Source organism: Meleagris gallopavo, chromosome 2, assembly GCF_905368555.1.
Source record: "Meleagris gallopavo chromosome 2, MGAL_WU_HG_1.1, whole genome shotgun sequence".
In the NCBI taxonomy this organism is placed as follows: domain Eukaryota; kingdom Metazoa; phylum Chordata; class Aves; order Galliformes; family Phasianidae; genus Meleagris; species Meleagris gallopavo.
The window spans coordinates 45,742,632-45,858,317 of record NC_139405.1 but is presented as its reverse complement, the minus strand read 5'-3'; the positions used below and the strand labels follow the sequence as shown (position 1 = coordinate 45,858,317).

Genomic DNA, 115,686 nt, shown 5'->3' with positions numbered 1-115,686 from the left:
TTGAGATTGTTAGGCAGTCTAAGTAGTAGGTACCTAGTCTAAGTTAGGTAATCAGTGAAAAGAAATTAAACTTCTATGAAACTTTCCATTCTTAGATGTGAGATCACTCTAGCCAATCTCAATTTACTTTATATAGAGAATTTAGAAAACAAATCAAGACTGACTTTTAGACTACTGAAGGTAGGGAAGCTAAATTGTAAACTTTTTGGCACAGGTTATGGACACACATTTGCTTACCACCAAGGAAGCTCAGTTATGCAGTGATAGCACCATTTTATGTTTAGAAACTGAGGAAACTGCGTAAGCAGCAGGCTACTTGCCTCAGATTCAAATATTTACTGTTTCACCAGACACTTTTTTGTGTACTTGGGACTGAAATTAAAAATTCTTTAAGAAATTGATGTTAATGCTAGAATTTTTTTTTTGGTCTGCTGAGTAGACCTGCCATATAATTGTTTACTGTATTCAAGTATGCGATGTTTTAAGTTGCACAATACTGCCCTTTATTAGGCCTATCTGCATGGCAGACAGATTTTTCTCTGCTGACAGCAAGGGAGCTGAATTACGTGAAAATGTTGTATCAAGAAGTCCATCTTTGGCATTCTAATTGGCCCAGATGAACAACCAAGATTATCTGTTCTAAAGACTATTTGAGTAAATTTACCGACATCGTTATTTCCTGTATTTGTAGTATGTACTGAATATGTGTATGTATTTTTGTTATGGAAATTACTAATGTCTTGCAGGTTACAGTTTGTAATGAGGGAAACTTAGTAGTTAACAGACTTATATTTTCAGTGATATTGATCAAAGAGTTTGCACAGAGACTGTGATGTCTCCATTCTTGAATGTATTTGGAACTCAAGTGAGCCTGAGCTAGCTGATACAACTTCAGTGTTGGCCCTACTGTCAGTGGTGTGTTGGACCAGATGACCTCCATGGATCCCTTTCAGCTTCAGTTATTTCACAGTATAGTGGATACAGTGTTGTGCACATACTCCTGGAACTCTAAGGGCAGCAACATTCCAGTTTTCTCATCATCCTCAGCGAATTTTAATATCTTCCATGCAACCTGACTGAACAAAGAGCTGCTATTCACTGTGAGAAATGATACATTGATGTTTAAAACAATGTGGAAACAAATAGTGTTTACATTCGTAGCTTCCATTTTAAATAACTCGATGTGGGAATAATAGTTGTCAGTGAATGTGAAGGCAAAGAAGCAAACTGATAAGTCTTCTGTGAGAGGCTTCCCAAGCTCTGCAAGTTTTCGGCTTGCTTGTATAAAGATGGCTGTTAGAATGTTTATTTACAAAAATGTGAGGTTGGGATTCCCAGCCAAAAGCGTAGCTTCTCATGAAGTGGTGCATGAGACTTTCTAATCCTGAGTGGTTTTTAATGCTTACGTAACAGCATGCAATGCCAGAGACATAATTCTTAGCGCTTTTCAGAGGACTGGAATATGATCACACAGAGTCTGGAGATACAGCGTTACATCTTGCAATTGTAAAGCTGAATCATTGGAGTATACTGCCAGTGTCGGTAGGAAAACAGTGTCTTCAACTGTCACATTACATTAAATACATAGACTAAATATAAAGAATAATATTGGAAAGGAAATTGAAAAGTAATTTAATACTTCATGCAACATTTAAGTTATTTAACAAAGATTTTCTTTCAGATGCTTTTAAGGTGGCTCATGAAATGAACTAATTTTCTGCCAAGATTGCTGCTTGTTCCTCTGCATTGCTTGTCTCTTACCAACAACAGAGTAAGCTTCATTTTGTGGTGCTGTGATGATTTTGCTCTGTCAGGAGCAAATGCTCTTGAAAGACAGCATCTTAATTGGAAATGAACATTGTCGTGTCGTAATAGCTTCAATATGCCAATAGAAATGGTGCTTCCACAGAAGGCAGAAATCTGGAAGTACTGACTGTGGTATGCTGTTATTATGGACTTCTATCAATGGATCCATAATTTATACTGGAATCTTCTGTTCTCCTGTTAAAACATGTGAATACGAGCTGACAATATTGTTTATCCAGTGCAGTCCCCTTAAAAGTGATGATCCTACTGACTCTAAAGAACTTAGTCCTGATCTTTCATCTCTTTCAGTTCCCTATCTGGAAAATAAGTTGATTTTTTTTTTTTTTTTTTGTCTGTGAAATTTCAGGGCAGGGTTTTATAACCAAATATGTAAGTTCAAAGCCTTGACAAAGAGAGCCGTCATCAGTTATGTATCCAAATCTTGATGCAAACAGAAGACTTCCTTGATCCACAGAAAATGATAGTGTTGGAAATCAGAAGTGCATTCCCTCATGGTGTTAAGTACACTTCTTGAATCTCAGTGTGGATCTTTAAGATGAGTTTATTTCTAAGTCAAGGGCCATTTTGCTCTCTAAATCAATGTATACTGGGAAAATACTTCATCTTGACTTGTTAGGTAACTAGCATATAAATGAAAGTCCTGGACACGCAGTAGTTTCATGCACGTCTAATACTACAAAAGAGCATTTACCTCAGTCTTCTCGTGTGTATTAAAGTTGTGTATTAAAGAATGAACATAAGACTTGATGATGCTTCTTGTGAGATGTGTATTCTAAAACTGTTTTTCTGCCGGTCTTTGTAGATGCATTCAAGATCACAGAATCATGGAATGGTTTGGGTTGGAAGGGACCTTTAAGATTATCTACTTTCAGCCCACTGTTATAGGCAGGAATTCCTCCCTCTACACTAGGTTGCTCGGAGCCCTATCCAGTCTGGCCTCGAACGCTTTCAGGGAGGGGGCATCCACAGCCTCACTGAACAACCTGTTCCAGTGTCTCACCACCCTCACAGTAAAGAATTTCTTCCTAATATTTAGTCTAAGTCTACTCTCTTCCAGCTTAAAGCCATTTCCTTTCATTCTGTTGCTACAAGTCCTTATAAGAAGTCTCTCCCCAGCTTTCCTGTGGGCCTCCTTCAGGTACTGGAAGCCTGCTATAAGGTCTACTCAGAGCCTTCTCTTCTCCAGGCTGAAAAGCCCCAACTCTCTCAGCCTGTCTTCATAGGGGAGGTGCTTCAGCCCTCTAATCATCTTCATGGACTTCCTCTGGACCTGTTCCAACAGCTCCATGTCCTTCTTGCGTTGGGGGCCCCAAAAATGGGCGCAGTAGTCCAGGTAAGTTCTCATGTGAGCTGAGTAAAGGAGCAGAACCCTGCTGGCTCCACTTCTCTTGGTGCAACCTAGGATAAGGTTGGCTTTCTAGGCTGCAAGCGTGCATTTACTGGCTCACGTTGAGTCTTTCATCAACTGACATCCCCAAATGCTTCTCCTCAGGACTGCTCTTAAGCCATTCATCGCCCAGCTTGTATTTCTGCTTGCATTTGCCCCTACCCAGGTGCAGGACCTTGCACTTTGTCTTGCTGAACGTCATGAAGGTGGCATGGGCCTGCCGCTCAAGCTTGTCCAGGTCCCTCTGGGTGGCATCCCTTTTCTCTATCATATCAGTTGCACCATTCAGCTTGGTTTCATCTGCAAACTTGCTGAGGGTGCTCTCAATCCCACTGTCTGTTTACCCACACCATGTTGCACATAAAGATGTTAAATAGCACTGGTTCAAGCACCAATCTGTGAGGAATGCCACTCATTACCAGTCTCCACTTGGACACTGACAAACTGTCAGCCGGCAAAGTGCCCTCTGCTTTAAAAGTAAGTGCACTTCAAGATGAGTGTGAGTGGAATTGTACAGATGTTTCTTGTTTAAAACCGTAATTATACATATTTTCCCCTGTGTGATTCTGTTTGAATAAGTGGGTAAGGACCAATTGGCAACTTTCTACCGTTGTCTTTTCCAACACAAACAGTGCAAACACTGGAAAGAATATCTGCTTCTTCTTTCCAACCTCTGTCTGCAGTCCTTATGACTACATATGCTTTCCATGAGACTCAGAATTATACCTTTAATAGCTGTTATTATTCAGGTGAATCAGAGTTGGGGAAAAAGTATAGGTCATTCTTGTATTGGAGAATGTCAATTAACATCAAAATGTATTGCTCCCCAAAAGTAAGGAATTAGATGAGTTCCTAAAGAAAAAACATGTATATGTATATGCTACAAATGGAACTTATTTTTTGAGGCTTAATCTAAAAACCTTCTGCTTAGAATCTATGTGATGAGCTTTGCTATAAACACTAAAGTCAGCTCCAAAGCCACTGTAGTTGTGTTTTTCTTCCTTTTTTGGTTGCCTGAAACAAGTATGTTCTTTACGAGATTATGTTCTTTGAATGTAAGTTAAAAGAATTTCAAACTGTGGAAAGAAGTCAGTCCAAGAAATCCATCCAATCCCTCTCTCTCACAGCTTGTTCAGCTTATTACACACAGTGTATTTGCTCAGTGGAAGTAGAATAGGTGAGTCACAACCCATGAAATGGCTACAATAAAACTGGCTGATTGTGTCAGAGGAGGAGTGTCAGGCAGGAAGGGAATTTCAGCCTGGTGGATTTTGTTTTTGTGGGGAGTTTTGCTGGGGTTTTTGGTTGTTTGGTAGCTGTAATGTCTTTATTTACCTCTGTTATTCACTGTAAATGTTTAATTTGTGTCTTAATTTTTATATTTATGGATTTATGTTGTATAACTTGCTCTAGAAGAACTAAAAAGTTCTAGTAATCTAATTACTCAGCAATCAGTGAGGCTTATTTGTTTTCAGTTGTTTGGAATTAAAATAGAGCACATGAACCATTATCACAAGTCCAATTGCATCCAGTGGTTTTTTCCCTTTCTTTCCTTTCCTCTTCAAAGAAGGACCAAGAATAGGGAACTCTTGAATCACTGAAATACTGCATTCAGCTCCAGGCAGTGATTTTATTTGTTGCACTTTGCAGAGCATAGTTAACTGAACTTGTGGCTTTGAAATTAAATCATCTGGGAAGAATCATAGAATCACAAGGTTGGAAAGGACCTATAAATCATCTAATCCAACTGTCCTCCCATTACCACTGCTGCCACAGGCATTAAACTATATCTCGCAGCTCCTCATCCAGACGCCTCTTGAACACTGCCAGGGACGGCGACTCCACGACCTCTCTGGACAGGCCATTCCAGAGACTGACCACTCTCTGAGAGAAAAAGTTCTTTCTTATGTCTAATCTAAATCTCCTCTGGTACAACTTGTGGCCGTTTCCTCAGGAATGAAAGTAAATGAAAAGTACAATAACACTATTTTGAAAGTTGACTGTGGTTTCTGACAACTTCTGGCTTCATTTTCTCTTTTATATAAAAGATGTTAAACTGCCAGGTCTTGAATTCCCAGTTCCTTACTAATGTATTTATCCAACCAAGTATAAGGTGTGACTGGTTGTTAATGTAAGCTGGCTTAGACTGCTTTCTTCATTCTGCTTTTCCTCCAATCCTGTCATGGGTGTAGGGAGCTAGGATTCACACTGTGTCTGTGACTTGCCCTCTTTGCATGTGAACCAGTTGCCATTAATTGTCAAATAACTTGTGTCGATGTACTTAGGATTTTTATTTTTTATTTTTGCTATGTCAGTAGGTTAAGGAAGAAAATCTAGGCTGCTGTTTTTTTTACCTTGGTGGAGATTTGTCCTGTCAGTCTCAGAGGGTAAAGTGACACTTAGCCATCAAAGTGCATTCAGCCATTTTTTATGCCTTGTTCTGCACAAATAGGGCATATGTATATTCATATACATATTCAGCATATAGTCTTGGATAATCAGATGTTTGCTATCAAAATTATACATCGATATGGAACCACTACTTCACTGTTTCCTTCATATGCACTTGGAGTTTTACAGTAAGTCAATTTGACAGGCTGTATTTCCACAGGAAGAAGGGCCAGCAGCAAGGAGAGCATGTACCTGCATTGCCTCTTCTGGTATTCTTGAAAGTCTTACTAAAGCAACACGTGACTCTGTGGAAATAGATTATATTGTACTAACTGCTGCCACCACTGTGAGATCTTGAAAATGTTAGATCTGATGAAAAGACATGGTCATATAGCTCCTCTTGCAGAGGAGCTCAGAGCATTTCAGCTGGCCTGAAAAGCAAAGTACATGTGAATCATGGTGATCTATTCATACCTGCTGCTGTGATGGTATCTGCTGCAGTGGAGCAAGAATCTAGATTGGATGGAGCTTTGGGGAAAGGAGATTAGGGGAGCTTTAAGGAATAAAAACAAACAGAAACAAATAGACAAAAAAAAAAAAAAGTGAGTGCCCTTCTGCTGGTTTTCATGTGGGAGGAATGAGTCATTGATAGGAGCAATGAATAAACAAAGAGTGACAGATCCTGTATGTAACTTATTCACTGGAGGTCAGCATTCATCTAATGCAGTGGTACATTTCTGTTTGTTCATGGCTTGAGGTTATAGCCATTTTCCTACTGAAACCTTGGGATATGAGTATACACATCTTTGTGGTGACTAAGAAAATAGGAATATTGGGAAGTTGTAGCCCTGACATTTAATGTGCATGTAAGAAAGGTTTTAGGACACCATAGCCAAACTTATGGCGTGGGTTTGTGAAGGATAACAGTTAAAACTCAAATTACAAATGCATGGACCTCCTGGAACAAACTGCTAAATCCTGTTTAATATAGGAAAGGTAATTAATCACTTTTGCTGTGAATGGGCAAATGTCTCTGATGGGGCAAGACAGCAGACTTGGTAACTGCCACACTTGGGAGGTTTTGTGCCCTGTGATCTCCCATGTCAGCAGAGGAGATGGGAGGCAGTAAGTGCAGAGGCATCTTGTCCTTCAGGGAGATGGTGCAGAGGCTCCTTGCCAAAGGTTTGAGCCTGCTGTGTCAGTGAGGACCATCTCAAAGACGTTTTGGAGGAATCCTTCCTCTTTGTATGCTCTAATCATCAGTCACCTTGTAAGCATATGCTTTCTGTAAATTCTGTTTCCCTTGTGGAGTATTTCTTTTTTCTATTCAATCGTAACCAAGGTGGCCTCTGACCACTCACTATTTACAGCTCTCATGAAAGGCTTCCAAGGTAGAATTGCATGGCTTAAAGCACCAAAAGGGGTAGAAGGTGAGTGAAGTGAGAGAGACTACTTTTGCCTAGTAACAAACACACTGTGCTGCTGCTGTAGCACAAGAGGAAAATATGTAAGTGGGAGTGAGTTCTGAGTTCTGTCCTGGAGATTCAATTCTAGGAAAGGTTTTCTGAGTAGGCTTGGTCTCCCCTGATGAGGAGCTTTAGGAGTCCAGTAGGGCTCAGGACACCATTTACTTTTTTTTTTTTTTTTTTTTTTTTAGATGCTTCATTCTGTGCAGAAGGGTTTTAAAGACCAAAATGATGACCCTGGTCTTAATGTCTTGAGGGATGCCTTCTACTGGGGAAAAAAAAGAAAAAAAAAAAAAAAGCCCCAGAGAGCTGACTTTTACTCCCACCAATGAAAGCAATTAGAAGTGCAAAGATACAGGGAGGTCTTCAAATTGATCCTAGCTTTGAACTGCTTTGAACCACAGGGAAGGTTGATGCTGGGTGTGCTTAGCAGCATGTTGCTTGCTTGGTGTCCTGCCTGCGTCTGCACTGATGCCTTTAACTTCAGCAGCTTATACTGACATAAGGGAGAGTGATTTGTGTATTTTTCTTGAAGGAAATACAGTCGTTGGTTATTGACAAAGGGTGTTACCATGGAGGAGAAGCTGTAGCAATGCAGAAGCCCTCTGAGCCAGCTGTTTAGTAAATGCTGGTCTAGCTGTCAGTTTAAAACTTAAATAGGAATCTGCTATCACTGTGTAATGATAGAAAATGATGTCACATTGGTGTACAGTGGGAAGTGGAATTTTTAGGTATTACCAAAACAAATTTTCTTTCATAACCTCTGAGCTTTTCTACTTCTTTTAAAAGGGTAGCTGGAGCCTTTGTAATGTTTTACATATAAGTAGAAACAGACTTTGAAGTGCTATGTTTGGTTGTCTTAAGTGTCAGCTGTGCTGGTTCTTCATTTATTTATTATGATTTGATTACTGTAATAAGCTAAGTTTGATGTGTATTTGCAAATTAATCCTCAGATATTTCTTTAAATTACACTCTTTGTATTTGTTAGATATTTTTGGGCATCAGATTATTATAAAGTCAATAAATTTTTGATGGGAAATATTTTGTTCTACGTAAATAAATGTTATGAAATATTTTGCCTGGTAATTACAAGCACTTCTCTATTTTTCTATCTGATAATTACAGAGTTCTTTGTGGAAACAGAGTATAATTGTTCTATTATTAGGATAGTGAAATTCATCACTTATGCAGTAGTGAGTTAATGACTTCTAGAAATCAACCGGTGAAAGCGGCAGTTTTCAATTGTATTCCAAGACTGACATTCCTGGATGATGAACCAAGAATGATTATTTGGATTACCTGACCTGTTTCCTTGCATCTAACAGAATGTTTTACTTAAGGAAATAATTTATCTATAAAGTAGCAAAAGTATTTTTTTATTTGAAACATACCAGTGGTGAATAGAGGTAGAACTTCCCTTTGTCTCTGAATAATTTTACATTCTTGCCAATAGCCTTCACTCTGCATTCTGAGTTTAGAATTGCATCACATGATCACTTACAGTTTGCAGCTATTTCCGAAGTCTTTGTGAACACGAATTTTTGTCTTATATTATCATGCTACTGATGTCCATGTTAATATTCATTGAATAACATTTTCTTTCCTCCTTTCTGATTTGTGGGAAAGTAGCTGGTGCCTCTTCTGAGAGACTGCTTAGTGATCTGTGTTTTCCTTAGTATGTCACTGAGTTGTGCAATAGATGTTGCCTGCTAAAGCATACCAATTAATAAAAATGCTCTGCATATGTAAATAATTGTTTTTCAGAACTACAGTTCTTGTGTGTGTAGAAGCCCAAAAGTCTATAGTTTTACAGCATGTTTTTCAGCATGAGTAACTCAGCTCTAACACTGCTGCCTGCTGGAAGCAGCAAATGCTTCTCTATAGTGTTTCTTCAATGTGGTCCCCTGCTCCATAGAGACTAGGGCTGAGACATCTTCATTAAGCTGTCTGTTGGATCCACTGTATCATGTTTGCCTTCCTAGAACTGTTAAGTCATGCTTGGTCAATCCCAATGCACAAGGCATTTGTTTGTTTATTTTTTTAAAGACTGTAGTGTAATAATAATCCTCTTGATCCCACTGCTGCACTGCAGCTCAGGTATTACGAATTCCTCCAAACATTTTTAAAAAATGAATGAAAAATAAAGAGCAGCACAATTTGTTTTAGTTACAGTCTGAAGAATGAGGAAAATAAATGTATCAAAAAAGAGGAAATTTTGACAAAGCGTGAGAAGTTATATTGGCAGTAAGGTATCTCCAGGTAGCATTAAGTCAGCACTCCAGCAGGTCCTTGTTTCTGTGGGCACTATGCAAATGCTTGGGATGTCATCCAAGTTCCAAATCCAAGATAGATGGAATGTTTTCTGTTAAGAGCTTGTAGATCTGCCCCCCTGGGGGAGGATTTGTGAACAAAGCACACAGAAGCTGTGAAGGATAGAAGGAGTTCAAGGACTCACCCAGAGATGGGCACTGGCAGAGAAGAGCTCGGCGCCTTGGCCCCTTCTTGCTGGAAGACCCTTCACCCATGGGAAGCCAGGCCGGATGCGTTGATGTTGGGATGCCTCTCACACAGTGAGTGCCGGAGGTGTTCAGCTTGAGCTATTGTACACTGTGCCTGCTGGCACGCAGCAGGGCCCTGTACCTGCTGTTTGTGTTATTGTGTATGGATGCAGCTCCACAAAGGCGCTCAGTTGTTCTTCACAATGCTCCCTGCTGTTGCATGCAGGCAGAGCTAAGTTGTCTCCTGTGTTGCCATGCTTTAGTTCACTGCTTTTACCAGATGGTATGACTTGGTAAAAACACATCTATTAACGGAACAGACCATCTTACAGTGTGATGTGCTGAAATGGTTCTAATGTAAATAGGCAGGAGATGAAGGTTTTGTGTCAAAGGATTGCAGCAATCAGAAACACTGCACTCCCTGGTCAGGATTTTATACATGTGTTGTACACTGAAATAAATAACTGAGTGTTAAACATGATAAAAGAAGGCTCTGAGACTCTTTGGAGTCTGGTTGTTGAAAGGAAGTTCTTGTAGACAATCCACACTAGGGGGTCTCCTTGAACTGAAAGGAGAATAGCTGGTGAGAGTGAGAGGCTGTCAATGTGATGACAGTATCTTATGGTAGCTGTCTGTACCAGCACTTGCACTAAGGAATCCAGTGTTGTGTCCTCTCCCTCTTTTCTTTTTTTTTTTTTTTTTTTTAAATTTTCATAGCATCATAGAATGGCCTGGGTTGAAAAGGACCACAATGATCACCTAGTTTCAATCTCCCTGCTATGTGCAGGGTCACCAACCACCAGACCAGGCTGCCCAGAGCCACATCCAGCCTGGCCTTGAATGCTTCCAAGGATGGGGCATCCACAACCTCCTTGTGCAACCTGTTCCAGTGCATCACCACCCTCTGTGTGAAAAACTTCCTCCTAATTCTAACCTAAACCTCCCCTGTCTCAGTTTAAGACCATTCCCCCTTGTCCTGTCATTATCCACCTTGTAAACAGCTGTTCCCCCTCCTGTTTATATGCTCCCTTCAAGTACCGGAATGCCACAATGAGGTCTCCCTGGAGCCTTCTCTTCTCCAAGCTAAACAAACCCAAACTTTCTCAGAGATCCATTTAATCTTAAATACTGAAGGATGATGTAAATGGGAGAAATGGAAGGTAGGATTTCAGTGGATCACCCTGAAAACATCCATTTCATACCCAGGTTTTGCTCTGAGAGTCAGAAGGTGCTTCTAGCACTGGGAGATGTGCAGGCCAGATGTCAGTGGCTGGGGCTGTGTTGCTGCAAAGGCTGTGACTAGAGGCTGAGAAAACAAAGGAGACAACAGTCTCCTGACAACAAGAAGTTGTTAGGTGTTCGTGTGGTGGGGGGAAAGGGAAAACCTACATTTCTGGTAGAGATAAAAGCTGAACAGGAGTCTCAGGAGGCAGGAAAAATCAAAAGTGAGGGTGTTCCACTGGCCAGCTCTATCGAGATGTTTAAAATAAGTTTGTTCCTTTGACTGTATTTCAGTACCCTGAAAACACATTTTGTTGTCAGTCAGTCCACTCTAAATCTGGGGTTTTGTGGAGTTTCTGTGTTCCTCCTGCCAGCGCAACTGTGAGAGTAAACTTTGGCTCTGGTTACATCCATCTAGAGCAAGCTGCAGCTTGCTTTATCCACAGAAGCATTCCTGTTGACTTTATAAAGTTTTGTATGAGTTGGGACATCTGGATTTGGTACAGTAACACTTAACATTGGGATGTTGCTGTAAACACTGGGATGTTTATAGAAATGAGAGAAGAATCAGTCCCCTGCTAACCATTTCACAGGAGCATAGGGTTTCTTCCAAGAAAACATCTGAGAACTTGAGGACAGCATCTGCTCTCAGCGTTCTGTTCTGCAGGAAAACCTACATTCAGGAGACTTAAAATTAGCTTCTCTTAATTCATTCCTGTACAGAAACGTCCGCTTGAGAAGTTCCTCTGCCTTGCATTTTCTAATTGCAGTAATTCCCTTAAGTCTGTGAAATCGCAGTGGGAGCAGAGCAGCCTTCTCCCATGCTTTGGGAATTCCAGCCTGAGCCTCTCCTACACCAGGGCACGTGTGATTTGATAATACCTGGGTCTCTGCTCTCAGAGAGGGCTAACTGAGCTATGATGAAAACTGACAGTGATGCTGAATGTTTAGGAAGTCAGAGCTGGCTTTCGTATCTCCTCTGTGTCTAAAGTTCAGAGACATTCTGAGTTACAGATCAAGTTACCTCCCACAGCTCCAGAAGAACACAGGTTTAAAACTAGTAGCCACCATGCCATTCTGGAAGACAATGCCTAAAGGCCTCCGTGAGCTGCTTCAGTTACAGCAAGAGCTGCTCATAAACCAGCAGGATGTGGCAGAAGTGCTGTAGCTCTGTGCCAGGGGTGATCTGGCAGCAAGGAGGAGCTGCCCTGCTGAGGCAGAATGGTGTGGACTGCTGTCTGTCGGTGCTGGGCGGGTGACTCAGTGCTAAGCAGAAAGTGGTGCTCTTACTCTGTAACTGCAAGAAATAATCTGCCTTTCTTTTTTCAAAATGCCAGAGCTTTTATGAGCAATTCAAAGGTCATATGCAAAGCACAATGTTTTCCTTACTCTGCTTAGAACAACTGAAATGTTTCCTGACGTGGTTGCCTTTGTGGGATCTGAGTGGCAGACTTGAGCTTCTGGGTCTTTGCCAGAGGGAGAAAGGCTGAAGTGCTTTAATGCTGAATTCACCAGCCCTACCAGCCTGCGATGCAGAACGTGAGTAACAGTCTCCCATTGCTGGAGATCATCTCTTGCACCAACTGGATTTGCCATAACAGTGATATGAAACTGCATATCACCTATCTATTGATCAATCTATGCAACACATGATTTCATTGTCACTTTTCTTACATACTCACGTATACACTAGTGGAGGAAAAGCACAGCAAGAACTTCCCACTATCAGATTATTTTACAGCTTAAGAGCTGCTCCTCCCACATTGTGAACAGTCTTCCAGTCTGCTCTGGACAAGCCTGTGCATCCCTGTTCCAGGAGCCCTTTTTCAGAGCAGGCTTTCTGGTAGTAGATTGCAAGTGGCCTTTCTACTAGTTCACCTGTAAGGCAGGATGACATGTGGTTGGAAGAGGGCATTTCAGGGCAGCACTCGTGAAATGGTGCCAAGATATCATTCACTGTCAGAGTGGATGCCTCCAAAGCCCTCTGGTTCCAGCAGCCGTACTGGACTTTGATCAAAATTAGCATCTCCCTGCTGAGGGGCAGGAATGTCCCCTCACCAACACAGTCTGCTCTCTATCCCAGCCAAAGCTGTAAGTACTTGTGAACTTTCTGGGTCTCATGACCGCTGTTCATGTACTTAAGTCTAGCCCCGCACAGCCTGTTGGTGTGTGAGCTGCCTTCAGCACTGATGGCATTGCTACTAGGAAGAACCTGCAAAACAAACCATGATTCCCCTGTTATGAACTTCACATTACAATAAGTTCCTTGCACCATTTGCTGAGATATGGACAGAAGTGTCCTGTGTCTGACCCGGAAGCCTGTGGGATGCTCTTCACATTCCTGTCTAGGTTCGGAGTACACAGTGTCCCTGTGCTGGGCACAGATGTGGGCAAACAAGTGCTTGTAAATCTTTAACTGAACATAAACACACCAGATCTCTCCGAGCTAATTTCCAGTTTCCCAGAGCGTATATTTAGCAGTGCTAATGAAACTGAAAATAAACACCTTGGCTTACATCTAGCAGATGATGTTATTTTTCCTTTGGCCGCTCCTCAGGCTGCCACACGTCTCCATCTTGCACTCTGGGGCCACTCAACAGCTGAGCCACTCCTTGGCTGCCACTCTGATCCTCAATGCCACCTTACTCTGCTGTAGCATAGGACCAGGCTGGCGTCTTGCTGTCTGTGCTGTAACTGCTGTCTGAATGAAGGAGAAGGTTTGTGTTACTTCTATCTGATGGACTATCCTTTGCTAAGGAACTTGTCCTGAGTGGTTTGGGTAAGGAGAAAGACATCAGGCCTAAAAGATTCATAAACAGTCATCAGAGAAATCTTGCACTGTAAAAATTGGTCTAACGATCACAGAACTACAGAATGGATTGAGTTGGAATGGACCTCAAAGATTATCAAGCTCCAATCTCCCTGCTATCAGCAGGGTTGCCATCCACTAGATCTGGCTGTCTTGGGCCCCTCCAACCTGGCCTTGGAAAAGATGAAGCAACAGAACCGTTTTGACAATGAAAATCATTTGCTGTCACACATAAAAGGTTTATTTTGTCTCTACGACTACCAATGAGTTGTGAGGTCTCAGTGATCATTAACCTCCTTGGTGCGATAAGGTGTGAGGCAGTAATTACTGCTTTCCTGGTATGCTGTGGTAGCGATCTCCAAGCTAGGGAACTGCTAGGTTAGGGCAGAGCATGGTGAGGTTTCATGATGGCAATCTGAGTCACCCACTCAGGCAACCTGGGGCTGCAGCTGCAAAACCAGTGCTGTCCTACTCAGCTGCACCATGCTGTGTGGGCGGCCTGAGCCACGGCCACTGCCAGGAGGCAAAGCAGACCAAAGGAAATGGTGCTGCTACAGCTGGAGTTAGCCCAGAGCTGTGATTGTCATGGCTGGATCCAAAGAATTATTTCCTCAAAGTAAAACCTGTGCTTGAGTTGCACTTGTACATGCATCACATGTAATTAGGGACTCATAAGGTATAACCAGTAAGTTGAGACTAAAGCTGTTACTACACTTTTGTTTCTAGAGCTGATGTATAATTATTAGGCTAAATACATTTTCAACACAACACCCAGTTCCTTCTAAAAGGATGTTTTGTTTTTTGGATTTCATTTTTCTTAGTTTTTGTTTGTTTGTTTGTTTGTTAGTTATTTTCCTTTAAAGTAGTGGATTAAAAAAAAACAATATACTATGAGGTATTTGGTTGGACAAGAGGTAATGGCCTCAAGTTGCACCCGGGGAGGTTTAGGTTGGATATAAGGAAAAGCTTTTCTCAGAAAGAGTAGTGGTGAATTGGCAAAAACTGTCCAGGGACGTGATGGGATCACTGTCCCTGAAGGTGTTCAAGAACCATGTGGATGTGGCACTGAGAGATTTGGTTGGTGGGCACAGTGGGGGAGGACTGGTGGCTGGATGGGATGATTTTAGTAGTCTTTTCCAATCTTAATGATTCCATGATACTATGAGCACATCCACATTAAACAAATCAGGTATTTTTATGCTTTCAACTGTCTTCTACCTTATAATCAGTATGTTTTCATTTGGTATCAGTGATGATTGCATATTCCTATAGTTGGAATTACTGTAATAATGTAAAATCTCCTGAGTTTTGTCAGGCTGTGCAAAGCATTTCTGAAATCATGGGGGACCTTGCTCTGCAGTACCCTCTAGACTTTAATCTGGATGTAGATGTCTCACTGGCAATTTTTGTGTCAGAAGAATGGGCAAAAAGGATGAACAAACCTCTCTTTAATTCTTTCTAGAATTCTTCCCCTTTTCAGTAATTAAGAAAATAAAAATAGGAGGTGGTGGTGTGGAGATAACTGCAGGCTATCAACTTGGTGAAAGAACAGATGTTAAAATAGAAGTGATAAAAGAGCACCAGCCCCATCACTCCTGAGTTCACCTGCAAACCTCCTAATGTAGCCTGATCTCTCCAGGGACTTTATAGGACACTATGAGACCAGTTTGCCATCTGGTCTGATGTGTAAATGACAAATATGGTGAAATCTGTTCTTTGCATGCATTTTGCTGGAGCTGTAAATGCCTATGTGGTATTTACTATCTTCACATGGTGTTTACTGTCTTGCTTTAATCTCTTACCTTGTGCTGGGCAATTTATTATTATTTTATTAATCAAACATGCTTGAAAAATTGGATTTTGTGTCATAAAAAGGAGGGAGGAATCTATACACAAGTTTAAGCTGAATTTTACAGTGCGCTTCAGTCAAAACTAAGGAGAACAGAATTATGATAACACAAATATTTTGCTTTCACATTTTTAATGACCTGTCTCATGCTGGAAAAGTAAACATATATATAAATATATGATGTGTATATTATATATATTATATATGTGTATATAAACATATATATATATATATATTATATGGGTGTATATAAACATATATATATATGATTATTTCTGAAATATGTTAATTGCCTTTAAAATCAGATTTCTCATTTTGGAGTTGACCTGAGGAAAAAGTGAGCATTTGAACTGGTTCGAAATATTCTTGTTTGTTGCTCTGCTTCTTTAATCAGGAAATAAACCCATTTAATTCCTATCCAGACAACTTTTTTTTTTGTTGGCAATGTTTTTTCTTTCTTGGGTTTGGCAGTCAATTACAAAAGGTCCTTAATTGTCCAAGCATACTGATAAATGTAAGTTATTGGGAAAGCCATCTGTTATTTAAGAAAACTGGCGTGAGGCATAAACTAAACAGTAAGAAATGAGCAAGGTTTTTGCTGGAGCTCCCTAAATCAAGTTTAGAGGATTGTGTTATGGCTGTCTTCCAGTACAGATGATCCAGGCAGATGATTAGAAATGAGAGATTCTCTTTTTGCAATTCAACAGCAAACCTCTGCAAGAAAAAAAATCACAGTTCTTCCTGCACTGCTCCAGGGCTGTACATTGAGCCTAACTGTGTGCTCTGTGCCACTACCGCAGGAATTCTGGGTGAATGCGAACACAGAAGTCCTCTCACTTGCTGTTCTTTGCCCGTGCAGCTCTAAGTCATCAGCTGGAGTACCATCAGTATATCCTCTGGTTCTGCAAGCCACATTTTGTCTCACAGTAGTTTAGAACTTGATATGAAGACAAAGCTCAAGCACCCATTTCAACATTCAGAATGATGAGGGGCTTTTTGCTGAAATGCCTGGCTAGAATTAATAGCTTCTTGTTTGCTCTCTTTCTTAGAAATGAAGTGCTCTGTTTCAGAGCTTGGAACGTGCATAAATAAGATATATAGATATAAAATAAATAATATTTATGTATAAATGACCATTTATATATAAAATGAGCTGATGCTAAAACATAATAAGCTGTTAAAAATGATCATTTTATTCCAGATCTTTGATTTATACCTGAACAGTGCTGAGTGTTGTGGTACTGAAAAAGGAACCATTTATGTGTTCAGCATTAAAACCAATCTGACAGGCTGCAGGAGCAGTGTGGTAATGTGTACAAAGGGCTGCTTTGGAAAGAAACCTTTTTTCCTAATGCCATGTTTATTTCTTCTGGTGCTGCAGCTGGGGCTTAAGCTACAGAATAGCACGTGTTTGATGCTGAAGCAAAATGTTCTGCGTTTTTCCTGTCTTCTCTTGCTGCTGCTGCCCTGTAATAGTTTCTTATTATTCACCTTAACATTCATGAGAACTGCTGATATTACCAGAAAATTCAGTGACAAGAAAAAGTTTGCATAAACTTAATGCATGGTTTGAATCACATCATTAGTAAGATACTGAATGCATTAGGCAACAAAAGCAATTATGCATATTCTGCGAAACTGTAATTTTTCTTTAAAGTGCTGACAGACAATAATCAAAAAGCTGATGTTGTTCAGTCCATGGGAGCTGATCTTCCTACAAACATGAATTTGCTATACGTGTTGCTTCAGAATATACAAGTAAAGAAGAAATCTCAGCTAAAAAAAGTTGGATACAGAATGTCTACCATAGGTAAATAAAAAAATCAAAGGAAAAACAGCCATTTTCTCCAGCTACATTCCTTGAATTAACAGCCATAATTATAATTTGCAATCTGAATTAATGAAATACGTTTTTTAAAAAAAATCAAGATAAACAGATGTGTGTGTTGAGGAAATGAAGAGAAAAATATTCTCTCAAAAGCCACTTCACAGGGGATCCTTCATACAGAAAGAAAGGAGTTTTTGAGAGTTGCTGAGTTTTAGGCACCTATCACCAAAAAGGTCATTGAGTTCTTCTGGCTCTACAACCAGTCTGATGTGTGGTTTTAATCATGTCTGGAGCCAACAGTTAGCCTGAAATTACTTTAAGGAATGTTCATTTTTTTCATCTTGAGTTGCTCTGGTTAAAGAACATCTGGCTCCTTCAGGATTTGCATCTTATCTCCTGCCTCCACTCCACTCCTGCAGTATCAGCTTCTGTTGCTGCCCCCACCACAGTGTTCTGTTTTCTTTCAAGTCTTCTGCATCTTCCATCCTCTGTCAAGCATTTGTTGAATTGACCACAGCGCAGCTGGGCTGGTGGGGCCTGTGGAGACCAGTGGTCCTAGCTTGTCTTAAATGCCAGCCTATAGATAAGGTTCTCTGGGTCCTCATCTAGCCAAGGCTGCTGCCTCCCTTCCCTTCGGCCCTTGTGCAAAACCCCCCACTCCCCTTCACATCTCTTTTGTTCCCTCAAAAACTTGCACCAGTATTTACCACACACCCTGCCACGGGCTATGGCCAGTCAGTCTTGTAGCCGGTGAGCCCAATGCTAGACAGGCCAACAGTTCACTCAAGATAGAAAAGGGAAGAGAGACGTGGTGCTACTCTCTGTCAGCACTGATGAGGTTTTCCTTCTCCATCTACTTGCTAGTTTACATTCAGTGTGTGTGAAACCTCACTGTCTCTGAGAACTATACCTTTGTCAGATGTAGCTGAACCTGGCTCAAAAGCAACCAGGACTACACTGGCAGACAGGTAGTGTGATTGCAGCAGCTCTACTCTTACTCCCTAAGGCTCTTGTCTGCTGCTTTGAGTGCATCACTGTAATGTGCTGAGGTGCTCGGATGGGCTGGTGTGAGGGCAAAAGCAAGCCTGGAGTACTGGCCTAAGGTTCCCTTCAAGCTATCCAGTTCCTGGGGGGTTTAAATGACAAAACGCTGTCTCTTTCTGCAGGCAGAGCCAAACCTGAACATGAGGATGGGAAGCTTTCCAGCACAGGCTGTCTGCAGTCTGTGCTCTGCACAGTGGGAGGAGAGCTCTCTCTTTGTGTCTCAGCACTAACAAAATAAACGTAATTGTTATTAATGGTGATTACTTGTAATGGAGCTCTGCAGAGTGCAATGATACAAATGTTCCCATTATGATGGTTTCACATAAACAGTAACTGCTGGCAAGTCTCCTAATGTTTCTTTATTAACTTCCAGACTTCTGATGATGCACATATTGTCTTCACAAACACAGTACAGAGTAATTTCTCCAATGTGCTTGCAAGAACCTTTATCAGTACAATATTTGTTTGCCAATAATCTTCTAGTTATGTGGAATAAGGGCCCAATGGGGAGAACAAGATCACTGTTGACATCAGGTAATTTTTTTCCTAACTGGTGCTATTGAACTGTTCTGCTTAAAGATTTCCGAAGAGAGCCAGCCAAGTGAAGCCTAGTGATGTTTCTGACCAAAGAGTGCCTTTCCAGCTGAGCCCGTCTGGATCTACCTGTCCATCACCCACGGACAGCTGATGTTGTCCAGGGCAGACGCAGGTTTTTTAGGCTTGGACTGACTCAGTCCCACATCTGCTGTCTGACTCTGCCCTGCACCTCCTGTCTGGCTTTGAGCAAATGGTTTCATCTTGCTGTGCATCATCTGCTGTAATAAGGAGTGAGGCTAACAGGGTTTGCTTTGGTCTGTTTCAGATTGTAAGATCTCTTGATTGCTTTATGCACTTCTGATGCTTACTTAGCACACTGAGGTTTTAATTTCCTTGTGGTCTCTATTTAGGCCATACAACCCTAGAAATTTTCTGTAACTCTTCCAGGATCCCGTACATCAAAGTCTCACAGTCAGAAAGTTTTTGAATTGCTGCAGGGAGCGTGATGAACACTGGACAGACGTATCCCTTCGGGAGGACAGACAAGTCCTAAGCCAGCCATAAAGCCTCCCTCCCCCACACCACTGTCCTCATGAACTGAATAGAATTTGGGTTTTAATTTATGGCTTTGCTGAATGGGACTCTGGAACAAACTCAGTTTCGTTTATCATCTGTCAAACGAAAACAAGAGAAGCACAGTGAGTCTGGCACTATTATTGTTCAGAAAATATGCTGGTTCATGTGACTTTGAAAGCAGTAATTTTGTATATTTAAAGTAAAAGGCTCTTCAGCCACCCAAGAAACAAAATCAGAATTAAAATGTACAGTACTTAGGTATGGAACAAGAAATTTTATAGTTCAGACACACCTTTTGTAGTCCATTCATGGGCTGTCTAACCATGCGATCAATCTCAAATGTTCATAGAATGATTACAATAAAGACAGGAGATGGGAATGTCTGTATCTCGTTGTTGGTATCAGAAGATCCAAAGTTTGAGGATACGTGGACTACTATACCCATTTTGAGTATGGAAGAGGACGTTTCTGTTAAAATCAATTTGGTATCTTCTGTGACTAATTCTTTTTTCAAATACTTTCGAAGTGAGGACTGGAAGAGAGGCAGTGGTGCCAAACAGCTGACACAGCCAGTGTACTTCACCATGAATTTAAGAGGGCTCTCACTGATATTTAGCCAATATTTAAGGGAAGAGGGTCAGACATTATAATGAAGGAATAATGTCAGTTATAGCCAAAACTAGCTGCAGAACTGAAATTAGTTGGTTTAGCCTCTCTCCAAACTGAATTTGAAGGTAACGTGTTATAAAGAACAGTCATATTTTAAAATGTGATTTTTTTTTTTTTTTTGTCCAGAATTTGAGAGTGCATTACAATAGTTACCACCTAAAGCAGGTAGGATATAAAACTTAGAACATGTTAAGTAAATTCAAATTTGCACTGGGTAAGGGTGCATTTGTGTAAATGTAGATTTGCACTCTGTATGTCTGCACAAAACACCAAGTTCTAAAATGGGCTTGCAATTCATCTCCGCAAATTAGTAAAATGATGATTGGTACTAATTTAAATATATTGCCTTTTCACTGATGATAATTTGAGTGGAAACACCAAGCAATGTGTTTATCTGCCAGCAATGAATGGAACGTCAAGCAGTGGATGAGCAATAGTTGGTCCTGCAGACTGCAAAGACAGGGACTGTTGTTTGACTATCAGCTGCTCTTGATCCAGGTTAAGATATTGCTGTCTCCCAGCTGTTCATCACTCATCCTTCTCTAAAACCTCCTCTGTGCTGGTTTACCAGCTCAACTCAGACCTCTGGATTAAAAAAGAAGTAAAATGTTTTAAATAGCAGTGGATCTTACTTTGGACGAGGGCGCAGAAGCAGGTTACTGACTGATGAGCCAAATAGGTAAGCTAGCAGAAACTGTTCCCCACAGCAGACATATTTATGTATGGCCTTTCCCTTAGGGCCTGTAACTGAATGCATGTAATCCTTAATGGAACTTCTTGGTGGCTGCATTCAAATAATTTGCATTCCAGTAATTTTAAGATGGCCTGTCTTGCAATTTTATCATTAAATCTTTTAACACACTTAAATCATCACAGCTTTCACTTTAGTGGATGATTTTAATTGTGCAGAAAAGTTAACATAGGTAGAGGCTGGACACAAAACAAAATAAGAAAAAAGAAAGAGAATTGAATGTTCCAGACAGTTGCTCTTTCCTGCCCCTCTCCAGATATATTATATTTCATTAAGAACGCTAAAAAATAAAACCTAAAATCTAAAACATTTTGATTAAGGATGGCACCATGTTTCCTGGAGTTACTTTATGATCCTATTCTGTGTAGTCAAGATCTGCTGGCTAACAAAAATCTGGAAAAGAAGAAATGTTTAAATAGCAATGGGAAAATTTGAAGTAGTAATTTAAAGATGATGTGCAAATTGAGACTTTCTACAGTGAAAAGGTGTGAATGCCTTTTTCTAAACAGCCTTCTGAATAAGAAGCCACTTTATTAATAAAAAATCAGCAAAATCTCACTCACTCCTACTTTTCTCAATCTGATTTTGTTTCCTCTAGTTCTAATTTTGATTATTTTGTGGGATGAACAAATATCAAGTTTAGTCACCGGATCCTGTTTAGTTAAATCTCTTCAATGTCTCATAGAATCAGTTCCACAGTAAAAGTTTTGTGGCCTGTGGATCCTACTGTGCCATACCTTTTGTTTTATATAGTTGCCAACAAGTTGTCAAGGATGAAACATTTTATTAATGAACAGAGAAGGAGTGGAAGCAGTGTTTAGGATCCAGATGTCCAGATTTGTTGGTGTCTCTTACAACATTTTTCTACACAGCAAAGTTCATATGTGTTACAATACTGCGGCTGTCTGCAAACCCATAAGCTTTTCTTTGCATGTGACGTGAGGATAAAGATGAAATTATGTTACTGCTGACCTTATAAATTGAGAGCATATTCCTCACAAAGGAGTTTCAGAATCCAATGGTCATCACTGAATTGGTGTGTAGCCCTGAACAAGTCATTCAACCACAAAGCTTAGCATCCCCATTTTCAAGAATAATAATTCCTACTGCAAGACTATGCTGTGACTCAGCAGAAATGCAAACAAGGAGCACTAGCAACGATTTTTGTTTTAACCTTAAATTTATAGTTAAGTATCAAATTATTTAACCATGATCAAACAGGCAAAAGTCCCACTGAAATCTATTTGTGTTTTGTTTACATTATTTGGACTGATACTTAGTATTATTTTTAGAGCAGCATGTCCACAGCATGCCATGCACAGAAAAAAAGATCTGTGCTGATGGTAGGTTACATCTTAAATTATACATCTGTAGTCCCAAAGGAAAACAGCAAAGATTTTGTCTTTCTCTGATTGGACAGTGTAATGTGGTACCAGAAAGCACAGACTAGTACTTGCTTGTTGAGTTCCAACTGGGTGACATTTACAAGCATTCAGGTAATGAGTTATGGGCTTTTGAAATAGGAGTTTTCTAATAGGAGTAATATAATATTCCATCCAGAAGAATGGATAGTTTTAAAAGCGTTTATGCTGTGGAATCCTTTTCATTATGGTAACAGAGATAAGATTTATTAGTCAAACACAGAAAGGAGTATTCTGTGGATTGGAACATAAAATGCTGTATGATATTTTCAGTGTTTGTGAGATACAAAATGTGACACAAAATACAATATATATTTTTACTGGTTTCTAGTGGTAGAATTTTAGACATTAATGGCAGCATTGACAGCAAGGTTTTACGAGCCAGTTTGTTTTTTAAAGAGAAATATGAAATGCCAGCATGCTGGGCCTGAAAGTCACAAGATTGTAAATGCACTGAACAAGAAAAATCTGACAAAAACAATAGTAGGGATTGCTTCTCATTTTGGATATAAATGTCTTTTATTGCTTCAGACTTTTTTATGTAAGTTGTTCACTCAACAGCATGGACTTCCTTTGAAAAGACAAAGCACAAAACCCTCAGTAACATGTGATCTTATTACATCACTGTTTAGTTTATCTTGTGATTCAAAAACTTGGCAATTCAATGTTACCAGGTTTTAATGGAATACATTCAAGGGCATAAATAAGTCACTTATTATTGCTTCTGATTTATTTATTTTTCCTGATAGCCTCTAGCCTAATCCAATCCAGCACTGGGGTAAGGAAGGATGCTATGGTACTATAGCAAGGAGAGCATACTCCATAGTGACCACTACTAAAGTAAGACTAAAAGATTCCTCAGCTTTTCCTATAGGATTTATCTGAAGGCTCATTCTTGATGTCATCACAGAGAGTTATCAAGTAGCAGTTATCTTAGAGGGACTTGAATATCCTTTCAATTGTATTAGTATAAATAAATGATAGCTGTGTTGCATGTATAAATGAGTAGAATTTACAGGAGACAAAAAAAAAAAAACAAAAAAACTTTAATGCATGGCCAATCTTGCTTCTTTTTCAAAATATGCAGCCTAATGTGGTCAGCATTTGAAGCTGCCTCCATTCTCTCTTTGTGGAGTAAAGCAGATTTTTGCCATGCTGATTTTTTTTGTTTTATTTTGTTTTGTTTCGGAACAAAGTGGCATTGAGGTCTTAGTCTAATGTACGAGCACTGGCCTTCTTTGGTCTTACCCAGTTGTCAGTGCTTGCAATATCTTAGGTTCAGAAGATGCAGTATCTGACTTACAGGAAAGAAAATGGCCTGCTGTAGGAAATCCTATATATATAAATGAAGTCCTGTGCCCAATGATTCATTCTGTAGACCTCATTTGACTCTGCACAATGTCTTTAACTGGACAGTTCCAAACCTCCAGAATCTGTGTTTATGAAGGAGAAGGGATAGCTAAAGCCCTAGTAACTCCCCTGCACAGCTGTGACTGGAGGGAATTATGGGCTGAGAGCCCAACCAATGAAGCAAAGTTTTATTTTCATCTCTGCAGCTGACCTGGATGTCCAGTCCTGGGTATGTTGCAAGGGTGTGAAAGGGGTAGAATTTCTGAATCCTGATATATTTAATTGTGGATAGTGAAAGTTCTTCCTTAATCCTTGGTCTTGTTTTTGATATTCACTCTTTTTGAGAACTGAATATCTCTGTACTAGGTCAATGCCATGGACATCAAGGTCTTTCCCCAGATGACAGAGTGCTTTGGGAATTCCCTACCCTGATCCAAGCAAGATGCTAAGAGATTCACTGGCATTGCTCAGTGGAGTTCCCCGGCATCATTCTCAAGAACTGGATCACTATGTATGAGGCTTTGTTCTTGGAAAAAGGGAGTGTGCAGGATGCCAAATTTGATCTGTGATTACAGGCAGAAACATCTAATATGAATAATTGGTCTATCTTCTATTTGCAGAGAGTACTGGTTGAGCCAGCTTGTTTAGAAAGAAAGAGTGGAAAGAGGGAAATTACTATTGAATGCCAAATTTTCAAATAGCTTAAAAATACACCATACATTGTTTTTCTGTAAACTGCTAAACCTGAATATTCATTGTAAAACTTCTCTCCTGGTTACACTCTCTTCCAAGAAGAATTATTCTTTCCAGTACCATAGTGACAGCCCTGCATCTCTCTTTGCAGTGCCAAAATTGCAGCAGAACAGTTCCAGTTTTGTCATGAAGAGCAAAGCATGTACTATTCATATTCTGTAGTAGCCACAGTAGTTGTCCCTGTGTCTGCTGTTCACCAAAACTTAATCCATTGCTGAGAATTTTCACTGCATGTAGAAAGTTGATCCACATGAGAGCAAGTGCTGACAAAAACAAACAAAACAAAACTATATTCTTTATAATATATATTAATAAATATGTAAGTATATATATATATATGCTAAAGTATCTTCTAGTCTTTTAGTACCCTAATATTTTATAATCTAATACATACTAGTAACATTTCCCATACAGAATGTGACCAATAAATGTATTGGCATTGCTGGTAAGAGCTCTGAAATGTAACTGCAGTTTAAGTTTCAGACAAACTGGAAGAGTTTGTAAAAATCTCATGGTGTGAAACAAAAATTTTCAGGCTTAAACACCATAAATTTCTTTCACTGTTCTTCTTGCTGATTGTACCCACCTATATGTGATTAGGAGGTAATTCTCAGACATAATGCTTGTATCTTTTTGTGAATGGTCCTGAGTTCTTACTTTTGATTTGGAGTGGCAGAAAATGAACTATGGCATAGCTGTACCCATGCAAGCTGCTGCAGGCTGTCTACAGCCTTGGTCTGTGGGCTCAGGCCACTGCTGTCCTCAAATGACTTTGAACCAGCCTGTCTACAAAAAAACAAAGTTAGTGTTCCACTGCAAGTCCTCTCAGTAGCAGATACTCCTGCTTTGGCTTCAGGACAAGTTGTGTCTTGTGTCTCTGGTGTACGTGATGTATTGGTTTGCATACATAGGTGTAAGAGCTCTTTCTCAAAAGAAAATAGCTCCTCTGTAGGGCCTCACAGAGCTCTGTGGTAAACTTCTGGTGACCTTTTATTTCTAAACAAATGTTTTTGTGTATGAATGCATTTTTTTTTAAAGAAACGTATAGAAGTCTGATGATTTGCGATTTCTTTTTATTAGCATTGTACTAACCATGGCAGAATGACCAGAAATAAAAGACACACAGTTCACATTGTACCTTATAGTTCCATTAAGTGGACAATGGGAAGCAATTTGAAGTAAATGATTTGTAAAGCAGTTCATTTAAAACATAATTTTTTAGACTTTTCAGAAAGGGTGGTCAGGCACTGGAATGGACTGCCCAGGGAGGTGGTGGAGTCGCCGACCCTGGGGGTGTTCAAGGAAAGAATGGATGTTGTGTTGAGAGACATGGTTTAGTGGGAGCTATTGGTAATAGGTGAACGGTTGGACTGGATGATCTTTTAGGTCTTTTCCAACCTTGGTGATTCTACGATTCCATAATTCTAGACAGTTTGGTGAAATTCACCAGTACGTTTTTAAAGAAAAAAAACAACAACAGTAACAAAAATACAACCTGACGATGCTTTGAAGGTTGGTTCTTACCACAGTTTGAGTAGATCATAGTTTAAATCTACCGTAATCCCAAAACTTGAATGTATTTGTGCACACTTTGTGAAGGGGCATGATTTCTTTACCTGTGTACTCTTATGGATTAGCGTGTACAGGCACAACCCAGGTTGATGTTCCTGTGTGATAATGAGTATAGCTTCCTGACCAGTCTCAAAGACTGGGAGCTACCATGCCTTCCTGTGCATAAGCCATGATCAAAACTGAAGCCACAAGTTTGTGACGCGTTTGACTGACAGCTTACTGATAGACCAACCAGCTCTAATTGCATTCCAGTTACTCTTGACTGCTCCTTTTCAATCTATCTATCACGATGCTGCCAAAGACAGAAATAAGCTACAGAACTGCACAACCGGCAGCAGTCTGTATTTGATATTCCGACCCTTGCTTCCCCTTGCAGCCCTCTGTGGTACTCCCAAGTTCAATCACCTGATGTAGCACTTGATCCTTAGCTCCTTTCCCCCTCAGATAAACACTGCAGCGGTAATTCCCGCTGCAGGAATGTTCTTTCATAAATGCTTTTGAAGTGAGGGAACCTGATCTCTTTTAAGATAATATATTATTGGTTAGATTTCATTGGAAGAGGATCCTCCATAAACCCTGCCTATTGTTTTCTCTCCAGACTAAAAGTTCAGTCAACTGAAACCTTAGTCCTTAGGGGAGCACTGATGGTACTTCTAATCGTAAGTGGAATATTTAGAAAACTTTTCTTTCATCTAATAAGACCATCCCTTTCTCTGCCAGCTCAGCTGACTATGCCACTTTCACAACTTAGAAATAGCCTCATGATCTGCTGATTTCTCTGTCATGTCGTCCAGTATTTGGTCTAAATCATCACTAGAGATAACCACAAGAAAATCTAACCAAAGCTTATTTTGCTGAAGTCTATGGTTTTTACTTCCATATTAAGTTGAAGGTGTCAGAACTAATCTTTTTGATGTTTCAATATTTACTTTAGTCCTGACCCATGTAGTTCACTAAGACTAGCTAAAATATAAATGCTATAATTTATTACAGCTATAGTGTGTTTTCTTAAATTTTTTTTAACCTGTGAGAAAGGTATCTAGCTATCACTTGACAGTTTCCAATTTTGTTTTGATGAAAAGAGTTTTGATGCAATAACATTATTTTTTTCGCTCTGTGAAAATGCATTATCTTTTCTGTCTTGCTACTCCATAGGACTATGGCCAACAAAGGGAGTACAGTTGGACTGATTAAAACTATATTGACTTGAAGGTATTTATATCCCAGTACCTGGGCTTCAACACCAAACATTCTCCCAGAACATATGCAGTACCCACCCACCACAGCTTCTATGGTTGTAACCAGGTAGGCGGGCAATTATGCTGAAATTGAGACATCTGACCTGACGCAAATGTGGACTATCCCATCATAAAAACCTTCCCATACTGAAGATAGAATGATACAAAAAACAACACCTAAACACCAAAATTCACAAGAGCTGTTGTAACCGATTCTCTTACATTCTGTATAGCAGGACTTCTAAAAGCTTAAGCATGGCTACTATAAAAACTTTGCAAAGGAGAATCTGAGTCCTGCATCATTTCAAATTTATAAGTTATGTCTTTTTTTAATGACTGAAGAGGTGCCTTACTGAAGGGAAAGGCTTTTAAAGGAGATGTAGAGCCATAGAGATATTAAGTAAAGTTTCAAGTCTCCTTACAGCCCTAAGCTGAAAATGTGAGCTCAGGAGGTGTAAAAAAAACTTCTTTTGAGGTCTCTGTTGTTTGGAAATATTTTGCTTTCAAAGCTGTGCAGTGTAAATTGCTTATGAGACTTTGTGGGCAGATCTCAGCTGTTTATTTTGCACGCTGCTAAATATGAACACTCAAGCATTAATAAATCTACTTGCAAATGAGCTTCGGAAACACTTGTAATTTTTTTCTTCTATATCTCCATGTAAAAAGAATTTCCAGACACAAACTAACTGTCAGAGAAAAACAACTGTGATTTGTTAGGTTGTGAAACTAGAAACAGAAACTGCGTTTATTAGAATGCATGTTGGTAAACAGATTTCACCTTTTATGACCTCAGGAAGAAATCTGCTTTATTTCATGCACAGTTACCATCTTACAGGAGGTAGTCTGCACATCTCACTGACTGCTTCGGCATTTGATACAGGTTTTGCTTCAGACTGGGGGAGAGAAGTGAATTACACTGCCACAAGAATCAATTTACACTTCACTCTTCTGACAACTTCAGTGTCAGTGTTGTATACAGAACAATACCAGACCAGATACAGAAGCTCATTTTCCATTTATGAGCAACCAGAATGAAGTTTCATTCATTTTGGACTTAAGCCAGTAGAAAAGAGCCTCTACAGTTGTTCACTGACAGTATTCTCCAAGACTTTTTGGCTTGTAAGGCAATGGTACTAAGCCAAACGGTGAGATTCCAACTTGCTGGATCACACTGAATGGCAGAATAGGCTAGCTCAGGGCCTGCTCACGCCTATGCACTAAAGCATTACAGAAGCAGCAGACTCTTCCCTGAATAGACCAAATGACCAGACGAGATTCAGCTGAGTCATGAGGGAAGTCTAAACCACAGAAGTTCATTCTCTTCATTCAAAAGAGACAAGTAAAATAAAAAGGCTCCACTTCCATCATAGAAGCGTGGTTGCTATGCACAGTCCATCAGAAACAAAAGCTCTATAACACCCTTGTAATTAATACTATTGCAGCAGGTTGATCTGTCAGTCACAGAGTATACTCCTTTTTGTGGGGAGAAGCAACAACAAATTAAACTTCGTCTGTCCCACAGAAGACATTACCAATAAACAGCAGCACTTGCGAACAGTGAGTGCCTACATGGGTTCTGCCCAGCAATTTGTATAATTGCCTGCTGCGCAGATGAAATTATTTTGCTTGGCTTCTGTGAGTCACGGAGCTGGTCCCTACCATTTTCTGGAGCTCACTTGGCTAGATGATTATGTCCTGATCCTATAATCAAACCTAGAAAGGAAATATATGGCCTGTTCTCAGGATCAAGGAAGATCAAGGCTGTAGTGTAAGGGTGGGGCAAACCTGAGAATGCTTATTAAAGGAAGATCTGGCAATGATGCCTTCTGTTGAGGTCATCCTAGGTTTTCTTATGTTCCGAGCATTAACACAATGGCTTCTTTTACATCTACCTTTCTTCCAGGCTCTGTTATTTTTAGAGTAAATAGATGTAAAAAGTTCTAAGGATTCTAAATGTTTAAACTTGCAACTTTCATGTCTTTTACTTGCTCCCACACTAAAGTCATAGACTCATAGGATCATAGAATGACCTGGGTTGAAAAGGACCACGATGATCACCTAGTTTCAACCCCCCTGCTATGTGCAGGGTCACCAACCACCAGACCAGGCTGCCCAGAGCCACATCCAGCCTTGAATGCCTCTAGGGATTCCACAAGCCAATGAACTGGTACCTTGAATCTGTATTTCCCGTGACTATAAAGTATGCTTATGCTACTATGCTCCTTCAAGTGCTTGGCTAAAACGAAGCTGCTCTCCTCGCAGCAGAAGGCACGCTGTATGCACTTGAAGCACGACCTGTTCATCCTGACAAAATAACCGCGGTCCAGGCAGGACTTGGTTGCGGCTGCCATACGGTTGGCCAGGAGCCAGGCCAGGTTTCTAGGAAAAAACAAACAAAAAAAACCAACGTTTTGCTCAGCGGAGTTCTCAAAGCCACCACACTCCACCGCTGTCACCATCGCGCATGCGCCTTGGGTGTGCGTCAGTGGGGGGTTGGGACGGGGGGGGGGGGGAGTGCAGGGAAAGCACGCGACATCCGGGCATTTCGCCCTGCCCCGTAGCCACGCCTCTCCATAGCCGGGAAGGAGCCGTCTCTTCGCCTCGCGCGCGCGTGCCCGCCCGCCTCGCGCGCGCGGCCGTTGGGGGCGCGGCCGGCAGCGGGGCCGCGCGTGAGACCGGCACTCGGCGAGATCCCGGTGGGGAAAGGGCGAGGCGCGGCGACTCGGCCCTCCTCCTCCGCTCCCTGCTGCCTGCCGAGCGACGGCGACGGGTGAGCCGAGGCTGTCCGCGGCCGAGGCCTGCGTTCTCAGCGGGGCCGCGTCCCTCTGCCGGTCGGCCGGCGGCGGCCGCCCGGCAGCCCAGGGGTAAACAAACGGCGGCGGGGCGAGGGGGGTGGGTGCCGGGGTCCCTGACAGCGTCCGACCGGCGCGGAGGCGGTGCCGGCCGCTGCCCCCCCCTTAGGCAGCGCGCGGGTTCGGGGTGCGCTTCGCCCGTGTCCCCTCCTCCCCGCCCGCCCCTCGCCCCGTGCCGGTGGGAACGGGCCTTGTAGGGTGCCCGTCCCGCCCCCCCCCGCTCGGCGCTGCCGATGGCCTGCCGCCGACCGGAGCGCTGCGAGCCCTGCCGCCTGCACTGCCACCGGCACGGACGGGGCAGGGCCGGGGCTGCCCGGTGAGGTATGCGGGTGTGAGAGGGGAAGAGCGGGAGTAATCCAGAGGTATTGCCGAAAGCCGTCTTAATCCCCCCGGGTTCCCAGTCGCCGTGCTCGGATTATGCAAGAGGTTGCGCTTTCTCAGAATTTTTGCCTCTCTCCTTCCCTTTTGTTAACGGGTTGTAGGCCTGTGCTGGAAGCTTCTGGCTGCCACGTAAAGGCGAGGAAGGCCGCGTAGCTGCACTCGTGTGACCCCACAGGTCGGTGATCAGCCGCGTGTCGAGCTGTGACAGGGGCTGGTTTGAGGCACGCACCCTGAAACGGTGCTGCAGCCGCGCTTTCACAAGTTGCGGTGCTGCCGCTGTTTGAAATCCGTAGGGAGAGATCCCGTGGGCCGGAGAGAGGGCTTTCTTTTGTTCTGTAAAGTTCTGCGCAGGTTTGGCCGAGGAGCTTTTCATAATCCTTGCTTCCCTTTTGCTGATTGTGTTGTTATTGTGCCAGAATCAGAGTGTGTGAGCGTGCTGATCCTAAACCGGGCCTGTGGTGCTGTAACTACAGCATCACTTTGCTTCTGCTACTGTTTAAGGAAGGAGATCTCCCTCTGCTTTCTCCTTTTTTTTTTTTTTTTTTTTTCTTTTCTGAAGAACACTTTTGGTTGAAGAACACTTTTGGTGCTCAAATCCTTTCCATGTGCAGCTGCTGCCATCTGATGCATGTCATACACCTTGTGCTGTGATTTGGAGGCTTAAGGCTCATGTATCCCCAGTGATGTGTGGTGATGAGAATGTTAGCGATGTTTTTCTGTGGTCTTTCTCTCAACACTTCTCTTCTACAAGTACAAAAAATATTGTTAAGCTCATTGGTTGCCAAGCGAAGTAAGCAAAGAAATACACTGGCAACTTTAGTCTGTCTTCTGCTCTGTTTGCATCTGAATGGCTTTGAGTATTTTTTCAGTACTGGTCTGGCTGTACTCAGAAAAGAAATAGATTCACAGAGTGAATTGAAGATGTATTGCAAACTGAGACTTTTTGTGGGACCTCTGTCTCATTCTTTTCTCAAGTTGGAAGGTGTTAGAGAATAGGAGAGTCCTAGCAGAATGGGCAAAGTCTAAGCAAAAGCAGTGTCTTTGCTGTGCTTCTTGGTTGTTCTTTCTCTTTGTAACTAAATTATTGGTTTACTCAATTAACTTTGTAATTTGCCTCTTACTTTGATGATAGAAGTTTAATGAGTGATAAGTCTAACTAGCAGTACCTGGTTGGAAAGCTTTTTGGCAAGATTTCTGAACGTTCATAGGCAACCCATTTTTTTTTTTTTTTAACCTCTGTCCTGAAGGGCTTTTCCCAGTACTTATGTTAAGCACGTGGCTGTGACAGCATTGAGATGTCAGTCTGTGAATGCTCTTCTGCAGCTGCTGGGGATTTCAGTATCGTAACAAACATGTGCTTTTGTGTTTAACTGAATTGAAAGAAAACCAACACAACAACATAATTTCCTTCTTATTGATGAACACATTCCTTTGGTGAGTTCCATCTCAAACGAAGCAAATGCTCTTTGCCTCTGGCAGTGGGATCCAGTGATACAGGGATGAGCATAAGGAATCACTTATCTAATGATATTTTGTACTTTGATGATTCTATTTCAATTTCCTTGTCTGAACAGTAAGAGTAAAGATGAGTTGAGTTTCTGTCAGTGAGACAGCTTGATTGTTCAGTGGTTGAATATTCCTGAAAGGACAGATTTAAAGTGAGAGTTTAAAATTGAGTGAGGATTATATAGAAATCCTATGTAAGCTTTTTCAAATGTCTAGACACTGTTTTTCAGTATGGACTGTAAGATCTTGTGGTATAAAACAGACCAAGGAAATTGAAATTGCTAGGGAGCTCTAGATGCTGACTTACTTTGTAAGCTGCTGTTTTTAGTAGTTTTTGGGATGACACCCGGTGTGTCTTTTTTTTTCATTTCATTATAATCTGTTGATGCCATCTGAATGTAAAATACCATGCAAACCTTTACAGCCTGTAGGACATCTAATTGAGTAGACTGCACTGTTGACCAAATGTCAAACGTTGATCTCTAAGCTCTTAATGTGAAACCACGATGAAAACCTGATAGGTTTAAACTTAAGGCATGAGAACGAGAGGCTCAATAAGAGAAACTCTCAATTTGTGTGGTTACAGCATTCTGTGTGGAACTTATGTTGTTGGTTCAGTGATCTTTGTGTAGTGATGCCTGGGTTGGACCTCATCTCATAGGTGCCAGGAGACAGGTGATGTGGTGGTTGTTTGTGGAAGTTAAGCTTCATGTTTGTTTACTTAGCAGCATCTCTAGCATAAACTGTAGTTCTCCAAAAATCCAGTGGGATGGAGAAATTTGTTGGAATGCCAGGTTTTTGCAAATAGGATCTTTTCGTGAGTTCTTTATTTTCGTTACTGTAATGCTCTTCCAAAAACTTCTTTTAGCTGAGTCACTATTGTCATCGGCCATGGAATGTATTTGGATGGGAATATTCAGCTGGAGTCTGTGGAAAAAGTAATAGCTTTGTGCCCACTGACACTTGGGAAGGGTGGTTTAAATTATATTAAAGATCAGAAATTGATGACTTGTATGTTCACAAACCTGTGTGTTTTCCAGTTCTAAATTTGCGTTATAAGCATTGAAAAGTCAACGTATAACATGTTCAGCAGGAGATAAATTCCCAGCTTCTTGCCATAGGCTGTTTGAGATAGGTTTTGTTCTGTTTAGAAAATGGTGGGGGGGTTTCTGCTGCTTCTTGTTCGTTGTGGTTATTGTTTGTTGGTTTGGTTTTTGTTTCTTTGAAACCGGATATTGCTTTTAAAACCAAGTAGTACAGGAAGGGGAAAAAGCCGAATACCTGGAATGGTTATGGAATATAAATGGAATATGGAATATGTTGAAGTTCCTAACATAATTTCTGATCTCGTTTTCCTATTCTTTCTCATCTACTTTAACAATTTCAAATTATTTTAGGACTGTCTTTGTATTTCACTGTTATCTGATGCAGTGGGGAGGAGGTAGGTGGAACATTAAAATTTTTGTATGCTAACTGCTTTTCTTATCAAGTGATCAGGCTCCGTGCTACTAGCAGGGATATATGTTTTAATAGTAAAATACCCTTATATATACAGAGAAAACTACATCTGTGTTTTGGTTTTAGAGAGCAGTTGTGTTCACGTTCCATTTTGCAGTTGCTTTTTTACATTGCTATGGGAACTGGTTCAACTTGTATAGTAAGACCTGAAGTGGTACAGTAACAAGATTTTTGGCCTGATCTCTGTAAATGTAAGGACAGGTATTCTGCAGCAGCGTGTATGAATTAAAATATTGTGTAAGGAGAAGAACAAGAATTTGGTTTTGGTTTCTTCTGGACATACAACTACCAGCTGTAATGAAGGAAGCATTACATTTTAGCAGTAATTATGGTTCTGATTTCTGAGGATGGTTTATTTTCATTTCTGGTTTTCTGTAAGATTTGTGAGTTGATATCTGAACATGACATCGTGTATTCAGCTATATAACCTCTGCTCCATCACTGTTAAGTTTTTAATAAGTGTATGTGTGTGAACACATAGAAGAAGCCTATTTAGTAATGAACTAATTCATATTAAGCAAGTATTTAATAAGTTTTTAAGTCTGAAGACTGAAGCTGGACAAATTTTAACTAGAATAAAAGGCAGTTTGTAAAATAATCAAACTTGAAATGTTTTTTTAGTTCTCCAGCTGTTGCAGTCTTTAATTCAAGTTTCACGCATATTTTTCCTGCAGGATTTCTGGTGAGCCAAACCAGAGAATAAAGTGAAGCAGGTTGTAATAATAACTTTGAAGAGTAGTCTTTTCTAGCCTTAAATTGAAGTAACCATCTAATGTGACTACCAGCTAGCAGTAAACTAGAACGACATTGCAGTTGTAAAGTCTATTAAAGACCTGTTTATTTTTCCCTGAAAAAAGCAATAATATTTAACCATTTGTAGCTACAGGTAACATAAGCAATTAACCTTTTCAGAGGATTGTACGTATGGAAAGCAATCTGTACCCCAGAAATCAAAGCTTGTTTCTGATCTTGTCTCTTGCAGAGTCTGCAGCAATCAAAAGGAGTCACACTGAGCTCAAGTTCAGAAGTACTTTACGCATGAAATCTGCTGGCTCTCTAGCTGACTCTGCCCTGTCACCATCTCAACAGGTAGAGTGCTTTTGTGCCTGAGCCATGCAGCAAGCATAGTTGTTCCTGGTGTAATTGTCCTGTGGCAAAATGCACATTTAGGCCTTCAGGTTTCTTCTTTGGGGAATGTGTCAAGAAGAATGCATGGCAAATCTGTCACAAAAGTACTCTAAGGAAACCATACTAGTAGTATGGTTTGTTTTTTGTTTTTTGTTTTTTCAACATTCTTGGAGCTTGATAGCAATAGAGAAAGTGTTCTATTGTAAAATGGAAGCAGTCCAGATACATAGAGCATAGTGAGTGTCTGCTTCAGTCAAAGCAGTGTTTTGTTTTGCGTTTGGTTCTATTTTTTCATCTGCAGTGATTTGAAAGGAAATATCTCAGTGAATTCTGTGAATGAGAGGAAGACGTTTTACCACTGGGGAAAAAGGAACTCCAGAAGTGTTATCCAAAAGAATGCAAAATACAGGTCAGCTTCTGTAATAGGATGGATGTTTTGAGGAGATAGACAGAAAAGCTCTTATTTTCAAGATTGGCATGTAAAAATTTGCACTTCTTTTTTTCAAATTCTAATGCTCGCCATTTTGCTGTGGTTAGAAATTTCTAATTTGCTTTGCATTTTTTAAGTAGATGGATAACTTTAAATTCTGCTTTGTAAAACAGTTAATACGTAATGAGGTTTTTGATTTATCCTTTGTGCTGTATCACTGATAAAAGCAGAATCTTGCAGAAGGATGTATGCTTGTGTTTTCCCTTGCAGTAAGAAGCCATGTTTTGAGCCTGATCATATTCTGCCTCTTTTATGTGTTTCATATAAATTGCTGTAGCCTGTGATGGTAATAGTGAAAGCAGCATACTGCTCGTGTAGTAGTTTGGGCTTTAGTTAATTGAAGCTGCTTGTTCTGTATTCACTGATTATGAAATAATCCAGACTTATTTTCATATATCCAACATGTGCACTCGCTGCCAGCCAGGGATGGTGCTGTTGTCTTTGGTATTCTGGAAAGACTTTTTTAAAACTACATTCAGAATATTTGGATTGATAACTGTGATGCACCTAGTTGTAACAGAAGCTGGGGTTGTCTTGATGAACTCTGAGAAATGGGGGAAAAGGGTCACTTGTATAGAGTTGAGGTTTTAAGTGTGGCATCTGAAAGGACTTTACTTTGTTGAAGTCTCTCTGATATAAACCAATTTGAAGAAATAAGGCTTCATAAAATCCCTGTCAAGAACTTCTCTTTGGAACTAGGAAAGCTATATTAAAAAAAATATATAGATTACATCATATGTAGGATACTATAAGATGGCTATATATATACTACTCTATTACCTGTGCAGCTGAAGTACATAACGTGTAAATTTGTCACTTCTTCATAATGTTACTCCACATAAGGATCTAGCACTTGTAACGTTGAGTGTTGTGCTTCAGAATTTGTCACTTGAATGAGTAGCTGGAAATTAGTGTAGCATTACATTAAAATCTGTATTTCCTGTTTCCTCTCTATCTGTGTTTTCGATTTCCTATCTTCCCAATGGTGTAGAGAGTCAAAAATATAAGTAGGATTTGTGGTGACCTGCTCCCTAATGTGGGGGAACAAAGGCTCCATTGGTTTTGAAGAAGCCTCAGAATGAGGCTGTTTAACCTTGGTCTTTGTTGAGTCTTGGTGAACAGAGTTTGATGAGTAGAGTTGCCTTTTTTTTGCTTGCCTCAAGCTGGGATGGCGGCTAGTAGTGATACCTGTCATTCCCCCTATTGGAATGATGTCAGAAGACCAAGCCTCCAGTTCATGTTATCCATCTGTCATTTGAAAACTGATAAATCAGAAGGCAACAACAACAACAAAAATCAATAAATCCCCAAACCAACCAACCAGATAAAACTTCCACAAAAAAAAAAAAACCACCACCAACAAAAAACAAGCATAACATACAAAGCAGATAGAATATTTGTGTTATGCAAGTATGAAAGGTGTTATGCTTGTGCAAGACAGCTGTGACAAGAACAGCTTACCTTCTAGAAGACTACGAAATTTGTTTTCAATAGCTTTTCCAGTCAAGATTAATGATACTCTCCCATGCATGGGAAGATGTAGAAAAAGAAGATAGTTTGTTCTGTTGTTTTCTGTAGGACTACCAATTCTATTTTTGGCAGAATATTCTAAAATGTTCTTATATTGCTCTCTTTCTTCTTCTTGCTATCTAATCTTAGCCATGGAGCTGGTTTAAAAGATGGAAGATTCAGGAATACTGTGGTGTCTTGTTTGCATTTGCATACATTTGGTTGCTTGTGGGTGGTTTTGGATGCTCCTGGGAGTTTAAACCTGTAGTACTGCTTGTGTATCTCTGTTCTTCTACTTCCTTGAACCGGTAATTTAAGAACCTGTTGGCCTATTTAATCAAACTTGATAGAGGGAAGAGTCTTAAAGAGAGTTGAGCTTTTATAGGTTTGTTGAATAGAAAGTGTCTGAGTAATGAAGGTTCCAGCAGTGGCAGTAATTGCAGTGATTTCCTTCTTATTCAGACCAAAGAGTTTATGTAGAAGGGAGTAAGTAAGCAGATTTCAGCTTTGTTAAAACTAAGTACACTTACACTTTGTGGTGCAGAAGACAGAGCTCTCACTTCAGCTGAACTATTGTGCAGTGACTGTTCAAAACTCCTGTTATGCTATTTTAATGTTTGTGTTACAACAGCAACTGAAAATCATGTGGCTGTAGCAGCTGGAATTTTAATCCTTTTAATTATGACAGATTTTCAAAGCATGCTCTGGCTGATTTGGTCAGCTGACTGTATAGTATGTACAATAACATCAAGTGATTGCACAAATTCTGAGACCAGTGGTCACCTCATTGGAACTGGATGTATTTTTAGGTTTCTCTGCTAGTAACAGTCAAGTGCGTGTACTTAAGCATCTCATATGAACTGAACCTAGTTGCTGACACTATGCTGTCAGAAAAGGACAGCTGTTCCTTCTTGCTATAGTCCCTGATTTGACATTTTGTCTTCTCACCAAATTGTGGCAAGGAACACAATGGGGTACAAACGCTTTAAATGTTATTTGCATGTGTTTTAATGACAGCTGTTTTTCTTTTGGTCAGCAGTGGTGTGCTTCACAGGATCTTCGCTTTTGTTTATAGAGTAATGAATAGCACAGCTTCAGAGCTCGCTGCATCCAGCAATAATTTTCTTTATCCTTTACCCAACAGTTTTTTCTTCATCAAATAGTGTTTGGGAGGAAGGTGGTGGTTCGTGTGCTCTGTGTAGTACTAGCAGTACCTCATTAGTGGAACTTCAAAGGAAAATGACTCGTGTGGATACGCTTAATCAGTGAGTCAAAGAGGTACTAAGTTTCGTGATTCTCAAGCAGTTCTGCAGCAGGTGCTATGAAGTTAAGGCTTGTGCGGAATTGTAGTGAAAGTCATACTGATGCTCTACTGATGTCCAAATAGCTTTTAGGTCATGTATTGCCCATAGAGCCACAGGATCTGAATTTTAATAGGAAAAAACATTTAATACCAATATGGCTTTTGTAGGTGTCAATAAAATTCTAATTTACAGGTACTGAGAGAGTAGATTTTTTCAGCTATTTAGTTGTTCACTTGCATAACTGCTTCTTTATTAAAATAACAGCTGAAAACATCTGCTATCAGAATTAGCATCTACCTGTTGGTAGCATATGATATTTTAGGATCTGATGTGGTCTTCATAAACTGTTAGTAATATTCAATGTTTTTTACCAGGTTCTGTCTCCTTCTCACACACTTTAAAATCTCATTTGTTTCTATGAGATTGTTAGGTTTTGGTGGGGGTTAGCTTGCGTGAAAGGAGCCTTAGAGCTTGAGAAAAGCTAGTATAATCACACAACTCGGGTTTCACAATCTGACTTGTAAAGACCAAGATAGCATGCTAGGGAGGAGGATGTTTTACTGTCTTAATAGAATGTACTTCTGTGCAAGCTCACATGGGCTATTTAAAGGTAGTATTTAATGGTAGTTGACTAATTTAGGGTATGTCTACACAAATGGTGCAGGCAAACATGAGCTCTGGTTGACTGCATTCTGAGCAGCCTGAATGTAAGCCAGCTTTGGCCTAGAAGCAAGCCAGCAGTGCTAGCATAGCTCTGTGCTCCAGCTAACAAACCCACTGCCTGGTCTAGAAACAGCTTGATTCTTAAACTGAGCCAGGGGCACAGCTTTTTGGGAAGCAGGTAAACATTAATTTATTTTAAAATGTAATTGTGTGGGTTACTGATCAAATTAAGCTTTGCTGCTACCAGACTGTTTGATGGGAGCCAGGCTGTATTTAGATGTATGGAGAGCTGGGCCCTATGAAGTCTTTTTCATTATCAACTAACATTATTCTTTCTCAAGGCTATTTCCATTGTGTGTCAAGTGCTTTAAAATAAGTGCATAATCTGAGAGGTTCCTTCAGATCTCTGTTCTGATTGACTCCAGGAAACCTGGAGTTTGGTTTTAGTACTGATGCAAAATTCCAAGGTTGTTTTGGTCTATCAGCAGGTAGACTGTTGTATTTGACAGGAATTACTTAAAAGGAGAGCTTTGGTGAAAGGACTACAAATAAAATTGCATTCTTTGTCCACTAATATTCCATTTGATTCTTTGCTGAAAGTTTTTAAGATCTTTCTGTTAGATGCCATCAGTTTTGATATGTAAGGTTAAAGTGTGTTATGTGCCATGAAGTTTTGCTGAAATGCTCAGCAGTCAGTCAGTCACAGAGTTCAGTGACTGGTGCATTTGATGAAGAAACTTGTTCCTCAATATATAAATACAAAGGTACAGTGGGGAAAATTCAGCTGTGTTTTGCCTGCTAAGTGTAGCACATACGCTTCTTTGTTAGAAGTGTTCGGGGAGAGTGGGTGGCTAAAATATTTGAGTTATCCAAATTACGAGGGATGGAGGGATGAGAACTGATTGGTACTTCAAGTTGGCATGAATTTCAAAGTATTAAAAGAATACAGCAGAGTGAAGTTGGACAGAACTCTATTTAAATGCTTTAAATAATTTAAAGTGGAGTGTCTGAAAAGCTGTTTTGTTTCCTCTTCAGTTTGAACAAAAGGAATAATACTCATCATTCTTATTTTTTAGAGTACTTTTCATGTAAGAAGTTTTAATGAATTAAAACTGAAGTGTTTACTGAGCCCATTTTTCAGCCAGTAGAAAAAAAAAAGTAATGAACCATTTCTACTCTATTAATCTTACATTCTGCAAGCGTTTTGTTAAAACGAAACAAAACAAAAACAAAAAAATAACAACAAAATAATAACAACAAGCAAACTTTATTTGGAGCTTAGGGAGTAAGGAAAAGATGGAACTGAGCAGTGTATTTTGAGGTCTGGCTCTGTGTTAGTTACTCTCTGATATCTCTGAACTGTAATCCCAGTGGTATCACTTCTGCAGGGGAGTTTTTTGGAGCATGTGGGAGGGTTTGGTCATTTCTGTAGGCCTGCACTCAAGTTGGTAAGCAGTTCCAGAGCTTCTGGAAGTATGATACAAAGATGCCAAGTTTAACTTTTTTTAATTATTACTTTTTTCCAGTTAGCAGAGCAGAGGATTGGGTTTGTGTATGTCAGTGTGTTGAAATAGATTATGCAATCAGTTCTGTTTGGGTTTTTATTGCTGTTTGTCCTAGTTATATAGAGTTGCCATGTTACCTCCACACTTTGAACTGCTAGTATTGTTAATAGGGTGAGTGGTAGAATGCATTAAATAAATTACCTTTTGTGGGTTGAACTGAAGATGTATCATTGGGGCTGTTTTGGGCAGTATAGTTTTAATATCAAAGTTTTCAGTGAAATAAAAGGAATTAGCAATTATACTATGCACTTAACTATATTTATGCATAAATATTAAAATTAAAGAGGAGCTACAGGTGAAATTAGTAAGAGTGAAGAGCTGTTATAAAGGAGTGCTCTCTGTCAGAATTGTGTATGGAGACACGAAAGGAGGTTGAGATGAATGCTGAGGGTTGCAGGTTGCCTTAAAGAGAACTGCATGAAGAAGGTGTTGGAAGCTTAATTGGTAGCAAGTAACCCAGGCAACTTTGTTTGGAGAAATGGATATTTAGCACAGATGAGGATGAATCTGGCTTCCTTTAGTTTGTCTCCTTTCTCTGTAAGTTGTATGGTTTATGATTTTAGGTGATAAGTGGTATCGATGATGATGCATTGGTTTTAACTGAGTCATTTATTTGGAATGGGCAGGGAAAAAGAACTCTTCCTGAGAGAAGATTATTCAATGTTTTTATCTAAGATACACATTTAATATCTGGTGACAGTTTGTGCATGTATTCTGATGCAAATGTGTGTGTATATTTAATTTTTGGGTGAACTTTTTTGTTTGAGGTAAAATTTTACCTACTTGACTACTGATCAGTTTGTGTTGCTTTAATATACATTTCTTCATACGTATGGAGAAAGCAAAAATGCAAGTAACTGTTGGTAAATATTAACAATATTGAACTAATATTATGTGGTTTTTTGTTGTTTTTTTTTTGTCTCCCTTCTTTCAGAATTGGATTTACAGTCATGGGGGAACATCAGCAACATTTGCACTGTGTGAACTGTGTCAGCCGTCGTTGTATGACCAGACCAGAGCCTGGCATTTCATGCGATTTGATAGGCTGTCCACTGGTTTGTGGAGCAGTTTTTCACTCATGTAAAGCTGAGGAACATCGCATTTTATGTCCACTTGAAAGAGTGCCTTGTTTGAATAGTGGCTTCGGATGTCCCTTCGTAGTGGCCCGTAATAAAATTGCTGATCATCTGGAAGTTTGTCCCGCAAGCGTGGTATGTTGCACCATGGAGTGGAACAGATGGCCTGTCAGTTATGCAGACCGAAAATCTTACGAAAATCTGAGTAAAGATGTTGATGAAGTGGAGCAGCTAGATATGGCTTTGGCCCTTCAAGACCAGCGCATGTTACTAGAATCACTTAAGGTAGCAACTATGATGTCAAAAGCAGCTGATCAAATGTCAGAATCCAGAGAACAAACATCTGTCAAAACAAGTGCTCCAGATACAGCGTGCTCCAATGGTTTGATACCTGTAGATGAAGAGTCCTACGGAGCACTTTATCAGGCTACTGTAGAAACAACAAGGAGTTTAGCTGCTGCTCTGGATATCCTGAACACTGCTACTAGGGACATTAGTATGTTAAACTCAAGGCTCTACACTTCACCACAGGAAATGAAAGAAGATACTGAGATTAAGGAACAAGCTTCTAATGGCATTATTCAGGATAGTAAGCCTGACCGTGAATATCCAGATGAAGAAAACATTGGAGCAGTTGGGGGAATTAACTTTGATAGCCTGCATCAAAATTCACAAATGGAACAAAATGGCTCTAGTGATATTTGTTATGATGCAATACAAAATCAGGACTTAAATCTAAACCTTAATAACTCCTCACTCTTGTGTAATGGTTTTCATGTAGAAAATGAGTGTTCAAAGGTGTTAGACCAGATTGAAGATCTTGGTGTATCTAATTCAAAATCATCCAGTGTAGCAAATGGTGAATGTACTGCATCTCATGATGATGAAGCATTACAGTCTTGCAGCTCCTTCCCTGTAACATCGCAACTTAAAGAAGTAATACCATCCGATCACTTAGTTAATGGCAATGTGAATCATATGCTGCTTCCCCATAATGCTAATGAAGAGGAAATTTTAGAGAGGCAAGTGGAGCAGGAAAGACTGAGAAATGTAGATGTGTTTTCAATTATGCGGCATCGATCGTACAAATTCCTTTGGTCAGCACCAAAAGAAGACAAAGCTGTTGATACATCAGATTTGGAGATAACAGAAGATCCTATGGGTCTTCAGGGAATTGATCTAATCACTGCAGCTCTGTTGTTTTGCCTAGGAGACTCTCCTGGAGGTAGGGGAATATCAGAAAGTCGCACTGTCGATGTCTATCGTGTTGACTTTGGGACCCAAACGTTTTCTCTCCCATCAGCTATATTGGCCACAAATACGATGGTGGGGGAAATAGCTTCAGCATCTGCATGTGATCATGCCAACCCACAGCTCTCAAATCCAAGTCCATTCCAGACCCTTGGACTGGATTTGGTATTGGAATATGTGGCTAGATACCAAACAAAACAGCGTTCAATGTTTACATTTGTTTGTGGACAGTTATTTAGAAGGAATGAATTTTCTTCTCATTTTAAGAATGTGCATGGTGATATTCATGCTGGCCTTAATGGCTGGATGGAGCAGAGGTGTCCCTTGGCATATTATGGGTGTACATATTCTCAACGAAGGTTTTGTCCTTCAACACAAGGGGCAAAAATTATTCATGACCGCCACTTACGGTCATTTGGTGTTCAGCCTAGTATTTCTACAGTATTAGTAGAACCAGCAAAAAGCTGCTTAATTGGACTACACAATGACCATTTGAGTAGTCTACCTTTTGAGGTTTTGCAACACATTGCTAGTTTTCTAGATGGCTTTAGTTTATGTCAACTTTCAAGAGTGTCACGTTTAATGAGAGATGTGTGTGGAAGCTTGCTTCAAGCACGTGGAATGGTGATACTGCTTTGGGAGAAGAGAAAGTACCCAGATGGAAGTTCTTCTTGGCAAATAAAAGAAAAGGTAAGTTATTTTTGGTGGTAAAAAGGAAAGTATTAATTTGGTAAAAGGAAAGTATTAATTTGGTCATCTCTACCGTTTTTCCTGATCTAACGTTATTACTGTTTTTTTGATATAATATACCTTCAAGAAACAGATTATCATACAGAATAATTAGCAAAAAATGGCTAGCAGGTTGGTTCAATTTTCCACATACTTCAAGAAGTAGAAGTAATGTCTGCCCATTTTTATTTGGTGTAAATAAACATTTTAAAATCTTGGGAAAACTCTAGGTTTTAGCTTTTAGCTCATTATTTTCTTTAGTATTTAAATATTCCATAAAAATGGGAAAGTTGCCTATAGAGTTTGCATCTCTTGCAGTTATTCTGTTTTAAGTAATTTTGCTTTTTGTTCAACTGTTCAGATCTTATTTGTTGTTATGATAGAGTGCCTTAAGTATGTAAATTATTTTTAAAACCTTCAAGTGACCTTTGTAAATTGTTTCTCAATTCTCCCCACCCTCCAAAGTGCAGAGTATCCACAGCAATCATTTGGAATTGTGGAAGCTGATCTTTTCACAAATGGACAATTTCCTAATGAAGTTACCAATCATGACCAGTACAGATGATTATGCAGCACTTTATCATTTAACTTCTGATAGCACCCATTTTGTAGGCACACGCTATCATAGAATCATAGAATGGCCTAGCTTGGAAGGGGCCTCAAGGATCATGAATCTCCAACCCCCCTGCCACAGGCAGGGCCACCAACCTCCCCATTTAATACTAGATCAGCCTGCCCAGGGCCTCATCCAGTCTGGCCTTGAACAGCTCTAGGGATGGCATCCACAACCTCTCTGGCCAGCCTGTTCCAGCACCTCACTACTCTCATAGTAAAGAACTTCTCCCTGACATCCGACCTAAATCTTCCCTCCCTCAACTTAAAACCATTTCCTCTTGTCCTACAGTTATCTACCTTTCAAAGAGTTGATTCCCCTCCTGTTTGTAGGCTCCCTTTGGGTATTGAAAGGCTGCAATGAGGTCACCCCGCAGTTGAAAACTAAAAATTATTGCTTGTCTTTCTTTCCACTGTTCAGAGCTAACTGGTGTAATCTCAGACTGTCTATCTAAAATTTGGACTTGTGTGGTTTTGTCATATTGATTTTTATAGATCCAAAACATATCTTGAAAATATAGCACAAACATTTAATCTGCTGAGTTCAGATGTCTTAAAATATTTTGAACCTGTGTATAACTTGTTTTCCAGGTTTGGCGGTTTAGTACAGCCTTCTGTACTGTGAACGAGTGGAAGTTTGCTGACATCGTAAGCATGGCTGATCACCTGAAGAAATGTAGCTATAATGCTGTAGAGAGAAGAGAGGAGGCTGTTCCACTGCCATGTATGTGTGTAACACGAGAACTCACTAAAGAAGGACGTTCACTGCGTTCTGTTTTGAAACCTGTACTTTAAATATTGCAGCCACTCCAATTGCACATACACTCAAGCACCTGATATAACCTCGGTAATATTACGTGACACTTTATTAATGTACTAAAGATACTTTCTAGCTAAATCTACTCTGTCACTGTGTATATAAGGTTTGAAGTGGCATTTATTTTTTATAATACTGTTTAGCTGGAAAGTAATGAAAGTTGCCTTAACGTTTGAAAAATTTGGAACTTGCTGGACAGGGTAGTTTTATCTAACTTATGTAATTTAAAAAAGGAATCCTAAGGTGTGTTTTTTTAAATTCATTGGTGCCCATGTTGCTGTTGACTGATGACATTTCAAAAATGGCCTCTAAGTGGTATGCACTGAATTGTACTGGGACAAAATCCTGACCAAGTGCACTTTCTGCATTTGGTCTATTTTTCTTAACAAATTATATTCCGAATATTTGAAAAATGAGGAAGAATTCAAAACGTCATGGTAGATATCCCAAACACTCAGAATTGAAGCACATCTTTAGTTATGAAATCAGTGTTCTACTGCTGTTCCTAATTAACAGGTGACCTAGGATAAGCTTTTTAATTTTTTTTTTTTTTAAGGAACGATCTAAATGAGCTCAGATTTACAGCAGCTTAATTTTTAGTACAACTTTATTTTAACATGTCAAAAATGATTACTTTTCTTCTGAGCTATTAACAGCTACATCACTCATGGGAGCAAATCTTTTGGAGCTAAAAACATGGAATGCTAGTTTTTATTCTCGCACCTACAATGACATCTGATATAAAATGTTTCTCCTTGTCCTGCAATTGGCTGAGAGTTAAATTGCTTGAGCAGTCAGAAATTCAAGTATGTGATGAACGTTTATGAACTTATAATGCAGCTAATGAAAGGGCTTTTCTTGTTTTATGGTATATTGTGAGATGTATTGTCTCCTTTTCTGTTAATTTGTCTAGAAAAATGCTGCTTTTTTTTTGAGGAGCATTTTAAATTACTGGTATGTATATCAAATGTATCATCTTCATAAGATGAGACATGATTTGTTAATTGCATAAAGCATATCAGAACTGTCTATTCAACCACATCTGTTAAATGAACAACTCCAGTTTGTATCCAGTCTTCCATAATAAAAGATCTTGCAAGGCATTTGTGAATAGGGAATACATGCTATGAAAAATGCCCTGGTATAGCAAAACAGTAATTACTTGAACTGACTTTCCAATTTGTTTGTATTAATGTTGGTGTCTCTAGCTTGTTGCACTTAGCAACTGTGCCACAAAGCTAAAACAGAAACAGACCAGAGTTTAGAACAAAGAAATACAGTACGTATTTCCATTATAGGAAAAAAAAGAGAGATTAGTAAGGAGGAGATGTTTACAAAAATGGCTAAATTTATTACTTGTAAATTCTATACTGGACAGTTGTTTATGACTAGTTTGGCTGCAGTTCACAACTTTGGTATCTGTGCATTTCCCATTCTGGGTCTGGTCCAGCTAAACATTCACTGCCTTCTGCCTTTTTCTATCCAGAATGCTAGGGGTGCCCAGGAAGAAAAAAAAAAAAATTCAATCTATTCTTTTAGTGCCATGAGTTTAAATTACAAGAGCTCAAACAGAAACTCTGCCTGGATACTGAAGCAACGAGTTCTCTTTCCACAGTTTTTCTTTTTTTCGTTGAAGGGAGAATTGAGTAAACCTACCAGAGGAGTCAACAGTATTTGCAGTAATTCTTAACTGTTACCACAATTACGTGAAAAGGAGAATCAGAAGAGGAGAAGGAGAATCTTATGTACAGATCTGACCAACTGCGTTTTAGGTAGGAATTAAATATAAATAAACAAGTAACAATACAAAATGAAAACAATGCCCTAAGAGAACAGGGTTGTTGAAGTGCTTACTTACCCACTCTTCACCCATTCTTCAGTACAAGGCAGGAGAGAGACTTTAATCAGTTCTTATCTTTTAGCTCTAATGGCTCCTTGCTTCTGCTCTCCAATGTTTAAAAAAGTTGTGACTGGAAGGAATCTGACTGCTGAGGAGCTTATGGTCGAGTTTATGGCAAAATCTACTTTAAAACATCTGTCTTGGTCAGCAGTGTGGTGGTTTTGGTACTTGGCATTCTTTGTAACTACCCAAAACCCTGATAAGCGATGATAGGCGGGCGTGTATCTTCGTTCCTTAGGAAAAGAGGGTATCCAGTTGTAGGAGCTGGTGTTGGTAGAATCTCACTTGTAGCACAGTGCAGATCTACATCTAAACTATCTGTTGTTGATTATTAAAATGAACTTTTTAAGTACTCAGTGTTCTTCTTAAGAAATAACACTATTTCTCAATTCATGCACTTTTGTTTTCAAATGTAGATACAGGCTTTTTTTGTTGTTGTTGTTAAATTAGTTTTATTTTTTACGAGAATCCAGAGCTATTAAAATTATCGATGTTGTAAACAAAATCTCTGCCTTGTAAACTGCTGCACAAGCAGGAATACAATATAGCTAGGATAAAACTTCTTTTTTTTAACACTGCTATGCAGTTCATAAAACATGTATGGTGTATAGTCAGTCTATCAAAATGTGGCTTGTTCACATTTGCCCCTCAATTTTAAAAACGCTGTATCCCTTTCCTGGTACATCCTCCTTACAGCATACATAGACAGCTGTTCCGGTCTTTCTTTTACTTGATACCACATTGCTACTTTGTTTAAAATATGTTTTCAATCATTATGCAATATTTTTTTTGCAATGTCTGTTAAAATCCTAATAAAACTTTTGGAGTTTCTCTTTTAGTATGACTCTTGTATTCGAAAGCTTTCCACCAGCGTTTCAGTGTTCAGATACGGTGCTCAATGTCTGCCTGTAAGACTTCACTAAATACTTGAAAAATCAAATTACATTAAGGAATCTATTTACAAATATTTAAACACTGCATGATTTGCAAGGAATTAATATACATCCACTTCACGTTGAAGATCAATCGTTTCTTTTTAGACTACAGGCCTGTTAGTATTGCTTTAGTCTATTAGATTTTTTTTCTGCAATTAAAGATTCGACTGTATAGCACTGACTCTTGCTGTACCTGCAGGCTTTTTTCTGAATAGTAAGTCAGAAGGATTACCTGATGAAGATTATAGAGTTTTACGATACTTGTTTGCAAAGAACATTTTCAGTGTACTGTTTCATTTAGACTTCTTCTGTAGAAAGCTCTTGCTTGAAGTAGTCCAGGAACAAAAAATCTAGAATGGCTTTTAGAGAATAGTTGTAGTTCTGATTGTTTGTGGAATGGCACAGCACAAAACAAAACCTCAGTAAAGTTATAGAATCATTAGGGTGGGAGTGGAAAACTCTGTCCAGGAATTGATTGTTGGCCCTGCAGTTTGCTCGTATGAATAAACTGACAATCTTAAAAAATAAAAATATACCTATACTACGTAACTCTGATAACTAATAAATGAATATCTGAGCTGTGCTCAGTAATGTGCTGTTTTTTCAACAACCATTACACATGTGGGGCTATTTTATTTTTTGTACAAGTGTACCCAAGGTGCCATGGTTAGACTTTTGTATTTTCCTCTCCATAAGTGTATTCAGGCATACTGCTATGTAAGGAAATCATTTTTGTCTTGCTTTACTTTCCTTGATGTCTCAAGTATTCCAGTATCCCTTTACTAGTTTTCAAATGTCCTTATTAAAACTGTCTTCATAGGGTCTTACATGGTAAACTCACTTTACCAAACAAAGATTTAAATTAAACGGAAACTTTGATGCTTGCTGTAGTAACAGAAAGGTGATTCAAATGCTTACAGTCAAAAGGGCTGTTCAGGCATCTTTGATCATCTGATGAACAAAGTGCAGTGGTTGTTAAGAACATGGAGAAAATACTGCATTCAGCTAGTGTTTATAAACAAGTCATGGCATGTAATTTGAGACAGTTTGGGATTTTCTTAGCATAGCTGTTGTGCATGTGGTGAATATTGCAGAAATCCAAACTAGAGAAGAAAACCAAATGGAGAAATGGGGTCAACATACTAAAGCATACTAAAGGCATCCATTTCCAGCATAGAAGATTCCTCTTCTGACTGTTTCTGAGAGTGCAGAGTTTCAGGCTTGTACATTCTGCAGCTGTTTCTGCTAATGACTTATCAGTCTTTCTATTATAACAGGAGTTACCATGCTGCTACTTTAGCTCTATGCTACACTTTAGTTATAAGCTGTCTCCAAGTGCTACCTGTATTCCCCAGTTAAGTATTAGCTATGTTGAATGCTGTTCTCTCTACTGAATACAGATATTTATTTGGTGTAGGTTCTACCTGCTGGTGGTGTCAGAGGCAGTAATTCTTAAGAGTAATAGGACAGTAAGATCCTTCTGATATGGAGAATTTCATGCGTGCTTTCATCAGCCCTTCACAAAAAAGGGGCACAAAGATGCGTTAGGGTATGGAAGGAGCAAAATAAAGAGTCTGATAGCTGTCACTTGCTAATAACTTCCAGTAGAGTGATAGTCTAGAAAACATCTTTAGTCATCATCAGATGCATTACAGTATGTGACAGCAGAAGTCCATGCCTCTGTTATTTTGATGAACCAAATTCAGCAGCATGTAGTGGTAGATATGCAGACTGATAACTGACCTAGGTGGTAGAAAAATGTCTGCAAAATGGGCATTTAATTGCAAAATACTGGAGGAAAATACGCACACAAAAAAAAACAACAGAAGTAAACAAAGCAACTAGCACTCCCTGTAGTATGTTTCACATTAAAGCTAGATTTGTAAAATCCGTCAGAAAAGTGTGATTTCTGTCTTATTCATATTTTAGTTATTGTGGTGTTTAGCTTTATCCAAAACTATTTCTTTAAAATCATAAAATGAATATAAAATGTATGTGATAGTTAACATTATTTCAGTTTGACAGCGTCGTGAAGTAGTATTGAACTGAGATTTTACAATGTTAAAATAATGGAACACAAAAACTAGATTGTAATACATGCTTTTTAATATTTGCTTTTTTCCCCTCTAAGTTACATTTTCAAGCATATAAAAAAGGGGCTGTTTTCAAGTTTACTGCAGTTAAATGGAGAAAATTCTACTAGCAACATGAAAGTTGAGATTTGTTAGTACTTTCACATGAGCATCAGCAAAGGGGTAGGCAGCAGAACAAAGCTAATCTGATTACACGACCAGTTAGCAAAGGGGCAGTCAAGGACCTGACATTAATATACATTGGACTTTGCTCAGAAGTGTTAGAGTTTGACAGTTATGTACTGTGTAATCGTTTGAATATTGTGTATTGTTTTTGTACTGTGATTACATTGTTATGTTCAATATATAATTCTGGAGGCCTTGGCAGCAGATGAGAAGTAATGCGTCAATGAGATTTGAACCTTGGCTAAGGTAAAAACATGGCTGTTATGTACAGTGGCAGCTGTTTATGAGCCTCAGCTGTCAGTGGACACTTCATTGTGTGTTTCAAGTGTGAGGGAAGGGATGAGTGGGTACCTCTCTGTAAGCAAGGTGGCTTTACTTCTACAGCGAGAAGAATTTCATATGGGATCTCACTGTGCACATGGTTTTTGATGCAGATGAGTAGGATGTTTCTTATCACCAGTTTAATCTGATCTAGTCTCATCACTGGGAGGTTTTTTTTGTTGGTGGGTTTTTTGTTTTTGTTTTGAGTCAAAGGTCATCTGCTTTCCTCTGTTGAACCTAACAGTCTTTTTGAAGGCTGTGATTTTAGAAAATTCAGCTTTTATGGTTGATCTTTTTTTTGCATGGTATCCTGTCTTCCCAAAGTAAATGTTTCTCCCTGGGATTCTGTTATACTGCAACTGAAATCAGGAGATTTCTGCCTAATTCACCCTGAGATATGTGTATCCGAGATTAAGGCTTTCCATCTTTGGGGTAAAAGGCATGTTTTACCTTGAACAGAACTGTATTGTGATTGTGGCAAACGTTTGGTAGTGGGGAGGCAGCAGTGGTGGCCTCTGAGAAGAGATGGGGCCGCTCCATGCCAGATAATTGGTCCCAACTGGCTCTGCAATTCTGCTGGCCAAAGCTCAGCCTGGCAGCAAAGCTGGTGGTTCTTTTGTGAAAACACATTTAGGAAAGGCTAAAGAAGTTACACGGTGTGGCAGCTGAGGGAAAGAGAAGCAAAGAAAAAATGCAAAAAGCAGCCTTGTAGATATCCTGCTATTGCCACTTGGATTTGGAAGGGACATACAAGGGCTTGGGAAGATGAGATGCAAGGTTTACTGTTGTTAGTTTGTACCATATATGAGACAACAATGTCCCATGACTCAGGAGACAGATGAGCGCTACCCCTGCTACATGTGAGGAGGAAGGGCCTGACCATGTCCATCTTCAAATTACATGAAATATTATTCTTTGTCAGTTAGTCAAGATAAATGTTAAATTGCTGTGACTACAGATATGCTCTCATTAAAAATGTATTTCTGAATCCCTACTCTAGAGGAACTTAGGGTGCAGCCTGCCTTGTGAATATTCTCTTTGAATTTTAAGGCACTTCTGCCTTAAGTGTCATCCAGACAGCAGCTGGATGAACTTAGTATTAATTATGGTAGTTACTGAAATCAACACACAAAGAGTTTGAGTAGACCATATTAGTTGTGACCTAGCAGAGATAAGGAAATGTGCCTGAAATGTGTTGTGCTACTTACATACCCAGTGATTACATTAAGATTACACGAGCATGTTTTTTCTTCAAAGTTTGATACAGTACATCAGGTTAGAGTGGCTGCTTGCATCTGTGTAGGTAATGATTTGGAGTTGTGATCAAGCCAAAATTAACCTGGGAAAAGACTGGAGAAAATACAGAGAACATTACCAGTTGTATGCTGTTACCCGGGGAATCACCCATGATAACAGACCTGTGTGACCACATACAACTCAGCTAATGACACATTACTCCACAGTAATGTGATTGAGGAATTGCAGCAGGATGTGCTAGGAGCTAAAATCTAGCCCATGACATCAGTGATCCCATCATAGCCAAATGCACTCCCCCAGCAGTTTTGTCATTTCTTATTCTCTCTGTGGCATTAAATGCTGTTCTGTTGTTGTTGTTGTTGATTTTTACGTAAGTGACATTAACAATAGAAGTCATTATTTTTTTTCAAAGCCAGTATTAAAATGATCTGTAAAGTTGCTGTTATAAGTGGATGTTCTGACAAATTCATCCAAAGTACAACTTGGGTGAGGGGACAAAGAACTTCATTATTTATTGCTCCCTGCAGACCACATGGATGTAATCACATTAAAATGAAGTGAAATTCTAAAGGTATGACATTTGTGTGAGTGCATTCTACGCTTAGTTTGATCAGTATATCAGATGTTTGTCAGTTTCTATTTCCTTGAATTTATGCAGGTGGTAATGTTTGAACAAAGATATGCTACAGCAAAGCACGTATTAATAAATACAGTACATTAAATGTAAGACAGAAATAATTGTTCACCAGCAGCATGGACAGAAATCTAAATAGAACTTGTTTACTTGGGAAAGAATGCCAGCAACTTGTTTATTTGACTTTGAAGTACTTGAGTGAAAAATGATGCCAGCTGGATTTGTTATGTAAAGAAAACTTTTGACAGATTTTTTAGTATTTTGGTCTCAGAAGAACAGGCTTTAGATTGTTAGCAGTGGGAATACTTGTGCTGTACATTTTCATGATCTGGCATATAGTGATGCTATTAGTAAATTTACAGAAAATAGGTGTTCCTGGAGAAATGAGTGGCTTCCACTGATTTCCATGCAGTTTTCGAAGTGTTCTAAACCAGGTCAGACTGGCTGTTGCTTTAAATGTGTGTCAGTCCTAGCACAAAGTAGTTGTTCTCTAAGTCTGAAGCGAGCTCTTGTAGGTGATAATATGCAATTCATTCATCACTCTAGTAAGCTGCCAAGTAACAGTGCAGTAGTTTTCTCTGTACTTCTCTGCTTGATGACGTGTCCCTAAATAAGAAGCTGTTGTACTTGCAAATGTTTGTGAAGAGCAGAGATTTGCAGTGTTCAAGTAGATGTATTTAATACCCAAATTAGTAACTGAAATGTCATTAACCACTTAAAGTTTTTAGTTGATTATACATTGACTTGAATGAAAACCATATTTCTCTGCAAAGAGCTCAGTAGAGAAATACTTAACGCCTCTACAAATCTACATAGTCCAGAAAAATGAACCATTTCTTTTTGTTGTTTCCTTTATTTTTGTCCATTTCCTTGCACTGTTCTAAAAAATATCCCACTGTCTGTCCCCAATGAGACTCCCAGTTTGAAGCCATATTAGCCTGAATTACATATGTAAAACACTATTTCTTAATAGCTTTTTAAATAGCAATTAGTCATATTTTCATATATATCCCAGATATGGGGTAAAAAATAGAAACTAAAAGGTATCCTTCTAAAAGCTCAATCCCTTATGTGCTGATAAAATCAATAGAGGGTACTGTTTTATCTGTTGTCTCTAATAATTGAAGTCTACCTTTAGCGTTCTAAAGCTGAATGCTTTTCCTAGAGTCACTTTCAATCTTTCTACTGGTAAGTGAAGGCACTGGCAGCCAGTGTTCTGCATTTTACATGTTTTAAATAAGAGGAAAGAAATACCCACCTTCTAAGGCTTAGTGTTTTAAACGTATCAGAGAACCTCATGTGGTAAGACAGATTGGTTTAAGTTTTTCTACAGAGACAGTGAAGACCAAGATGATACAAATACTGATCTGTGCTCTCTCTTTAAAGAATACAAAAATAGGGAGCATTAGAAGATAATTTTAATTCAGCCATTCCAACAGAAAACCCAACCTTCATTTGGCTATTTTGCCAGGCAAACACCACTAGGCTCAGCTTTTGCAATATTAAGCCTGAAAAAAGGTTCAAGCTTGTTCGGTAGAGATGTTTTTTGGAATAAAAAATATACTGACATTCTTCTACAGATGGTTGGTGTGTATGAGTGTGGTTAAGTCTGCAATTGCCACCTCATCTATGGTGCCTTCTGTAGCATGGATTATTCAATTGGCCACACAGTGCAACACGCTTGATTTTTTTTCCAAGTATTGAGATTGGTGACATTGCCAAACTGTTTAGTTGCACCCCATAACCAACTGGTAGATAAATACCAACAAGTATCTGTAGATGGTTACTAAGGAAACATGCATATCAACATGCAAATATTAAAGATGCCTCTCGTGAGCATAATCACTTGTTGGAAACACAGTTGAAAACGCTCAATTATTTTAGCATGTTTAAATCTTCCTGTATATTGATAAAGTCTATGTAATTTGAAGGAAACAAATGGAGTGGCTGAAAGCAAAGGTAATATAAGTGGTCTGTTATAGTTGGAATACACAGTAAGTACCTCATTTAATTTATCGCTGTTTCTGACTGAGAATGAACTATTCAGTAGCACTGTAACATTCACTCAGTTGGAACTGACACTGAAATTCTGATTATGGAAGCAACAGATACAATTTCTACATCTAAATGCTCAGGAATGCTGAGGGATTCAGTTCATATTCTGTGCCATTTAACGCGATCACATTAGTGAATGTTTACAATACTAAATATACACATACATATATATACATAGTCAAACCTACACTGTAATTGAAAACACAGGCTTGATTGTTGCTTTCAGTTTAAGTCAGAGGAACTGTGGATGCTTATAAAGGAAATCTAGTTGAGTCAAATCTAGCTCACCATCAAGTGCTCTGTTATGCTGCAGTTGCCAGTTTAGACTGGCTATTGCAGTAGCCTGATAACTTTGTTCCCCATTCCTTCGCTAAAAAATATTTTAACCACTGGGATAACTAATAAGTAACAAATTCAACATACTGATATATGTATACAGTGTAACTAACTTTTTTTTTTTTTTTAAACAAGATTGAGCTCTTGAGAACTTAGAACAAAAAATTCTACCGCATTTACAACACACTACAAAGAAATGTTGGTTGGCTGACAGCAACTCAAGTGCTCCAAGTTTGCATAGACTAGTTAAAATGATCTATATATAAATACCTGTAAAAACTCCATTTCATTCTTGTATGAGCATAACCTTGAAAGGGTCAGAGTAGGATTTATTCTAGAAATTTCCAAGACAAGGAATTTGCTATCAAGCATGAGCTAATTCTGTTAACTTGAGAAATCAATTTCACTTAAATGTTTCAGTACAAGGAATCTGTAAGGTGTAAAAGCATGTGATTGAAATAATAACGTGATTGGGGTCATCTGACATATTCAAGGACTGCTCAGTGTTGGTTTGTGAGTCCATAGATGTTTCTGATCATTTTATCTCAGAACAGGAGAGGCTTTTGGCAAAAATATTTTTGTAGGACCAAGTCTTTCATAATAATCTTAGCTTGGAAATATTGTGCCTATGTAAGTATGCATTTAACGTAAGATAATGCAAACGAAGAAGGAATTTAGTTAACTCTACATGCTTTTTTCCATAAATTTCAAAGCACTGGGAAAGATGGATAGAGGCATAACAAATTTCAGACAGCTTGTACAATTGTATTTTCATGCAATAAGGATCAAAAAGTAAGTACTGACAATGATCTTGTTCTTCGAAAATGCGTGCTTATAACTGTTGTTTAAAGCAATGGAATATGTATGTGTAATGTACATATGTGTAACTTTTCAAGGAGAATCTTCATACACTAAGAATGAAGTACACTTTCCTGTCATTCAGAGGCTGTTATAACATTGCTCATTAACATGATGGATTCATTTTCAGGTTCATCTCCAAACTGTTAGTCCTTCAAAACAGGTGTGGAGTGGAAGAAATCAATGAGAAGTGGTCAGCTTGTGAGTTACAGTCGAGGTACTGCTCCTGAGCAGCCACCTGTGAGTCCTGTTGCTGAAATTGCCTTGAGGGGACTGGCTGTGCTAATGGAAAGGCAGCTGTGGGAGAGCTTGAGCTCCAGTGGAAACAGGTCACTATGATACACAGCAACATACACATGCCAAATTAAGTAGTAGGAGTCCCCTGTCTATGACCTACTCTCCAAACTATGCCATACACATCTTCTGGCTCTTGGCTGCAAACTGTTGCCATGACCTGTGGAAAGTTGCTATGCTTCAGACTGTTTACACACTCATTCTTGACTGCACTTCATATTTCAAGTTAGTGTTCTTTTTTTTGTTGTTGTTTTTTGTTGTTTTGTTGTTTTTTACAGCTGGGTGAAAACAGTGTTTGTTCCTCAGCAAGGATTATTTCTGTGTCAGGTAAGTGAATTCAATAAAGCTTGTCAGGTTAGCTGAAATAAAGTTTCTTAAAAAGAGAAACAAGAACTCTGCAGTTGAAAAGTCTTGTAAATACAAGAAACCAAAAAGATGAAAGCTGCAATGTATGGGATAGATACAGTGGGTATAATACCATATTAATACACGGAACAAAGATGATGGAGTAGATATTCAAGATCCCTGTACACTGTTGTCTACCAAAGTGTTAAATCTACTTCTTTACTAGCTTTGGCTGGTGGTGCAATTGGTTCTTCTTGTGTATGGTAGGACAGCTGGATAGGCAGGGTGATTTCTGGATTTTTTTTTTAATTCCTCCTACAGCTTTACCTGTATTTTAAAGATGATTGCTTGATCTGCTACTCAAGAGTAGTTGTAAAAGGCCAGTTTCAAACAGGGTACCTTATAATGAGTTTAGTATTGCAACCATTTATTGTTACATACAGATTTGCACTTGAGAACATCAAGGTACTTAGCAGTCATTAAATCTTTACTATCCACTAAGCATTTACTCAAGCCCTCTGAGTAAATCCCTGACCTGTCTTCTGCCTGTTTGTGCCAGGCAGAAGGGCCACACCGATGCAAGGGCTGCCAGAGCTCCAGATGGGCTTGGGATGTACCTCACTCGCTGAGGCCATCACTCCAGCACAGATCTGTTGTATAGGGATGGTGGGGCCCAGAGGGCCCCTGAGCCAGGGACACCCCAGGGGAGGAAGAGCCCCATTGGGAGCTGGCAGCACTCGAGGGTGTGAACAGAACCACTGCCTACATGGACAGAGGCAGCCTGGGGAGTGCTGGGCCAGAGTGAGTGGTAAGGATATGGGTGGGAGGATGCCATTAGGAGGGACAGGTACTGATCTCTGGTGACAGAGACAGGATCTGAGGGGACTGCATGGAGTTGCATCAGGGGAGGGTCAGGTGGAGGTTGGGAAAAGTTCTTCACCAGAGTGTGGTGGGCATGGAACAGGTCCCCAGGGCACTGGTCACAGCCCCAAGCTGCTGGAGTTCAGGGAGCATTTGGACAAAGTGCTCTCAGACTTTGAATTTTGGGTGGTGCTGTGTGGAGTCAGGAGTCAGACTCAATTTTTATGGGTCCCTTCAAACTCGGGACAATCTATGGTTCTGCAATTCTGTGATTCCCTGGTGTGATGTTCCACAAGAAATAAATAAGGCTGGCCTAGAGCATCCCTCCAAGATCTGTGTGAATCACTTTGCTTGAAGCAGGAACTGAGCTGCGTTCTGGGTTTGTCTGCAACATTTGTTGGTATCTGAGCATTGATGAAACTGATACAGCATACTAAGGGCCCTCTGGTGAAATATATTGGGACTTTCTAGTGCTCCTCAAACATTTCACGCAGAGATAGCTTGTCATTTTCACTGGATTTTGAAAAACAAACCCACTAGAACAATTATTTCTGTATGTGTTACTGTCATGTTATTGCATATTTACACTGTCCAGTTACTGTTAAAAATAAGAAATTATTATTTTTATAAGGAAATATGCTACACAAAACTGCAAAAATGATAAAAATTTCCTGCAGTGTCCCATCTCTCATTTCAATATTATTTTCCAACACAATTCCTAAATTGGTTAGTCACGCTACAACTTCTTAGCTTAGCCTACATAAGAGGTTGCTGTGAGCACTAAGCAGCTAAAAAAACAGTAAATGGAGTTATCACTCCTCTGAAGCAGCAACTAAAATGAAAAAGTTGGAATAGCAGTGTTTATCTGGTAATAGGATCGTATTTAAAATTCTTTCTGTCTTCAGATTTTACCACATAACATACATGGATTTCTTTTTACAGTGTGCTGCCTCTTTTCTATAATTAGAGAAAACATTTAGAAATTGCAATAACTCTTTCTCAATATCTGTACAAGAAAGAAAATGACCAAAAAAGGGAGTAAAGTCTAGTCTAGGAAGGAGCACAGCTAATCTAAACATCAGCCAAAATGTGCAATTGGGGGAAAAGAAAAACACATCTAAATGTCATCCCTTCTCCAACCAGATCCTTTTGATATCTGTGTTTTGGTTTTGTTTTTCAAGCTCTGCCTTCGCTACAGATTTCCCTACTTGGAAATATTATTGTTTGAGATCACTGTTCAGCAACAGCAGATAAAGCTGTGCCAGGCAACAAACAGGCCCAGGATGTAAAAGTTTACAATCACTAAGGAACATGCATGCTACAGACAGAGGCTGCCTTGCCACGGAATTATTCAAGTTCATCTGCCACTTCAGTAGTGTCCATTGCCATGTTCTGTTTCTATATTTAGTAGACACTTTTCAAATAAGAAGACTGTGGCAAAGATTCAACTTAGAAAGCTGAATTGTGAACTGTCAAACTTCTTGGTTAGTGTCCTTATTATAATTTCACCCAGCAATTCTCTCTCTCTAAGTAAGGAATTAACTTTCCAAGTTTCATGAACGTAACAAAAGTTACAGAGCTCTGAGTTCATGAAACAATTTATGTCAGGAAGAGACATAGATATAAGAAATCAAAAGGATTTCTGTAGCATAAGGAAAACACAAACATCACTGCATTGCCATTTATTGTTAGATTTGAGGAAGGTCTAGGCATACAGAGCTGCAGCTCTGAGTATAATGCTACAGCCTACAGAGCCAACAAGGACACAAAGGCACAGTATCAATTACCAGAATCAGATGGCCCACAGTGCTCTCAGATGATAGTTTATTCCCATATGAATGAAAACAACATGCTAAAAGCAATTTACTTATTAGGGTTTTGGCATCTTTATGCCAAAGCTTTTTGATGGGACCATGCTGAGTTGGAATGGGGACTTAACATAGCAAAACCAGGGGATGGTCCTGTTTTACATTTGTGGCTGTTGAAGATGACTGGCTTACAGGAAAGGCTTTTAGGTTTGAGAACAGTGTTGAAGACTGCAGGCAAAGAGTGCTGGTCATGCGGTATAAGGATAAGGTATTTTGGCAAAGGAAATTGGTTTATCATTAATTCCTTAGGAGGCTTAGGGTCATGCGTAAAACTAAATTTAGGCTGATAGCAATGGCCCAAAAGTGAAAGTATTTCTTTAATTCCTGCAATATCCAACTACAGTAACACATGTATGCTCTCTATTGCCCCTTCAGCCTTTGACTCTTTTATAAAACACCAGTTTAGAGATGAGAAATCCATACACCACTCAAAACTGGCAGTGAACCATTTACTTCTGAGCTTGAAACCAAACCTTATGGTACTTACACAGTCCTACTTACATAGTCTTAGATCTAATGATGACCCATATCATCCTGTCTACAAACCTCACTCTGTCTACCCCTCACATTTTGGTAGCATCCATCAATAAAAACTTGTTTTTCTATCCCTGCTGCTCCTAACCCACAGAACTCCAGAGTCACAGCCAATCTCCACTTCTAGCTCTTATCTCAATCTTGCAGGAACCAGAAATAAATCACTTTTCAGCCTTTCTTGTTTTATCTCTCAATGTTAGCCCTATATCTATATTATAGTATAATAATCACAGTCAGAAACCCTATAGCCACCTAAGAAACAATCCAGTTTGTTGAAAATCCAAGACATTCAGTCCTCGCTTACTAGTTTGCCAAAACTGCCCCTCATTTTTTAGATAGAGTCTGGAGACCCACAACTAATAAACAGTCATCTACCTCTCTCAGTCCCAACGCTTATCTTGAGTGGGTTTTTGAGGAAAGTGCAGGAACTCAAGCATGTCATTCCTTGCTATTTTTAAACTTAATCCAACAGCCAATGTTGGTGCGTACAAAATGGTTATGGTGAAATATGGAGAAGAAATTTACTAAATTACTTTTACAGCTAGTATTTTGCACAAGACTAAAATTTCATCTTTTATTGCTTCGCCTGCAGGTCTATGATGAGGGTTTGGTACATAAAGAAGCTAAGGTTTTTTAGAGGTACATATATGTTGCTGGTGTTTTTACATTAACAGCCAGGAATTAAATTATCAGATGCATTGTTAAATTATTATATGCATTGCTGGATCCTGCAGCGTCTTAGCTCAAACGGTGCCTGGAATGAACAGCTGCGTATCACAGAATTATTGTGATGGGAGAAGACCTCTAAATCGAGTCCAGCCATCAACCCACTACCACCATACCACTAAACCACATCCTTCACTGCCACATCACCCTTTTCTTGAACACCTCCAGGGATGGTGACTCCACCACCTCTCTGGGGTAGACAGAAGATGCTTTTAGGGCTACTATCACGCTTCGGGTAGAAAATCTAAGTTTATCATTACTCTCTTATGGCCCATAATACTAAAATGAAAGTGTATCTACAAAGTCAGGTATTTGAAAGATAATTATGAGATACATTACAGGTAGCTTGACTGTAAGGTTGAGCGAAAACAAGGATTATAAAGTATTGCTTTGTTCTGCAAAAGCAACAGTGCTAGGAGGAGGTCTGGTGCTAACAGAAATGCATGGAGGACTGCCAAATCCCCTTCACTTTGGTTATGTCTGCAACAGTGGTGGCATATCACTTACAAAAGTTGAATCAGGATCAGTGAAAATGAGCTCAAGCATTCTTAAAAATAAATTTGGCAGTACATACTCTTCAGTGTGTCATCACCACTGAACACAGGAAACAAGCAGCCACCTTTTGAGGCAAGATTTCTTTTGACTCACTGAAAGGCCTTCATCCTGTTCCCAGAACTTGACCTAAATAAAGTTACTACTTCTCTGTTTCTGTCTTTAAACACTTCTGAAATGGGTGTATTCAGACAAGGACTGTCCTATAAATGGTTGGATCACATCCTTTCCCTCAGTCTTTGCAAGCCCTGAATATTGCTACATGTAGGAGTTGCCAAATTACAGCCAGAAGGGCAAGCCAGAATGCAGGCAATAGGGAGCTGCAGAATTTTAAAGAGCTGTCTACCACCTGCTGCCCACCCCCAATCCCTCACATTTCTGGTCTCACCATGGCTGGCATCTGCCTGCCCAGAGAGAAGGTGTAACTGTCCTGAGCACTAAGCATGTTACTTGGGACCAAACCTTGACACTGTAACGCTGTAGGTATAGCAGTGATTTAATGAGGTGTTTGCTGTACTAAGTTAAGTCTCTCCACAGTAATTGCAGCAGCTTCATTTAACAAAGCAGTAACACTTGCTAAAGTCAATATACGTAACGTGCAACCTTTTGCAACCTCAGTTCATTATTTACCTGCTGAGATAAGTCATAGATGCATTGAATACCCCGAGTTGGAAGGGGCCCACAAGGATCACCGAGTTCAACCCCTTGGCTCCACAGAGCCCCTCCCAAAATCAAACTCTATGAGAGCAATGTAAAACAACTCCTTGAACTCGGGGCCGTGCTCACTGCCCTGGGCAGCCCGTTCCATGCCCACCGCTCTCTGGCGCATAACCTTTCCCTAACCCCTAGCTGCCCCTCCCCTGATACAGCTCCATGCCGTTCGGTCGGGGGGTGGGATAGGTTGAGTTGGATAGGGTAGGGCTCAGCAGTTCAGATTTTCTGCCTGACCACTTTAGGACTAACCAGAGGTTAAAGCCTATTAATGAGATAATTATCCTAAGGTCTCTTGAGCACTGACCAACCACCTCGCTAGGACCCTGCTCGAGTGCTTGGTCACGTTATACCTAACCTCTGAGAGGCAGACAAACCCTTAACGCGCGGGCGGCTCCGAGACGTCCCTACCCATTCCCAGCCGGAGCGCCCCGCCCGCCCCGGTCCCCCCGCCGGAAGTGAGGGTGCGGGGCGGCCCCTAGCGGCGGCACGACTTCACTCCCCCCACCCCGTTGCCCGCTGCCCTCAGCCCGGCACTGCCCGCCATGCTGTTTCGCTTCGGCGTGGTGCTGCCGGCCCGCATAGCGGAGGGTGGTGGTGCGCTGCTGGTGGCCGGCTCGCGACCAGAGCTGGGCGAGTGGGACCCGCAGCGCGCCGTGCCCATGCAGCCGGCCCGGCCGGCCGCGGCGCTGGCCGCCCAGGAGCCGGTTCTGTGGTTGGGGGAAGTGCTGCTGTCAGACGAGGACACCGCCAGCCCTTTCTGGTACAAGTTCCTGCGGCGGGAAGGCGGCCAGCTGCTCTGGGAAGGTAAGGGCGGGGCCCGCCGCTCCGCCCCGCTGGAGCGGGCAGCGCGGGGTGGGGGTGGCAGCTGTCGTAGCGGGTCGGGCTGGGCAGCGAGAACTCAGTTTCCGTGAGGTGTTCTTGTAGATGCAAGAGTATGAAGCTGTACATTTACCTCTTGTCGCTGAGGACAGGGTCAGACTTGGTGAATAGAAGGCAAACGATTAAAGAATTCACTACGATTTTAGCCGGTTTTGTAGTCCATGTAGAGAATAGCGTGTTATAGGGCAGTTACTCCTCATCCTTTTCAGGGGTGCATATCACCCAGTTAAGCGGCCCTTCTCAGGTGGTGGAAGTCCAGTCCTTGGAAACACTCAAGGTCAGGCTGGACGGGGCTCTGAGCAACCTGATCAAGCTGTAGGTGTCCCTGTTCACTGCAGGGCACTTGGACCAAATAGCCTTTAAGGACCTCTTCCAGTTCACGTGATACTGTGATTCTGTCAGAGACTGAAACCTGGATATCATCTCAACTATTGAGTTTGTTCCAGTAATGTAAAATTTACATCTTCAACCACTATTTATGTCGTGTACTAGTTTTATTTATATAAATATATTTATATATATTATTATTTATATAAAACTATTTATAATAGTTTTATTTAGTTGCAATAAACAGTATACTGCACCTTAAAAAGCGTTTTGATCGTGTCTTTCTTTTGCAGACATAAGGAAAGTGAATTTAAGAAATAAAAATCTCAGCATCTGTCCCATGAAGCAGAATTGGGTCTATTTTTTTTTTTCTTTGAAGTTCTATTGGTATATAAAGAGGTCTTCACCACACAGAATATAAAAATAATATATATTTTTTAAAAGTATTCCAGACTGTTGAGAATCTGTAATTGTAAAGTGATGGTTACTGTTGAGTTCAGAACTATTGTTACCTCAAGTTGGTTGTCTATACCTGGGAGTGCATTTATTAAGGGTAGTAGATTCTGTTTGCAGTAGTGCTATTAATACAGTCTTAGAATTAAACTGTGTGGAATTTTGTTCTTGTCATTGTAAATGCTCAGCAGTTTGAGTGAACTGCCTAGCTAGAATGTTAGAAAATAAAATGGAATGTCATCCAAACCTAGAGAGGTTTTGTTTTGTTTTTTAATTTCTCTCATACATATCAATTATTTTTTTCCAAAGTTGTTATTTACGAAAGAAAAAAAAAAATAAATAAAACAAAACAAAAAAAAACCCTATTTGCTTAAATCCCTGAAATTTATTGTTCTTCACATAATAGATGAAGGGAGCTTAATGTTATTCTATCCAATAAAAAAAAGAGACTGCAAGATAATGCTCATGCCATATGTTTTAATGGATTTTATCGAGTTATAGATTGAAAGACAGGTTTGGATCTCATCTGGTTTTTATTGTAAAAATTACAGTTTGGATAGATTTTTATTTTTTTATTTTTTTAAATAGAACATCTGCAGTTTTGAAGACATAGCTGTGAGAGAGAGAGGAATGTGGAGAATTACATTTGCTCTAAATTCTTCAAATCTGTATGTTGAGGCTTTCATATGTAACCAGAGAAACTCCTGTCCAGCTAAGGATGTGGAATAACACAAGTCATGAAAAATTGCTGTATTTAAGAAAATTACATTCTTTTTTTTTTTTTTTTAAAGTAATATACTTATGAGAATCCCACCACATTTTTTTTTTTTTTTTCCTTAAATAATACTACAACATCATACATTTTGAGTATACGTTTTGTTCATCTTCACAGCATTCAGTGTGATGGGAAGTAGGGAACAGCAAATGAGGGTATTTGTGGACTGGAAGAGTCAGAGCTGTGGGCCAGTGTTCTGTGGCTTTTGGGTTTTGTCAGGTGGCTTGATAGGAAGTTGTGGGATCAGGGTTGGTTAGTGGGAAAGTTGGTGGCTTGTGTCTTATGTCTTGAGGGAACTGGTTCCCCTCTGTAGGATTATGAGGTAGGAGAGGAGGCTGTCTGTTTCCCCAAAGGGTCAGATGCTTACAGTGTCCCAGGTTGATGACATTGACTCTGGTGTTCACCTGAAGCCTGTGCCTTAAAGCCATTGGGCTCTTCTGGTTCAAATTGTGATTCCTGCATGTGCTGTAGTCCCAATAATGTTTTTTTGAGAATGATAATTTGCTTACCTGCAGTGAGTTCAGCTGAAAGGCTTGAAATTCAGAAAGATTAAGTGTGCTACAGTATTTATAGAAAACCAGTTCATGATGCCGAGCTTCAGAATCTGGAAGAGTTTTACTCATTAGAAAAGTAAAGGAATGTCCATACTATCTTCTTTTCAGCTACTTCTTTTCTGTATTTCTGTACTCTGTTTTTGATGTAGATTCTTCAGAATTGGATTTATACATCTCTTTCAGTCTGGAAAGTAGAATTACATTGTGCCTGATGTCAAAACCAAGTAAATGCAAGATGGAGCTTATGGTTGCATTTATTCGCTTATTCATGTGAGTTAATGCTTGAACACTAACAGTGCTCCCCCCCGTCCCCTCCTTGTTCTGTGGTCCAAATAAACTGTAGGTAGTATGCAGGATGAATGTTCCATAAATCAACAGAGGAGATACTAAGAGTATGGCCCAAACTGTTCTGAGATGCTGTAATGTGGTCTCTTGGCACCTTAGCTTTTGAGAGGGGGAAAATAAGATGTTGATCTGTGTCCACATAATCATTAGTTTGATGTTGTGAGTACTTGCTTGAAGCTTGACAAATGATACAGTAATACCGGTTAAGGCTAAGGAGCACAATAAAGCCGATTTCTAGCAATCTGTGTGCCTGAACAGGGCGTTATTCTGTACCAAAAAAAAAAAAAAAAAACAACCACACACACACAAAAAAAAAAAAACAACAACAACAAAAGAAAAAACATTATTTTGGGGAGTAAATGGTTCTCTGTGATTTCTTAGGAGCCCACAGTTCAATTTAGAAGCCTCTGGCTCAGTATGTTGACCCTGGTATGGTCCTCTCTTGGGCATTGTGGCTCAGTGACTTTGTAGCTTCTCTTTATTTTGACTTTGGCTACTCATTTTCTAGAAAAACGTGGGAAAAAAAATTGTTGGGTAAGTTATTTTATTCTAAGAATTAAGTAACTAAGGTTACTTAAGGCTTAAGGAAGTGTACTTTGATACATGCCTCTGTTAGAGTCTATCATGTTACAAACTTCTTTGGACATATCATACCTCACCTTATTTTTTTATTTGTTTATTTTTATTTTTTTACACTTTTTTGCTCTTCTTTCTGCTACTGATTTCTTAGATGCCTTCTTAGTTTGCTTGATCTGCCTGCTCAGCTTGGTGCTGCAGGAGCTCTGTTAGATGTCCTGGGGCAAGGCCTGCGGTGCTGCCCCTGAGCAGTGCAGAGCAGAATTTAGGGTCTGCTGGGACTTCCCTGCAAATGGCAGAACTCTTCACAGCAGCTGTTCTTACAGCTTAGTCCAGCTGCTCACAAAAATAGGCAAGTTATTTTTAAGTAAGTACTAATTCATTTTTCAGAGTGCAAACATGAAGCTGTCTCACTTCTCGGTTAACGTTTTTCCAGCCCTCTTAATGGAGCTGTTTTATGCTGTACTGCTCCCACTGGGTGTCGCCATTTTACCTGTGTATAGCTGCTTACAGCCAGGGACTGCTTCTCTTCTTGCAACTGCTCGCAAATCTCATCATTATTTAGTTTACATCATCTGTTCCACTTTTGAAAATAATGTAGGGTTTTATTTCCTTCCTCCATTCTAGTCTTGTTGTTAAGAAAATAGTGTCCAGCAAGGAACAAAAAGTGCAATAGGGTGTTGGTTGCTGAATAGTTGTGTAGAGTACATGTTTCGTTCAGGTGAGTCTTTTGCTTCCTGCACCATGCTCTGGCACCTTTCAGATGTGAGGAAACTTTGTTGTGAGTAAAACTGAATAATTTTGAAATCTGCTTCTGAATACAGCATAGTAGATGCAGAGAAACTTTTGTTTACAAAGTACAGTAGCTCCTGGTCTTTTATTCTTCACCTCTCTCAACACATATAATGACATGATGAGTAACAACTTTTTTCTTCCTTTCTATCTGTATGTCAGCGTTAAGCAACTTAAGCTGAGCAGTCTACTGGAGATCTATAAAGCAATGGAGAGTTGCCCAAGAAACTGCAAAATTAGAAGAGTGAAAATAAGTATGTGCAATGATATTTGCCAAATCCATACACATGACTTGGACAGGTATGTGTTGTTTCCTACCCACAGTGATAATTCCAGGACAGCTCTGACTACTGTGAAAGGCTATTAAACATTTGTGATTGTAATGATAAAATTAAAATAAATGTATTGTTTATGCAAATGCCTCACTTACCATTATTGCTGTCCCCCACTTCACTCCTTGTCTTCACTTCTAAGGGACAGGAGCATTCAGTGTGGGTCAAGAATTTGTTTTCAATGTTGAAAAGCATTGATCTATAGAAAGAAAGGTAACTGGGATAATCTCTTGCTTAAGATTTTGCCGTGGTTACAGTCTTGATATAGCTTATTTCCTGCCTATAATTTCGTGATCTTTTCTGGTTTGCTATTAAGTAAAACAGTAATATACAGTACAATACCATATGGAGTTTCAGAGCAGTTAAAAGACTTCTACATTATGTATTTTGTTATTACCATCCATTATTCTATCATTGCATTTATTTAATTCTTATTTCCACCATTTCACCATGAAGAGCATTCATTTCATGATTGGAATTCCTTTTGAGTTGCTTTTCTGTGGCTTAATCTATATCATCAGATTGGACTGTTGGACCATTTGGCTAAATGTCCTTAGTATAGCAGCAGCTCCCACTGTGAAACACCTGTGCTTAAGCAGTCTTAGAGAAATAAAACAGATGTTTTTGAAAGTTGCCTTAGAAAATTTTTATTTTCCCATTAAAAAAAAATAAAAAATCTTGTTGATAAACAGCATTAAGTGATGAAGAGGGCTTTCTTGTATACCATTTATTTGTAATTTTGGGATAATTAAAATCTATAAAAAGAATATTTCTAGGGGTAGGCTAATAGACTAAAGAAATGTTGAATTAAATCTGGATTTTAATAAGATTTAAAACTTATTTTGTTGGTTACGTATATCAGTCCACAAAATGAGAAATTGAATCATCTTGATTTTAGTCTCACAGAAAATAAACTCACCATGAAATGGTCTTCTGCTTTTTGGATACTTTTAGGGGATTAGCACATACAAGGAAACTTTTCTGAAAACCAAACTAGGCATGAACAAGGAGTTAGTGAGCTAGTGTGGCAAATTAACAATTTTCTTTTGAGCACTATTACATATTTAAGCAGTACCAGAAATATACCTACTGCTTTCTGCATCTAAAGAGAAGACAGATGAGTGACAATAGAAAAGGCATTAAAAAGCAGAGTGGGTATACTTTTATTAAGCATGCAAGTACGTGAAATACAGAATTCAGATATGTTCTTTGGCAGTATTTGAGATGTGAAAATAAAGGCCAACCATGCAGGGGCTTTGCTTAGATTCTTGAAAGGTGGGACTTCTGTCTAAGGGTCTGTGACAGACTCAAACTACTGAAATACCTAACCTAGATAAATTCCAGGGAAATTCAGCTTCCAGATCTCTGGTTTTCAGCAATCAATAGCAATTCAGACTTGATGGGATTGAGACAGGTCATATTTTCAGACATGAAAGGTTGAATGTCTTTCTGATGGACAGTAGTGGGACTTCTGTGGCAGAATCTGATGTAAAAGATAAGTAAATCTGAATATTGCAAGTGTAGTGGTGGAAGTCCAGTTACAATAATGTCTGATAATGACATTGCACAGCAGCATAAGAGAACTTGATGATTTTCTCCACTGTCATATAGATATGAAAGATAAAGAAGATAGCAAATACTTAGGCTTTTAAATCCTTCATTTCAGAAGTTTTTAAGTGTTTCCTTTAGTTCCCATTGCTTTATTGTTTAAAAAAAAAAAAACAAAAACAAAAAAACTCCAAAACTTCTGTTCCTTAATACCTCTCCATTTCCCTATATCGAGAATGTTTATATCATACCATATCATAGAATGGCCTGGGTTGAAAAGGACCACAATGATCATTTAGTTTCAACCCCCCTGCTATGTGCGGAGTCACCAACCACCAGACCAGGCTGCCCAGAGCCACATCCAGCCTGGCCTTGAATGCTTATGATATTATTAAGCTCTTCCAGTGGAATTTCTAAGCATGAACTTGAGGTATTCATTTACCTTGTTAAAGGAGAGCTAGTTTAATATTTCAGGTTATTTGTAGTATTTCAGCATAGTTAAAATTTGAGTCCTGCAAAAGTTATGACAAACATTAAAAGAGTAAGTTTTTGCTCTCACTGATTTGAAAGCGATCTGAAAATTATTTGACTACTTTCTTTTTGGATTTGTTCATTGCCATAGAAGCTAATGTGTGTATCCAAAGTCATCAAGTAACCCTGTGGTTTTTCAAAGCTGGTGGTGAACTGAGTAGTACGCTGACCTTTTTGGACTTTGGAAGTTTGGAAAAGGAATTCATGTGGTTTAGGATCTGTCTAAGGCAAGAATAAGATACACAGCACTTCTACAGCCATTCTGTGCCTTGGAGTTTCTACATACCCACTTCCTTCACATCATAAAAAATAAAAATTAGAACTTCTACCAAGTAGCAGCACAACACACTGGTAGCTGGCAGGGCTGTGGCTAGACAATATATGAAATGGCTTTGCTGTAAAGCCGCTGTCTGCAGAGACAATGGAAGAGTTAATCTTACATTTTCTTCGTTCATTCATGTGTTTTTCTTCAGGACACTTAATGGTGTTGAGAAATTTTGTCATCTTAGATTTTGCTCGTTGTCTTTTAAGATCAGGCTGATAATTTTACCGTTGTGACTCTTCCAAATCATGATATAGTCTGTGTGCAATATTATGAAGATGAATATACTGTTGGCATTGTGTTGCATTATATTTTTTTCATACCTGCAGCATAGCTGTAATAAGATAGAAAGTGAAAGTTTTTCTTTGTATTCTGTTATGTTGTTAGTTCCAATCTCAGAAAATTTTCTTCCGGTTCCTACTGATCTACTTCTGATCCTTGATCTTTGGACATCTTATTCTTATATCTTCTTCTGTTTTCCCTTTGCTTTATTCTTGTTTCAGTCTCTCGCCAGTGCCATTTTTCAGCTACAAGGGGGACTTTTTAAAAATTAAAATGATAATAATAAGTGTTTGTTTGTACAGCCAGCTTCTTTCGTATAGCGCTTTGATCATCTTTCATATGTGTTAAAGCAGAAGCCGTATGTGCAGTTGTGCAGATTTGCTCAAAAGAGCACTCTGTGAAGCTCAAACTGTAAGCATGGCTGCTGATTCCTTTGTTCTTGAGTAATTCCCTAGATTAGCTGATTCCACTCAGCAACTGTGAGCGGTAGGAAGAGCAACAAGTAGGTTACAAAACCAGTGGGACTTCATAACTTAACCCCTAGAAACTTGTTTTTCATTTCTCTTTCCAATAAGCACTTTTGCCGTGAAGAATCACAAAACTGGAATTCAAATAAAATCATTCTAGACCTTACTGAAAGAAAAAGTGTTACCCTATCATTTAAATTAGGTCCTGTATCTCTGAGTTTCTCTTGTTCTTTAATTAGGAATGCCCAAATGATTGAATAACAGGAGGTTCTGTACAGTTCAGATGGTTAACTCACCCTTTTTCCTGGGTAAATTATACATTTTTCAAATTGTTTGTGTATTTGCCTCCCGAAAATAAATAATTGAATCAGTGTTTTGCCACTTGAGGAAAAAAAATCATTATGTAGAAATGGTTTCAGCTGTAAAAACGTGTCCTCCCTATTGTGTGTTGTCCTTTCTCAAAGTGCGTTTGTATTTGCCTTCTTTTCTCTAAAGATGAACAGTGGAAAAGGGATTTTATTTTGTTTCTATTTTATCTGTGAAAAAGGAAGTTTAAATGTTATTTAAATCCTCCCAAATCATTGAGAATGCATGATATTTTACTGACTTTACAAATTAAAATTCCACTCAAATAATTGTTTGTTTTCTGTAAAAAGTACTTGGAAACCTGCCTAGCGATCTGGTGCTGGGTTCTGTGAGCAACCTGTGAGAAAGTGGCATTTAGTTCTGAGACCCACGTTCTTGTTCTCTTGCAAATGCTGTTGTGGGGGCATACAGCTGCTCTGCTTGAGCAGAGCGTTGAAGTGAGAGCTGTGATGATTTCTCACTCTTGGAGACTGCTGGAGTCATGGGGAGTTTATTCAAAGTAGCTTGACGTTTTCATACAAGTTCTGGGTAAGCTTGGAGATAACAGCCAGTGTGAGGGAACAGTTGCATTTACATGGACAAAGGATTCCTTTTGATGAGAATTTGCCGTGTATCCCACCTGAGGATTTTGCATTATGCAGTTATGCTCAGCACCAGCATGCTTCAAAGTGTCTCCCTCCTAGCAGAATGAAGTCTAGAGTACCAGCTTGTAATTGGGAGCCATAGTCCTATATTGGCTTGATCTCTACATGGGACTGGCCAGTGGTGCTGGATTTATTGCTTGTAAAGATGTGATATGCACTTGCAGTCCTGCAAGTATATTGGATTGTAGTAAATTAAACCCAGAGCCTCCTTTGTTTGTGCTAGGCCACAGAGAGGAATGAAGGCCCAGGCACACTCTGACAGGCGAGGTTGCCCAGAGTGATCAGATAGCCTTCCCAGCTTGTATTGTATGTCTGAGCTTCAGGTACAAAGACTAAATTTCAGCAGTAGGCCTTTGGTGTAGCTAATTGACTTTATGAAATGCTTTGAGAAATGAGTAAATAATACTTCTTGCTGCATGTACCATTTCTGTTTGTGATGCTGCTGACTGACTTAGTGAAGTCACTTAGAAGATCTGATGTGAGCTGGGATGGAGGGGTTAAGTAGAATAGGAAGTTGATGTGGATATGAACAGCTTCAGTCATGAGCTCATGTCTAGACTCTGTGCGTGAGTAGTCTCATGGCACTTCTTTCTGCCCTGGCCACTTTTCACTCTGGTGCTTAAGCAGGAGGTAAGAAGTTAAAAAGGGCAGCAACACATTCTCAGTGCACTCAGATTCAAATTCTGCTAAGCTTGATACCGTGGCCTTCATCACAGTTTGTTTCCTTCCAAACCAACAAGCTACTAATCAACCATACTGTTCAAACAACTGGGCCAGAGTGAGGAAGTGATGGTCTTTTAGTTCTGTTACTTGTAGCTTGGAAAAATCCTATGCTGCAACTAGTCAAATCCAGAAAATAATTTGTTTGACCTGTAGTGGCAAGAGAGGGGAGAGTAAGTGTTTCACATGCTGTACCAAAGTTTTATCATGCCTCTGGTAGCTATTTTATTCTTTGCACGGGACTCCTCCTGTGGTTCTGAGAGGTCTTGAGCTGGGTCTTTGGAGTCTGAGAGAGATAGAGTTGATCGACTTTCTCATAAATGAGATGGAAGGAGCTTGCTCTATTAGAGGGTAAGCTGAAACTAAGGCATGCTTTGCCTGAGCGTACCATGAGGTTAAAGCACCTTGCTTCAGACAGAGGATGCTCAAGGTAAACAGTTTATAGAAACAGGGCTGGAGAAGGAAGGACTAAAGTTTGTGCAGTTAATGTTTTCTGCTCAAGCTGTGCCTGTTTTCGTAGTTGTATGTGTTCTGCAGATGTATAATAGAACATGTAACAAAAAAATGTAAGTGGTCCTAATTGTTTTCTATTTGAAGAACTGTTTATGATCAGTTAACTTGAATAAAAGCTGGTTTAATTGGCTGACTTCTATTTTTTATTTTAAATGGCTCTGTGAGATAAAAGTTAAGACATTTCAATCCCTTCTCTAGGAGCTCTAAATTATCATTTTACATTTTGCCTCCAAATCTGTAGTGTGGCTGTACATAAAACACTGTTCGTTGCATCGTTGTTTCACAGCAACCAGAAAAATTAGGGTTTTCCTTTGGCAAACTCTGCTAGCAGATGCATAGTGTAAACTGATAAAACAATGTTCACTTTTCTAAAAACTTGTTTCTAAACTGCATCTTGTGAAGCAAGTGGTGGCTGGAAGCACTTGTGTGGAAAGTAGGATCTGTTGCATTTTACCAGGGTAGTGAGGTCTTGGTCGCTTGTGCCAATAATTTCATTCTTTCATAACTCTTGGAAGAGGGATTTGGCATTTAGTGTTCTAAGCAACTCACTGTGATCCTTTTTTTTTTTTTTTTTTTTTTTTCCTTCCCCATAGTAATATTCTTTTAAATGTGGTTATTCTTTTCCCTTCCTGTCTGAAATCATCTTGCTGTATTTGTTTTTGTATTCATTTTGTTTCGCAGTTGTATCTCAGTAAGAAAGGTGTTAATTCATAGTTGAGTATGTAATGTTAGGAGAAGTAAAGAGCTATGCAATTCTCATGAAAAGTGCTATGAATGCAAGTTGTTATTGCATACTCAAGTATTAAAATGAAAACAGAAATACAGAGATTCTTGTTTGAATGTAGGCCACAGCAGGAAGGTGATGTTGAGTGGTGCAGAAAAATCAACAGTGATAAATAACAGTTAGAGAAGGGAGCTTTTCAGAATGAGAATTGACAAAATCTGTTTAGGGAACAAATGAGGCAATGTCTATAGTGACACTTTACTCCTGGCTTTGCTGGGTGTGATTGTAGGCTAGATAAGGAAATGGATCAAGGTGAAGGTGATTACAAGGCATGGAGACTGCTGACATTTAAGAGAGCAGATGATAGAGAAGAAAGGAGGAAGAGAGCCAAGAATTGAAGCTGAAGGAGGAGGATGGACTGTGGAACTGGCAAACGGTAGTACATGAGCCTCATGCAGAAGCAGCTGGAAATGGGCAACTGTAAGGTATCTAGTGATGCAGTTGTGACCACAAATTTGAAGAGTGAGAAGATTTCCAGTCTTCTGGGGCTTACTAGCATCTTAGGGAGAGGAGAAATTAAGAGGGAGAGAATGTGCTTTGATTGCCAGGGTCCACCCCTTCCCACACCTCGTTTAAGGGTTGGTAGTGGAGGTGAAGGCATCTCTTTGCCAAAGATACCTGCAGACCTGAGGCCTTCCAAAGGTAAGCAGCTCTTTTCCTTCATTTCTGCATCCATGGCTGCTGCATTTGGGTTCATTCTCATTTGCTGTAACCAAAGACTTTGCCACCCTGCAATTATTGTCCCACTATAGCATACAAATACAGAAAGAGGAAATGGTCCTCTGCCTAGTATTTTCTTTTTTATTGGTTGGTAAGTAATAGTATTTTACAATATGATAAAGAATGCTCTATTGTATCTGGAAATAAGGAGTTTTTTTCAGCTTTATTATTAAATGTTTGTCTTATTCTATAATCATTGCATTAATACATCTCCTAAAATGCTCTTTAGAAAATCTCTTATGAATGATGCTTGGAAGGATTTACATGATATTGAAGGCATTCCTGCAGGCAACATTTTACTCCAAAATGTTCTAACATTATTAATAATGTATAAGTGTAGCGAGTTTACATTAAAAGCAAGCCTTAGACTAGGTCATTTTTAATCGGTGCAACAATTCCTACATGGCAGTCAGTATTACAATAAGCCCGTAAAAATGGAGGGAGAAGAATATACATGTACTGGACTTTTGGAGGCTAGATAACCTTTTCATTACTGACATGAGCCTATTCATTTTAGATTGCTTACTGTGGCATGGTATTAAAAATTGGTTGCCTGTAATAAAGCTCAGACTTGATATAAGATAAGTCAGAGGGGTAATGGAGAGTAGATAGTGGATAATGGTAATAAAAATTTCTTACTTTATTCAAGATCATTTAAGGTAATAGTGCTCGCTTGTTGTTACAGATGTAACAGTCTCTCTCTGGATCACCTTGGGGAACTTTTCCTGTATACAATGAGACTCCAAAGAGTACAAAGCAGTTATTTATTGGTTAGCAAACATAAAAGACAAGTAGGATGTACTGGGCTTCTAGGCTAGGCGTTAGCATGCTTGTGATCCCCAGGAGGATAGCTGCAGAGTCTGCTGGCCAGGCAGAGCCTAGAAGAGAGCTGGTCTTCAGTGCTTTGAAGTTGCTGTCTTCCACCTGCTTACTTTTTCTTCCTGTGAGATTTTTATACCACTTATGTCAGTGTTTTTTCTTTTGAATCCTTGTCTGGTAACAATCCAGCCTTGACAGCCCTACCTTCTTTTTTGCACTTGTACCTTTCTTATCGTGCATGACTGTGCTGTGTATTTTCTCCAAGGTCTGTCTCATAGCTTAGCTCATTTCCTTAGAAGTCTGAGGCAGGGTTATGAAACTGTGCTGTATCAGTGCTAGACCTTGAATCACAGACAGCTGAACCCTGGAGAGACAGATCACACAGCAGAAATGTTACATGCTGAGGTCAAATATTGTCAAACATTAGATGAGGAACTTAAATGAAATTAATTATTCCTGAATTTCTGAGTTCCACAGTTCACTATTTGGGAACCTGATAGAGTTCTAAGGTTGTCTTTAATTCATTCACTACAATTGATTGTAATGCTGAACGTTTTGAGGCCATAATTGTGTTGTAGTTATTTCAGGTGTTAATGGTATGTTCTAGAAATGCAGTCTAAACAGGTAGCAAACACTACTTCTTGCCTTAAATGCTCAGTTTGCATCTCCTGCAGATCTTTTTTAAAATCTTCTGGATACACAACCTACAATTGTCCTTTCTTCTGTTCTAGGTAATGGGCCTCATCACGATCGAAGTTGTGTTTATAACCAGAGCAACATAGTTGATGGAGTTTACTGCCTCCCAATAGCACACTGGATTGAAGTCTCCGGGCATACTGATGAGATGAAACATACAACTGACTTCTATTTTAATATTGCAGGACATCAAGCTATCCATTACTCAAGGTAAAAGATAAGTCTGAGACTTGTCTAGTGTCAAATATTGAAACGGGGAATCAACATGACATCAAAAAAAAACTTTGAATTAGAAGCAATGAGTGGCAGCAGTTCCTCAGAAAATTTGAATAAAGATTAAACACTTCTTTGCAATTAGGTATTGTGTTTCTGCAATAAAAAGGGGGGGATTCTGTACTCAAGAACACCAGCCTATGTGGAACTGTTAGTTGTGTCACATAAGAAAATGTTTATCTCAGTAATTTAGTGTCTGTAAATATGCATCTTTATAATAAATGTGTGTGTTGGGGATTATTTTGCTGAAGTACATCATCTGGGGAAAAATATACAGGGTGTCATATTATTGCTTATGTGTGAAAGCAGTTAGTGACATCCCTTATAGGTATGTGTATGCATCTTGAACATAGTGTATGTGATCTCTTTTCTTTTTTTTTTTTTAAAAAAAAAAAGCTAAAATTTAAGGATGTCTTAGAATTTATGTTCTTCCCTGGAGTTCAGTAGAGCCCAACTGATTCCCACAACTTCTTGAGTCCAGAAGACTCATGTAAGCTTGGATTCTTGTAATCATAGCTTGTCTTTGAAGTACTGGGTTCAAGAAGTGCTGCTAGAGACACTGCTTTGTGAGGAAAAGCAGAATGAGAAGATACAAAGACCTCCAAAGCACGCACTGAAAAAGTCTGTCATGCCTCACTGCTGACTCACCAGTGAAACCTGCTGGCCTGAATTAAGAACCAGCAATACTTGAAGAGAGTATGCACCCTTTGGGGCTGCACATAAAGCAGAGGTTGTGTTTAGAACAGCAGTCTTAATACTGGTGACTGGCAGTATGCACCAAGGATTTGGGGACCATTTGTAATTTTGTCCCTGTCTCCAGTTCTGGATATGGTAAGAGATTTTGATTAACAGTGGTTGCATTGCTGACAACCCTGATATGGCACCTGGTGCTGATGTTGGCTATAGAGCGGGTTAATGATCCTAAAGGGTTACCTATTGTTTGAAGAAGTCAAAGTCTGTACTTTCACTGAATCTTGGCATTCCTTTGTGTGAATTTCTCTGGATTATTCTTTCGCTATGCTAGCTTTACTGTCTTGTCTCTTCCCTCTGCTGTTTTGTTTGAACTCTGACAGAATGGAAGAAGCAGAATTTTTTTCTCATGAGACTTGCAGTGAACAAAGGAAAGATATTTTTTTTTTCCCCTTGGTATCTTTTGGAATATTATAGATTCATAAACACTGTTAGGCATATGCAGGTATGGATGTGACTTGGTACTGTTTCCTGGGGACTCCCTCAAGCTATGTAATACTCCTGACAGAGTGTTATCTGTATCTTAAGCATCCGTTTCCAGCATCCTGTCAGAGAAGTGATCTTGTTTCCTCCAAAACTTGTCAATCCCAAATAATCTTCACTTGGCAGAGAAAGTTTGTGAGAAAAAGGAACAGCTATCAGAAGGAGAATACATAAGCACCAAAGGCTAACTTATCTTCCTTCCCAGAGGCAGCAGTGATCCATTTAATACTGCCTTATCTGCATGCCTGTATGTTTCCAAAATGAGGTAAAAACCTGCAGGTTGCACTAAAGAATATTTTGAGTAAATTTTCTGTGTTAGGTAGTCATTTCCCAATGAGGATCTCGTGTTTGCCTCTTGCATACACATATCTCCATTTCAAGACAGTATTATATAGAGAGCTTCAGTAAGTAATTCTTATCTCCTATCTTTAAGCTTTATTAAGTGAGCATATCCCGTAACAGGGCTGTTGCATAATTCTTAATACTTTGAAGATATGCAGCCTTAAATGACTTTTTAGTTATTAACAGCTGGGGACAGATTCACACACCCAATCATTATAACAAAGCAGTCCAATGTTACTGGCTAGTTAATTTTTTTTGTTTGTTTGAACAGTTAAAGTGAGCTGATAAAAATTCATTTATTTTTTTACAGTGGTTACTGTGGATATTAGCATCAACAAAACAGGAAAAAAAAAAAAAAAACAAAAGCAAATGAAACCAAAGAATGAGTCTTTCTGTGTTTACAGCTGAAAGCTTGCTGTATGGTCTGGTCTTAGTTCCATCTGAGATTATATTTTCTGAGGTTATTAGATACTAGTACTATGGGGATCTTTAGGAGCACGAATTCTGAGTAATTCCACCAGCTGTAAGATCTTTATATAGCAGCGGTAGCTGGAAAGAAGTTTGTTATCAGGGAAGGCTTTTGACATGGTACTGATCTGTTACATTAAATAGGATTGCCATGTGCAAATCAGGTGGAGAGGAAAGTTTATCTCTATCAAACTGACCTCCCGCATGAGCTGCTTAAATGATTCTGCTTGCCATCTGTCTAATCACAATGATTAAAAGTAGTTGTTCTTAGCTTCACTACCACCTTGTTTCTTCAAAAAACATGTGCTTAAATTTTAAATGAGATGTAGCAGTATGAGATGTTGTCGGAAGTCATGCTGAATAATGCTGAGGCTGACAGCTTTGAGGAATCATATTTGTCTTAATGATGTGTATGTACTCATAAATGAGTGAACTTATATTTAAATTTACATTTTGAGAACTCAGTTTGTGTTGATAACTCAGGTTGGAGAGTGTATGGTGCATTTTTTTAAGAATAATAGGATGTGAATTCTTTTTTAAGTGTGAAATTGAGTTCAGCCGCAGTTACAGAGTTGTGACTGATACCTGTGTAGTGTTAGTGTCCACTTCTTTTGGAAATGTAATGACATGCATTACTTAAATCTGATTCAGAAAAAAATAACAGTCCCTTTTTCTTTTATGTTAAGTATTAATGCAATAAGGACAGAAGAATTAATTTAGGACACAGTCATTTCCCAAATAAGAGTTTCGTCATCTTTTTCTGGGAGAAGATGGCTTCAGAAGATCTCTAAAAATGGGTCATTTCAGCACTGTTTCAATTCCATTTGTGAAAGATGGAACTTCCTAATTTGAAAGTGTTGCATGTCTTAATATTTATTTTAAAAACTCTGCAATTCTCAGAAGAATGGCTTTGTATGAGATTGGAGGAGTGACACCTGGAATATCAAACTCCTTAAATAAAATGTTGGAGACAGTGATGCCTGATGACAGAATTTGGTAATACAGGAAGGTGTATCATTGGGAGAAAAGGCCATCTAGATACAGTTTTCTATTATTAGAATGATTTTATGTCCCTAATTTGATATTTACTATCCTCCCACCTCTGAGAATTGCCACAAAAAGGAAAGTTAGCAATTATCATCAGAATATTGCTTTAATGCCTCAAAAAGGTAAACAAGAATTATACTTTAAACATCCAGTTAATTGTGTCTTATTGCTTGAAATTGAATATCTAGTGTCATTTAAGGTGGTCCGGAGTTTACTGTCAGTCCTCCAGCTGGTGCAATGCAGGAACATCATTTTTTATACCTCTTTGGTCACATCTGCGAGTGCCACACAGATGTTCCAGTTGCTACAGGACATCTGGGATGTTAGGAAGGCTGAGCATGAACAATTAATTGAGCACTGCTGTGGCAGAGGACACCTCAGGTCTAGGAACCTTCATCTTTCCCTAGCCTGCATTAATGAATGATATTCATTTCAGTTCAGTCTGAGGCCAGAATTACCTTTGAATTGTGCAACTGGAAAAACACAGAAGAGAGCGCTTTTACTTGCTTTTTAATGGGAGAGTTTCTCTTCTGTCTTAACTGTTTTTAATTCATTTGAAAAATGAAATACCCTTCTATATTGTGTCATTCTAAAGTAATTCTTTTATTACTGAATTATTTAAAAAAATAAAAGAAGCTTTAACGAAGAAGCTGTCATTTAAAAAAAAAAAAAACCTACAGTGCAGTGAACTGTGCTACTGGTAGAAAGCTGCACTGATACCTTATTCCTACGTTATAAACTAAGAGATGATGATGTCTACTGAGATTACAGCAATTAGCATTAAAAGCTGAGAGCTAGCTGTCCCCTGTGCCTGGAGAAGACTTGTGGTAACAATATTAGAGAAAAGAATAAGAAATAATGAGCTACAGATCAAAAGTTTTCCATTGTATTCTAGCACAATAATCCTGATTAAAAATACTTAACATAATAGCAGTTTGTGCTTTGATTTCAGTACTGGAAGCTCTAATTGTGAAGTTATCTGGCCTTTTTGTACATTAAAAAACTAAAATATTCTAAGCCACGTTTTGTGACATGCATATCCCATAAATTAGGACATCTGACCACTTGTTTAAATATGCTTTCATTATACCTAGCTATAAACTAGTCTGAATTAGATCCACAGTTTACTTATCAGTGAGAATAATCTTTTATAAAATGGTTTAAAAATAGTTTTGAGTTTTTGTCCCATGTATATCTTCAAGTTTTTCATTGTCGCCCTCAATCAGAACTATGAAATGCTTTTACTAGTCTCTGGATGGGAAGAAAACATTTCAAATCAGTGTAAGAAGTGATTTTTTTTTTTTTTTTTTTAGCAGTTTTCTATTCAAGTTCTTGAAAATGTAGAATATGTATAATGAGTTTATCTGAGGGAAGAGAACCATATTGTAAGCTCTTGGTAAGAACTTTACCAATTTTTAAAGTCCTTGTCTGATTGTATTTATCTCTGGAGAGGTAGTGAACACACTTTTTTTTTTTCCTGCATTTGTTAGCTATTAAAAATAAATATAATTTTGTCTGTCAGAGGGATGGCATAAACTTTATGAGGTCTGTGCAGTGCCACTGCTGGACTGTCAACCTGGGAATGGCAAAAACAAAATGGGATCACTATAAGGATCCACGTCAGCACAACGCTCAGAAGGGCAGCAGTTGTTAGAGGGAGTTCTAGAGTACTAGAAACCAAATTATGTATATATATGTAAGTTGAGCATGGCTGAGTGTGCTTCGAAGCAGCTAGGTGAAGTTGGCGAATTTCCAAAATTGTACTTATCACCGGGATCAAGAATTACATTGATAATATTAAACAATAGGTACTATATGCTGAGTGCAGATGTACCTGGTAGGAAGTCTGTAGCTGAGCTGAACTGAGTGCTGTGACACGGCAGGGGCAGAGGAAGCTGCAAACAAAGACCGGCTACTGTTTCGTGGAAATAAACTGTTTTTCTTCACCCACTGAGAACCTGTGACTTGCAGGGTGCTTTACAAAAATGAACTATGGTAATTTAACTACATAAATTCCAAACAGAATGTGGGCAGCAGGACCCAAAGGGGAGCTTAGTGTGCCGTTTTGATAGTCTTGTGAGTTTTATCTGGTTTTGTTTTTTTTTCATTTTGCTGTTCATTTGTGATATTTGGAACTGGCACTTGACTGAGAATTATTTCTTTGGAGGAAGTGATTGTTCACAAAATGAGTATTTTGTTAATAAAATGGCAGCAAACAGAGCCTGACTGTAGCTGGCAATTTGAATGTTTTTCAACTGTCTCGTAGTGGGTAATAATTTCTTGAAACCACTTTTTAAATGGATCTTTTCATAGCTGTGTTGCTGCACAACATAATTTCCTTCTCTTGAAAGAAAAGCTTAAAACCCAGGAGCAAAACCCAGGAACCCTGCATGAAAAAAACCTGAGGAGTAAACATACTTATTTGTTCTGTTTTTCTCTGCAGGATAGAGCAGACAAATGTTGATAGTCTAGCGAGCATGAATTTTATGTGGAGATCACTGTTAGGGAGCAAAACCTATTGCTGCTTCTAGTTTCTTTTTCTGTCTTACTGAGCCTGCCTGTCCCTTGCCAGTATTTCTTCTGAAATACTTCTTCTTCGTCTTCAGCCCTTTCTTTTGCTTTTTTAGTCTTTAGCATTCAAGTGGTCAGTGAGAGAGTAAAGCTCTGCCTTTACTGGGAAGCAATTTGCTGGTGGTGCTGGCTGTGAATGAAATTGCTTGAGATGGTGAAATCCTGCTCCATTTAGCTCACAGTTGGGCTGCGGGCAGAGAGGGAGGTAGCGCAGTGCTTTCACCAAAGAGGATGTCCCAGAGGTCTCACAGATATTTATTTCTCATTATCTTTTACATGCATTTGTCAGGACCACTGTAATCACTGGTTTTCTTAATATAGTTTATCTCAAGATAACAGAAGCTCTTTTTCAAAGAGAGAGATAGAATACTCAATTGTCTTGCTTTTTTTTTTTATTATTATTTTATTTTATTTACCAGGAAGGTGAGAATTCAGATACTCAGACATTTTGTTGTTATTGAAAGAATATAACTTAAAAAAAACCCTCAAAATTTACAACCAGCAAAACATTCAAACCAGGGACTTGGCATTTGCCACATAGGCTGTCCCTGCATCACCCTTCTGTGTCTTCACAGGTACAGTTCCTGGACCAATCTAGCCCAGCAGGTCTTCAGCTGGCTCTTACAGAGTAGTTTAGAGAAGAATCTGAAGGAGTTTTCAGTCTCCAAATGGGAAAGGTGACACCACAAGATATGAGGAGTGCTCCAAAAGTAATTCCTCCTGTTTTTTATGTTCACCCATGACATCACAGGCAGATGGTGGTGGTATGGCAGCTGAGGTTAAACCTTCCCACCCGTATTCCATTACATATATATGCTGTTTGGCAGAATGGCATCTTTTATGGAAGCGCAGGTGAAGCAAAGGTGTGGTTTTCCATTCAAGAGAAAATTGCACCCATTGACAATTATTGAAGCTTGCTGAACATTGGTGCAGACAAACCAGTCGGTTTGCACTGGGTGCTGCGTTTCAACAGTGGAGATAGCAATGTGAAAAGCAAGCCACATTCTGGATGGCCATGCATATTTTGACAAGGCTCTTGTTTATTGCTGGCAAAAAATGCGTAGCTAATGGTGATGACTGTGTTGAAAAACTGTTCTTTAGCTGAATATTTGCTCTATCAAATAGTGATATTCTGTTCTTTGTATCTCTTGTAGTTTCCAATAAATAGAAAATGTTACTTTTGGAGCTACCTACTTAGTTTATTTCCACCACATTGTTTGGTGTTTACTTGCTGAGTATATACTGTAATTCTGAAACCAGCAACCTCAAAGTCATAATATCTGAAAAAAACAAACAAATAAAACAACACTGCTTTCTTCTTTCAATATAAATGAAATGGGGAAAGTGTAAAAGATACTTCATTTAGAAGAGTAGCAGTCTGAAGGTATGAAATTACAAATTCTACCTCTAGCTTTAATTTTTGTAAGTGCTGATAGACTTAAAAACAAGCTTTCATGCTTGAATGCTTTTAAAAAATGTCCTCCATACAAAAAATATGGGGAATTCTACTTAAAGAATAAAAAATTACTTATTAGGAAGGAAACTTGTATGTAGTTTTAGTCTGTTTGAAGTTTGTCTCAAAGCTTAACTATTTTATTTCCCAGGAGCAAGTAAACATTATCAAATTGCTGCTGTATATTTTCCTATGTATAATCTACTTTCTGCAAGAAAAAAACAAAACCAAAGAAATGAATTATGTTTGTCTTCCTAGGAAGCATATTAAGAGGCTGTACTGAAAATTCACTTGTTCTCTTCTTTTAAGCTTCTACTTTGGGAAATTTAATTTCAGGGAGTCAGGTATATAAATCCATGACACTGCTCATGAGTTTAATGTGTGTCCTCTTGTGAACTAAGATGAAAATTATGTCAGGTGTCATAAAGGTTACCAAGTTATAAGAAATATGGATTTCTTCTTTCTCGGCTCAAAAGATACTGTGCTTTGTGAGCTTAAATGAAATGTCTTTCACTTTGATGTGAAAAACCTGCTAATGAAAAAAGATGATCTTAAGCATGCAAGAAGAAGGAAAAGGGGAAATATGCATTTCAGTTTTAATACAGAGACAAGAACATAGAATATAAATTAGATCATCAATGAAGTCGAATGTTGATATTTTTTGTCTATTGTATCTATTTACCTTCCTACCTACTTACCTGTCTACCTACCTGTAGTTTAAAGTAATTGAGTGCAGAATAGTGTTGTGGTTTGACCTGGCAGGTAGTTCTATCCACTCCCAGCTCCTCATGCTCCCTCAGCTCTCCCCTTGCTGGAAGGAAGAATCACGTCCGTCCCAGCTGAAACCAGGACAAGTAGCAGCAGAAGCAAGATGGTAGCATTCATTTGCAAAATCCACTGATCAGATGGCCAGGCGCAAGACTCTCCGTGGCTCTGTCATTCAGTTTAGAGAAAGGATGTGTTGGTATTGAATTTTGTGGGTTTCTCAGAACCTTTTTATTTAGTTTTCTAGCTTTTCCAGGGCTGTCTTTTCAAAACTCTTCAGAACAGTTATAACCTGTGCCTTCATTGTCTCAAGATGGAAGTCTGAGGAGGAGAACATACAATTTCCTTCATAGTTTCCTTAGCATTCTTCTTTCAGTTACCAGGCTGCCAGCTAGAACGATAGGCCTTGTGCAGGCCATTCCTAAACAGAACATTAGCTATTGCTTTCACTGCCACGGGCTGAATTGCTGGGTTTCCTTTCACACTGAGTTGCTTCAATCTGGTAAAATAAAAGAGGAAAAACCTCCTCATAAATATTGATGGTCTAGGTAGAAGGCTATCCAGTACTGAGTAATGTTTTATGAAGTTATGCTTCAGCTAACAACACAAACACATTTGCAAGAATTTTAGTAACAGTAGCTGACTTTAGTAAGTTTATTCAAGTGCTTGCAATTAAATTCTCCAATGGTACTGTAATAATACTCCAATCTCAAAAATGATATAGCTAGGAAAAGAAATAAAGCTGGAAAAATACGTTAGTTTAAAAACTTAGGCAACCTGTAATATTTGTTGTTAATCTTTTGGTTCCCATAAAAACTGCAGAATTGTTAATTTATAAAATTTCAAGTCAAATGTTTGTGGTTTTTTTTTTTCTTTTCTTTTCTTTTCTTTTTTTTTTTTTTCCCTTTCTTCAGCTCCTCTAGGATCCAGGAGAGAAAATACAGAGCTAGTCTTGTCTTTCATGAATTGTGCTAGTATATGAGTTAGCTTGAGTCATGAAGCAGGATAGCTGTTTTTGGAAGTGCTCAGCAGCTGTACTATGCTAACTCAGCTCCTGTTCTCTAATCCGTGCAGCACTCCAAGCATGCTCTGCAAAGGTGCTTTCTACAGCTCTCTCCCTATGTTTGCCTCTTCATCTCTATCATTCAGATTCTGCTTGCAGACCTGGGAGTTGAGATTATTATAATGCTCTGCTATCTGCTTGATTTTTTGAGTACTAGAGATGTTGTTTATGTCAGAATGAAGGGTGCAGACTGTTAACTTTTTTATTATTATTATTTCTGTTAATTTTCTAAGACTTGGAGAAGGCTAATTAGGCAGAAAAGCATGTATAAACACACAGAACCAGGGAAAAAATAAAGGGACAAGGGGTTGTTATAATAGAGTTCTGTTATGGGTTGGCAACTCATTCACCAGGGTTATTAATCTCAGGTTTATGATCTGGTATCCAGGTATCTTAGCTAAAAATAAGTTTGCTGGAAATTTATTATGATATTATCAGATAGCCATTGTCCCTTTGACTAGACTTTTTTTGGGGGGGGGAGAAGGGGGGGGACTCTTTTAGATATTTCTGACTGATTGTGAAGTTTAATTGATTCAGTTTTTCTCAATATTTCTAAAATGGTTTTCCCCAGTCTGTGGTACTCTGGAATGCATTTCTCCCTCTTTTAAATGAATGTAAATGAACTGTTGAAATTTTGGAAATTCTGGATAAATAATTTAACTGGAATGAACACAGGTGCAGTATCCATTAGGACTGTTGTGTTTGGATGGTACCAGGAGAAATGGGTGTGCTTTTTCCTCTGACTGTCTCCTAGCTCTGAGGACATTCCAGTACACTGCATGTGTGTACATATTACTGTTTGGATCACAAAACACTGAAAAAAATGTAAAAGATACTTTTGCTAACACTTCTCAGGTATTAACTTAAAGTTCGTCCATAGGGGTTTGAGTCAACTTTGTTAAGATGCCTTAATTTACGGATGCCAGCAGCATCATTCATGTTACTAAGCATTAATGTTAGAAATTCTCGTTCCTTTTGCCAAGGGATTCATGGCTCATTACTGTCTGGCTTAGTTTAGCAGCCTGTTGTTCTTGTGTTTCTAAGTATTTGTTCTAATTCAAAACAAATGGGAATGTTGGCAACCCGATGGAGACGTACATAGGAAGTAACCATTGGCAGCCAGTTATGAAACAAGACTCTAAAACTGGAGCATTGAAGTTTGAATTCCCACAAGCCAACTGAGCAGTCATTTCCAGAACAAGGTCCTGAGATTATTCAGTGCAAGCTTTGGAACTTGCTTCTCTTCTCAGGCTATATTTTTGCAATTGGCACTTCGTTTGCTTCAGATAGTATTTATACAAAGGCGGTCATGAGAAGAGTCATTCCCTGCAAAGGCAAATACTGCCTTCTGCTGCATGCAGTGTGCTCCTAGGAATCAGCAGAAACCTCCCGTGTATGTTTGAAAACCAGTACTGACTGTATCCTGTAAGGCTAGATCTAGACATCTTGCAAGGCATCACTGTGCGAGATAAGATCATGTTCTTATTTTTACAGTATCTTATCTTCATGATAGAAGAACATAGTGAAATATGACATAAAATATTTCACTTTGAACACAGGGAAGATAAAATTTTATCTTCCATAATTTAATTTTGGTCATGTGTGTAAAGTCTTGTATGACCAAGTTATTTTAGATCATTTCTAGAACAGAGATAAAATAGATTATTAAAAATGCATGAGATATAAAATCATTGGCTTCAAGCTTCTTAATGGAGTGAGGTGAATGAGAAGATAGAAAAGTTTATTTCCCTGTATAGATAGCAGTGTACTGTGACCTTAATGAGAACAACTCCACTGAATTCACTGGAGCATGCCCATTTATCCCCGAGGCAGAATTAAGTTTCATTTATCTATTATTGTGACAGAAGAGCAAAGATAGTTTACAGTTCCTTTTGCACTCAGTTTCTCAAGGGGGATGAATCTGGGGCATGTTCTAGTCCTCCCATGGAAGAGGTCAGCTGCATCAGGCTGGTTTTTCAGTTCTCTCAGTAATTAACATTTGAAGTAATGATGTAACCCCTGTTAATGGGGATACACTTTCTCATCTCTGTTGTCTTCTTCAGATAAACTTCATGGTCCTCAGATACCCCAGGAAAAAAAAAAAAACTCTCAAACTTCTGATTGGAATAACTTTACATCTTCTTTGTATGAGTTCAGTGGAAATCACAGATTTGGTTTTGCAAATATATTTAAATATGGAACATTATTTTTGTTTTTGGATTCCCTGACATAAGATATGCCTTCAACACAAACTGCAGTGGAAAGCAGAGATACCTGAGCTTGGAATGAATGAGAGCATCTTCCAGAAGCTATGTAGCAGTCACGTCTCTGAAACTGTAGTAAAGTAAACTTACTTGCCAAAAACTTTGTACTTCCATAGCTTGTCTACCTGTAGTATCTGAGATAGATGGTGTTGTTAAATTAAGGCTGAGAGAGAGAATATATTGCTATTTGTGAAAAGCATTTGGGAATTAGTACAAGGGAGGAAAAAATTTATGTAATATCAAATGGATATTAATTGGTTCTGAACTTAGATTGTAAACTAGAACAGTATTTCTGACATCAAAGGAATAAAGCTGAATTCTGGCATGACCTTTCAAATAGGTTAAGGATTACAAGGAACCTGAATTATTTAAAGGTGGAGCTTGATAAGTAAATATAGGTAGTGATTCTAGAGAAGGAGATTAAGAGGATTGTAGTATCATAGATCATAGACTCAAAGAGACCTAAGAAAACATCCAGTCCATTTTCTTGCTCTGACTTAGTCTCAATTATATTTAAATAATTCCAAGTTTATCCAGTGTGGTCTTGCATATGATCTCATCTCAGTTACAAGATTCTACAGCCCATTCTTTCATTCAATTAACTCACTATTCTTGCTACTAAAATGCTTCCTTAATGTTAACTGAAGTCTCCTGAGCTTGCCATTTAAGTTCATTTCTTGTCCTGTCCACATCAGACAGGGGCGCAAATCCTGCTTCTTTGTGGTCATTTCTTATATGCTTGAAAACTCCTATCCTTTTTCACAGAATCATGTAATAGATGAGGTTGAAGCATCATTTTGAAGTATTTTTGGTTTATCATTAACAATAGATCTACTTTTTTGTTAGGACTGTTAGCTAAGCAGGTGGCTCCCATTCTGTCTTTGTGCAGTTGATTGTTCTTGTTGGTTGTTCTCTATTTCTTTTTGCTCTTCAAAGTACTTGATATTTCTGTGGAAAGTTTCTCAACTTTCTTCAGATTATTGTTAGTACCTCAGAATGCTGGTGTTTCCTGGTAAAAGATTTGAAAAGATCCTTTGTAAGTATTTACTGATTACATTTATCACATTACATTTATAACATCTTTAGGTAGGTAATCCCCTGTTCTATGATTTCTGTGAATAAAGTGATGAGAAAGTTTTATGCCTATTTGATTTGGCTTCTTGAGCGCTATTGAGTTTTTCTGAAGTATCAGAAACTAAGAGCAGTTGTACAGTGTGGAGAGAAAGTTTTGTTGTTGGTTAACTTCCTGTGCTTCCATGCTTTTGATGTTAAGCTGCACAGGTTCAGTTTGTGGTCAGGAGAGCATTTATGCTTGAGTCAGAGTAACAGAAACTTCAAGGCTGTGTGTACATTAAAAAATAACTCAGTGGAATAGGAGTGTCTCTATCACATGCAATGCCAGAGGACTTCAAATTAATCAGGCTTTCTAGCATACACAACACTGAGCTTTTGCATTTCACATATGCTAGCATATCAGTGGCCCTGATTACCTGTGTGAAACCTTAGTTCTGCTCCTATTTTATGTCATTTCTGAGTGACGCTGGTACCAACTGCTGTTTTAGGCATCTGTTCAAAGGTATTGGAATGACTTGAATTCTACTCAGGCGGATACTTCTTTATCCTGCGTTCCTAGGGCATTCAAAGCTAGAACAGTCAGTAGAATAGGCATAGCCTTAAGGCTTCTCCCACAGTTAGAATCCACCAGAAGATTATGAATGAGGTGGAAAGCTGTGCTTAGACATTAGCGCGGTTGTGCTTTGTCTTCTTGTCATCATACCACCAGCTATAAATCACAGAATCGTAGAATGGCTTGGATAAGGAATAGGGACCTTGGATAGGAATAGGGACCTTAAAGATGATCCAGTTTCAGTCCCCCTACCACAGTCAGGGTTACCACCCCTAGATCAGGCTGCAAAAGGGCCCCATCCAGCCTGGTCTTGAACTCTTGCCCCCACATCTGTGGATGTGGGGCATCCACAGCTTCTATGGACAACCTATTCGAATGCCTCACTACTCTCTGAGTAAAGAATTTCCTCCTAACATGTTACCTAAATCTCTTTTAAGTACTGGAAGACTGCAACGAGGTCTTCCAGAGCTTTCTCTTTTCCAAGCTGAACAAGCCCAGTTCTCTCAGCTGTCTTTATAGAAGATGAGCTGTCTTTATAGAAGATGAGAAATTTGGTCATTTTTGTGGCCCTGAAACACAGGCTGGTGGGTGAAGAGAAGACAACTACAGCCCTTTTGTGTACCATCATCCCTGTGTTGCAGAAATCTTCTAAGTCACTGTGCTACTGGAACTGCTTTGTGTCTGAATGTGTAACCTTGTATTTCAGGTATCACTGGTATTTTTATTAGCTTTTTCCATTTTAGCTCACTGTCAGCTTAATTTCAATTCTTAGTGGCTCGTTTGCTCTGCATATCAGTAAATAGTGTAGTTTAATGCTACACTCACACATTTGTGAGCATGGAATAAATACAATATTATTAAGCTTAGCACTCGGGACTTAAGTGCTTGAGAAATTTTGCATATTGCTAAGCTGACAAAGTATTGTTCTAAGGTGATAAAAGCAGGTGTTCCTTTTTAGTTGCCAAGTATGCTCCCATGTGAGAGGCTCAGTAAGTAGTCCAAATTACATCTAAGAAGAACATTTGCCCGAGCTTAATTACTTTTCATCATAGTGCCAAATCAGAAGTAGAAGAAAACAAAACAAAAACAACAAACCAAACCACCCTGAAAATACACTGTGGTCTGTTTAATTTTCCTCATTTAAAGCCCTGGGTAGAATTCTTAACTTCAAAATAAACTGCACACTCTCAGCAATAGAGCACAGCAATTGGTATGACTTGGTCTATGTTTGGCATTTAAGTAAAAGTAATTTTTTTGTTCAAAAATATAAGTAGTTATTACAAGATGCGCAGCTGTGTCACTTCAGCAGGATGTAGTTTTATCATTAATCAGCACTTTTCTGTGAAGATTCTGCTAATATTATAGCCATTTAACCCATCTTTATTGAGAAGAGTGATGTTATTAAGCCTGGCAATTGGATGTTGGTGTTTTGTGAGTTAAGCTTTATTGTCATCAAACCTTGCTCTCCTACTGTGGCCAATAGTGCTTGCCTGCATGGTGGGCCTCTGAGTGCATCAGACTGTGTTCATTCAATCCTGCTTAAGTCAAGCCTCTCACCACAAAGCCCAGATTTTCTTCTACAAGGAGACTTCATCAGTAAGTCAGCAGGAGAAGGGATTAAGATCACAATAATTTACCTATGTGCCCTGTGTGATGTGCAGTGAATTGTCAATGTCATAACCCCTCAGATCTGCATTATGATGTCATATTTCAGTGGCAAGGATTCATTTTGGTGAGAGGTGTCCTTTATTTAAAGAGAATGGAGTGAAGTCAGAATTGTTGTACAAGACCAAACCAGGGACTCATCTGCATACGTCAGTATTTTGGGGAAGTAGCAAAAAAACTAACAAAACACCTGCCTATTTTTCTTATCTCTTAGCAGTTGCTGTGTAGGTGAAGCTGTATGGAAGCTGAGATTCTTTACCATGTTTATGTAGGTAGAGCTACTTGATTTATCTCTCCAATTTATTTTATCCATAAGCTGTAATCTAATTCTCTCTTAAATATTCTACATTCTTAGTCTGCCTTCATATGGAATTATTTTCTTGGTAATAGACTGTTCTCATTTTTCTGTATCTTTCCTGATACAGTACAATAGTTAACAGAAGGTTCAAACTTCTAGTGCGCAGACTGAGATAATTGTTTTGAAGTTATTATAAACTTTCTATCATTTTCAGTTCACTTCTTTGTACAGGCTAACATTACTACTTTGAAGAAACATTTAAATTAAGCATAACTTCTAGGATGTACTGTTTCCTTTTGGAATTGATTATAGTTAACTTAAACCCATGTGATGTGTATGAGCGGCTGAGATTATTTGTTCCGATATGTATTCCTGTGATCCATCCATCAACTGTAAATCTCATCTGCTCTTTTGTTGCATATTCATTTAGTTTTATTTGATACTGATGGTAGTTGTAACTAATAAGATATTAAATAATTCTGTTTCAGGGAGATTTTGCTCCATTCTTGAGTAGCCTCATCTCTTGTGACAGATCTTAACTTGAAAATGGAATTTCTTGTTGAACATAAATCAACAGTTTCATGCTGTAAAAAGACAGAACTATACATAGGAACATAGCCTTTGGGCACAAGAAATAACTAATCTTTGGTTCTCCTCTGAACTGGTAGGGCTTCTTTCCAGTACTGGGAAGAGCATCTTAACACAGATGTTGATCAGCTGGAGAGTCCAAAGGCAAACAAGAATCGCTGAATACTCTGAATATGTAACAAGCTAGGAAAGGTTAGATATTTATTTTAGCATGAGGAAGGCACAGCTGTGTGGGTGTGTTAGTAATTTTCAGATATGTAAAATTTTAAAGAGTGGAAGGGAATAATCTGTTTTGCATGTCCATTGTGGAGACAAGAAGAATTTGCTGTAACTGTGACTAAACTATTCATATTGGACATTAGGAAAATATTTTTGGAGTCAAGGGTAGTCATCAATTTATTTTTACATATCAAGCCATATTTGAAAGCATTAGTGTCATCCACTGGAGAGCACAGCGTGGTCATCTGAAAACCTTTCTTTGCTTGTAAATGCATTCCAGAACTTCAGATAGGAATCTAAGCAACAGGAACCCTGTTTGAATTCTAGCAAGCGATCAGGAGAGAACAGAGCAAGTAAGGCCCAGGAAAGAGGTATCTAACTTGTTGCTTTGGGGAAGATGCATGTGTATTTAAAAATAAACTGCAATGTGGTATTAAAAAAATGCCAGTGGCAGAGCAGTGAGCACATACAGCATAATAGTTATGGATCATCATGATCTAGTGGTATTACTGTTTAATATGATGTGCCTTGTCACAAGGCAGAGGGTAGAAAAAAAGATGAAAGAGCATCTCAGCTACAGCTGGTAAGATTTCCTATAGTCTCATTTTGAATATGCCTAAAGCAATACTTTTGGAAGTCTCTTATCTGTCAAGTGAGAGAAAGGGAAAGAGAGGTAGGAATTTCTTATATCTCTCACTCTTCCTTTATTCCTCATCAGACTTTTAGTCATTACACTAGTTTAAACTTGGCTAAAACTAAAAGTTCCTGTGCAGTCTTTTGATTCAGACGGATTTTCCATTGAAAAATCCACCTCATTAAAAAAATCCTGCCTTCAGAGTGGATGCACTGTAATTTGAAGCAGTTTCCAGTAGTTACTGAGCTGCAAATACATCTGAGTTGAACTTCAGGCCTGAGTTCCCCTTGGACTGCTTGCTTGTACTGGTATCAGGGTAACAGCACCACATCAGTACAAAACCATGCTGCGTAGGAGCACCATTCTAGGTGTAAGTTGGCTTAATTGTATTTTTTATTCCTATGGGAATGCAAAATAAGTTTTGCTGCAAGTTATACGTAGCCATAGTTGCATGCTACATCTTTACAAAATCAAAGCCTTTAGGAGAGAACACAGGCAATTTAATCAGTTTTTTTTCTTGTTTCAGCTAAGTTGCTCTGCCCTGTTATGTGTATATTAATGCTCATGGAATTGCTCAGGTTGGAAAAGACCTTCAAGATCATCAAGTCTAAGCTCATCCTAACCATACTAGTCTAACTCTAACAATCCTCTGCTAAATCTTGTCCCTGCTTGTCATCTGATTCTTAACAGGATCTAAGAAGACTGTAGTGCAGGCAACTGAAGTGAACTGCAAGCTTAAACACTGGGCTACATCTTGAGCTGGCACTAAGGGATGAATCCATCACTTTTCATTTAAAATAACATGCTGGATCTTGATCAAAAATGTTATCAATATAAACAAATGGAGTGGCTAATGGATCACTCTCTACTGCCAATAACCAGTGGAAAAAACCCTCTAGTTTGATGAAATCCTCTTTCTTGATTAAGTCTGGCAACTGTACGGCTAAATGGACATCTACAATATTGTTCCTGATAGATGTTCCAATGAAACGTGTTTCCCAAAGGATTAAATCATGCACTTATCTCTAAGAGCTGTGACCCCCCCAGAAGGGCTGACTGATCTTAGAAAACTTTACAAGATGACCACTCCTAGTGCACTAATGATTCAATGCATCTGGAAACAGCACCTGAGTCATCCTAGTTTACAGCTCAGCATTTTAAGGAAAACTGAAATTCAAATCTGTTTGCTTTAAACCACAAAAGTGGCAATAATACAGGAGCTTCTTCAGACACAGCGTAGACATCAGCATGTAAAGGAGCAACTGGATGCAGTAACTCAGTACCTTCCCCTGTGGCAGGTCACCCATGCTGTGAACCAGAGCCCCACAGCTGCTGGACTGGTTTTGTACCACCTGCAGAGGTCTGGGATTGAAAGGTGCAGCATGTCATTCCTTGGATACATTTCTTCTAGCTTGAAAATGACAACCTGCACCATTAAAAAATGAAAGTATCAGAATGCTAATCTTTCATTTCCTCAGACTCATTTTCTCCTTATGGATGGAGAAGACTATTTATATATGCATTCGTTAAAGGGAATGCATTTATTGTTCCAGATGCTTTCTTAGTAAATAGTTACAATTTAATCTAGGCTGTGCAGGGTCCTGGGGGGAAACAACCAAGTGCAATGTATATCTACATCATTAAAAATAATTTAGGTGTGATGACAGATGGAAAAGAATCATACAAATATGTTCTATATTTATTCCTCAGTAAAGATAAATTGCTATTGGGCTTCTCAATTTATAAGTCAAAATGCACTATTTTTTTTTTTTAATGTCAGCCTTCAGTCTGGGATCTGTAAGTCAAGTAAATTCAATAGATACCTGTCTCACATTTTGTTGTTTTTACCACAGATTAGAACTTTCCACATTTGTTTATTCATTTAATCCCCTAAAGTCCTCTTGAGGTAGGTAAATATTATGTTCACATTCCCAATGGGGAACTGAGGCATAAGGCAGGATGAAAGTAACTTAGCAGAACGCAGCTTTAAAGAAATAGCTTTTAGAAAATCTGTAGATGTTAGCCTGCCAGGTTAACTGAACGTTTTGATGTTGCTCTAGGTAGTTTCTCTATTGCTAAACTGTGACTGAATTGACCATGTCTTCTGAGTCCAGGCATGGTATACTATCCTTAGTAACAGGGAGTTTACATATACAATGACAAAATGCTATTTTAATATTAAAACAATTCTAAGTAAAATTTTGTTTAAATGCTATCTTGTTGTGATACTAGGGAATATGAAAAGGGCTAATGACTGAGAAGAGCATAGGTTTACCAATCACACATAATCCCTAATTTTATTTATTTATTTTTTTAAACTGTATGTAAGGATTACTTAATCTACTGCTGGAAAACAACCACATGTGAGCTGGAAAGCAGCAGCTGTAGGGCAGCTCAAAGCAGTTTGAATGACAGTTGAGGGGAGAAAACAAGAGGTCTCTTTCTCATGCCAAGCACTCCATTGCTCCAATCTAGTTAGCTGCTACTGAAGTACAATGGCAGCTTAAAGAAGTAAGGACACATTGGAAAAAGAAAATGAAATTCCTTACTAGTAATGTAGGAGATGTAAAAATGAAATTAACACTTCCCTGGTCCTCAGAACAATCAAGCTCTCAATAGGGTTGTCATTAATCTCTATACAGAACACAGCTGCTAAACTCTTTATCAGTTGCCATGCTTGTTTGTACTTTTCCTTCTGATAAAAGACTAAGTTAAGATTTGAACCAGCTAAAGCCACATGGAAATATGGGTACTGTGGAATTATCCCAGGACTTTGATATGAATTGGCCAGTAGGAGAGCTCTGCCCTTTTGTTCTGTGTGGGGACCATTTTCCTGGAATAAGAGCAGTTAAGCCTGGTCCAGCAAAACCAAGACTTCACAGTCATTGGAACTGGATAAATAAGAGGCTTGAATACCAAGATCAAAGCTTGGTCTTGATGCTGTCAGAGGCAAAACTCTCTGATCTATTCAGAAAACTAGTATGTGAGAGATATTTGTATTAAATACATGAATATTGCAGTTGTTCTGGTCATTCTGAATGCCACTACTGCTCTGGTTAATTACAGGGAAATAGTGTGATTAAAAACTTAGTAAAACCATCGTGGTTATTATTGTTAAATACAGGCCAGACTGTTAGACTGAAAAAACAGAATAAATAAGTGGTACATATCTCAGTGGTCTCGTGGATAGTGCAGCTGTGATGTTATCCAACTAAATAATCACTGGGGAGAAATTGTTAGGCACTGCTTTACTTGTAAGCAGGAGTATTACCCAGAATTTTATTTATCTCAGGAATTCATCACTCCTGATTTAATCAAATGCTAAAAAAAAAAAAATATATCCACACACACCACACTTTTGCTCTCCTATCAAGTAACTCATTGTATTAAGTAATTCAAAAAAATATCAAGAAAATGACATGTTTATATCTCCGGGAAAGCCTTTGAAAGAAGGATAGCAAAATTCTTGAAAGAATATCCTCATATAGTCACAAAACATTGGCAATATTTCCATTTTTCTTTCAAGCAACAGGTTAAAATTATTATTGGTTGTGTAATATATTCATCCAAATTCTCAGGTTTTCACTCATTGTCTGCGAGCCAGAAAGCTGAGACTCAGGTTGTAGCAATTGGACAGATCAATACAATGGGAAAAGGCATTTCACCAGAGATGTAACAACAGGATTGTCATGGTAGAAAGGTGCTATAAGGAAAGAAGATTGGTTACCCATATCAGAAGATTCCAAGTTCACACGAGAAAGCTCCACAGGGAGGAATCTCCAGCCAGAGATCCTCTGCAGTGCCATTCAGCCCTTAAATGAGGTCTAAGAGAGATGCAGCCAGGCTCCACCCCTTCGGCTCACACAGCTGAATTGCCTTCACCTGTGCTCCCACGGCTGACCGGGTCCTTTCCCCAGGTGCTCAATCAGTGGTTCAGGCCCTGACTCAACAGTTACCACGTACCTTGATGTCAAGGTCCTTGTCTCACTGATGCAGGGGCTGTTGTGACTGTTGGCTGTGTTTGCATAGTTGTATGCTTCTCTCTCTTCCTGCAATTCAAATGCAGGAAACGATAACAATAAAATGTGCTTTCTAGAGTGCATTTTTATGTTTGACTATCTTTCTGTAGTAATGTGGTAGGATTTAATCACTGCCAATTGCGGGGCTTAATTAAGTGCTAGTTAACAGTTATTACTGTCATAGTCTTATCAAACGAAAATAGCTGCCTGATGACCTAAGGGCTGTTTATATAAGTAACTGTTCCTCAATAAAAATAAGCTTTCCCATTTGTTCCTGAGATTAAAATCGAGGAAAAAAAAAAAATCCCTTAAGAAATTTATGGCAGATGTTTTATTTTTGCAGATCTTGTTTCTGATGTAGCTTGCATTCTTTTTTTTTTTTCTGTTAATAAACTTCACTCAACTATTGAGTATATTTAACTGTAGTTTGTGAATTTCATATTTAAAATAGATGTTTTTGCATACAGAAAAAAAAATCACTAATAATTTATGCATGTAAACAATCCATTTTAGATAACATAAATATAATTGTATGTGCAGATTAAATATTCTCATTTAAAAACAAGGCTCTTAATATTCTGTTTATGTAAAAAGTGGTTGGGACGTAGGATATTTTAATGATAGTTATTAGTGGGAGAATGATAGCAGTCTTGAAGTTTGATCCGAAGAATTACTGGAAATGTGGATGTTTATCCATTCTAACTGCATCTCTTGAGGTTTTCATGAGAAAATATCTAGTTCTTCAAACCTTGAGGGAAACTAGGCTTGTAATTCTGCGCTTAGTTCCCCCTAGACTCTGCTAGTGAAGAGAAAAATGAGAAGAAAATTACTAATTAAATTCCTTTTTGAGTTTTCTCACAGAAGAGAAGTTTAAGGGTTGTTGGTTTTTATTTCCTTGGTTTTTTTTTTCCTTCTTTTTCCCCCCTGTCTACTGTCCTCGTTATAGTGGTAGCTACAAAGCCAGAAGAGTTCTGTGATTTGTCTTATTATTCAGATTTGGATCATGTGAATCCTTAGGTCTCTTTCTTCTCTGCAAATTGCACGAATCTAAAGAGTTCTCTTATTCTAATTTGTGATTTGGTAAGTTTCCACTGCAGACTGAATGATGGATGCCTTGGGGACCTGTGCTAGTAACTGCTCAGAATTTTTTCTTAGACTTTTGGAGAAGGTTAGGAGCTTGATCCCCAGCATCAACCATTGCCAACTAAACTAACAAATGAGGAAGCTTCTCACTGCATGAAATGAAAGGTTGTTCTTAGGAGTATTCATGTGATAATGCTAAGCAGGTTTTGAGCAAGAACACCACTTAATTTACCAGTTTTTACATTCAGATAATTTAATCAAACCCACTGCAATGTCTTCTCCGTGCTAGAATTCTGCCAAACATCTGGCTGGGAAGTTGCCCTCGGCAGCTGGAGCATGTGACGGTCAAGCTAAAGTACGAGCTGGGTGTCACAGCAGTGATGAACTTCCAGACCGAGTGGGACATTGTTCAGAACTCCTGGGGCTGCAATCGCTACCCAGAACCTATGAGCCCTGAAGTCCTCATGAAACTGTACAAAGAGGAAGGTCTTGCCTATGTCTGGATGCCAACTCCAGACATGAGCACTGAAGGTAATGCTCAGACCAGTCTTGCAGCTAAATTAATAGCAATAAAACCTTTGAGTTACTGAACTGTTGTTGTCGTGGCTGCCTTTTTTTTTTTTTTTCTTGCGTAAATTTTGTGTGAAAATACAGCTAGAGCACAAGGATATTTTTGTTTTATTTACATTTTCTGGTAGGTGGAGAGGCCATCTAAACTACTTTGTGTCTGACAGTATATGCGTATTTGAGGTTAAAGCCATCAGACACTGATAACTGCTTGACTGCTTGTGCTTTCAGCTTGCATTCAGCCTGTATAATGAAAATATGCTGTGTAGGTGGAAGACTGCAAGCTTGCACAGCAGGACAGCTTGCCATCCTTGCTGGTTAAAAATGGAGAGAGATAGTGCTGTATGTCTAGTGTAACCACTCCCTTCCCCAAGCAAATTATTTTTCTTTATCTATAGTATCCCAGTCTGATGAATCTCCATGGAGTCATTTCTATAATTATTTGTAATTGATTTAGAATACCCACAGTGCATTGCATCATAACATAAATTAATATTTTTAATTCCTCTGTTGGAATGCTCATTTCAAAATCTTGCTTTTAGCCCGTAGGTAGGAAATGTGTGTTTGGCTGGTAGGCTGCTCACTCAAACAAGAGTGCTTTCAGCAGAGTGAAGTTCACTGCCACAAACAGGGAGCTGTCACACCAGGATTGGGGCATCAGGAAGGACAGGAGACCTTAAGACAGGGATTTGAAAGGGCTTAACGTCAGTGCTTATCTATGCCATGAGGAAAAGTTACACTTTGATGTCTACAGCTTCAATTCCCAGAGTAGCAGGGAGCGGAATCAAGAAATACAGTATATTCATCCCTTTGGGAGTGAGAAAGACTGTTCTTAATCATACACAGACTATTAAATCATATGCTCAGTACGCAATTTGATCATGAGTATTAAGTTGTACAGGAAAACGCTATTCTGTTCTCCCTCCTTCCCTTACGATTGACGTTACTGTTTTCATTACAAGGTTTAGGAAAGCAGCAGTGCTTTGGTAGATTCGCAAACCATTGGTGATAAAAAACAAAAACCTTAAAATAAAAAACATTTTTGGATTGCTGATTTGAATGCTATAAAAGATGTGCTACTTGATGTAATTTCCTGTCTTATTTCAGAAAAATGAATATGCCATGCACATTCAGTGTGCATCCACACTGTGCATCAGTGTGCAATCGGAAGGTATATTTAGAGAGGACTTTGGGCATTTTACAGGTTTTGAATGATCTGAATCTGCAAGAAGAAATGAAGGTTAGAGTAGGTCATTTGAGAGAAAAAAAAAAAAAAAGAAGAAGAGAGAAAACAGAAAAATATGTAGCATTTTGCCCTTGTGATTTTGTGATTTACAGTACATCAGGCTGTGCTGACAAAATCTCTGCTGTGAACCTAACTTTCCAAATGCTAGTGACCGTGCCCTTGTTTTTATCTTTAGGAAGAATACAGATGTTGCCACAGGCTGTCTGCCTCCTGCATGGGCTGCTGCAGAATGGACACACTGTCTACGTTCATTGCAATGCTGGCGTTGGCAGGTCTACAGCTGCTGTCAGTGGCTGGCTGAAGTATGTGATGGGATGGAGCCTGCGGAAGGTGCAGTACTTCTTGGCTTCCAGGAGACCGGCTGTCTACATAGACGAGGAAGCTCTGATTCGTGCTGAAGATGATTTCTTCCAGAAATTTGGACCTCTTCGTTCCTCATGTAAAGTAGAAGAGTAGAAAAGCAGAAGAGGAAAACGAAGGTGAAGAGCAATCCTTACATGTGAATCCCAGCGATTAAGAAATCATGAATCAGATTTCTGCCTCTCCTCATCAGATTGAACACCTGTCATAATGGCCCTGAGAATTTTGTTAAAAAGTGCCTTTGAGTGTTTTTCATTTGCGTTCTTTAAGCTGATATGATTCGTGTTTTTAAGCCTTTTGCTGCAAGTACGAGACCCGTTGGTCTGTGAAAGGAGATTAAGATTCTATTTTAACTATTTGCCTGCAGGAACTGAGTGTTAGGGTAGGCATAATAAGACAAGACTTGAAATAAAATAATTACTGTTGGCAGTATTTTAGTGACAGAAAGAGAAGATGTTTTCAGAAGAACAGGTGTGAGATTGACTGAGTTATGGTTCAGATTTGGATGGAGCTGAGGATAGTCAAAGCACCTCAGTTGTTTTATAGTGTACATTATTGAAGTATTTTCTAGTAATTTTGTAGAAAAATGGTTTTAGTGCAGAAAACCAGAAACTGACTTTTCATCTGAGTTTCTTAAGCAAAAAACTAGTATCAGATGCAGCGAACTAAATTATTTATTTATTTATTTATTTTGTTGCCTATGCAGTTAATGTTAAATATTTTGAGAGCTCACAGTCCTGCTTGGGTAAAACCAGTTTGCTGTAGGATAGGCCAAGATTGACCAAGGGAGGAAAAGCATTCTCTAGAGAACAGAGGATTAAGGATACATAAACGTTAAGAAACTAATTTCTATAGATTTATTCTTCAGTGAATTTTTTTTTTTTCTAGCCAACTGACTTCTCCCTCTAAATACCCCATCAGTGCACGTGCAATATAACTGATAAATTTAGTTTATCTGAATATGTAAAATAGAAATGGGTATGAGCTCATGGTTCATGAGTTCATGGAGAAAGTCCAGCGTAATGCAATATAATATTTTATTTATCTTCTGCTTTAATTATCTTCAAAAGAAAAATGTCAATTTAAGTTATTCTAAATGTGTGGTTTTGATCATAACTTGATTTCTGGTTTGTTTCTTTGTTTTTTGCTTTGAAGTAATACTGCCTGTTTGGATATGAACTGTTAATGGAGAATGCCCAGCATAGTACAATATGTTTTATTTATCTTCTATTTCAGTAGTCTTCAAAAGCAAAAAAATGTTTAAATTATTCTATATGAGTGGTTTTGATCCCGATTTGTTGTGGATTTTTTTTTTTTACATTTTTTGTTTGCTTGTTTGGTTTTGGTTTTACTTTGCAATAACAGTGCCTGTTTAGAAAGTAGATGAGAAAAGTTCACTAATTAAATAACATCATGGTGATTCCAGTAGTCCATTTTGTCCTTTGTATTTGGCTCTCAATTTCATACGGAACAGGAAGGGTGATGACTGACCTGTGTATGGGGTAGGAATCAGCCACTTCAGTGATGTTGATGATCTGTTGCTTGTCTGCTACACTATGCCAGTTCTGATGGTCTGCTGTCTGCCCTTCCAAAACTGAGGAGGAGGATGCTATGAGGAACAGAAACTGGAACTTGCTTAAGTTTTACAGTTCTTTTGGGACACAGTTGAAACCCCAAGCTTAAATTGTGTTTCCTTTCAATTTGATGCAACTTGTCTATTGTGACCAACATTTGTGGTTTTGCCCCTGACATGTTATTAGTTTCATAGCTGACTGTATGTCTTTTTTAGAGTTCTTGGGACTGAACAGTGCATAACACGGTGCACACAAGTGTACAACTAAGGTATAACCATGCTGTGTTGGCTATGCCTTAATGCTCGTTTCCTTGGCAGTTGAAGCAGACTGATACTTCATCTCTTCAAGTGCAGGAGTTCAGATGATACAGAAGCCATATTATTTAAAGAAACCCTAGCAAGGGGTTGTTAATTCATTGTTTGTTTGTTGCCATTTCAGTTTCCTTGTCTGTTAAACTGATGGTGAGCTGTATTGTATGCAGATCACAGTAACTGATGAAATACATGAAAACAGCTTGTCAATATTATTTAAACAAGTGCAAGGAGTTCTTATGGCTTGTAATCCCTTTGTGCTGATTTGTCGCTTTTTTTTCTCATTGCCACCTCCTTGCTTTCTTCACTGAAGGTCACTCTGTCACAAGTAACATCCATTAAAAGTCCTGTCTGTTGAAACCAATTAGGAATTTAAATGCTGAAGAGATTATTGGAAGAGGCTACAGTAATAGAAGAAGCAATAATATGAAAATATAATGTATAATTACATGATAGAGCTGCATCTACTGCTTATTTATTACAATTGCAATTTGCAATATGTTCTGCTGATTGGATCATTAGCTGTTTCCACATACTAGATTCCTTATGCAGTTTGGATGTCAGGATGAGGACAGCTCTGTTGTTTACATCCAAGTATAGTTTACCAGCTTAGTCATAAAAGTGCTGTGATACTTAGAGAAGGGCAACTCCCATCAAAAGAATAACACAGAGATAATGTTTATTTTACAGTGCACCCAAGAAGCCAAACTAATGTACAGACAGTAACAAGAACCAGGTAGAAATATTGTTATAAATTGTCACTGAAAAGCATCATTTAAGGAAAATGGTTATCTGCTTGTAAGAGCATCAGTATTCTTTGTCCTCTTCTAGCAGTCTTTCACCTTCGCAAGACTGAAGAAGAAAGCAGGACTTGTTACATGAGATGGGACCATTTATGACTCGGGATACTTAAGAGTACCTCAGTGTCATTAATAGGCAATAGTGTATGTTTGTTCCCAGGGCTATGTATCTGAAGGATCTGAGCACAGCTAGCTCTTACAGGTAACGTTGTAACAAATGCAGCCCCTTGATGAATGGGTTGAGGTCTGAGTGGTTTGGTTTCATGAATATTTTGCCTTTTGATACCAGAAAGCAGTTAATGTGGACCTTCTGCATGAGATTTTGGTCAGGGAATGCAGTTCAGTGAAGGACACTGGACTGGCTGGAAGGGCTGCTGTATACCCTCTTTCATCCCTGGCTTCTACGCAACTTTGTGTTCTGACCCCTTTGGTATTTGTCTGCTCAGGTGCCTAGGTTGCAAGCTCTCAATCTTCCCTGTCTGCTTGTCCAGCACTGAACACAGTGTAGCTCTGGATGTGGCTGGGACTGTTGGTTTTGTGGTTTTGTACCAGGTTGTGCTCCTGAGTAGCTGGGAAGTCTTATGGTGGGCAACTGAGTTGTATGCGCTGCACAAAAGCTTTTTGCAAAACAGTGTCTCTGCTTTGGGGTGTTCCACCAGGACAAGGTGGAATTAGGATTTGAGACTCACAGCCAAGCCCTCCTGAGGAAATGTGATGGAGGTTAGGCTGTAGGTGGGCAGAAGCAGGGAATGAACTCCCTATTTAAAACAAAAATGTACAACACACCAGAAAATGCTTGAAAACTCTGTACGTTACCATAAGGAGACTCTCTAACTAAAGTAGACCTACTTTTTGACTTCTAATCTATAGGATAACACATGGACTTTACTGATCTCCAAATGAGAAAAAAAAATGATTGAAAATAGTCAAAAATTTTACCATAACTTTATTACCTTGCCTCTTCTTTTAAGTTTCCTCATTAAATTGCAGCGAGATGTTTCATATCAATAGTAGAGTTAAAACAAAAATCTTAATTCATTAAAAAAATGCACTGAGACTGTGCATGGGAAGCTGTGAATAAATATTTAGAAGCATAATAACTACCACAAAAGTATATATTTGGCAAGCAAGCCCTAACTTCTTAGAATAATGAACAGCAGACAGCCTTTAGCTAAAATGGAATTGGATTAATGTAGCAGAGGACAGGATATAGATGACTTTCTCCAACTCGAGCTGTTTACATTCCATGTGTTAAATCAACACCTCTGCAGTCGCTTCTTTAAAATATTCTGCTGGAAAGAATTATGGTTTATTTTACACATATTTATAGCTTAAAGTTAAAGGAGCAGCTCTGATGGAGCAGCCTTTTGAACAGTGGAAGTTAAAGAATTAATCATTCTTCAGTTGTCCTCTGACACAGCACTGACGTCACCAACGAGACCAAATCATATGAATTCATAACTGATTTTCTTCCTAAATTAACAAAGGAAAGGAAATTTCTCAAGGGTAATGCCATTACCATATATTAGCATAATTGTGTAGTTGTGATATAAGCAACCAAAACATGTTTTTGAACCTTCCATTATGTTAACATTGAATCTATAGGGTATTCATTCCAAATTACATTTGTTTCTTGCTCCATCCTTCCACCTCAAGATGCTCCATCCCAGTCTTGACTAGTTGGAAAGGGCTCTTGACTATATTGCCATTTTTGTAAAGATAAGTAAGAAGTATTTTAAGCCCTTTTGTAAATATCAAAGCTTGTCTTTGGATGAGGAAATAATAATAGTTATACCATGTAAAATAAGGATGGTGACATCATGAGCTCTAGCCCTATATAGTTGAGCCTTTTTTTTCTGCTTAAGTGTATTGTCTTATTTGGAAGATTTACTTTATAAAAATTGCAAGATAATGTCTGTTATTTGGTAATTATTCCCATACTAATGTTGTTATATTTGCATCAAGAAGAATAGGAGGCCTATTTATTCATGAGCTGGTAAAATATTAAATGAAACCTCATTCTTAATTTACATGATTGAGGAAAAAGCATAAAACAGCTGCCAAGAAGAAAAATTCTAACACCAGGCAGGTTTCTGTGGTCATTATTTAATGTCATTATAACAAAATTTGTTTTGTGCTAACAGTTTCAGAAAGGAAATAATTAACAGCCAGGCTATCATCCAAAAGTAGCAACCGTATTTAAGTTGGGCAGCCAGCCCAAAGTCACTGCAACAAATCAAACACTGAAAAGGAATCTAATTTTCAAAAATTCAATAAAATACATAAACACAGAGGTTAGGAAAGGACTATAAGGATTGTATTTGCAGAAAGGCAAAATACATAAATACGTAGTATAACTGTGGCTAATGTCAATGGAAAAAGGAGTGAGATAGCAAACACCACAACTCGCTTGAAAATGTGATCAACATTTTGGGTCTAGATACATATGTGAAGAATTCTTAACCTCAGTTTACTGTCAGTAATTGAATACAACAACTGCTATTCTCAGTACATTCACCAGCAATGATTGTGGGGGTGTTTGTATTTCTACCTCTATGCACAATCAAAATGGAAAATACTCAGTATTTGGTGTCTTCCACCCTTCCTAAGTGTTAAAATGCACGTGTTATTCTACAGCAAGTTTCATGCAAAAAAATAAAAGTTTCCAAAGGTGAGAACTAGGTCTGTACTGGGTCTGCACAGCAGAGAAAGATTTACAAGGAGGAGTGGGAAATACGTGACCTAAAGAAAGGATCGATCTATTGAGATGAGGCAGTGACACAAATACATCTCAACACCCAATGATCAACAGAAGCTCAGTGATATACACTGAAACAACAAAATCTTGCAATCTATTCAACAAAATCTGCCATGATCATTATTTCTGAGAAGAAAAAATTTGATTAACTCTCTCTTGATTGCTGGGAACGTGACTTGAGTACGCTTTGAAAAATGCTGAGTTAAGCCATTTGTGTTTTTCTGCTTATGGAAATGAAATCAATAACTTTATTTTAACTGTGTACATAGTTCTTATTTTGCTTTCTTTAATAGTGATAATTTCAGGATGCCTTTCAGTGGCACTGAGATTTAGAAAGGAAAAAAAAACCTTCCAAAAAATACCAGAAATGGATAAAAACGATACAGATCTAAGATAATTTTTGTGCTTCTAATTATCATCATCCTTGTTTACTAGGGCATTGCTGAAATTAGAACATACAATTATCTTCTTTTTTACTTCACCGCTGTCCTGTACTTCAAGCTAAAACATATGCTTGGGTAGCACAGAAGATATCAAAATATAGCTAGGTTTGGAACCATTGCTGAAAACATTATGTTTTTGTGCTACTGTAAATATTCAAGGTTCACGGTGTTAAAATTTGTATGAAAAACAAAAATAACCCTTTAAAGTGAACATCAATGAGAAAACCAGTACCGGTATGTTTATCCTGCCATTAATCTGCTTTCCCAAGGGCAAGGCAGGAGGGAAGAAGATTCTCCTTCCACAGACTTCAAGGCTATGCTCAAGGAATACTTCCTTTAGATAGAAAGTGATATAACAAAGCACTTGCCACTTATGGAAATTTGAGTACAAGAATAGTACTGGGGATTTCAAGTTGAAGGCTTTATACTTGGTTTCCGAGTGGCTTGCTGCATTCCCCACCTGAGTTATTGATGAGATGAGTTCTAAATTGGTGGCCTGCTGCAACATGCTATGAGTCATCAGCCCTTAGAAAAGGGTAAGGACATTTGTTTGCTGTGTGATTCTGTGATTCAAGCAAGCTGTGTGGGTTGGCAGAGTGAAATCACTTTATTTGTCAAGGGAATGGGTGACAATAGGTGTTGGAACCTCTCCTGCTTTTTAACACAAGATCCGAACACTGTGCAGTGCACACCAGCAAAGCTGTCTAAACGTCCATGTTCACATGCCACACATACCTGCTTGAAAACGAAATAAGGTGCAAGGTGTTGCACTTGGGTCAAAGCAATCTCAGATACAGAACGGGAGAAGAACTGATTGAGAGCAGTACTGTGGAGAAGGACTTGGCATCTTGATAGACAAAAAGCTGAATATGAGCTAGCAGTGTGTGTTTGCAGCCCAGAAGGTCAACTGCATCCTGGGTGGCATCAACAGAATGGCCAGCAGGCAGAGGGAGGGGATTGTACCCCTCTGCCCTTGAGAGTCCCCATCTGGGGATATACTCCTCCAAGCCTGGGGCCACCAGCACAGGAAGGATGCAGAGCTGTTGGAGAGGATCCAGAGGAGGGCCAGGAGGATGATCAGAGGGCTGGAGCACTTCTATGTAGAATGTTTGAGGGAGTTGGGTTTGTTTAGCTTGGAGAAGATTCTGGGGACGCCTCACTGCAGACTTCCAGTACTTGAAGGGTTATTATGAGCAGTAGAGAGACTGACTTTTTACATGGTCTGATAGTGACATGGGAAGGGGGAAGGGCTTTAAGATAAAAGAGGGGAGATTTAGGTTAGGTGTTAGGAAGAAATTCTTAGAGAGTGGTGAGGCACTGGAACAGGCCACCCAGGGAAGCGGTGGATGCCCCATCCCTGGAGGAAATCAAGGCCAGATTGGATGGGGCCCTGGGCAGCCTGATCTAGTGGGTGGCAGCCCTGCACATGGCAGGGGGTTGGGGCTGGGTGTGTTTTGTGGTTCCTTCCAACCCAAGCCATTCTGTGATTCTATGATTCTATGAAATGGCAGCTGTTACAGCCTGGCACAGAAATTGAGGCAAATTAGGGCTTAAAAATATCATGTGAGTCTTCAAGGTTTTAAGTTGTCACAGAACATGTTTGGGGTATTGCAATTAAACTTGCCATTTAAATTTGTGAAAATGAAGAAAGCAGCTTGAAAACATAATGAGACAAAGAAAGAGAGGCAAAGCACAACAGGATAAGAAAATATACAAACTGCCCTCTGTGTGTGGGTTGACAACTCTGCCAAAATGTTCCCAGCATCAGCAAGGAGACAGAAATAAAAGGCTCTGGCTTTCCAGATCCTTGTGTTTGCAGCATCTAATAAAAGCCTGTTGTTTGCATATGCACCAATGTCTGCTGCCTATGAATAGTTCTAAATGCAAGAAACCTGTTTCTTACATTTTTAATGTATTCTGTGTCTTGCTGACTGACAAAAAAATATACATGATGTAGAGGAAATACAGAAATCCATTGAAAACAATTCTGTTTGGTATTAAGTTTTGTGCTAGTAATAGTCTTTTTCCACAGGCTTGGTGTTTTAAAATATATGATAATGCTTTTGCATTTGGCAAAGAGCAGCTACTTGCCCCACAAATACCCATTTTGTAACTGGCAGACTAAAATTCCACTCTATTCTCTTCTCTTTGAATTCCTCCCCTGAGCTATTCGTGAGGGAATAATGCGTACCCCTATCACAATATCTCACGTTACAACATCTGTAATTCAATACAAAACAGAAGGAAGGATGAGCCTCCCCTGTGGTTTTCCCTGTATCTCATCTCCTTTCTGTGATTGATTCCCACATGGGAGATTTTGATAAGGGAGCCTAGGGAGCTCAGGTAGCATTTTGCAGGGAAAAGCCTTTGCTGTGGATGGGGCAGGGTCCCAGATAACCCACACAAAAGGGTCTTTGCCTTGATCGTGCTCTCTGTCCCCAGGGCACCTCATGGTGTGGGACTGGGTTTCCTCTGTCCTGGCTCATCCTCTGTCCCTGCAGATTTCAGGACATTGACCTCAAAAACACAAGATTTATTTTCTTTGCTCCTTTTATCCTGCCAAAAATGGTAAAAAATACGTACCTGGATTTCTATGTATGGTTTTTGGCAAGGGAAGTATTTTCAGTTCTCTGTTTACAGAGCAGCCAATGCAAAAAGCTCCATTGGCTGCTGCAGCTGGATGTTGTGTCTGTGAAGCAGGCGGGATGTTGGGAATGCAAACACTAAGTATGTTACAGGTACTTATGGAAAATCCAGGCAAGCTCTCATAATCCAGAATACTGTTACAGCCAGTATTCTCCACGCCTGAGTTGGACATTCCTGGGCAAACTGCCCTTGATCTGCATAATTTCACAGTCAATTAGAAGAATGTCAAGCCAGTTGACTGGAAGTTTTGCTGCAATCTATGCACAAAGGGCAGAGCTGTGACCCCCCCAGTGGGGAGCAGATATTCACACCCTTCACTGGTTTTGATGTGACCAAGCAAAGTGCAGTGTACCACTGGGATCAGGGGGCTCACAGCCTGCTGCAAATCGCTGCTTTGCTCAGGAAAGGATGATTGTAAAGATTAACACATGGAAACAGGATCAGACCCTGATTTGTAGAGTGGGCTGAAAGTTTCATTGATGTCCTGGGACTTAGCACCGCTTCAGATGTGCAGCATCTGTTCTGTAAGAAATACGAACACATGCATGTGAAATAGCTACACTGTATAAAGAGAGAAGATACAGCTAATAGCATGCTTTGCCAAAAATATTATGGATTTAGATGTTGATCTATACATCAGCACCTTCTTTCATTACCGTTTAATGTGCAGAACTGTGAGTCCCAGAAGAACTGTTCTAACAACTTTCATATGCTTCCAGTGTGTTTCTCTTAAAGTGCCTCCCAAATTAACTTGACTTCAGCTCTGTCTCCCCTCCCTCCTTCTCTTCTCAAGTGTTCCCTTGCTATGCATTTATTGGATTTTTGAGGCACTGCAGTTTCTATCAGTCTTTGAGAAAAAAAATGTGGAGCAGGCACATATGGTTTTAAGCAGCCTGAATTTTTAAGGATATATGTGACTGTTTTAAAGAGTTTTTCCTTGTGGGGCTGTTGAAGACTCCTTTCTACCTTACAGAGAATGTTCCTTTTTCATGTTTTTAAAGTGGGATTTTCATTTTCATTCCTATTACTCGAGCAAAATGAAACTGAGCACCAAAGAAGGTGACTTTCCTCATTCAGATTAGATTGGTACAGTTTCTCATACACACACACACACAGAAAGCTGTAGAAGGATAAAAATGATGAAGTATCTGACAGTGCACCCGTATCAATCTTCCCAGAACTTAATTTGGGAAGGACTAGGGGGTTTCTGAGTTAGTCTTTCATCAGGCTGTCAGGACATTATTTTCCCTTATAAACTATAGGTTCTGTTTGCATTTCTATGGCATCTTCCATCTCAACGAACTGACGGCACTTCACCTTCTCTCCATCTGGTCTGCCTTCACCCTCTACTGAAGTGCAGCTGCCACGGTCTCAGGAGCACAAATTGGAAATGTGTTTAATTGTGTATAACAACACAGTCCCACGGTGAGGGACAGAAGCAAGGCAGGGTGCAACAGAAACAGCTGGGGACCTTTAGAAAAAAGTGCAGCTAAAAATGGTTATCCAACTAATAACATTATCTGAAAATAATACATCTCACTTCATCTCTTTCCCTACCTGTTTTTGTTATGATTATCATAAGGATCGTATCCTGTCTAGCTATTGTACTCCAGAGTGAGTGTTTTGATCAGTACCTAGTAATGCTCAGCTCACCCACTCACACCACTGAAGGCAAGGCTACCTCAATAGCCCAAGTCATGATTGTCAAATGAATGCTTGATCCTGGACACTCATTGAAGTTCAGTGCTGCACAGTCAGTTGATGCGACAGCATGTGGCTTCTGCACTCTTCTTTGTGGAGAAGTAGGACAGGGAGCACGGCAGCCTAGAACATATCTCTGGTGTGCTCCAGTTCCTTGGGCAGCAGCTGCTGTAAGTGGTGAATGGGAGGAAATAGAGTGGCGGTGTGCTGGCAGGCATGGGCAGGGCTCTTGGCAAGTAAGCCTACAGTAAACGGCTTATTACACTGAACGATTTCAGCCTCAGTTACCTGAAATGATAGGGAAGAAAATTGACTGCAGAAAAGATAGTTCAAAAGGGCAGAAATCTGCTACAGCAAGTGAAATGCTGTTTAGTGCAGAGGAAAGCACTTAGGTTGTTCTTGCAGACAGATACTCTTGACAGTCCTGTTTTCAGCAAGGCTGTCGGGATTTAGCAACACCTCGCACCACCATGCTATGGCCATGCGTGGGGCAGTGCATGCTCTGAGCCATCTTTAGCATTGGCCTTTTTCTAATCATTCCTCAGCACGGTTTTCGACTGAGTCTACTGTCAATCTGCTGAGATTTGGTATTCATGGTGGCAATCCCCTTCCTCCCAGCCATCTCAGTGGACTCATTTGGTGATGTCTATCACACACAATTATGTTGGAACCCCATTAATTAATATTAGTTGCTAATGGTTATGCAATTAATTGCTTTTGGAAGAATATAAAATTGAGTAAATAACTTCAAAGTGTTGAGTTCTATTTGGCAAGCTAATACAGCTCATCCTGCCCAATTACACTGATAAGATTTTAAACTAATTGAGCTCACACTGCGCCTCTCCATTACCTGACATTCAACAGCACGCAGAGAAGATTAAAGGGATTCAGGAGATGGTATGCTTGTAAAACCAGGAATAGTCACTCCTGGTTCTCGCTTAAGCATAAATACATATTAATTCAGAACTGAACAATACTTTGCATGGAGGTTGCCATAGAGATGAGCATTCTGAGAAGTGTGGGGCTTTTGCTGGCATTTCAGATTAAAAATAATGACCCAGGTTACCCAGGACCTCATTACACAACAGCAGGCACATATCTTGCAGTCTAGCCGGTTGTTCACTATGGCACTGCAGGAGCAGAGGATATGCCATACCAGATTAAATCATTTGTTCATCTAACTTGACATTGTGCCTTCTGCACTGATATTCCAGAGGAAGGTGGAAGGCTCCCATAACAGCTATTACCCATCCAATTATGCGTTGTGGTGTACAGGGAAGATACATCCTTCCAGAGCCCTGCAGGCAGTCAGCTTACACCCATAAGCGTGTTATTCAATTACCCTTATTATTTCAGCAAGCCAAGCAGCAAGAGGTGGTTAATTATTGCATGAAATTTTCCAGCCTTTAAAAAAAAAAAAAACACTCAGTGTTGCCAGAACATTATATCTCATTCCAGCAAAACCCAAGTGAGGCCCAGTCTCCAGTAAACCTGAGGAGGGTGAGTGACAGATCATCCACTTGCATGGCAAAATTTATCTTGTTGAGCCTTTTGCTCATAACCATAGAATCAGTCCTGAGGGAAGTTTTATGGGATGATGAAGTTTACCCAGAAGCAAATCTGTTAGGCTTCCATGCTGAAGTTTCTGGCTTTGCTTTTGCTGTACAGAAATAACTATTTTTTCTTTTAGAGAAGGTGGGTTTTTTTTGTTGCTAAGGTCTCAATTCCTGCTGCAGAAGTCTGTTTTCCGTAGTTGATGGTGATCCCATCCATGGTATGTTGATGTCTTCTGCCAAATATTACACTTCAGCTAAACACACCACCATACAGTGATAGACTCACAGAATGGCTTGGGTTGGAAGAGACCTCAAAGATCACTGAGTTCCAACCCTCTGCCATGAGCAGGGCTGCCACTCACCAGATCAGGCTGCCCAGGGCCCCATCCAACTTGGCCTTGAGTACCTCCACAGATGGAGCATCCAGAGCTCTGTGCAGCCTGCTCCAGGAACCTCATCACCCTCTCAGTGAAATATAACAATGGAGAGGATCTGAGAGAATGTTGTGAAGAAATCCCTTCTGAGGACTCATTGTTTTCATTGAATAAGAATGAGCAGGTGAACTAATTAACATATTGTGTCCTTGGAGAAGACAGATGAAGTTCATTAGGTGAAACAAACTAAATGATGAAAATTAAGTTATTCAACAATTGTCTTTTCAAAACTCTGTAATAAGGTTTGCACTTGAACAAGTATTTCTGTTGTCATGCAAAACTGTGGACAAAGATACCAAGCTCGATGTAAGTTATATATGAAGATAGTACAGAAGCATTCTCCTTGATAAGCAGGGACAGGAATATGAACTATACAAGAAAAGAAGTAGCAAGCAGTTATTGTATCTCCTGTGAGAAATCCTACACTTGATATGTATTTAAACCAGACAAGAGATCTGGGCTGGTAACTTTCTGTCCTTCAGAGAAGAATAAAGGGAGAAGATGATGAAATGAGTCTGCATTTTTGATTGTACCAAACAAGTGCTAAACTTTGCCAAACAGATGTTACAAATGGGCTGTAGGTGAAATTTCAAAGGACCTTCGGTCTGTGAAGGACATATGCTCTGATTAAGACGTATTGGGTCATTACTTATTCAGTGAGAGACAGTTGAGTTCTTCCTGCTAAAAATTCAGGCAAGAGGCTTTATTTTTAAGGCTCAAAGAAATTAAACTCCTTTTAAGTGTAAAACTGTCTGCTAAAACCAGAGAGTGTGAGGGGAATGCCCCGTACAGCTGACGTGTCTACTTCAAGTATTTAGGATGTCAAGAAGTCAGCTAAAATGCATTTTCATACTTTTCATCAGTAAGGTCAGGATCAAATATATATCCTATAAATTAGTCACTCTCCACCCATTTCCATGGCACTGCTCCCATAAATATCAGGGCTTTTTTTGGCCTGTGTCATGATTAGTAAGAAATCATGTAGTTATACAGGGTTTACAAGAAAAGACTACTAGAGTAGTAGTCCAAAACGGACTAGTTAGGGAATGTGGATTTTGGTCTCTGAAGTAGATGGTGGTTTTCTGGGCATGGTCTTGGTGCTCACAAAGAAGTGGTCATCCTTTACATTCCACAGTGCCAGACCTCCTGCCTGTGGCAGTCAAAAGCCAGCTGTCTCTTGGTGGGTCACAACAAAGCACAGAGACTAAATATCTTTGCCGAATGTATTTGATTATTGCAAAATGCATTCCTCCAAATGCACTTCCACTTTTGTTTCCTGCAGAAAGTAATAGGAAAAAGTGAGACTAATCAGGTAAAAATGCTTTCTTTTCCACACGGGGATTTCTTGAACACTTGCATCTGCAGCTTATTGAGTAAAATGAGCATAAATCAGAAAAAAATGGGTGGATTTACTTCTCTCATTAATCAGAGGAATAAATTGCATTAAGACATTGATGTTTTCCTGGAAAAGAAAACAAACGATTCTGTGAAAGGCAAAAATCTGACCTGCTGCAGGTCTTCTGGCAAGAGCAGGAAACATCAGAGGCAGATGAATAATCACCAGCAGAGCGGAACAGCCATTAGGCATAATGATAGAAAACCTCCCTTCGCACTTGCAGACATCCACCTTTCTGTGCAATTACGAGCTGGCAGAAGCAAACAATTGGCTTTAAAGCAAGATAAAGAATTATGGAAAGAACTCAACTTTTTGCTACAAGTGACTGGAATTCAGCTACTCTGCTCAGAAATAGGAAGCAGTAAGAGCATATACTCTCGCACCCTTCAAAAATCAAGTTACTTTAATTCTTGCATCCCAATAGATCAAGCAAGAACTACCAAAAATGATCAACACTTCTGGAACTCTCATAAAGCAGACAGTAGGAGCTCTCAGGTGAGCCTTTAGACTGATACTGCTTTTCAGAAGAGTGCAGAGAAATGAGGGGTCATTGCCAGCTGATGAGCAGCAAGAGCAGGGGGAATGCTCTAAGACTGTGCCTTCTTCTATGACATCTGTTTTGCTCTGGAGGAATGCTGTTGGCTTCTTGTGCATCACCATTGCAGGGCAGAGGAGGGTCATTGCAGGGGAGTTGGACCCCTAGGGGTCCCTTCCAACTCAAACAATTCCTGTGTAGCACAAAATTCTTCAACCAGTATTTGGTTTAGCATTTTGTTTTGAGCTATTTGTGTTTTGTGGAGGAAGATCTGGGGGGGCCCTTACTGAGAAATTCTGACTGCAGAAGGGACAACTTAGAAAGTGAAAACACAGAGCACGAGCATAGGAAGCACAGAACAACTGAGTGAATTGCTCTCTATCACAGAATATAACCAAGATAATGTGAATTTTCAGGGTGATTTGCCTGTGGGCATTTTTCTTTCTGTGTATTGTTGTGAGTTTAAAATGTGGAAGTGTGGATTTGTTTGGTTTTCTTTTTTCTCCTTCTGTTTTGAATGTGTTCCAAGTTCTAATTTCTACATGCTAAATGTCCCCAGCACTAGGCGGATAGCAGTATTTCTCCAATCCACAGCTTTAATGATTCCAGCTACTTCATGCTGAGAATTCTAGAAAATACAAACTATATACCTTGTCTCTGAGCAAGAGGGCTCAGGGCTGTATTTCCTCTGTGCTATTAAATGTTTACTTTTATATTTAGGAAAGAAGATAGACTTTTAATTGAAGTCTTCTCAAAGTAGAAAAATGAGAATGCCCAGAGTTCTATAATAGAAGAAAATAAATTACATGGTACCCATAAAAAACAGCTACTGATTGTGGCCATTCCAAGCTGAAATGATGGCACTGGCAATCTCCTAAAGCTTTAATGGAAACTTTAATGCAATTTGAATTTTTCAGAGTTAAAATTTATCATTATAAAACTTCTTGCGGGGAAGAAGTTTCCTAAGGAATAAGTGACAAAGAAAGTTGGTGGGCTCCTTAGAAGTCAGGCCAGCCCATACGCTACGATTGAAAGGGAGATTTTCTGTAATTTTAAGTATGTTTTGACCCTTTTTGCTTATTTTAAGCTGTGTGCCACTGTCTCGGAAAGAGAAAATATTGTTGTGTCATAGAAATGTAAGCCCCGCTGCACTCTCCTGCTAAAGGATTGTCTTATGATGAATAAATTCATTCACTTGGAATTCAGACCACTATGCTATGTGGACTAGTTTCAGGACTTTAATAAAATGATTGGTTGACCAGATCATTTTCAGTCATTTCTTGCATAGATATATGTCACTGATGTAAGTCTTTATTTAATGTCATTTGCTAAGCTCCCTGGGAAGTCAACAAAACGGTGTATGTAACTGAAGAGAAATGTGTCACTTGATTGTATCACACAGCTTGTTATGTCATTGACTTAAATATTTACTGAAAATTCAGGGGATTTTACACTACTCTGAAAAATTGTGTTCCAAAAAAAGAGTCAGTGTAAAAGGGATGGGATATGTTTTTCAGAATAAATGTAATCTGTATTTCTAAAGCAGTGACTGAAAGAACAGGCTAAAACAAACCAGCCTCATTACAAGTAGTTGAGTAAATAAGATACATCCCTGAAATTACTTTATGTACTGTGCTGCAGATTTGCTTGATGGTTCTAATGGCTTTGCTAAGAGGAAATTATTGCCTGTCAGGAAAGTGATGATCATCGTTTCCACCTCATCTCTAAAAAGGAGTCGACAGTCTTCCTGACTAAACTTATGGAATAAGAATGTGCCACAGAGCTGGCTGATGGGTGGCTGTTGGAGCTCTCCTGGTGTCAGTGTGAGAGGAATGGGCTTTGGCCATGTCCTGCTGAGGAGCTCTTGGAGGAGGGAGCTGGGGGGTAGCTATGCCTTGCACTGCGATGGAGCCCATGTGGGGATGAGGACCAACACGTCTTGGTGATTCAAGTCCAGCATGAAGATGCTGGAAGATGAAGATGCTTTTATACTTTCAAAATGATATATGTAAATTTATAATGTGCCATGCATAATTCTCCAAATTATGTACAGGGAAATTTTCAGTGGTGCAAGAAAGGCAGTGAAGTTTTCTGTTTGCTTTATAGTTACCAAAGGCTGAAGACTCAAATAAGCCTGAAAAAGCTGATGTTGGTACTTTGCAACAGCCATTTTCACTTACTGGAGTAGACCAGCTGAATTTGGGGCTACTGTCTGTGCTGTACTTGGGAGACAGATTTATTGAAAGGAGGATAAAGAAATTTCTGCTTACAGAGACATGTAATGCAATCTCTGGCTGAATGAAGATATGAAAGCTGCTCTGAAAGTAATGCCTCCTATTTTATTCTTTATTACTGGCCCACAACACCAGAGGCAGATGTTGGTGGTGTGGCAGAAGAGGTAGAGCCTTCCCACCAATATTCCGTTACATGTTGTTGCTGTGTGATAGTTGGCAGCAGAGGGGCAGTCAAACAGCATGGTGTCTGACATGGAAGCGTGGATGAAGCAAAGACATGTCAGTGAATTCGTCTATGCAGAAAAAATTGCAACCATTGACATTCATTGATACTTGCTGTATGTTTGTGGAGACCAAGCAGCGGATTTGAGCACAGTGAGGAGGTGGGTGGTGCGTTTTAGCAGTAGCGACAGTGACAGTGAGTCACCTCAGCTGGTGCTGATTTTGATGAGCATGGCATGCAGGCTCTTGTTCATGGCTGGTGAAAACGCATAGCTAATGGTGATGACTCCATTGAAAAATAGTGTTTTGTAGCTGAGAATTTGCTCTATCAGAAAGTGTTATTGTGCTCTTTGTTGTAGTTTCCTTGGAAATAAATAGGAGGCACTACTTTTGGAGCAACCTACCTATTCTATTTCTAAAATTAATATATAATCTCCTGTTCTACAGAAATATTTTTCATGTCAGCAACTATTTTTGTGAAGTCATAGCAGTCATGGAATACTGTAGAAAATTTGATTATGATTCTTCCACTACTGATGTTTATCTGCATTTTAATAACATAGTGAAATGCACTTTATAGCATAAGTATGCACAAATTACTTTTTGGGGTTGGTTAGTTTGGCTTATAGAGTGTTCACTGAAGGAAGAACTAACACAAGTGCTTGGCCATTAGCATATTAGGGTTTTGCTGTGTGCGAAAGCAGTTAAACACTTGAACATTTCACTGAACAGAAGCTATATAGTGGAAAATACTATTACAAATTGTCATAGGTAAGTACGTATGGCTGGAGCAGAAGAAAGCACCTAGAA

The 115,686-nt window shown here is 39.1% G+C and overlaps 2 protein-coding genes across 11 annotated transcripts; both read left to right on the top strand.

Annotated features, from left to right (window-relative positions):
• The first annotated feature begins 29,816 nt into the window (after window positions 1-29,816).
• Window positions 29,817-47,326, top strand: FBXO30 (F-box protein 30). Of its 10 annotated transcripts, none has more exons than XM_085216972.1 (4): window positions 29,817-29,957; window positions 34,427-34,533; window positions 41,038-43,120; window positions 44,363-47,326. In XM_085216972.1, exons 3-4 carry the CDS (start codon window positions 41,054-41,056, stop codon window positions 44,564-44,566), a joined length of 2,271 nt encoding a protein of 756 aa, XP_085073098.1. In that variant the 5' UTR covers window positions 29,817-29,957; window positions 34,427-34,533; window positions 41,038-41,053; the 3' UTR covers window positions 44,567-47,326. The 10 variants fall into 10 exon arrangements, with proteins under 10 accessions (XP_085073098.1, XP_085073099.1, XP_085073094.1 ...); XM_085216973.1 differs by lacking the exon at window positions 34,427-34,533 and adding an exon at window positions 30,522-30,595 and having other exon boundaries at window positions 29,822-29,957; XM_085216969.1 differs by having other exon boundaries at window positions 29,912-30,051.
• Window positions 47,327-47,465: 139 nt separating this feature from the next.
• EPM2A (EPM2A glucan phosphatase, laforin) lies at window positions 47,466-99,686 on the top strand. Its single transcript, XM_085216978.1, has 4 exons — window positions 47,466-61,840; window positions 74,517-74,691; window positions 96,383-96,624; window positions 98,082-99,686. Exons 1-4 carry the CDS (start codon window positions 61,579-61,581, stop codon window positions 98,360-98,362), a joined length of 960 nt encoding a protein of 319 aa, XP_085073104.1. The 5' UTR covers window positions 47,466-61,578; the 3' UTR covers window positions 98,363-99,686.
• Window positions 99,687-115,686: the final 16,000 nt, after the last annotated feature.

Bases quoted from the DNA above. Each gene is read 5' to 3' on its own strand.
- EPM2A (XM_085216978.1), top strand. From the start codon at position 61,579: ATGCTGTTTCGCTTCGGCGTGGTGCTGCCGGCCCGCATAGCGGAGGGT. The intron at 61,841-74,516 runs GTAAGGGCGGGG...CTTCTGTTCTAG, and splicing joins CGGCCAGCTGCTCTGGGAAG to GTAATGGGCCTCATCACGAT. The intron at 96,625-98,081 runs GTAATGCTCAGA...TTTTATCTTTAG, and splicing joins TCCAGACATGAGCACTGAAG to GAAGAATACAGATGTTGCCA.
- FBXO30 (XM_085216972.1), top strand. From the start codon at position 41,054: ATGGGGGAACATCAGCAACATTTGCACTGTGTGAACTGTGTCAGCCGT. The intron at 43,121-44,362 runs GTAAGTTATTTT...CTTGTTTTCCAG, and splicing joins CTTGGCAAATAAAAGAAAAG to GTTTGGCGGTTTAGTACAGC.